The sequence below is a fragment of the Lates calcarifer genome, linkage group LG5 (genome assembly GCF_001640805.2).
Source record: "Lates calcarifer isolate ASB-BC8 linkage group LG5, TLL_Latcal_v3, whole genome shotgun sequence".
Taxonomy (NCBI): domain Eukaryota; kingdom Metazoa; phylum Chordata; class Actinopteri; family Centropomidae; genus Lates; species Lates calcarifer.
Window position 1 is genome coordinate 14,943,866 of NC_066837.1, and position 125,413 is coordinate 15,069,278.

Consider the following 125,413-nt stretch of genomic DNA (forward strand, 5'->3'; position numbering starts at 1 on the left):
GATCTTTTCCCCAGAAATTCTCTAATCCGTTTAATCTAAATGTATTCATGGTATTAATATAAAATTGAAGAGACCAAGATCTTGTCCTAACTTGATCTCGTCTCTCTTTTTTCCCCTTAAAATCTGATCTCATAGCATTTTATCAACTCCTCGGTAATATTTTCAGGAATAGTGGGTTTCAGTGTGGCATTCACTGACAAAGAATAATATTATTGTTTTTATTTATTTTGTATTAAAAATAAACATATAGAATAACTATGTTTATTTTTATTTTATTTTTATTTTTATTGAATATAAGATGTCTTAATTAATTTCATTTCATTGTACTTTATTTTTTTATTTTGAAAACAAAACACGCAGAGTGACGCATGTGACGCACACCATCTCCATCTCCCGGTCGTTCGTCATCTCCAGGCGACCGCAGAGCTTCAGTTCGCGCCAAGCGGCTGAAAGATTTAGTTGCTTTCCTGACAGATAACCTGAATTAAAAACCGCGAGAAAACGTCGTCATAATGGTACGTTGCAGATTTTAAAATACATGCGAGGTGTACGTCTAAAGAAAGTGGTTTAACAAAGTGAAAACGACGCTGCTGTGTCGTTAAACCTGCGCCTTGTTAGCTGCAGCTAAAGAGGATAAACTTCAGCCTGTTAATGAAAGTTAATCATCACACTATGATTATCTTTACTCGTGTAACAGTTGATATTTTACCTGCTGTTTTGTTCATTAAATCGAAATAATGCACGTTTTTTGCACAACCCAGGTCAGAAAATGAAATCCTCAAGAGTGTAAAAGTGTGGATGTTGTTCGCCTGTGTGTTTGATTTCATGGTGAACTCATCAAACATGTCTGTGTGCCAACAGGACATCAGGCGGTTCTTTGCACCGACTGCAGCGAAGCATGTGGTGCAGAAACCAGCCCCGAATGGAAACCTGAAAGCAGAGGAGAAGAAGAAGAAGAAGTCTCTGTCTTCAGAGGAGGAGGAGGTGAAACAGAAAAAGAAAGAGACCACCAAGGCAAGGAAATCATGTTGACTTTTAAAAAATCTTTACTCTCTCCCTCTTACTCTAGTCCAGATTTGACAAGTTTAATGGTTTTTGGTCTAGACATGGTCCAACCAGTGTGGTTTGCGTTTAAAAAATGCAGTAGAGCCTTGCTTTTTGTGTTTTCTAAAGTTGAATATGTTTCACAAATCTGAAAATGTGTTGTATAGAGTCGTTAGCTTGTCTGGAATAATCTAGTCCACATTTGGCAAGTCTAAGCGTAGGGGGTTTACATCTAGACCTGGTCTGATGTGGTTTGGATGTGAATAAAAGCAGTGAAATTCTTGTAAAATAAGTCCAGATTTGACAAACCTGCGAAGAGTAGGTTTTAATCTAGACCTGGTTTGAAGTGTTTTCGCAAATCTGAAAGAGGATTTAAAACAGTGTAAAGACTTTATCCAGGATTTCACACTTTCACAACAATAAGTAGATAAAAACTGAATGTTGCTCAGTGTTGTCATTTATGTGCCCTTTAACTTTCTCCCTTGACTCCCTGAATGTGAAGCTAACTTCAGCACCATTATCTTTGTCTTTCCTATTCTATTGATTCCTCTGTTTCATGGCTCATGAATGTTAATATTGGTTTATGTTTCTCAGGTCAGAAGCTCCAAAACAGAGGAGAAACGCAAGGATGGTGAAAAAAAACGCAAGAAACATGCAGTCATAGTGTCAGGTATGTATGACTGTGTGCTGCTACATGAGCCTTGACATGTTTACACGTTGCTCTTCATCCTCCTTGTGTCTTTTCTTCGTCACATGTCCTTGTTTTTCTGTCCAGACTCAGAGGAGGAGGAGCCAGTGGTGAAGTTAAAGAAATCCCCCAAAGACAAATCTCCAAAAGGGAAACAGAAGACCAGCAAGGCCACGCCGCCTCCCAAAAACGATCCAGTGCATTATGTCTCTGAAACAGGTGATGGTTTATTGTTATGTCAGACATCACTGCACATGCTCGGGCTCCTGTCCTCGCAATTCTGTTTGTTTACTTTAGACCTCTTTTGATATTTTTCTCTTTTGCTCGTAGACTCAGACAGTGACAACTTTCAGTCTTTGAAGAAGGTTTCCAAAACCAAGCAGAACAACACGTCCAAACAGACAAAGTCAGGTGCAGACAGTGGTCGTCCGGGGGCCAAAGAGAAGGTGAAGTCTCCTGTGAGACCCTCCTCTGCGCAGGGGAAAACTGGGGTGAAGTCTCCTCCTGCACCCGTCACTCCTAAGTCAGCCCCGCCTCCTCAGACCAAACAAACCCCCACCTCGGTGCTCGACTACTTCGGCAGCGGGACTGTTCAGCGCTCAGACAAGAAGCTGGTAGCCAGCACCAAACGAAAGGCTGTGAGTGCTGAAGAGTGATTTTCCTCTGTTCAAACCTTCTAATTTTTTTCATGTATTGCTTTTATGCCTTATGACCATAAAGATCATCAATTTACAGCAAACTGACTTTGTAAAAACTCATCTACTCCTCAGCCAACTCAGGACACAGATGATCTGATCAGTGATGAGGAACTGGCCAGGCAGCTGCAGATGGAGGAGGACATGGAGGTGAGCTCATTGACATAACAGCTGCTCATTTAACCAGCAATCAGAGCTCTGATTGCTGGTTAAATGAGCAGAAGTCGTTGATTGAGAAGTATCAATTGATACAAAAGTAATACAACATTATTTTGATAATCAATGAATCTTTTCAAATCAGTTTTCATGTAAAAATGTGTGAATTTGATACTTTCCTTCCAAATTTTCAGCATTTTTCTAGACAAAAAGACTCATCTAGAAAGATAATGTGCATTAATCAATTATTAGTTATTAAGGTTTTAGCCAGTGTGACTGTCTGTTGGGAGTCATGAGGAACGGTGCAGTCCATAAAAAGTCTGCACAAGTTACGGACTTTAAAGTTTCCCAAACCTGGGAATGTTTGTGAAAATTTACAAATTGTTATGAATCATTTTGAGAATTCCTGAAATTCTAAATGTTGATATAAGGTTTGCTTGAATACTTGAATACAAAAATTGTGGCAGAATTTGCTGCTTAGTTAAAGTTTCTTTGTGCTTGGCCTCTGCTTCTCCATCCTCACGCTGTTGCTTTCTTCTTTCTGACTTCACTCAGCTGGAAAAGCAGGTCCATGATGATGAGGAGTTTGCCAGAACACTGGCCATGGTGGATGCAGAGCCACAGGCAAAGAAGGTGATGAACATGATGATAAAAAAGGCACACTCACTTCTCATGTTAGTGGTTGTTAAATATAATAAATCTGTGTGCGTCCCCTCATCCAGGCTCGTAAAGGCTCTGATGAAAAACAAGCCCCTGCCGCCATTCCCAAAAAGAGCCGCACGGACTCCGCTGCGCAGCACCAGCAGCCGTCGAAGACCAACCGGAGCGTGTCGGAGGACGTGATCAGTCCGTCTCCGAAGAAGAACCCCACCCCTGCCAAAGCCAGCTCCAAACTGGCCTTGATGAAGAAAAAGGATGAGGAGAAGGACGTAGGGCCGAAGAGCAAGACCCCCATTTCACCCACAAAAATTAAAACCTCTCCCAGAAAGGAGCCCCTCACTTCATCGAGCTCAGAGATGAAGTTCACGCCCAAAACAGGAACAACGCCCACTGCACTTAAAACGTCTCCCAAGAAACCAGAGGTGAGCTTTGCAGATGTCACATCCAGATCATACTGGATACAATCTATCAGTAAATCACTTTGTCTCTAGCTGAAGGCCAAAAGTTAAATGTCTTCCTCTCTCAATCTGATCAGAGCACAAGCACGAGTCCCGACGACGCTGAGAAGAAGAAAGTCAATGCCTCGGCTTACAGGAACTACCTCAACCGAGACGGACCACGAGCCCTGGGCTCCAAGGAAATCCCCACGGTAACAACACACACCAGTCCTCGGGCAGACAGCTGCTGAAAGAAAAGCTGCTGACCACCATCTTTGTCTTGGTCTTAATCTCTGTCTGTATACTTCTGTGTTTTCCAGGGAGCAGAGAACTGTTTGGAGGGCTGTGTGTTTGTGTTGACGGGGGTCCTCGAGTCAATGGAGAGAGATGACGCCAAATCCCTCATCGAGCGCTATGGAGGCAAGGTGACGGGTAACGTCAGCAAAAAGACCACCTACCTGGTGCAGGGCAGGGACAGCGGAGTCTCCAAGCTCGAGAAGGTGAATGACCTCGAAATCTTATAAGAACAGATTCATTTCTTGAGTAAAATGTGTCTGATCACTATGAGCACTGATGCTGAGGTATAGGCTTTAACACACGGTATATAACTGATAAGATGTACATGCCATCATAATGAGCTTATTCACAGTTATATGCAAGTTTTTCAGTCCTAGCACGTCAATGTCCAAATATCAAAAACCCAAATGTTGTTAAAAAGCAGCAAACTGAATAAAATGACACACATTGATATCTGAACAATTTATGTAGCATCAAAGCTTTATAAGTTTATACATAGTAGAATATAAATATACAAGCAGCAGCAGTCACAACAATTTTAGACTTTCTTCCCTCTTTCTTCCCCTTTCTGCCTCTTTTCTGTACTATTTCCCTCCAATCTGTTCCTCAGATACACTGTTTGTACAGTTTGGCTTTAATATTGCGTATCTCGCTCTGTTCAGGCGGAAAGTTTAGGTACAAAGGTCCTGGATGAGGACGGTCTGTTGGAGCTGATCAGAACCAAACCAGGAAAGAAGTCCAAGTATGAGATTGTTGCAGAGGCAGAGGTCAGCACTCTGGTTATTTCCTGAAATATAGTATATCATGCTGTTTACAGGATAATTTAATTTGTGGTGTCTGGATTAGAGATATTGTTTTATCAGGGCCGATAACTGATATTTGGAGCCGATATTCATTTGCAGTAAAGTGAAAATATTGGCGTCAAAATTTTGAATAAATCACACTTCAACACTTAACTTTGTTTAAATGCCTTTAAGCATATGTTTATTAAACAGCTTTTCAGATTTGCAACATGTTAAATGTTTTTTTTATCTTAGACAATGGACATCTTTGTTTTAAAATTCGAACAAAAAGTGCAGTTAGCTCCAAGGCTCAGCAGCGTGTCTTATAAAGTTAAATGAAAACTTAAACAAATAAATAGCTCCCTAAAGTTTTCTACAGTAAATAAAGAAACATATATCTGCTCTCCAGAGCTTCTCCACCCGGCAAAACGTTTTCTCATCTCCGCCATGTGTGTGAGCACCGTGCGTGCACAGCTTTCACTGCGGATTGGCTGTAACCCGTGCCGTGGCTCTGCGTGTAACCAATCAGATGGTGCTGTGGGTGGGACAATGCTGGAGACAGAGTAGTGACTGCAGACAGAGAGGCGCGGCTTCACCAGAGCCAAAATAACCCAGTTTTAAATTGATCTCTTATTGGTCATCGGATTAAAAAAAAAAAAAAGCAGATGCAGATATGCGTTAAAATGCTGAATATCTGTGCTGATAATTGGCCCGGCTGATAATCGGTCTGTCCCTAGTGTTGAGCCCAGAAAGTAGTTGTTTAGACTCTTTTTTTTTTTTTTTTCTGTTGATTTGATTTAACGACTAATCATTTCAGCTCTGCTTTTAAGGATGAATTTTATTTTGACGTGCGTAACTGTCACGTGATGTTTTCTTTTTCCTCTGTCAATCAGAGCAAAGCCTCAAAGACCAAGACTCCCCCTGGCTCAAAAAGCACCCCCAAAGCCCAGAAGATCTCTCCCTCTAAGGGTAACTCCAGGTCCCCTCACACCCCGAGCCCGTCAAAGACCGGCCTGGCACAAGGTTGCGGTGGCAGGACCGGAGGTGGCGGCACTCCGTCTGGGAGAGGTTCAGGTCACACGGCTCGGAGGGACCTGGGTCTTTCCTCCTCCTCCTCCTCCCCTGCCTGTTCATCTTCAGCTCCAGGACCGTCATCCCCATCAGCGACCGAGGAGGGCGCCAGTCTGCTGTGGGTGGACAAGTACCGCCCGCGCTCTCTGAAGACTGTGATTGGCCAGCAGGGGGATCAGAGCTGTGCCAATAAGCTGCTGCGCTGGCTGCAGAACTGGTACAAAAACCACAGCGCTACTGCCTCCAAGCCACCACCAGGTAGCAGACAAAGCTGAAGCTCATTTTGTTTGTACGCTGAAAATGTACCTGTGCTGAAGACCGTGTGTTTTGTGTTTTTAGCACGGTTTGGTAAGTTTGGAGGAGGGAAAGACGACGGCTCTGGATATAAAGCCGCTCTGCTCTCTGGACCTCCGGGGGTGGGGAAGACCACCACTGCTGCCCTGGTCTGCGAGGTCAGTCTGAAAACTTTTTAAGTACTGCTGCAGCCGTGACTCTGAGCTGGGTCAAACAAGGTCTTAAACTTGGACATTGTGTTTGTTTGTGTCGGCCTGTAGGAGCTGGGCTTCAGCTACGTGGAGATGAACGCCAGCTGTACTCGCAGCAAAAACAGCCTGAAGGAAGTCGTCGCAGAGTCGCTCAACAACACCAGCATCGAGAACTTCTACAAAGGTATTTCTGGCTGATTCACATTTGAACCTACATCAGACTTTACAGACACACACACAACACATAAAAATGATGAGCTGCTTTTTCAAAATACAGTGGTATGGATTTGTATTTTTGAAGAGCAAACTGTGCAGGAAACAGACATTGATTCGTACACATTTTAATACTTAAGCTATATATATATATACATATATATCGATATATAATTCAGTTGCACTCTGTGGTGTATGTAACTGTTGGTGTGTGTGTGTGTGTGTGTGTGTGTGTGTGTGTGTGTGTGTGTGTGTGTGTGTGTGTGTGTTTTCGTAGGCACGTCTCAGACGGTGAGCAGTAAACACGTCCTGATCATGGATGAGGTCGATGGCATGGCTGGCAACGAGGACAGAGGAGGAATCCAGGTGAATAAATAAAAAACATTTCTCTGTTAGTCTGTAAAAGTTAAAGGAGCAGTTGATCACACTTCTTCACTTTGACAGTAAAAGCAGGGATACATTCATTGCTACTGTTTGTCTCCTGCAAAATAACAACACAATTTCAGACTGATAAACAAAGTGACACAAAACAGAAATTCAGTCTGATAATCGGTCTACTCCAACTGTCCTTAAGATTCAGTGCTTCCTTGTTTCTCTGCCATTTGTTCTCGACGCTGACCTCTGACCTCTGACCTCCTTGTAGGAGATGATCGGCCTGATCAGAAGTTCAAAGATTCCCATCATCTGCATGTGCAACGATCGCAACCACCCAAAGATCAGGTCACTGGCCAACTACTGTTTCGATCTGCGCTTCCAGAGGCCACGAGTGGAACAGATCAAGGTACACACACACACACACACACACACACACACACACACACATCCTGTCTGACACCTGACGGTCAATTAAAATGAATTAATATAAAAACGTGTACACTTTTCAGGGAGCCATGATGTCCATTGCTTTCAAGGAAGGAATCAAGATCCCACCTCCAGCTCTTAATGAAATTATCCTCGCTTCCAATCAGGATGTCCGACAGGTAAAGAAGACAGGGTATCATAAAAAAGCCTGTTCATACTGAGGTTATGTCTTCGTTTGCCACCCTCAACTTCCCCTCTCACCACTTTTGTCATTTTTTTCTCCAGGTGATCCACAACCTGAGCATGTGGTCGGCTAAAAACAAGGTGATGTCGTACGACCAGTGCAAGTCTGACGCAGCCAGCGCTCGCAAGGACATGAAACTGGGGCCGTTTGACGTCTGCAGGAAGGTGTTTGCTTTGGGGGAGGAGGCGGCCCACATGAGCCTCATCGACAAGTCCGACCTGTTCTTTCACGACTACTCGCTGGCACCGCTCTTTGTCCAAGAGAACTACCCGCATGTCCGTCCAGCTGCTGCCAAGTGAGAGAAGCCAACTGTTCCCACCTGAGATCAAATGACCAAATGTCATTTAAAAAGATGTTGAACTGTTCCTTTTAACATTTCTCATCTGTCTCTTTTCGCACAGTGGAGACCTGAAGTCCCACCTGGTGCTGCTCAGCAAAACAGCAGACTCCATCTCTGATGGAGACCTGGTGGACAGACGGATCCGCTCTGGGCAGAACTGGTCACTGCTGCCTACCCAGGTACCACACACACACACACACACACACACACACACACACACACACAGCAGCAACAGCAGTCATTTCCCACAGCACCTTGTGGCGTAAGGATCGATTTATAGTTAAATGTTGGATGTTTGTTTTATACACTATCAGGCCACTCTGTGCTTTTTTTTAATGTACCCCAAAGTAAACATGACATTGTTTCATGGAGCGACGATGGTGGTGATCAGAAGGTTTGCAGCTCTGCTAGATGTTTGTTACTGAAAAGGAGACGACAACTGATGTGTGTACACATGCGGTGTAGTAAAAGCAGCATGTTCCTCCATCGGTGTCTACACAGGATGCATTCACACACAGCACTGAGTGTAGCGCTAAGAAGTCAAAATACATTCACTGTAGTTTCACATGTAAAATATAAGATAATAGACATAAAGTGTAAAGATATGCTCCAGGTCCCAGCTACATCCTTATTGGTGAAGTGAAACTCCAGCTGCACGTTTGTGTTGATTAAAATAGATGTGAATCAGTTCTGTCAAATAAGACAAAATGGACGACTGAATAATGCGGCTGAAAAACCTGTGACAAGGCTTAACCTTTTCTTTAACTTGCCAAGCTGACCAATCACGGTTCTTGCCGTCTCCACGTGGTATCTTCATGGCTGCTGTAGCCCTGTGGTGTCGCTGCAGTTTTGAGGTCAATATAACTTGTAGCTGTTTTTATTCTTGTCTCTGATGCTTTACAGGACAGTGCAGAAGAATGGCAGATTTTTGTTAACACAGTAGTTTAACTCACTCACCAAAGGCCTCAGGTCTAGGCTTTTTTTCCATGTATAATGTGTTCTCGACAGTTGTCCCATTATTTGCTGTGGACTACTCTAATTAGTGCCTGTGTTATCATCCTGTAACCTGTCTTTGACTTGAATGAGGCTCAGCCTTTTGTTTTGTGCACCTTGACACTTATACCTTACACATGCTCGTGTTGGGACGCTACAGCTTCATCTTTTTTGCTTGTCTGTGTGTGTGTGTTCATAGGCCATCTACGCCAGCGTGTTACCAGGCGAGCTCATGAGAGGCTACATGAGTCAGTTTCCCACATTCCCCAGCTGGCTCGGCAAGAACTCCTCAACCAACAAACATTCCCGTATCGTTCAGGAGCTGGCCTCACACATGAGTTTAAAGTGAGTAGAACCTGCACCTCGGTTTTGTTTTTTTTGTTTTTAAAAAAAAAAAAAACTATTTACACGTTGTCAAACAGAATCAATCATTTTATTTGTTTGTCTTCTGCAGGACGTTGAGCAGCAGACAGGCAGTGAACCTGGACTACCTGCACTACCTGCGGCAGGCGGTGCTGAGTCCTCTTCAGAGGCACGGAGCCGAGGGTGCCGGCGAAGCTGTGCAGCTGCTGGACGACTATCAGCTCATCAAGGAGGACGTGGACAGCATCATGGAGATCAGCGTCTGGGGCGGACAGCCCGACCCCTACTCCAAACTGGACTCTAAGGTCAGGAGGAGGCCGTGGGGGGCGGAGGGTATACCGTAATTTCCAGACTATAAGCCGCTACTTTTTTCCACACGCTTTGAACCTTGTGGCTTAAACAATGATGCGGCTAATTCATAGATTTTTACGGGCTGACGAACTTCATGCCAGCAAAACATTTAGCCTTGTCACATCAGACCAATGAAATTACCGAACAGGTCACAGTGGACCAATGAAACTGTTCGAATTAGATCAAACGCACTCACACTAAATTCTTCATAACAGTCATTTTGCGCTTAATGCTCACACCCTCATCATGGAAAACACACTAAGAAATGCATATGATGCAGCTTTTAAGTTAAAGGCAATCGATCTGGCTGTCGAAAAAGGAAGTAGAGCTGCTGCATGTAAGCTTGGCATCAATGAATTGATGATGAGATGTTGGAGACGGCAGCGTGAATGTGTAAATATCTCATGTTACAACGTAGACACCTGCGGCTTATAGACAAGTGCGGCCTATATATATGTATGTATGTATATAATACATACATATATGTATGTATGAGATTAGACATCAGTCATGCTACAGTGTGATATTGCACTGTCATGCTGATTTTTTCAGTATTACTCTGTTTTAAGTATTGTGTTCACTTGACTGTCTGATGATGTTCTCAGTCATTACATTCATATATTTATTATATTTATTTTATTTTTTTTTTTTTTTTTATTATATATATATGCACTTTTTTTATTTATTATTATTATTTTTTTAATTTAGTGGGTGTGGCTTATATTCAGGTGCACTCAATAGTCCGGAAATTACGGTAGTTTGGAAATGTGGAACTTATACCTTAGGCTGGCAGTAGAGCTGCAACGATTAGTCTATTGAAGATTAATTGCCAACTATTTTGATGATTGAATAATTATTCTAATATGAAAAATGATAAACATTAGCTTTTTTCAGCCTCTGAAATATGAAGATTGTTGTTATACATAATAATAAACTGAATATCTACTGGTGTGTTGGACAGATGTTTTTGAAGACATCACCTTTGGCTGAGAGAAATTATAACAATTTATCACTTTTTCTGACTTTTGAAAATTATTATTTTTAAGCACAACAATTTTAATAATTAATCAAGAAAATAAAGTTAATCAGTGGTGAAAATAATTGTCTGTTGCAGCCCTATTTTAATGGCCATGAAACAGCTGCATGTATCACAATGTAAAATGCAGAGATTAGACATCAGGTCATGCTACACAGTGTGATATTGGCACTGTCATGCTGATTTTTTTCAGTATTACATTTCCTGTTTTAAGGTAATTGTGTGTCACTTGACCTGGTCTGATGATGTTCTCAGTCATTAGCATTCAACAGATCCCATACTTAATGGGCATACAGAATATAAAATACACAGATTTTGGGTTTTTCCCAGTTGATCCTCTGTATGTCCAACAAACAGTGATTGTTGACCTCTGTGCTGTCACTATCCTTGCAGGTGAAGGCAGCTTTCACACGAGCGTACAACAAAGAAGTTCACCTGACGCCGTACTCCCTGCAAGCTGTGAAGAAGGGCCGCCGTGGTGGAGGTGGCGGGGAGTCGGAGCTGGGTGGGGAGGACGTGGACAACGAAGTTCAGTCTGAGGACGAAGGGGACGGTCTGAAAGCTGATGCTATGATCAAAGTAAGAGCATTTAAACCTGTGACAAGTAAACCCAAACCAAAGACAACTTCTTTACCTTTCTCTGTTTACATCTTGTCTGTGTTCTGTTTACTCCCTGCAGCAGAAGAAGGCCAAGCAGCCAAAGAAGGAGAAGACAGAAGATTCTGGGAAGGGCAAAGGCAAGGGGAAAGGCAAAGCTAAGAAATGACCAGAGGAGGAAAACAAACTGTCCTTGTCTGCCTCTGACTGCCCAAACAGACTGTAATATAAACGATCCAGTGACGAGCATCAGGAAGTGGTGAAACTGGCCTTAACCTCTGCAGGTAACTCATCTGTCACTCAGCCAAACACTTGACTCTAACCACACTGGCTGAGAAACATCTTCCTCTCGTTTCACTTCCTGTCATGTTTCCATCAGAGCGTTGCCATCCTGAGCAAATACTGCATATTATCATGTCTGCACACCTCCGTAGTAACATGTCATGCATTTCCACTGTCATGTAATTCTGGCCCATGTGTCGAGGCTGTAAATAATGTGACTGGTGTAAAAGACTGTTACCTTTTGCTACAACTACAGCTACAGCTTTGCTCTACAGTTAGCACTGATGACCCTGTAAATTTGAATTTTGTAAAGATTTCATGAGGATTAATAGAGAAATATGCCACTAATGAGAGTCTGTGATTTTTTTTCCACCAAAACAGAAAAAGCAGTCACATTTTCAGTTTCTAAAATGTTAAGATTTGCTTGTTTCCTTAGTCTTCTGTCACAGTAAAATTGAGAAAATATGGCAAATCATTAGCTAGTTGCAGAACTGACTTTAAGTTAATAGTGAAAAAGTTAATCCTACAAATATCCACTGAAATATCAATTTATGCTTAATGCATCCTCAGTCACTCAGTTTACAATGGTTTTTCAAAATTCACGAGCTTAAAAATTGTTTTTTTTTACAAAGGTTTTATTAAACACAATATACAATTTATTCTAAATATACATTTTATATCTGCTTGATTGGCTTTTGGTTGATATCAAGCATCATTTCATCTTTGAAACTTAACGTACAAAACTAAACGCTACAGAAATTCCATACAAATATATAATGAATGTATTTATACACAAATTTTATTACTTCATTGATCCAGTTCGTCAGTCTGCAGGTAGCTGGAACAATCAGAGATCTTCTTCACCTGTTTGACGCTCAGCATCTCAGAGCACATGGGACACACTGTCTCTGTCTCCAACAACCTGAAAAAACAGTTCAGTGTAGATGTGAATCTACTCACCAGTGCTTATGCTGGAATAGTGTGATATTTTGGGAGATACACTTATTTACTTTCTGGCTTAGATTTAGAGAAGATTGGTACCACTCTTATGTCTCATGATGCTAAGCAGGAAATGCTAGCATAGCCTAGCTTAGCATATACACTGTAAGCAGGGAGAAACCACCAGCCTGGCTCTGTCCAAATGCAACAGAATCTCCCTACCACCTCCTCCACTGTTCACTAATTAACACATGTACAAAAACCAAAGTGTAAAACAACAAGATTGGGTTTTAAAGAGTTAGGTGCTAACAATCTCTTGGCTGGGCACAGTGACTTCCTAACTCCAAAAATTTAAAAACGAGCTAGTTCAAAGGTGCAAGTATGATAAAACAGCAACTGTCAGAATTTACACAATGTCAAGAATGAATATTAATTTAAAGCCTAAACCAACCAACAACTGCATTGTTAGAATAGTGTAATAATAACATTGTGTGTAGAGGCACCTTAAAACAGTGATACAATGTCCTGCTCGGAAACCAAAAACTGCAGGTAATAGCTATAGCTGCTACTTGGTAAAACCTGAGGAGAAACCTGCTTAACAGTTTTAACCCGAGTTAAAACTGACTGCAAACAAACTTTAAAATATATGTTTTTTGTTATAGGTTTACCTCACTACCTGAAAAATATAGCTAGTTTATGTGTATGCATGTTTGTGCATCACTTACAGAATGAACTGTGAGTAGAGAGCAGGAAATTCACAGTGAGGACACACAGACCAGTCTTCTTTCAGCATATGACGACCCTGAGGAAAATGGAGAGAAAAAAAGATGAATTGATAAAAATATAAACATAGAACAATTTTTTTTTGTGTCATCTGGTCTTTGTACCGTGGCGATGCAGTAGGGCAGGTTGTTCTTGCAGGAAATACACAGCAGTTCATTCTGTGGTAGCTGGAAGCCGCAGAAGGGACATGGAGTTGTTTCCTCCTCCAGCTCTGATGTGTCTGGACGTCTGTGGTGTGGAATGAAGAGAAAGAAGTAGAGAGGCAGAGGGTGGAGTCTTGAAATAGTTTAGCAAGAGGCAATGTTTTTTTTTTTTTTTTTTTAAGTGAACAGGAGATGTGGACATTCGTTACTCACCGAACCATAGCCTCAATCTTCTTCCTGTACTTTGGGTCAATATCATTTCTGTACTCTGGTCTCATCAGCATGGCAGCGAAACTGAAGGCCGAGTTCTTCAGTCCAGCACGGTGACACTCGATGACTGCTGACGTTAGAATGGGAACAACATCTACACACACAAAAAAACACTGATAAGACTCCTAGTGGACATTTTTTACCCCACAACAGATTAGTGTTTGGAAAAAGTGATCTTTCTGACTCACGTGCAGGAAACTTGCTGATGTTGTTGCTGACACGAATGAGCATGCGTGCCCCTTTGAGGTGGTCTCCTCTCTTCACATGGATCTACATAAAAACAGTTTTTTATGCTTTACTACACTATTACATTTTTTGACCAGTTTTGATGCTTTTCTATACAATGACATTTTTGACAGTTTTTAACACCTATGCCTTTTTTTTTCATTTTTTTGACGCCTTACTATGACATTTGTTGATGGTTTTTGATTTTTTTTAAAAAAAGTTTTGACGCCTTACTACACTGAAATTTTTTTGGCTTTTTTGATACTTACTACACTATGACTTTTTTCAATTTCTTGATGCCTCAGTATACTGTGAAATTTTTTGACACCTTACTATACTGACATTTTTTCATGGTTTTTGACATCTTACTATACTGTGACATTTTTTTTCACTTTTTTGATGCCTTACTATGACATTTTTTTTTTTTACTTTTTTGATGCCTTATATAATATGACATTTTTGACGCCTTACTATACTATGACTTTTTTTTTTTTACTTTTTTGATGCCTTACTATACTATGACATTTTTTCATGGTTTTTGACGTCTTACTATACTGTGACATTTTTTTGACGCCTTACTATACAATGACATTTTTTTTTAACTTTTTTGACACCTTACTATACTATGACATTTTTTTCACTTTTTTGATAACTTACTATGACATTTTTTTTTTTTACTTTTTTGATGCCTTATATGACATTTTTTTCATTTTCTTGACACCTTACTATACTGACATTTTTTTTTACTTTTTTGATGCCTTATATAATGACATTTTTTGACGCCTTACTATACTGACATTTGTTTTTTACTTTTTTGACACCTTACTATACTATGACATTTTTTTCACTTTTTTGATGCCTTACTATGACATTTTTCATGGTTTTTGACATCTTACTATACTGTGACATTTTTTTGACGCCTTTTTTGATGCCTTATATGACATTTTTTGACGCCTTACTATACTATGACTTTTTTTCACTTTTTTGATGCCTTACTATACTATGGCATTTTTTTTTTTTTTTTTTACTTTTTTGATGCCTTATATAATATGACATTTTTGACGCCTTGCTATACTATGACTTTTTTTTTTTTTTTTTGATGCCTTACTATACTATGACATTTTTTCATGGTTTTTGACGTCTTACAATACTGTGACATTTTTTTGACGCCTTACTATACAATGACATTTTTTTCATTTTCTTGACACCTTACTATACTATGACATTTTTTTAAACTTTTTTGATGCCTTATATAATGACATTTTTTGACGCCTTACTATACTGACATTTGTTTTTTACTTTTTTGACACCTTACTATACTATGACATTTTTTTCACTTTTTTGATGCCTTACTATGACATTTTTTTTTTTTACTTTTTTGATGCCTTATGTGACATTTTTGATGCCTTACTATACTATGACATTTTTCATGGTTTTTGACATCTTACTATACTGTGACATTTTTTTGACGCCTTTTTTGATGCCTTATATGACATTTTTTGACGCCTTACTATACTATGACTTTTTTTCACTTTTTTGATGCCTTACTATACTATGGCATTTTTTTTTTTTTTTTTACTTTTTTGATGCCTTATATAATATGACATTTTTGACGCCTTACTATACTATGACTTTTTTTTTTTACTTTTTTGATGCCTTACTATACTATGACATTTTTTCATGGTTTTTGACGTCTTACTATACTGTGACATTTTTTTGACGCCTTACTATACAATGACATTTTTTTTTTACTTTTTTGACACCTTACTATACTATGACATTTTTTTCACTTTTTTGATAACTTACTATGACATTTTTTTTTTTTACTTTTTTGATGCCTTATATGACATTTTTTTCATTTTCTTGACACCTTACTATACTGACATTTTTTTTTACTTTTTTGATGCCTTATATAATGACATTTTTTGACGCCTTACTATACTGACATTTGTTTTTTACTTTTTTGACACCTTACTATACTATGACATTTTTTTCACTTTTTTGATGCCTTACTATGACATTTTTCATGGTTTTTGACATCTTACTATACTGTGACATTTTTTTGACGCCTTTTTTGATGCCTTATATGACATTTTTTGACGCCTTACTATACTATGACTTTTTTTCACTTTCTTGATGCCTTACTATACTATGACATTTTTTTTCATTTTTTTGACGCCTTTTTTGATGCCTTATATAATATGACATTTTTTGACGCCTTACTATACTGACATTTTTTTTAAATTTTTTTGACGCCTTACTATATTGTAACATTTTTTTTCATTTTTTGACGCCTCACTATACAATGACATTTTTTTCACTTTCTTGACACCTTACTATACTATGGCATTTTTTTTTTACTGTTTTGACGCCTTACTATACTGTGACATTTTTTTCATTTTTTTGACGCCTTTTTTGATGCCTTATATGACATTTTTTGACGCCTTACTATACTATGACTTTTTTTCACTTTTTTGATGCCTTACTATACTATGGCATTTTTTTTTTTTTTTTTTTACTTTTTTGATGCCTTATATAATATGACATTTTTGACGCCTTACTATACTATGACTTTTTTTTTTTTACTTTTTTGATGCCTTACTATACTATGACATTTTTTCATGGTTTTTGACGTCTTACTATACTGTGACATTTTTTTGACGCCTTACTATACAATGACATTTTTTTTTTACTTTTTTGACACCTTACTATACTATGACATTTTTTTCACTTTTTTGATAACTTACTATGACATTTTTTTTTTTTACTTTTTTGATGCCTTATATGACATTTTTTTCATTTTCTTGACACCTTACTATACTGACATTTTTTTTTACTTTTTTGATGCCTTATATAATGACATTTTTTGACGCCTTACTATACTGACATTTGTTTTTTACTTTTTTGACACCTTACTATACTATGACATTTTTTTCACTTTTTTGATGCCTTACTATGACATTTTTCATGGTTTTTGACATCTTACTATACTGTGACATTTTTTTGACGCCTTTTTTGATGCCTTATATGACATTTTTTGACGCCTTACTATACTATGACTTTTTTTCACTTTTTTGATGCCTTACTATACTATGGCATTTTTTTTTTTTTTTTTTACTTTTTTGATGCCTTATATAATATGACATTTTTGACGCCTTACTATACTATGACTTTTTTTTTTTTACTTTTTTGATGCCTTACTATACTATGACATTTTTTCATGGTTTTTGACGTCTTACTATACTGTGACATTTTTTTGACGCCTTACTATACAATGACATTTTTTTTTTACTTTTTTGACACCTTACTATACTATGACATTTTTTTCACTTTTTTGATAACTTACTATGACATTTTTTTTTTTTACTTTTTTGATGCCTTATATAATGACATTTTTTGACGCCTTACTATACTGACATTTGTTTTTTACTTTTTTGACACCTTACTATACTATGACATTTTTTTCACTTTTTTGATGCCTTACTATACTATGACTTTTTTTTTTTTTTTTTGATGCCTTACTATACTATGACATTTTTTCATGGTTTTTGACGTCTTACAATACTGTGACATTTTTTTGACGCCTTTTTTGATGCCTTATATGACATTTTTTTGACGCCTTACTATACAATGACATTTTTTTTTTACTTTTTTGACACCTTACTATACTATGACATTTTTTTCACTTTTTTGATAACTTACTATGACATTTTTTTTTTTTTACTTTTTTGATGCCTTATATAATGACATTTTTTGACGCCTTACTATACTATGACTTTTTTTCACTTTTTTGATGCCTTATATAATATGACATTTTTGACGCCTTACTATACTATGACTTTTTTTTTTTTTTTTTGATGCCTTACTATACTATGACATTTTTTCATGGTTTTTGACGTCTTACAATACTGTGACATTTTTTTGACGCCTTACTATACAATGACATTTTTTTCATTTTCTTGACACCTTACTATACTATGACATTTTTTAAAACTTTTTTGATGCCTTATATAATGACATTTTTTGACGCCTTACTATACTGACATTTGTTTTTTACTTTTTTGACGCCTTACTATACTATGACATTTTTTTTTTTACTTTTTTGATGCCTTATATAATATGACATTTTTGACGCCTTACTATACTATGACATTTTTTGACGCCTCACTATACAATAACATTTTTTTCACTTTCTTGATGCCTTACTATACTATGACATTTTTTTTCATTTTTTTGACGCCTTTTTTGATGCCTTATATAATATGACATTTTTTGACGCCTTACTATACTGACATTTTTTTTAAATTTTTTTGACGCCTTACTATATTGTAACATTTTTTTTCATTTTTTGACGCCTCACTATACAATGACATTTTTTTCACTTTCTTGACACCTTACTATACTATGGCATTTTTTTTTTACTGTTTTGACGCCTTACTATACTGTGACATTTTTTTCATTTTTTTGACGCCTTTTTTGATGCCTTATATACTATGACATTTTTTGACGCCTTAGTATACAATGACATTTTTTCAGTTTTTTCATGCCTTACTATACTATGGCATTTTTTAAAACTTTTTTGATGCCTTACTATACTATGACATTTTTTCATGGTTTTTGACGTCTTACTATACTGTGACATTTTTTTGACGCCTTACTATACAATGACATTTTTTTCATTTTTTTGACGCCTTACTATACTATGACTTTTTTTTTTTTTTTTGATGCCTTACTATACTATGACATTTTTTCATGGTTTTTGACGTCTTACAATACTGTGACATTTTTTTGACGCCTTACTATACAATGACATTTTTTTCATTTTCTTGACACCTTACTATACTATGACATTTTTTTTAACTTTTTTGATGCCTTATATAATGACATTTTTTGACGCCTTACTATACTGACATTTGTTTTTTACTTTTTTGACGCCTTACTATACTATGACATTTTTTTCCCTTTTTTGATGCCTTATATAATATGACATTTTTTGACGCCTTACTATACTGACATTTTTTTAAAAATTTTTTGACGCCTTACTATATTGTAACATATTTTTTCATTTTTTGACGCCTCACTATACAATGACATTTTTTTCATTTTTTTGACGCCTTAGTATACAATGACATTTTTTCAGTTTTTTCATGCCTTACTATACTATGGCATTTTTTAAAACTTTTTTGATGCCTTACTATACAATGACATTTTTTGACATCTTACTATACAATGACATTTTTTTCACTTTCTTGATGCCTTACTACATTGTAATATGTTTTGATGGTTTTTGATGCCTTACTACACTATGACATTTTTTTCATTTTTTTGACGTCTTACTATACTATGACATTTTTTCAGTTTCTTTTTTTCCACTTTCTTGATGCCTTACTATACTATGAAGGTTTTTGACACCTTACGGTACTATGACATTTTTTGACACCTCACTACACTGTGACATTTTTTTCCACTTTTTTGATGCCTTATTATACGACATTTTTTTTAAAATGCCTTACTATTCCATGACATTTTTTTGACATTTTTAATGCCTCACTATACTATAACATTTTTTGGACATTTTTTATGACTTAATATACTATGACATTTTTTTTTAACGTTTTCATTACATTTTTGATGCCTTACTATACTGACATTTTATGACATTCTTCATGCCTTCCTGTACCATGACCTTTTTTTTTTGACATTTTCATGACATTTTTATGCCTTACTATACCATGACATTTTTTAAAAACATTTTTTGTTCTAATATTCCATGACATTTTTTTTTCCTTTTTGATGCCTCATTATACTATGACATTTTTTGACATTCTTTATGACTTAATATACTATGACATTTTTTTTGACATTTTCACGACATTTTTATGCCTCACTATACTATGACATTTTTAAAAGGTTTTTTATGCCTTACTATACTATGACATTTTTATGCATTTTGTTACTTCTCTTTGGAAATTGTCTGACTTTTTTATGCCTCAGTATGATATTTTTTAAAACGTTTTTATGCCTCCCTTTACTATAACATTTTCTGACATTTTTGTTACATTTTTTGTTTATAATTCTTCTACTGTGCGCTAACATATCGTAAGTGTGTCATCGATTTCAGCTGTTCTGACCTTCACCAGCAGGTACGAGTGGAGAATCATCAGGTTGGTGGCCATCTCAGCAGGGATCTTAATCTTCTGGGCCTGCAGCTCCGTGTACATACTGAACAGCACGTCATGTGCATTACGGTAGTTCCCTATAGGAGAAACAGACAAAAAATGAAAGAAAAACACTTTTATATCACATAGGTTATGTTGTTATTGGTGCAGAGTTTCTTGTGTGAATATGTTTGTACCTGCACACTGCTCTTCTCTAGCGATGATGATGGCGGTGCGAGCTGCCTCCCTGTACTGCTGCAATGCCATATAGAGTCGGAAGAGGTACTTGGCATCCTGGGAAGAGAATCAAGTAGAGAATCATTTTAGACAACAGTGTCAAAGTGTCGGAGCCAGATTTACATATGTGAATGCACAAGGTAAAACAGTGCTGCAGCTTTCATTCACTTTGTGCTCATAGTATGTAATTAAGTACTGTCTGATTTAAGACCTGCAGATGTATTCTGCAAGTAAGCTGCAGTTCTGTGTCTGAAATTAGCACACTCAAAGGAACTCAAATACTGTTTAACTTTGCTTTCTCTTCAAATTGTACTAATTATTTTTATTTATTTATTTTTTTTAAGTGAAAGGTTTTGTTTAAGTTTGTATTCCAAACACTTCACAAGCACCAGACAAGGAGAAGATATAGTGGGAGGGAGAGGAAAGTCACAGTTGTTGAGTCCAGTGTTGCAGTGTATTGATTACCTTGGGCATACCGTCACTTTCCCCCATCAGGTAATCTATCAGCTGATTGGTCAGAGAGATGTCTTTGGCCTGACCCACCTGGAGTACACAGACAGACACACACATTAAAACCACTTAGCTGAATGCCTTGTTCATTTTGCATAGCATTTTGCGTAGCACGCACCGTTTCAATAGCCATCTCGACTGCCAGGTTGTCATCTGAGTTGGGACACTTTAGGAAGTGTTTCAGGGCCTAAGAGATGGTGGAAAGAAAGAGAGAGTCAATGTCTAAGTCAGGGACGGTATAAATAATAAGTCATAAAAAATGACTGTTAGGGTAATAATAATTAAATAAATTAAAATGAATAAATAAATAGCAGAGAGCTCTTACTCTGCTGTACTGCCCACACTTCTGAAAGAACTTGCCAGCCTGCAGGTGTTTCTTCTCTCCCTCAAAGTAGAGTGCAATGCTCTGATAATCCTCCTGCGTGGCCTCTGAGCCTGATGAACACACACAGGCAGTTATGCAATTAATATTCAACTTATAGATCATTTATTTGGAATTACATGGAAATACATTTGGAATATTTTTATCAAACTGTAAAATATCTATATGCTCTAAACACACACACAATCCCGCACACACTGACCGATGATGTCCGCGTAGACCTCCATCTGTCCATGCTGCTGTGCTAGCTGAAAAGCTTCATCGTTGCACTGAGACAAAACCAGGAAGTGGATGGCTGAGCCATAGTCATTCAACCGCAGGAAGAACCTGGGACACACAAATGAGGTTTAAGTGTTCGTGTTAGAGGGTTATTAGGGTAGAGTTAAGGGATGAAGGCAGTCGGACGAAAAAACTCATCACTCTTAGAAAACTTTGGTTGTGTGTGTGTAAGCCTGGGCTTTTCTTTGTCCTACCTGGCAACCATCTTTGCTCCGTCGATGCTCTGTGTTTCCCTAACAATGCGAACAGCATCCTCAGGGTTGTTCAGGTGGTCCAGCAGCACTCGGATCACGTTGTCCCAGTCTTTCGCACTCTCATAGGCCCGTGCTGCATCCTTATACCTGATGTACACAGTACACACTGCATCAGCTTCTCTTTCAATTATTTAATTGTCTTCGATGGTGACAGGCGTTCAGTGGAAGAACCTACTTGCCATCTGCCTCTTTGGCCTTGGCATACTGCAGGTGGATCTTGGGAGAGGAGACATGTGGGAGCAGTTCTCCCACCTTCACCCTAAGTATGGAGTAAAATAATGGAATGACATAAAGGAGGAGAGAAACTTGCAGGTTTGTGTGTTGGTGTGTGTTGGTGTTGCCTCACCAGTTCTTGCAACGAATGTAGACGGATGCAGCTTTGTCATAATACTGGCCTTTCTCATAGAGCTGAGCAGCTTCAGAGAATTGCTGTAAGAAATAAAACCAATACCAATAAACACAACAACATTAAAAAAAACATTATTTGATGTTTAGATACTTGCAGCACCACACAAGAAAGAAAAACTATAAAACACATTATCTACAATATGGGTAATTACCAAAACATATAATTTACTTTCATGCTCTCTAGTATGGCTCCACATTCCTTCTTGAGAACTCTGCTTGGGTGCTGAATAGCCTGGGCAGCTCCTCTTCTGATGTCGCCCATCCTGATGGACATCCTGGCTCCACCTGCTTGACATGCCTCGTCATGCTCCTGGTACTGCACAGCAAAGGAAAGATGGATGAATGCGAGGCCAAGAGAGGGAAGAAAATTATTTAATTTTAATTGCTGCCACTTTGTATAAATCCCGAGAAAAGAATGTGAAAGGATCCAACCCTGATATACAACAAATCTAGGTACTTATCTCTAATTTTTAGACATAAAATCTGTGGAAAGGGCAAAAAACTATGGACAGATACAGTATATTGCCCTTACCTTATCATTGTGGGTCATGCCTTTTTCATAGTGCGCCAATGCATTCACATAGTCTCCACTACAAAGAGAGAAACAGAGGTTTAGACACAGTGAACATAGATTGAGTCTGCTGAGTGGTATATCTGTGTATATACACTCACATAAACTCCAGGTGGACAGCATATTCTTTGGATATAAAAGGAATCTGGTCTTCTGATAGCCTCTTCGCCAACATCAGTGCGCTGTCCCAGTGCAACAGGTCTCTCCTCATCTAAAACACACATACACACAAAATACTACATAAACGATGTCTCACTGACATCTTATACACAAGTAATTATTTAATCTATTAATAGGAGATCATAAACACATCTACACAAACACACCTCCAGGGCAGCAATTGGGCAGTTTGAGGACAGATAGAGGTCCTGAGCCAGGTTGTAGTCACCTAGAAACATGGCCAAATGTCCTGCCAGTAAATTCATGTCCTCTGTACCCTGGGCAGAGGGAGACATGGAGACCGAGAGAGTGAGAGATAAGAGAAAAGCAGGAATGTTGTCAAATGAAGACAAAATAGACAAAAGTACAGTCTTTTATTGGGAGTGTATGACATATAAACCATTGTGTGTTTTGTACCTGGATGCTCTGCAGCGACAGGACCATGCCTACATTGCCACTCATGCGGTAGACCTGGATGGCCAGCTCGACCTCCATGTGGACCAGACAGGCTTTGCCCAACTCTGCCCAGTCTGCGTCACTGCCTGCAGACTTGCACAGGTCCAGGGCTTCATGGAACCTGGACAGGAATAAACAAACACATACATATACATCCTTATCAATACATTACAGCTGTATTTTTTCTTGGATCATTCAATAACCGGAACTGATTAAATAAATGTCCATTTACACAACATTCATTTGCAAAACACCACAAGCAATATTATTGTCAATCTAGGTCACAAAATATTTAGTCACAAATTCTTCAACAGCCGCATCTAATAAAACTGGTCCCAGATTGAACTGACCTCTTGAGCATGAGTGCCTGGGCGAGCTGCTTGCTGAACTCCGGTGGTGAATCTGTTGCTGTGCCGGTTGGGTGCTTCAGAAAAGAGTGTGTGCTCAGAGCCACTTCACTGGTCTTGCCACTTGCCGTCTGACAAGTCAGTTCCCCATTGTACAAAAGCAAAGGCTTCTGGGAAAAGAGGAGCGCGGTGTTCCCGACCAACACCACTCGGGGGCCTGTGCAGACAGAGTGAGAGAGAAATAAATAAAGCCTCAAAAATCATCCCTGTTGTCTCTCTCCCACTTTTACATCACAGTATTGTGACAACAGGAGTACTTTAAGGCGACCAGAACCTTTTTTATTTCACTCCTCTGTAATGCTAGATTTTTATTGATGTACATTTAAAATGTATGAAGTTGCACTCGTTGAAAGATCTTCTAGAAGGGATGGTGGAAAAATCTGGGGGACCAGTGCTCACTGTTTAATATACATATGAGTGTAAGTGTAAGTGTATGTTTGTGTGTTATGCTGTGGCATCCCCCTACCATATATGGTGGTTTTATGCAGGGCGTAGGTGTAGACCTTGTCATTGTCATATGCCACAAACACTCCTCTGTCAGCATGCCAGTTGTCCCACAGCACTCCTGTGATGGTGGGAGAGAAGTTGGGGAGCTCAAAGCAGGAGTTTATGGTCTGGATTGAATGGAGACACACACACACACACCCCAAAAAAAGAAAAAGATTAGTTGTCTTCACATCTTGCACTGTATCATCAAGTTGGTCTAATCTGGAGATCAGTCTAATTTACTTGGAGAAGATGTGACACTTAAATCCAGGCTGCAGCCATCATGTAAAATGTTCACATGGTCAAATTAATCAAGAGCTGATAACACTTGCATAGATTGGGCAACTTTGGCCTTCATATGGCAACACTTTGACATTACCTAAGTTTTGTTTCTCACTTCCTTTCATTAATCCAAATTAATTATGTTACTCCATATTCAGTATAAAGTAATTTCCCTTAACCTAGCAGGTTAGGTCAACTTTCCAAAAAACTTTATAAACTGTTTCCAATCCACTCCAAATGGCCTGAAACATGCTCCTAAACACCTTCTACAGAGACAAATTTGGACCTGACACAATCTTTTACCCAAGACACTAACCCTTACCACTTAACAGCTTGACATACTATGATATTTATTGTTTTAACTTGTTTGTACAAGCAAATTCTATTAATGATTTATTGATTCAGCTGCATGTGTTCACAGTAGTACCAAGTAACCACATGTACTGACATTTGCGGGGGAGAGCAGGAAGCCACCGTTTTTGTCATCAATGAAGACCAGCCGTGTGCCATTCAGGTCAGGAAACACTCTCCTCACACCAACTGAGTGGCTGTAGCTGCTCACAGTCTCCCAGTCCTCGACTAAGACACACACCACATTACCTGACTGAGAAAGAGACAGAGAGAGAGTGAGATGATAACATCCATAAGAAAAGAGACAATTCTTGTCTTCCAGTCATGGTCTGCAGAGCAGCTTCACTATGTAAGAAAAGCGGGCTGACTGAGGGGAGGTTGTGCTGGGTCTTACATCAGTGCCGTAGTACAGGAAGTCAGCGGTGAGGGCGTGGCAAAGGATCCGACCTTTTCTGTCATCATCTGGAAACAGCTTCATCTGTTTCTTCTCCTCATGGTCTTTGCCTTCGATCTAAAACACACACACGGACTTGTAGTACATCCATGCAAAACGATAACAATAACGAGTGAAGCCTGCTTATTGATCACTTATTGGTCAATAAAAAGAAAATCAAAGTACTGCCACTAGATGACTCACCATGTGCAGCTGCACTTTTCCCTCAAAGAGCGCTGCTGCATAGTCCGAGTTAAGGCACATGCTGGCTATTGTCCCCAAATACTCAATGTCCTTTAGCTTGTTAAAACCTGAGTGATACACAAAAATAGTTTGGTAAAACCTGTGTGCAGACATTTACATGTCTAAATTAATTCCAACATATTATTTCAAACACACACACCAGGTTCATGGTCCACTAATGCGTAGAACCAGGCTCTGTTGTTCATTCCCACAGCCACATGGTACGGTCCCACTGCAATAAAAGTGGGCTCCACATCCACTTCTATGGCCACAGGGGTCTCCTGAAACAGCACATCAGAGAGAGATTTAATATTGAATCTAGTCAGCAGTATTAACTCCCAGCAGCGTAGAAACACAAGTAGCACAGTCCTATATGCTGTATCTCATTGTTTTAATTACTCTCATTTCTTATTAATCTTTCCTCCAATCAGCCTAGGCCCTGAGCTCATTTATGCTTGTCAAGATACTTTTCTCTTACATTAATGTTTCTGGGTCACAGAAATATTGTTAGAACATGAACACTCCTACTTATGGCTCCAATAACCTTGGAGATGATTTTATATGTATTATTTCTTCCAAAGAGTTTATTATGTTTGTTAGCTATTAGTTATCTCAAAAACTGCTGGACAGATTTCAATGAAATTTGTTAAGTCTAGTTAAGTCGTGGGTCAGGGAAGCTTACTACCTTAGGGTCAGTATGTAGACATTTGTAAAGCACTTAACATTTTCATTCATGTCTTATCAGTGATTCATGCAAAACACTCTTCAACCACTACATCAAATGTTATCCAGTTTTCACAAAATTTGTACATATATCTGTCCGTTGATATTCAACACTACGAGATGTGGGTGTTCTCCATATTATCAACAAACCAGCTTGATTGTCTGTAAATGCAGAAAACGTAAACTTCTAAAACCTCTTTAGCTATTTTTGAAATTAACTTATTACTTAATTCAGGCTGTGCAGCCTTGGCAGAGATTTGCATATTCTTTGTTGTTTTCTTGTTATCATTCTGTATTCATTCATTCCCTCTCTACAAGAATTAGTTTAAGATTTATTATGAGTGTGTGCGTGTCCTCACCCCTTCCACCTGGTTGGAGACAGTGACCTCCAGCAGGGAGGTGAGGTAGGCCAGTCGGGTACCAAAGCTGTCACCCAGGATGGGCAGCTTGGTCAGGAAGACATGGAGAGTCCCTTTCTGAGTGGAGACAGCTAACAGCTGGCCATCATCTGTCCAGCTCAGCTGGTCCAGACCTGGAGGAAGAGAGAGAGTGGGAGGTGAGGGAGAAGTTGATGATCTGTTTAAGATGGCCCTTTGACAGTTTGGCTGGAAAAGATGACTGTCTCTCACCTTTAGTCTCATCATCCAACCGAACTACGTTGCTGATATCTTTGAGCTCAGACAGCTCATGGATCTTTATACTGCAACAAGAAACCCATGACTTTAGTATTTCATGCTAACAAATAAACAGAATGAAGGTGCTGTCTTTGACAGCTTATGTGTACCTGTTGTCTCCGCAGGAGGCAGCCTTGTTCAATGCTGGTGAGATGGCCACACTGTTAAGACTGTCTTTATGGTTGTGAGCCTGGTAGAGCTCCTCCCCAATCTCCCTGATGTGAGTGGAAATAACCACAAAGTATCCATGGGAGAAGCCGATGAGTATATACCCATCACCATACCTGGAGGGATAGGCAGGGAGAGAGAACTAATTTTAATACCAGCATCTCACGGCCATAATTCGATACCCGTGCGTGGTGGTGTGCCTGGATGTGCAAATACCAGCGATAGGACACAATGTTTCCATAGCGACGCTGGAAGGTCAGTTCTATCCGGTTTTCAGGGTCGTTGACATTGAAAAGCATCAGTATCTTCTTATCCACAGACACACTCACCTGAAAGGTCAATAGTCGTAGGAAGTTAAACATTTGAAAGGAGATAACTGAGTTTTGAACAACAAATTGATTCTGGACTGAGTGTTACAAGATGTATGGAGTTGAGTAAAGTGTAAACTTTTATTTACTTGTGCACCTAACATTACCAATATTGATCCTGTAGAGTCAAGAGAAGTATTTCCTTTCTGATAGCCAAGATGGGCCAAAGCCTGTCTTCCTATGCTTGTTGGAGAGTGAACCTATAACAGCAGGAGTCAGAACTACTGCTGCTAGACTCCTCACCACTATTGCCAGAAGGCAAGCGCTTAAAAAAACCATGATATTTTGCCCTGACTTTCAGACATTTGGTCTGGACGTCTGTCCATTTTTGATTTTTGCAGGATTTATAACACTGGTTGAAAAGATTTTATTGCTCTTAAAATGAGACAATGCATCTCTCCTCTGCGGTGCTCTGCGTGTGTGAGGGAGCTAACACACACACACACACACACACACACACACACACACACACACACACACACAGTAAAACAGAAAGCAGGGGGGAGAAGAGAAAAGTGAACATAAATGACAGCAAAACGCAGTAGGGACTCTCACACTGAGCTGAAACAGGTGCACATAATTTAGGGAAATGGCATAAATAAAATATAGATATATTTTTTAACTCTCTTAATTTTTAACTTTTTTCCCTTTGGTTTCTCAGAGAGGTAATGGAAACAGTGGAGTGTAATAAATGTTGTGTGATGTTGTGCGATGTACACATAAAAAAACACTTACAGTGCTCTCTCCTTGAGCAGACCTTTCATCTGTCTTCATCACCGAAAAGTAAATTTCAGCAGGCTCACCACGAAGCGTTGTCTAGCAAGAGAACACAAAGATTCCTTTTTTCCTTCACTTATTCTTCCTTCACTGCTTTGCGATACTGTGTGTTCTGATATCAACAGTGATTTTGGCATTACCTTAGTAATCAGGGTAATGTGTTGTCTGTGTATTTATGCTCTCATATGTTACTACCTGTCTGACGGTGTCCCCCTCATGATTGCTGATGCTCAGTGTGTTGTCGTCACTTCCCAGAGCTAGTAGATTCTGAGTACTCCAGCATCCGCAGGTGATCTTTTTGGTGTGTTTACCTGGGAGGTAGTGAGAGAGAGGGACAGACAATCAACACAACAGAAGTGACTAGACACAACCAAAACCATAAACAAGTCTCTGTACAGCTGTGTTGTGTGTGTATATTACCCAGTACAGGGATCTTGCGTGAAGTCTGCTGATTGTAGATTAATAGGTTTCCTTTGACTGTCCCGACTGCCAACAGCGGGCCAGTCTTCGACCACAGGATGAAGGACATTTGATCTCTGTTGCAAGAAATGGCAGCGGGAGGCCCCCAGTATTAGAAATTAGCAAAAAATTCACTGCTAAGATCATCTAAACAAAACACATATTGTTGCTCTGTTTGAGCCTCATGGGCTGGAATTATGAATGCACTAAGACTGACATTAGATACTCAGTCTGAAAGAGTGTAACTGTAATCAGAATCTGGGATTTTCCCAAATGCCTTTGGATATGTGATGCTTGCTCATCATACCTCATGCCGCTGTCTATCTGGGATGTTTTATTGACACTGGCGTCCCAGAGGTAGATGGAGCTGGACTTTGCAGCTATCACAGCCAAAATGTCTCCATCCTTATCCCAGTCCATCCCCACACAGCGCCTAGGAGAAGCAGGAGACAGAGGAAAAAGTGGAAAGGAACTTGCTGTAAAACACAGTGGGAGGTAATCATGTAAACCTTTTTGATAAGATTAAATCAGAACAAAACACACTTACCCTGGAAGGCTGAGCTCAGTCCACTTGTGTCCATGTCGATCAAATATTTTCACTGAGCTGTCTTGTCTGTATTAAAAATATAATGCATATTTTAGCTTCCTCTATAAAAGGAAGTAGATTACTACACATTTTTGTATAGATACATTCTCTACCACAATAGTTTACTCACCCTGCAACAGCAATATAGTTACCAAGGGTTTTCTGCCACTTATACAGTAGGTTAGAACCAGTCCAGGCTTTGTCAGCAAGAATGAAAACATTCTGTAAACACAAAGATTACATCTTAAGTGACTTCTATTTGGAAAAAGTGAAATTAAAGCAGCATTCATATTCTCAGAGGGAATGCAAATAACATAAGTTCCAAACTCAAAAACAGTCTCCTTTCATAAAATGTGGGAAATTAAAGAACTGGTGTGAGTAAATACATAACTTGTTTTACCAGAAATCATCTTGGGCTAATTGTTATTAATTCCTATTTCCTTTTTTATGTTTATTTTGATGCTAATTTTGTCCCTGTTTTTAATGAATTTACTCCAGTCATACCATTTGACTGATCTTGATTTTGACATGGAGAATTTTGAACAGACAGAAATATAACAAGGAAGGACAATCTAATAAGATAGTGTAAAGATGCATTATAGGAAATTCAGGAGCAAGCATTAGTTGAAGTTCAATCCATACTAGGGAGTTAAAGTCAGATCTCTCTTTCATCAAATTTGACCACTCTTTGTATCCAAACTTCTCAGAGCTCAAAGGTAATTCAAGTTTGGTTTTAATCAAAGACCTTTCAAAATTGACAAGTTCATAAATTAAATAATCATGCACAAATTGGTTCTGTTAAAAGGCATAATTCTTTTATGTAACAATTACAGATGGTGGAAGTTATACAGCTCACAAAACAATATGTATTTTCTTCAACAGGTGTCGAATTAAACTGATCTAAATATGCAGGCTATTTCCAATATAATACGCAGTGACGAATATACTTTTATTCACGTAGCCTAAACCAGTGTCTTCGCTTTAATTTTAGGTCATTTATGAAGCTGAAATTAGTTAAATGCCTTGAGACTTGACTAAAAATGCCACAATATGAGCTGTTTAAAATGTTACATGGACAAATAGCAGAAAGCTGCCACAGCTAACACTGTCTTAGTTGTGTAAATAATGCAGGCTATGATTATTCTGCCCATTTTCTAGCCAAACAGTACGCTTTCCTGTTCTCTTTAATAAATGCATGGTCGTATTAGATAGCTTCTCCTGACATTTGGTAAAACTGTGTCCGATAATATACCGAGAAGTGCAGGTCGTTAGTTAACTCTGGTTAACGCTGTAGCTAATAAAATATCTGGTTTAGCTAACTAACGTTACCCAATGTTAAACGTTACCAGTACATTAGCTTGGTTTCCAGGTGCTGCCTAGCTAATCAACGCTGCCGTTAGCATGTAGCAAGCTAATTATCTGTAGCCCGTTAGTGCATCAAACTCAACGTCGACTTAACAGAACCAGACATAATGCTATTTTTTCCATTCTTTCGCTGACTAACCTTCATCTTGGCGACATTTGATGAACGACTTCAACTTTAAATCGATCTTTTCCGTTCAAAGCATCTTCAACATAGTCGTTGTATGTATCCCACAATGCTTCACTCTGAAGCGTCTGCAGGAGCGATGTCATAGCAACAGTCACCAACCAATGAGGAGTCGCTAAAGCACAGCTGAGTGATTTGTGAGAAATGAGAGATAATTTGTGATCAATAAGTCTTAATTAAGTTTCAACACTGAGGACAGCAGAGTAGCAAAATAAAGAACCAATCTGTGGTGAAAAACAAGCTTAGTCTTATTTTCTGACAAAATTTGTTAGTATTTAAGATAAGATAATCCTTTATTAGTCCCACAATGGGGAAATTTACATTATTGCAGCAGCGTAAGTGATTGAAAAGATAGAAAAAGACATAAATACGAGTAAAAGACAAGATACAAATTTATTGGATTAACCTGTATTAATTTGCTTTACGTATTGGCTTTCTTTCTTCTTTGTTTTTATAATTTTTTTAATTAATCATTTTTTGTTTGGTTTACTGTTGGGTTGAGTTTGTTTTGATGTGTTTTTGCCATGCAAATTTCACAGGTGGGAGAATGAAGATTCAATTGAACTAATCTGAGAATATGGCCAAAATATTTTTCTATTGTGGGATTCTGTGAGATGCTGACCGAAAACCAGTGTTACATTTCCTTCAACATACTCTCTCACAGTTGACAGACACTGTCAGAACACCACGTAGATTTACATGGACAGAATCCTTCCTCTTGAAATAAAATGAAAGGATTGTGAAGCTAAAACAACCGAAGATGTTTGAATGTCTCTTCCTTTTCTCTTTAGAAAAGCTGTTCCAGAGCAGTACATAAAATGAGCCTTGAGGTATTGTGTTGTGTACAGTGTACAGAGTGTGCAAGCAGCTGTGTTTGTTGTGGAGATATGTTGCTTTATGCACACAGTATAAGAGCCCTGTCCCTGTGCTCCTGTACAGCAAACAACTGCAATAAACCGAGAAAGCGTGTCGTTAATAACAGTTCAGACATTTACTAGATATTTTATGGAGTCCAACTCAGCAAATAATGCAAGTGATATTTTCTGTAGTCTAGACAACCTCATGTGCACTGTTTTCTGACTTTATGTATGATCCCATGGTGTGTTTACTCTGAGTGTAGCTTGTTAACGTCCTCAGGCTGCAGCAGTGAGACTACAGATAAATGATATAACTGTATTAACTTCCAGTGGCAGTTTCTCAGGGCAGTTTGGAAAACTCAGTTACTAATATATTTGTTCCATTGCATATGGCACTGTTTCTGATTTATAGATAAAGAAAATAATAACAATAGTTTGGACCCCTGACTTCTCTTATGTTCAGTTATCAGCCAAGTAGACCAAACAGTAGCAGTGGCTAGATGGCACCTGTTGAGCCTGCTGAGATTTACTGTCTGTGTGAGACAGGAGTTGTTCATTGAACCTTGTTTACCCCCTTTTACAAGGCTGCAGGTTACAGCTTATACAAAACACACAGCACACAGTACAAACTCTAAAATCTTAACACACATTAAACAGAATTTGTACCTGTTGCTTTTTTTCTTGCTTTACTGGCTCCAGAGAACCTTGCTTTGTAAATCATAACCATTCTGCTTTCAAATCTGGAATAAAATCCTGCTTTATAGTTTCTCTAAAAAATAATTCTCTCTATCTTTATTCATCCGTCGTTGCAGGTCCTGGTCCTAAACACAGCTTCTTGTGGCTAATATTTATGATACACACAAGTTTATTTTATAGTTGTGGGTGTTAAGTGAAAACTGCAGAGACAGACTCACAGTGTGGTAGTGAACTTGACGATCTGGCTGATGTTTTCTCGCTCATCACTTGTTGTCAGATCTGTAAACACAATGTTTATAATCATATGAAAGAGTGACAAGGCTAAAATGGCGGCCATTACACAGAGATAAGGACAAACAAAAAAACAAGATTACACCACAGCATAACTGTAAATTCTCTCATTAATCATTGTGCTTCCACCACAGATCCAGTAGGCGGCAGCCTTGTACAGTTTCTATGACTTTTTTCTCTGTCAGTTTTCCTAACATCTGCCTTGTTCCATCTTATTTTCTCTGTTACCTTATAATCAATCAGTGGGTCTCATTTAAAGGAGGCAAACAATGTTTTCTGCTTTTGTGAGTCAACAGTGAACAGGCCCACAATAAATCAAGGTCAGCTGCTCCTTCTCTTGTGCTTTTTCATTTTTGAGGAAAGGCAGGACGGGTGGGGGAGTGGGGTGGGGTGGGACAGTTTCTCATATATTGATGGAAGGACGACAGCTTATTTTCCCCTGTACAAGCCTGGGAGCTGGGATGAAATGCCAGCTGTGTGACACAAATGTTCCTCACTGTGCTCCAGCACGCCAAAGCAGAATACACCCTGCTGACTCAGACCTCATTACGATGCACTGAAGGGAGCAGCTGTATGATTTCCAAGCAAAATGGTAAAATTGGAGCAGCGAGATGGAAAAAAAAAAAAAAAAAAAAAACTGATGAAAAATGAATGTTGTGAAATGTTTTTGCCAGTGAGACAATAAACCCCAAGGGAGTAGAGCAGCTAAATGTTTTTGCAATTTACGGTACATTTTTTAAAATGAAGTGCTGCTCTTCGATAACAAATAGAAATGAAATCAGTTTAATACAGTTATCTTGTAATCCTGCAATGAATCATGAAAAGTCATGATTTACTGTATGTACACACATTTTCCTGTCCCCATTAAACCGAGCTGGTGTTAAACCTCATGTGCCAGAAGAAATTAGCTTCTGATTGTTTTGTTTTTTTCACTTGATTTGTCAGCTCCTTGATTTTTTATTCCCTTAAAAAATGTCCCACAGGAATATTTTTCTGTCCCATAGGGATTATGACAGAATTGTGCAGGTGTTACAAATAGTCCTGATGGACATTTTGAGAACATGTGCAGGAAGTCTTCACAGTGTGCAGGACCTGATTTCCTGTACTGAAGCTTTTACTGTCATGGAGGACATTTGTATATTGCAGGACTAGAATCTGTAGATTATGGCTGTGCTGTGGAACATAACAACGCCTGAAAGAATCTGATATGGGTTGGTTAATTAGTGTTTGACTGCTCCCTATAGGACAATCTAATTTTGTGATAAAGTGAATCAGCACAATGTAAACTTTCATGAACTTTGAGAAGTTCTGTACCAAATTTAATTAATTACGCTGCAAAAAAACAAAACAAACAAAAATGAATTCATTCATTATCTATACCGCTTATTCTTGAGGGTTGCAGGGGGGAGCTGGAGCCAATCCCAGTCAACACTGGGCGAGAGGCGGGGCACACCTTGGACAGATCACCAATCCGTCACAGGGCTGAAAAGAAAATATATTGTAGGAATGTTTTGATCAATATATCATTCTATTACTATCCTTAAAACTACATAACAATTCTAAGTCAGCCCAACATGCACAGTAAATCATCTCAAGACAACAAGATGTCTGACTGTTCTGGCTGGACTGAACAATATTAATGACAGTTGACAAAACAAACTCACCACATCGGTACAAAGACACATTTTGATAATTTCACAAAACCTTCATCAGCAGATAGAGTTTGCCTGGTTGTCATGTAATCAGTGTTCTTAAGTTTTAAGGTAAAAAAAATCTAATCATCTTATTCCACACTGTCTGACAGTATCACATAACTATATATTCTGTATCATTTTCCTCCAGCTCTTCATTGAAGCTGTATGATGTTTATACTCAGTGACATATTGAAACCAGAGACTCCAGCATCATTTACACATTTCCCTAAAAATCAGACAGTTTTGGCATCTTTGAAAACTTTGGATCTCCACTAGAATTCAAAAGAAAGCTGTGTGGGTTTGAACAGTGTTTATCTGCACAGCATAAGTTTGTAATGCCTGACTCACTCTCCTGGGGGGCGGTGGGGTAATTAACCTAGCTGGTAGACGCTGATGTGGACACCTGCAGGCAGCACTGTTAGACACTGTGGGAAAACATCCAGCTGCATGTCTGTTTGCAGGTTACCTCTGCATTTAGGTGTGGAGTCAGCACAGTCTAGCACTGTCTGTGTCCCTCTTGTTCCTGTCAGACATAATGGACTCAGGTGCCGTTAAGGCGGTGAGACAAGGTCACAGGTGTCATTTCTCAGTGCCACCGGGAGCCGTTTTGTTAGAGCTGGTTATGATTTAAAGCTTCCCCAGCAATAAATAACAGAGTGAATCAGTTGGCTACTGGCTGCTGTCCCGGGGTTAAAGTATCCGTAAATCGTGAGCATTCCTCTTCCTCCTCCTCCTCACACACTTGTTTCAATCGGTGAACAGTTCAACCTGCTGCTGCGTCTCTGGCTCAGGCTGCAGCTTTTAAGTTAGAGCATCTACACTTAGCAGTAATGAGGATACATATTAACCTGCAGGCTTAGAAAATGGATTCAGAGCAGTACTTGCACAGACACCTCTGAACTGCAGCGGCCATTGCTGCGGCTGCAGTGATGGGGATGCTGTTAGAGATAATAGCCACATATAAACATACAAATTTACACCATAATGGCATTTATAGTGATTGTGACAAATGTTAACTGCTTGCAAAAACATCTGTGCCATAAACATGATTTAGCTGCTATTGTTAAACTGTCGTGCATTAGTATTTTACACGGGGAAAAAACAGAAACAAATGTTAAATCACATCCTGACTTTAATGTATAAAAGACCAATAACAGCATATTACAGCAGCTTATATTGTACATACATAATTTATAATGTAAACGAGGAGGTGAAATATTCTGGTACAAAAAGAGGAGGTGAGCAGCTGTACCGTTTCTCACCAACCCGCTTTATTACACCTCTTCTTCATCTGAATTCACGGTACAAAAAGGAACACACAATAACACATATTTAGTGGGCACTGTATAATATACAGCATAATGCAATAAGACTGCATACAGATTTTACATGTATTTATGTACATAATATACTTGAATATATACCTTGATTTGGAATGTCTGTCTTTATTTTCAACCTCTGACTGGAATCAAACTCTCTGACAACATCTACACAGTGGAGGTGACACACTTCTTCTGCTGAGATCTTAAGAGAATTACTCTCTAAATAAACAGCGGGCAGGTCTGAAGGGGAAGAAAATAGAATAATGCAGCAGTGCATTAGGCTTGAATAAACATCAGCTCGGCTGTGGGGAACTGCTTGCCTGCCCGTCTATGCTTTTTAGATGTCATGCCGGCAAATTTGGGAGGCTTTTCAATCTTCGCTGACTCCTGGGGCACTTGGCTTTCAGCTGTGTGGTGAAAGTGCATGTGTGTGTGTGTGTGTGTGTGTGTGTGTGTGTGTGTGTGTGTGTGTGCGTGTGAGAAGTGCATCCTGGGGGCTACATTAGCTCTAGATCTGTCAGTTCAGACAGGATGCCTGCTTTTCCTCTCAGTGTCAGGAGTTAGCTTTCTGTACACTGGTTACAAACACACACACACACACACACACACACACACAGACACACTGGCACACAAGTCTGTGCAGCTATCTTTGCTAGGACATTGCACTGACTTCCATTCATTGTAGACAGTCCAACCCTAACCTTAACCAGAACCTCATTTGGACCAGGCTTTGGTCTCCATTAAGGCTACCGGTCCCAGCAAGGTCCAAAAATGTTAACAAAAACGCGACAAGTAATTGTGTTTGTCCCATCGGGGGACAAACACAATTACTGGTACAGCATAAAATGACTGTGACATGTCTCCCTGTTAAACCTGCAGTCAGAGTCTCTGTGTTCTTGGTGTTTCTTGTTATGTAAGCTTAGTTAAACAAACCCACAAATATGAACACATGAGGTCGTTTCACAGGGATTCATTTTCCGCTTATGTCTCATGCTTTGTCTGCAGCTGCGTCAAATCTAATAATGCTTTGAACTCCACATCAAACAAAATGTCTGCACCGGCTGAATCAACGTTATTAAATTCATGCTCTCATTATAGCGTATGTTGTTCATTTTGTCTGGGTATCCAATTCTGCTGTAAAATGTAGTGGTGCATGTATTTGTGCGTGCTTGCTTGTGTGTATGTGTGTGTGGTGATGAAATGGGAAAATGGGGATGAAGAGAAAGCAGCAGGGAATTGAAGATGTGGAGAGGGGAAGCGGGAAGATTCTCATTTGAGATAAAAATATACTCCTTGCAATCTCTGAACACCCGAACACATGTGTACACACAGACACACACACACACACACACACACACACACACACACACACACAGACACACAGACACACACACACACACACACACACACACACTGAAGAAACATCCACGGTGGAGAAAAAGTAGGTAGCTGGCAGACAGACAAGCTTGACTGACCCTGTATAAAACCAAGTCTGTAAATAGCTGACCCTCTGCTCTGCAGGAAATTGAAAACAAAATTTCCCTACAGGGATCAACAAACGGCCACAGTGCTGTCTTCATTATTCCTCAAGTCTATAAACCCAGTTACAGAGCTTAGTACTGTTAAAAAAAAGACTAAATAAGTTGGATAATTTGCCAGTGTAGTGTGTAAAAAAGCTCCAATAAATTGCATATCAGAGTACACTGTATGCTTCAGATGTGAGCTGATGCAACATGGAAGACATACACACAGAAATATTACACAAAGCACAATGATATGTTTTTGATTTAAAAGAATAAAGAGGCTCATGGTTCCTTACAGTAAAGCTGTTTACAAGGTTGTGCTGATTACGTCAAAAGTCTTTCTTTTATCTGTCAATGGGTAAGAGGGGGAAAGAAAGGAGGAGAGGACTTGCCAACTGCAGCATAAAAATAATAGGGAATATATTAAAATAGCATCAATACACTCTATCAGATATTGTTAGGAAAATTGAGAGCGTAAAATGATGAGGCATCTCAACCGCCTTGACAATCTCTCTCTGGCTCCCTCACCTTTCTGTCATCAGAAATAGAAGCTGAGAGCAACCATGTAGGTTTGTGCGTGTATGAGTGTGTGTGCGTGTGTGTATGTGTGTGTGTGTGTGTGTGTGTGTGTGTGTGTGTGTGTGTGTGTGTGTGTGTGTGTGTGTGTGTGCGTGTGTGTGTGTGTGCGTGAGTCTCCCACCTTGTCTACAGGAACAAAATAATAGGCAAGAAAAAATAGCTGTGAGACAGCTGTTCTGTCATGCTCAGATAAACACTGCAGATCCCTTTTCATTGTGAGTGTCAGTGGCAGAAGTTATCAGGATGTTCGAACATGAAAACTTTATCAGAGAACTGACACATGACTTAACCCTAACCTCGACCTAAACATTAACTGGCAGTCTTTAAGGAGAGTAAAAAAATTAGAATTTGCCCAAGTGTAAAACCTTAAGAGTGTTTTCCCCCCCCCTTGGTGTAGGCAGATGGATCTCTCGGTGCAAGTGACCATGTCAGTGAAAAAGAAGAGGGTCTCTGAGCCACGTCAGGTACAGTCCACCAAACGTCAATTGTTTGTGTTTATGTTTTCACAGTCTGACGGCCACTACGCACGCTCCTGCCCTGCCCAGACACAGAGGTGCTACCTGAAATTAAGAAAGAAAGGAAAAAAAAGAGAACACGAGAATCTGGATATTAATAGGTGAAGTTATGGACTGTCTAAAAATGTAATAATTCCTCTTGCATTGAAGCCAATTTGTGGTTATGACATCAGTTTAAACTTATTACTTATTGGATACTGTCAATACTTTGCTGAAATCAATATCAGTATTTGTCTTAAGAGAAAATTAGCTGTCATCTTGTCTCTGAAAACCAAAACCCAAGTCAGAAATCTTATTGCAATCTTGGACTCAAAGTTAAACATCACATCAATTGCAATTAAAAACACAATAAAAATCACAAGATTTACATTCAGGTAGGATTTAGAGAAACTACAGGGGCAGGGACGAGGGGGTGGGGTGAAGGTGCCACAATTTTTCCAACTGGTTTCCAACCTTTTTGGCTTGTTGACCCCTAAAACAAATCTGCATCTAGTCCTTATGCAGGTTGTACATCTACACTGATCAGCCATAACATTAAAACCATTTGGCAGTTTTAATGTTAAGGCTGAATGGTATATATATATGTGTGTGTGTGTGTATAGTATATATCAGTATATATAGATATATATTCAGTATATATATCAACGTCTATACACTTTTGAGGCCCAAGTAAGTCAAATTATCCAGATATAAGAAAAAAGCAAAGATTAAAAAAAAGTCTGAAAAGGTAAATATGAGCTTGTGTCACAGAAATGTTAGTCCTGGTTCAGAACCACTGGTCCGTGAGGTTTAATTACGTGTAATCTTATTAAAATCAGCAGCATTGTGTATCCATCCAGAGGCACCACTGTGAACAAAATGTGATTCCTAGAGGAGGCACCAAATACTTTTTCCTTCAAGTGAAGCTTTCATGTTTTTGTGGTCGTTTGCCCCGTTTTGTTTCGTAGCTACTGCTGTTTGAGCTGTCAGTCTCCTAATTTTAAACATAAACTTAGCACCCATGTTATATGTCTTGGAAGTAAAAAGATTGACAGATTTGTGCTAAAGCATGCAGGGGAAGCAGTGCTACTAGGACGAGACAGACAACACATCTGTTTGTTTGTTTTGTTTCAGTTTCTGACAATGAACAAAGGACACATTTAATAGTCTCCACGTGTCCCCTCTACATCTCAGTTTATCCCCATCCCTCAACGTTCTCTATATTCTGTATCCGCCCACCTACACCCCTCTTGTTCTCAGCATGGCGCAGTTTTCTAAAATGGCAGATTTCCAGCGACTCTGGTTGGAAATCCTCTGAGGCTATGCAGGAGACGGGGTTTAAACTGAAGTGTGATAGACTCAACCTGAATGAGATCGTTCAACTTTGAAACAGTCCTCTATCTTCCTACTGCTGCAGCGACAAGGACAATATTAGCATGAGGAAAACACACATTTACATAACAGTGAAAACATGCCAAGAGGAGGAAGGTCAGACTGTGACTGTGTTTATACAACAATTTTATTGGTGTGCATCATGTTTTCACTAAGCTACAGTCAATGTGTCTATATGAGAATAACGCTTATCAAACGGCACAGTAGTGTGTGTGTGTGTGTGTGTGTGTGTGTGTGTGTGTGTGTGTACCTGTGTCCACTCATTTGTCTGAGGGTCATAAGCTTCCACAGTATTGAGATACACCTGACCGTCATAACCGCCCACAGCATAGAGACGGTCACCAAGGAGACAAACACCGACAGCATCTCTGCTGATGCTCATGGGGGCTACTGCCGTCCACACGTCTGTCTGAGGGTCATACCTGCACGCACACACCATACACGCAAACATTCACATGAGTTCAAACAACACATTAATTAAAGTAATTTCTGTTTGTTCTTTTTCTTCTTGACAAACAACAGTACTTTGGACAGAGCTAGGCTAGCTATTTCCCTCTGTTTCCAGTCTTTATGCTAAGATGACCATATCCTGACTCCTGCTCAATACTTTACACATGGAAAGAAAGTGAATAAGCATATTTCCCAGAATGCTGGATTATTCCTTTAAGACCACTTTTTGTAGCACTGAATATCTTTAATCATTATAATCTAAAAGATAACATATATATCTATATATACATTTTTACCATCAGCTTTTATACATAGGGAACTTAAAACAGACACAGCCATCACATTAAAGACTTCAACTACAACATAAATCACATAAAAAAAACAACAAAAAACCTATTAAAGTTAAATTTCTAACGGTAAATATGTATGATACATTTGTCACATCTCCTTAGTCAAACAGCAATAAACAGATGCAGGCATAAATGTAGACTTACCTCTCCACACAGTCACTTAGCCGAGATGCCAGGGATGAGGCTGGAGCATCGTGACCTCCGATGGCATACAAAAAGCCATGCCACGTGGCCACACCCACACCTCCACGTCTTTTAGCCATTGGAGCACAACCACTCCACCTGTAGATGGAGGTTGTAACCATCAGAAAGACAAAATGAACATTCACATTGTCTCCAGGCACTGAGGAAAACCTGACCAATGTGCCAACGCAAAATTTGCTTTGTCTTTTTTTAAGGAGATTATTTGCCAGGGACCAATGAGAGGCTCCTCTCAGGCGTTCCAGTGGAGACCATAATGAGTACTTGATAAACAGAAGTTGTTTGAATGTGGTCTATTCTAATGTCCTGAGAGGGTTTGCTGTCTCCTTTGATCTGTGGGTAAATAACCTTAAAAGCACAGAGGCGGTTCACTGGAAAGAACAGCAGGACAGGAAATAAAGCAGGAGACAGCAATTAATTCTGTTCAAATGAAGTCCCTCGTCTCCGACCTGTTGGTGTGAGGGTCGAAACACTCCACCGAGCGCAGGCAGGATGAGCCGTCACGACCTCCTACTGCATACAACCTGAGGAAGACAGAAGATGGTGTTATCCCTACGGACACACACACAAAGCACCACACACATTTCTGGACTCTAATGGAAGTCCCTTTTCAATTTAGTGACACTTAAACAGATGGTACAAGAGTGTGTATCTGTGCTTATATGTGTGTGTGTGTGTGTGTGCAGGTTTCTTGGGGACAAAGAGAGGTGAGCAAAATCAATCAGCCAACACTCTTGGGGCATCACAACCCCGAGCAGTCACTCATAGTGTGTATGTATGTGTGTGTGTGTGTGTGTGTGTGTGTGTGTGTGTGTGTGTGTCTCTGGATGTGGAGTTGGGAGGGTGAAGAAAGAAGTGCATCAGAACCAGTCAAGCAAATAATGAGCTCCATCAGGCAAAGAGCCCAGAGAATACAGAAAACACATACATGCACACCCACAAACACACACAGCCTTGCGCACACACACGACTGCTGGACATGGACAACACAAACCAGTTGTTTCTGTATTAATTAGCATCTATAAAGCCCTTCTCTGTACAGTCTCTCTGAAGCACTAAGATGGTAAAAACAACGGTGCAATATTGCGATTTTAATCATTTCTGCTGTCGGCTGCTGGAAAATTCTGGGGCAAATGAGAGGATTAAAGCCCTGAACTTCTCAAACCCTACTATTAATTTGTGTGTGTGTGTGTGTGTGTGTGTGGTTTCAAGTTGTACAGAAGTTCTCCACTGGTCTTATGGGTCAACAGCACATGTACTGTGATAGAAGGTGCACTGGAACATGGCCAGTACAGTAAATGATGCTCCATCTTGTGTCTAAGTCCAGTGATTTTACATGACATTAATTTGGCAGATGTGTTTGTCCAAGAGCGGTTCATAATGAGAGGATTTAGCATCCATTTAATAAGAACACAGGGAAAAGACCAAAGGTGTCATAAAAACGATGCACCAATACTTAATCTTTAACTTGGGTGTAGTGTAGATTAATGAAGCTACATGCATGTGGATCTCTGTGCTTACTTACTTGCCGTTGAGTACAGCTACTCCCACAGTGCTTCTGGGTGTAGCCATACTTGCAACAAAGCTCCACTGTCGAGCTTGGGGGTCCCACCTACAAGAGTGTAAACAACTTGTCAGTCTTGCACATTGTGGTGTAGAACTGCAATTTGTCTATTAATCAATTTTAAAATGTCAGAAAAAAAAAGCCAAAATGTTGTGGTTCTAGCTTCTCAAATGTGAATATTCCCCTGTTTCCTTTGACTTCTATAACTATAAACTGAATAACCTGGATCTTCTGACTGTTGGTTGGACAAAAAAAATCTATTTTTAAGACGTCACCTTGGACACTAGGACACTGGAACAGGCATTTTCACTATTTTCTGACATATAAACCAACTAATTAACTAAGAAAACCACTGACAGATTGATCAGTAATGAAAATAATAGCTGAAGCCCTAAAATGGAACATGGCAGTTAAGTCGCTGCATTTTCGCAGCTGAATCATCAAGCAGCAAAATCTCTTTCCAAAAACACTGTCCCTGTTTCTCCAGCTGTGTTCAACATCCTCTTACCTTTCCACTGTGCTGAGGTAGCTCCAGCCGTCATGTCCTCCTACTGCGTACATGGGCCCCTCTAGCACAGCTACACCTGCAATACACAACCACATGTGCATGATTAACTCATGGCAACTTACCAACACAACACCAGCTTGGACACGGTTAGGACAAGAAGTGTGAGTTTTTTATTATGTGTGCAGCCACACCCAGGGCATTAAGCATGCAGAGTTAGCAGCATGTTGACACCTCCATACTCAAGGGATTTATTTGCCAGAACATCTGTGCTGCCAGATGTGTTTGAATCCCTACCTCCCTTCACACACGTACACGTTTATTTAAAAAAATAAATAAATGAAGCACCAGCACAGCACGCTTCGTCAAATCTTGTCAATGGAATAGCAGGCTTACACAATGAGTGAGGAGACTGTCCTTCATACAAGATATCACAAGTTAAATCCACTCTGCTGAAGTGTCCTTGAGCACAACACGGAATCACTTACTATGTGCTCATGACGTGCTGTTCTGTTGCTGAAACTGACCTCTGACTTCACTGTGAAAAAATTGTTTTCCAGCAGAAATGAATAAAACATCACAAAAACTCAGGTAACTGTATTTTTCTAAACTCTACTTGTACGATGCCATACAAATACCTTAATCAACCCTCTTACAAATAGCTGCCCTATTACCAGCAAGTACTGACATTGAAGACTAACTGAATACGTTTTGAGCTGATCTTTCCGAGGTGCTCACCTAAGCCATGTCTGTGCGTGGACATGGGAGGCATGACACTCCAGGTTTTGCTGTGTGGGTTGTAACACTCCACGGTGTTGAGGGTCTTGAGTCCATCCCGGCCCCCCACCACGTAGAGACGGCTGTCGAGGACAGCGACTCCAAACTGTAGTCTCCGTCCACTCATGGTGGCTACCTGCCTCCACGTGTCCCGACGCAGACAGTACTGCTCGATACTGGTAGCACCTGGAAAACACATAAACATGTAAAATGAAGGGGGATTAAGCTTCACACTTCTCTAACCTTCATTGAAGGATTTATTGCAGGATTTTTCTATTTGACTGCATCAGTTTTAGCTAGCTGTACCTAATAAACTGGATATGTAGTGTATGGATTGATGTAAGTGGCTGTTCTACCTTTCGTAGCGTCCATGCCACCCACAGCAAACATGGCCCCTACGGTGGCCTTGCGAGGACGTGTACGAGGGCTCTGTAGCAGGGGCCGACGCTGGGGCAAGAGGTGATACTTCATCCCCTCCATTAGCAGCCGCTGGCACTCCACACTGTCCCGGAGCAGAGGGTTGGACTCTAAATCTGCCAAGAACTATACACAAACAAACAAACAAAAATGGCACAACATGATGAAAACACAAGGACATGTGGCAATTGCTGTCAACAATCAGCTGAGACAAATGCAGTGTGTGTGTGTGTGTGTGTGTGTGTGTGTGTGCTGAGGGTGTGGGGCCAGTGTGGGTTACAATGTTATCACTGATTGTGGAGGTCTGAGGGTCGAAAGAAAGCTGCTCTCATTGATAGAGAGATTAGATCAGATCAGACCAGAAGCCATTAGTGCTAACATGCTCACACACATACACACTCATGCACACACACACACAAGGATGTACACACTCATCATCTGACAAACTAGAGGACTAATCTGTCTTCAACCTCTCATCAGTTTTCTAGTCCATACCCTCTAACCTCATCTATGAACAGAACACACATACACATACACAAACAAACACACACACACACACACACAGCCAGGGGCTGTAGCATGAAGCACTTCAATCCACCAGTATGTTCCTTAAAATACATCCACAGGAAATCAGTGCCTGAGAGAGAGGCAGGGTGGTGAGAAGCAAGTTTTCCCTGAAGGCAAGAAGGCAAGAATTAGATGATTTACATTTAGATAGGTGTGTGTTTGTGTATGTGTGTGTGTGTTAATAGATGGAAAGCAGAAGAGGTACCAGAGAAGTCAGATTAAAAAAAAAAAAAAAAAAAAAAAAAAAATATATATAATATATATAATATAAATATATATATATATATATATATATATATATATATACACACACACACACACACACACATATATATTGAAGTTTCCAGACTGTGTATATATCTGCATCTGTGTGCGTTGAAGTCAGTGGCAATGTTCAGAAATGGCTCAATCACAGACAACAAATATTATAAAAGATATATGATAAAGAAAAAAAACATAATTATTTTTAGACTCTCATTATCTTCTGTGTGGTCCCCCATAATTCCAACCACCAAAAAAAGACTCAGCCCAAATAATTCAGCTTGGTCGCTGAATATAAAATCAATTTTCTCAGCCAGACGTGGAGAGCGTAAAGCAAGCATGGTAAATGGATAAGCAGCTTACACGCCAGGATGAACCCACACTTCCACCGTGTACAATCACCCAGGGACAAATTAGGGTGAACCCAATTTCGGCATTAATTTGTGTATGTGTGTGATAAAGAAGGACAGAGATAGAAAACCCTGTTTGTCCTCTCCTGTGCTATTTATCCATCACACTGCAAAGGATTGAATGCGGAGGGTGAGATAAGGCTGAATCCTGCAGGCGTCCCACCTTCTCTTCTCTGTCCTCTCTTTACCTCACAGTGGACAGACGAAAAGTCCTGCTCCCCTCTCTGTTTCAGCTCACACTTGACAGAAGAGACGGGCGTGGTCTTCGTCCACTTAGGACACACACTCACATCGCATACAAATAGAAACATACAGTACCTTACTTGCCTCTCATTTCCCTCACAAGACATGCTCTTACTAGCACCTGTCCTCTTAGTCTTGGATTTTTATGCGCACTGAAAATTAACCAGAAAATTGCTCTGCAAATATTTTGATCATCAATTTTGAATTAGTAGATTTTAGACTGTTTGTCAACTGGTTAGTCCAACACTGTGGTCCAGCCTGAAATATCTCACCAACTACAAGGATGAATCGCCATGAAATTTTCTAAACACAGTCACTATCTCCAGAGGATGAATCCTTACGTCTTTGATGATTCCATCATATTTACTCTAGGGCCACCATGAGGTTGTAGTATTGAGTGAAACGTTTTGAGGAGTATTGGATGGCACATACATTCATGGTAGTCAGAGACTGAAGCCTAATAACTTGGCTGATCCTGAATCCTCTGGTACTGTAGTCATGTCAGGTTTTTTTAAAATTTGTCCAGTACTTTGGTTTATGACCAAATATTTGCAAAACTAATAACATTCCTATCAACCTCAGCTGTGTTTAGGGCTAATTAGCTAAGGTTAGCATGCTAACATGCAAAACTAAAATGACTAATATTGCACATGAACATTATACCTGCTAAACATTAGCATATAAGGATTGTCATTGTGAGGATGTGTGCAGACGTTTCGTCTCACAGTATTACTGTACACAGTACAACCTCCTGGCTTAGCTGTAGACTTTCTGTCTTCTTTGAGCAAAAATGAAAAACAGTTACCAGTTTCTTAACTGAGAAAATGATCTGCTATAATCAGGAAACCCAATATATACTGAATGTGGGTTTTGGACTGCCTTTTTTAAATAAAACAATAAACAAAAACCTATCTCTAATCTTACTATCTTCTACCCTTCTGTGTGTGTCATCATGATTATTTATGAAGACAACTGCACACATTTGTCAGAACCTCCCACACACACACACACACACACACAAAGGTCAGAGAGTAAGCAGGGCTCTCTCTTAACCTCTCTTATTCCATTCTTTAATCAACTTTTTCTGTCACTTTTATGATCTACAAACAAGCACAACATTATAAATGTTTACCAGGAGAGACAGTCTGAAAATACATGCTGTTATCCCCGTACTCAAGCAATTACTGTGTTTTGCCACCCTCTGGGATTGTTAGCTTTTCACTCAACAACTACAAACACACTGGATTTCTGAAGTGGTCAACAACATGTTGTAGAAACTAGTAAAACTAGTAATTTTCTTGTGTAACTCTGCCATCACTGTCACACACACACACATATATATATATATATATAGTTTGGTGTACACTGTCTGATTTATGGCCACAGATGCTCTTCTGAGAAGATTAGACCAATTGTGTGTGTCTTTGTGTGTTTGTGTGTGATGAGCAGGGATTAAAGGTATTAATCTGGTGAATTTACATCCTCTTGATGAGTAATCACGTGGTGCCCTAGATAGAGCAGACTAATTGGTTGATGAATATTGATCGGTTGTCTGTGTGAGGTTTAGACACCGTTTTATTGGTATTTCACAGCTCATGAGGTTGCTGAATGTTGATTCATTTGTCGGTTAAGCATAGTGGTGGAGGGGTGGGGCGGCGTGTGATGCATTGTTAGAGGCTGAATCAACCCTCGGTTCGGTGTCTTCTGTTTTTACTCTCTCTCTCGCCTCTGTTGCTGCTCCGCTGCTTTACCTCTCTGCCATCCATCTTCTCCCTGATTACATGTTACAGCTACTTGTGATTTCAGCTGACCAGGGCAAAGTCGTCTATCTGAGGTGGTCATGCTGTGTACCGCACAAGAGCAGAAAGAGGGAGATGTATAGATGCAGCCAGACAAGATGGAGAAAAGGAGGGGAGAGCCACAAGGGGTGTTTTATCTTTACAGTTTCTTTATATATAGTGAGGGAAATGACTGATGAAGGAGATGAGGAGAACAGATAATTTAGCTGCAGTTAAGAGAGATATCACACTTAATTAAGGTCTAAACCATGTGTGTGTGTGTGTGTGTGTGTGTGTGTGTGTGTGTGTGTGCGTGTGTGTGTGTGCGCATCCAAAGCCCTAGGCAGCAACTGTGATTCTTCCTAGCATATAAACTTCTCTGCATCACATTACCAGTCAGATACTCAGCTACACTTGCTAGGAAGAAGAGATAGGAGAAGGAGGGGGAGAGCGTGGAGATACACATACACATACACACACACACACACACACACACACACACACACACACAGATACACACATGTACACACACACACACACACACAACAAACACAAGCACACACCTGATAGAGTAATGGTTGTTATCTAGCATAGCGTAATGGCTATAGTTCCTCTAATTGCCTAAAGAGGAGAGTAAGACAGAATGAGACACGGATTGGAGCCAGGAGGAGGGAGAGAAGAAGAGGGGGGAGAGAACATGAGACAAATTTGACCATGGAAAACAACCAGCAGATGATCAGGAGGAAGACTGACGCAAACTCTCGCCTCGTACTACCTCGTACTGACAGATGTGGAGGCGTGAGCGACTTAGACAACAGTTATGTGGTGAAGTTCTAGTTTGAAGATGTGCTGACAGATGCCACACACTAAGAAAAATGGGCAACAACCTCACAAACACAGTGGATAAATAATGTGCTCTTGTTAGCCGATATAATTAATCTTGTCACCGTTTGCTTCTCAGCAGTTTATAGAATTATCACTACCAATTCAACTGATTTACGAGAGTGAGAGAGAAAAGGAGACAAAAGGAAAGAGACAGAGGAAAATGGACGAGGCAGAAAGACAGAGAGCGTAGCTGATAATGAAGTGACAGACATAAAACTGTACACAGTCTTTTTAGAGTGTTGTTTAGATATTTCTAGGTATTTATGAATGTATTTATTAACTATTCTGCATGTCATTTTTTTAATCTTATAGCATTTGAATGTTTTGAATGTGTTTATTTTGTTGCTCTTACATGGATAAATAAAGTTGAATTGAACTGAAGTTTAACAAGCTATTACTATTTCATCATTACAAAAAAACATGCCTTGGATCAATACAGCTGATTAGTTTCCATGCTGATACCAATTTTATGAGTGAGAAAATTCAGTGTTTCCAAGCCTGTCCCCTTGTTGCATAAAAATAATTCCAATGAGTTTGATGCAGTGAGATTTATAGATTTTTAAAAGAGGTGATTATTAATAAAACAGTAATAGTACGTCATTGGACAACAGGTCCTGGCAGCTCTCACCTGTGGCTGCAGCAGCGGCAGACGGATGTGAGCCAGCAGCAAAGGCAGGTGGCGCTGGCGAGTGGTGTCATGACGGACCCACGTTAGCAAAGAGGTAACCACGGTTTCCTCGTCTGGCACGTTGATGTCGTCAGAAGTGAGCAGCCTCTCCATCTCCTCCACCGGGAGCAGCAGGAACTCCTGACCTGCCACCACCTCTAAAAAGTGATCCTGGTGGACAGAGAGAGAGAGAGAGAGAGAGAGAGAGAGAAAACAGAGCAATGGGTGAAATCACTTAAGAATAGAGAAGCAAAGACAGATTAGTTTCAGATGAATGAATAATGTATTGCGCAAGAAAGATGGAAGATGAAAAAAGGAAAAAACAATATGGAGGTTTTGAATGGAGAAAGAGATCGAGGGTAGGAGGGAAGCAAGGAAAAAAAAAGTTAGGAAATGAGGGCTTGAGAAAGGTCAGAGAGAGATAGATGAGAATAGGTGGAGAAAAAGGCTGCAATGATTCAGTGGTGTAAGACTGGGAGGTTTTTAACAAGTAGAGAGAAGGGCTGCAACTAATGATCATTTTCATTATTAAAATGACTGAAAATAACAACAGATGTCTATTGCACTTTCCTAAAGCACAGGGTCTTCAGAATCAATCATCTTCAGATGATTGATTAATTATCAGAACACTTGCAGGTTAAGTTTCTGTTGATGAACTAGTCATTTCATCTCTAGTTGTGATTTAACTTAAACAGAATTCAGGGCTGGAAACAAAAATTAGATATTTAAATGTGGAGAGTAGTTTAGAAACACCACGTACGGTGCATGTCCTCAGTGACAAGTCACATTATGCTCAGTAATTGTGTAAAAACAGGAAATGACAGTGACAACCACCATTGTTGTCACTGTCATTTCATTTCCACGGTGACTGTTAGGGGAAGAAGGGGAACAGGGGAAAAAACCTGTTTCCCGTGAAAAACGTTTTCAATTCAAAAAACGAATTTAAAACAATGTATACTTCTCTTTACCAAGTCGGTTCATTGTGTGGCTCCATACTACCAGTAATCCTGTGTTTGTATGTGTGTGGGAATGTGTGTGTGTAAATGAATTAGGGACAGAGGCAGCCAGTCACACCCAGATAAAGCCACCTCTACGACATAATTACCCCAGATTAAAGTTTAACAATAATCCACTTAGAGAGAAAGAACGAGAGAAGCGGTGACACCGACACAGGCAAACACACACACACACACACACACACACACACACATTCATGGGGAGGCTGGGTGAAGGAAGAGGTTCGTTAAAAGACAGGGGAGAGCAAGAAAAGAAAAAGAATAATCATGTCGGTGAAGGAGCCATTTCACCGTCACCATAGCAACCCTTTGCTGAAAACAGCCATTGTAGCGATAATGGTATGTGGTGCGTTGTGAATGAGGAACCAATTTGTTACCAAAAATAACATAAAAAAAAAATAAAGCTGGAAAATGACCACAATCTGTCAGGGGAAAGCTGTACAGAGCTGGAGAGGGATAGTTGGTGAAAGAAAACCTGCATACTCTTCTTACATTTACCAGTTGGAACCAAAATCCCACCTGTTGTCTACCTGACACTACATCATTATTTTCAGATCTACATTCCCCCAAGCAGCTGTTTTCATTCATTTTCTTGTGGTGGCTCTGCGAGCACTGGAGGTATAGATATAAACCAACCGTGCACCCACCATGGTGTAGGCGTGAGCAGCCCTCTGCAGGTCGTGGCAGCCCTGAGCGTCGGCGTAAGAGCGGATACCCAGACAGTTGGAGGGGTGGAGCTGCTTCATGAGGAAGGAGCAGCAGGCCTGAACCACAGACGACAACTGCAGCAGGCAAGAGGCTGACAGCAGAGACTCAATGGTGTCCTCCCTCAACTCAAGACGGCCTGGGTGACAAAGAGAGAGGATAGAGGAGGAGACAGATAAAGAAAAAAAGATATCACAAAGTAGCTGTGTATTAGGAAGTGTCTAAAATGAATTATTAACAAGAATTTGAGATCAAGAGCAACACCGCCATCAACCCACAGCAAATGGTCAGAAAAGTCTATTAATCTTTCATGCTACTGGTTTGGTCTGCTTTTCATAGAGAGCGTGATGATTTCTGGAGATGTTAGTCATTAATAGCAGATTTTGGCTTTTCTTAGTTTTACGCTCTGCAGTACCAATGGGATTATCCTGACCATCCAAAAAATATTTCGAGCTGTGTCAGCCAAGTTGATGAAATGGTGTAAAAACAGAGTGGTATGTTTACTATTAAAGTTAAAGCCCACTCTACAGTTTGTATACAGGCAAAGACGTGCATGTACACTCAGCTACATGGAGGGAATCTCTATCAGTTTACTTTAAATTTTATTTATTTTTAACAACAGCAAAGTCACTGGTGGGCTGATAGGAAGCTTTTGAAAACATGTCCTTTAAAGGATAAGGCTGACATTATTCAACATTTTTCTTTTTGTCAACAATTCACATGAAAAGACCAAAACCAGTAATGTGTTAGTCAGCCTCTCAAAGCATTAGACCCTCCTACCGTTTGTTGCACTGAGCCCCAAACTCATTCATTCCTACTGAAGATGAAAATCATCTCCCTTTTTAAAAGTAAAGTAAAACAGCTGGTTACTGTAGTTTTTTAGCAAACATAATTTCTTGGTGAGTGATTTTCAGGAGTGGATTAATACACATGAGAATTTACTGCAGCGGGACAGTGTGTGTGGACAGTGCTACAGTAGTGAAGGAACCCAGTGTTTCTGAACAACAATGGAGGTCTCAATATCAGGCTTTGGTTTTACAATACATTGTTGGTTTTTGTCTTTTTTACAATTTATGAATTAATTACAATTTGCCCCCATCTAATAACTATCAGTAGATCATTGTATATGAGAAAGAGAGGTGCCTGATAGTGCGTATATGTTTCTAATAGGGCAGATACATGTGTGTGTACCTGTGTATGCGTACTGCACCAGGACCCACAGTGCATCTGGGTCTACCCCCTCCATTTTCACCTCGTCCTGCTTGGCCTCCCGCACGTCGCTGGTGAACATGGCCGCAAAGTAGTCCGACACAGATGAGAGGACCAGTCTGTGAGTGGAGAGAGTGTCAGGCATCAGTCACGGAGAGGATGGACAGCTATAATGGGGGAACAGAGTGCTCTGACCTTGCTGACAAGGCGAGTCTGGACTGACAGGGAATAGATGCAGAGCAGAGACGGAAAGGGAAGCCCGGACGCGATGACACAACCAGACAACATACAACATTCATCCTGTGTCTACTCTGGGAATATATTACAGAGCAGATGACACATGCCAGTGACATTCATTTTCTAACAGAACATTATTCAGTTACTACTGATCTGCAGGCATCACATTTAAAAGTGGTTTGACAAGTACTACTTTCACATGCACGTGGTTGAGACGTGTTGCTGAGCTGCAGTAGGGCAGGTATGAGGTATGAGTGCTGCATCACAAGGAACATGTTGTGGACTGAAAGTATCAGGTAAGTGTGAAACCACAAGTTGTCTCATCTTGCTGGGGGACAATTTCCATTTGTTCATACAAGAAGACTTTAATGTTTTACTCCTTCTTATCTGGCTCTTACTCCACATCATTGCCCCTGACAGCATTAGACTTCAGCTCTTTTAAGACACCTTTAGATTAATCTGACTTTGCAACCTGTCACAGTGACAGGCTCACTAAGATTTCTGTAACACTTCCAATATGGCACAAGTTTGAATTAAATGCCGTCAGATTAACACAAAGGCTGCTGAGGGACAAGGTAAAGCATTACAGGGTGAGAGAGATGAATCTCTCTCTCGCCTTGTATCTCCCCATACTGTTATAGGACGACCAACAAACAAGAGTGCAGACAACAGCATGTAAATGGACTGTAATTATTGCAGCAGACAATCTGCAAAAAAATCCCTCATATATGCACTCCAGACAGGATTGAAATTGCTCATTAGTGCAAGTAAAATTTAAGTCACCTGACCTCTCCTGAAGAAATAAATCCCCTCAGAAATGGGACTCTAACTGTTTAGACTCCTCCCTTGGAAGAGATGTTATTAGAGGTGGAAAAAAACTGTGCAAACAAAAGCTTTGCATGAGCCTTAGGCATCTCCAGATGTTTGTGCACACTGAGCATATTGAGGATAAAGAGCTTGATGTCCTCAGATATTTAACTGCCTGATTGTCACTGCTCTGCAGTGAGAATCATGTTTTTAAAATGTAACTTGGGATATGAGAGAGACTAACCTGAGCTCATATATTTGTGTGGGGTCATTTATCTTTGAAACCAGCACCAAATCTCTAAATAGTGTGAAATCTGATATTGGGAAAAGACATCACCAAGCTGTTTAGCACAATGTTCACACAGATGCTGTCAGGGCCTGTAGCTTTTTTTCACATTAACATACTCACAGTGTAATAAAACATCTCCTGACTTTTTACAATGTTGTAAACTGAAGCAGGCGACTGTCTTAATTATTATCATTATTGATTAATCTGCAAATTACCACTAGCCACAGCCAAAAGACACGCACTAAGATTGCATAATTTATTCGACCAACAGTGCAAACCTTAAATATAATCAGTTTACTATCAAAAAGCACAAAAAAAATCCTCACACTGAAGAAGCTGCAGCCATGTCTAGCATTTTGGCTTGAAAAATGAACCAAATTATTATTAAAATAGTTGCCAGTGTTTTACTAAACTGTACTTTTTTCATGTCCTTAGTTACACATGGCTTGCTATTTTGAAATATTACAGTCTTTTTTGTTGTAAAACTCATAGAAATGTCCACACAGAACAATATAAAAGAAGACACAACACAACCCAAGCCAGATCAAGTCCTGGCATGCACTATAAAAGACATGCAAATCCCTGCAGTCAGACAGACAGGAGATTATTCAATTTGCATTGCATGTGCCAGTCACAGCAGCTGAGACAAAAAAGGAAGAGGAAGAGAGAGAGAGAGAGAGAGAGAGAGAGAGAGAGAGAGAGAGGTGGGTGGGTGGCGGTCAATGTAAAATTTAAGAGGTGAGAGAATCTGAGTATAAGATATATGTAGTAATGGAGAGTGAGTAAGGAAGATGAAGGACAGAGACGTATTATCTTAAGGTCACTTGTAAAAAGGCAGTTACTTAATTCTCCACCGCAACAGTCCATTACCCTTTCATGTCACCATGAAGTTAATCACACACATCACACAGGCATCAAGGTATTAACATAGTACCAGAAATAGCTGATTTAATATTTCACGTGCTTTGTTTTTCACTCCTAGCTCTTGAAGATGTTTTTTTAAAGCTCACATTACGCCTCTGTTTGGTGCCTGTATCAACAGATTTTCACACGTTAAAATGTTTTTTCTGCTGAGTTTCTACTTTCACTGTTTATATGTCCTTTGTTGACTTCATGGTCAACAGACGTGACTGTGTCTGTATGTGTGTGTGCACTGAATGTGTGTGTGTGTGTGTATGCATGTACATGTGTATAATCTCATTAGTGTGTGACACTAGGACCTTGACAGATGAGCGCAGATGAGCAGTGTGTGTGTGTGTGTGTGTGTGTGTGTGTGTTTTAGAGACAAAGATGTCAAAAATATGTTGCTGTGAGCGAGTCAAAGAGCATGCAGCAGTGGGATATTTCCACACAAACATAAGTGCAGTGTGTTGAAGACAGACATGGCAGGCAGTGTGTCACACTGTAATGGAAACAGCAGAGAGTAAGACAAAATGCCAGAGTGAGGAGAGCAGGAAACAGATGAGTTGGACTCAGGAAAGGAGAGCAAGAGCTGGAAACTGAACACTGTCTGAGTGTAGATGTGCTGCTTGGTACAGGGATACAGTGGTGGAAAAATGGAGGAAAAACAACAGCAGGGATGGTAGGAGAAACTTACTTCACTTTTCTGACTTTTCTATACACGTACTCAAAATGAGGGCTACAGGAGATGTACATTTATTAGTCGTGCTAATAGTATAGCTGCAACACGGCAACACATTGGTCAGTCAGTCAGGCAGGTCCACCCCCTTTTGTCCAGGCTGAAATATCTTAACAACTATTGGACGGATTGCCAGAGGATGAATGTAATGAGTTTGGTAATCCCCTGACTTTTTAGCTAACACACCAGCAGGACAAAGTCAAAGTAAAAAAACACAGAATACCACTGCAGTTCTCACCAGCTGCACTAATGGGTATTTTCAGCCCTCCAGCCTCAGGCAGTAATGAGCCCATTATGGTTTCATGCACTGCAACGAGGCGAAGTAGACGCGCAAGTAGTTGCGCAAGAAAACTTACTTGGAGTGACACAAAGGTGAGATTTATCACTTTATTGCTATTTTCAGCAAACAGTATTTTCTAGTCATCAGGAGAAAAGACTTCAAGATAACTGACTTTGGTTTGTCAAATGTATATCTGGTTAACAGCTCCACTTCCACTAAAGAGCAGTGCTCAGCCGTTTCCCTGAGCTTCTATGGGACCCTCTAGGATTCTCCCACATGCAGTGGATTAGATTGTCCAGAACAGGGCTAGAATGGCTGTAGACTCTTAATCTTGTTGTGCTATAAACAAACATAAACCATAATGGGCCCCAGAAGTATAGCTATTGATCTACAATAATGGTGCACAAAGGTTTCTGGACTAATATTAGGTAAAATCATTGGAGGCAACACTCTGCCAGAGGTGTACAGATGGGGGTACAAAAATAGATTTGCAAGATAGTGTATTTGTATAGGGTACGGCCCCAGAGACAAAAAGGTATAATAGTGCTCTACATTTTTAAAACACATATAGAGCCTGAGTTTTGCTCAAAGTGCGTTGCTTGCAACAAACTCCACAAGAAATACGAAGCTATACACAGTACAAGTGGCCTATTCAGCATGTACGGTGTATTTGTTTGTGTGTACATGTAAGATGTCGAGAGAGAGAGACGGAGAGTAAGAGGGTGTATGTGTTGTTCCCAGAAAAGCACTTTTATCCTACACATACAATAAATCAATTGCAAACAAAACAACCACTTTCAAACAAAGATGTCTTACTCCCACCCTCTTGCTGGCACACACACACACGCACACTCCAAACAAACTTAAGACACACTCTTTCACATACACCATTAGGATTCTCATACAGCAGGGTCTTTTGTTTGTCACCATCTGTGCCTGGAGGACTTAAATCAAATGAGGCAGAAGAGGAAGGCAGTGAGAGAAGAGAGAGAGTCTTTCTGCTGGATGGAGGGCCCCTCTTCTGTCTCATCCCTCTGCAGATGGACCTGCTGCTGCACCAGTGGCCACATGCCCAGAGAGCAACGGCGACAGAGCAGTGTAGTGGGGTGTTGGTGGGGTGGTATGAGGTGGATGACTAGTACATGTGTGCATGTGTTTGATCCATGATTCAGAGGCTCAGTTGACTACGTGTGATACAGAGAGACTACAAAAATAAAAGGGGACTTTTTTGAGTATGACTGTGGTTCTGCTGCGCCTGTGAAAGTTTCTTTCCAAACATCCTGTGCGAGCAGTATGTGTCATCATGTCTGTGTGAATTTGGATAAGTAATCATGCATGTCCTCAGATGTTGTGCTGTAGGTGTTGCATGATGTTAGTGCTAATGCTTCTGCACAAAAAAATCTGACGTACATGTTGAATGTAAAGCTGCCACTGACAATCATTTTCATTATCGCTTAATCTGCAGATGATTTTTCGAATTTATTGTTTGATTGTTCTGTTTTTAAAATGTCATGGTAAGATGTCAGTGTCAATAGTGAAATACGTGCATCTAACAGTTAAAACACAAAGATATACAATTTGCAGTTATATAAAAACAGGCAGCAAATCCTCATATTCAAGGAGCTGAAATTAGCTTTTTTTTTGTATTTTTGCTTAAAGAGTGACAAACTATGAACTGATTATCAAAATAGTTTGTGCAGATTAATTTTATTTTGATTAACCAATTAATCAACTAATAGTTTTAGATCTAGTTTGTGTATTAGTTAAATTTACGGTGTGTTTCCTATAGCTTTGGGAAGCTGGTTTCACAGAGGAAGTGGCCAAAATAAACATCTGAGCCAAAATTAACACAGTATTGTTACTATAAGATATTTTTAAACAGCTTTAAAAAATGTTATTTTATATTTGCCTTCATGTCCAAACACTATGTAAAAAGCAGTTTTCATTGATTTTAGATGTCAGCTAATATTTCATTCTGCCACAATAAGAAAAGTATTACACAGGTTTCTCACACAGGTGAAGGATATATATATATAGTATGGTGCAGAAATGAGGAGTTAAATCATTGAGAAAATTAATCAAGTACAATTTGAATAAATAAATGAATGCTTTAAGCAATTAAGCAAACAAAAAAGTCATTGTCATTTGCATCTATTCAATGTCACAGTCTTTGCTGTGCATGTGTAACATTTTATCATCTCTTTTCCCCTACCTGTGGGCAGGTATCCGCCTCTCTCCAGCCACCAGTATGACATCACACAGCTGTCGGCTCCTCAGGTAGCCCTCCATCTTGCGGAAGGTGACGTCGGCATGGGACAGAGCGGTGAACATACATTCCTCTGGACAAGCGCAAGGCTCCATCGACATGCATGAGGACAGGGTGGCACTGCTGTTGGACGTCCTGTACGCACACAGTAACAAGCATTCACACAAATACATGAGGACAAACACACACACAAGAAGGAGACAGAAGCTTTGAGTGCATGTGTTGATGCTGATTCACTTTTGTTTGAAACTAAGAGACAGAGGTGTGTGGAGAGAGCTACACCAGCTGCTCTGTGTCTTCCATGTGTCATCTTTTTCTTTGTACCCGTCCCTCACACGTATTCACTCTCTCCTTCACTTTTTAACAGGGTTACAATATGTCGCCAGAAGCAGACAAAAGCTCTTTAATGGTCCAATTACTAGGAGTAAATGGCCAGATAAATTTAACCCACTTAAAAGAGAAGCTGCCAATTAAATAGCTGTGGGAGCTGAGCCCATAGGATATGCAGTAATTTACTCTGCTCCCTAATGGCAACCAGTTTCCTTGTATCTACACCAACAACGGGAAACGTAGCAGGGTTTTGGGCCAGGATGGCTTCAACATTCGTTATTCACTAGTGGAAGTGTTGAAGCCCTGGGCTGTTATGTCTTATTCTTCCAGTCAGAACTGATGAGGTACGTGTGTGTGCTGGTGCGTGCATGTGTGTTCGTCACGGATAAGCACTGAAGTATACCTACCCTGTGAATCATCAGCTATCATGGCTCCCAAACCAGCGTTTAATTTATGAGAGCCAGAGCTGTTACTTCCATTTTTAATTTAATAGCAGAAGTGGCAGGACTGGCCCCCCAGCACAAAGAGATAAGAAACGGAGTGATACTCCAAGGACGATATCATTTCAGCTCTACAGTTAAAGAGAAATCCTCTTTTCTGATCGGTAATTTTCATGCATGTTTGCAATTTAGTTACATAATACTGTTATTGTGTTTCTCCATAATGTTACAGATATTTCTGTCTGCTCTGCATATGTGGCATTTATTGCACGTCTGTCGGTTTTAGAAGAGGGAGTCCTACTCTGTTATCTTGTTTTTTTCCCAGTTTATCTGTGGAGTTTTCCCTTAGCTGATTAACTGACTTTAGTATTACGAATACTGTTATATTAACAGTGGCTCACATAACTATGTGTAATGTGAAAGAAGTTGCTTGTAGTGACAACCCACAGAAAATTATCACCAAACTCTGCCGTTCCTCTCACCTCTAGGAGCTGTATAGCATCTTTCAGATTTTCTAACTAAAAACTTCACTGTTTCAATGCTCTCATTAGCATTTTTTTTTTTTTTTTTTAAAAAGGCTCTAAAAACCCACTGTACACTACCCTTGGAGATTAACTGGTGAATATACTGCAGCATTTAGCAGCTAAATACCCTGATTTTTCCCTCAGGAGTTGGTGGAGATGAAAAACTGAGCTAAAAGGAGAATGAATCCTGGAATAACGTAACGAGTAAAAATGACTAAATGAATGATAATTTTTCTCTCTGTCTGCTGGACGTGTAACCACGCAACTGTTTGCGTGATAACATGTCCTCTTCCTGCTGCCCCCAAGTGGCCAAAAAATCATTTATTATATGTTTAAACCTCTCTTGAGGCGAATTTGTGATTCTGTGCATTGCAAATAAAATTGACTTAAACCTTAGTCACCATTAATAAAAGCTGCAAGAAGGTATCATGCACACAAATTGGCTTGTGTGAGTCATCTTCCCTCTGCTCCTCCATATCCGTCTCCTGTCCTCACTTTTATATCTTCAACTAATCTCATCCATCACTCACTTCATCCCACCTCATCCCAAAATCCATATTTGCCTCAGTTTTCTCTCTTCCCTATCCCACTCTTACTCTCCAAGGAGGCTTTTTGGCTAGCTTTCCTGTCCTCTTGTATGTGTGTGTGTGTGTGTGTGTGTGGTGTGTGTGTGTGTGTGTGTGTGTGGAGCGTGTATGTAGACGAATGGTGTGGCTAAATACTGCCAGAGGAGATGGCTTTGAAGTGGGGGGAACGCTGCCTTCCAGTCCCCTTAATTGAGCCTGGCAGGCACTCAACGTGGACAGAGAGAGAGAAACAGAGAGAGGGAGAGGAGAAAGAGAGAGTGTGTCTGGGGCGAATCAACACCATGCAGCCAGATTTTCTAAACCCCTGCACCAGGCAAGGACATTCACACAACTGTCATTCAGTGTCTCTCTTCCTGCCTCTGCCTCTCTCTCTCTCTCTCTCTCTCTCACACACACACACTCCCTGGTGATTAACTATCTAGCCTGATTAGCCTGTAGACTAACAGCTAATGCAAATGAAACTTAGTTCTGTAAGCTGATATACGCCGCGATCATACAGCCACGTTGCCTGCCTGGTCACATGTTACAGCCCCCCGTGACACACATACAAATGCTTTTGTTTCCCCCAACACATTAGCAGGGGAAGAGAGGGCAGATGAATGGACATGGGACAGAAGGAGAGAGAGGGCGAGGAGCACACCAGGATTAAAAAGGGGGTGGGGAGAGCTGGGTGGGGTGAGAAAGTAAAAGAGAGAGGACAAGATGAGCGGAGCAGAGCCGAGCCTTCAGCCACTCTGGGATTCAGCAGGCGTCCCTCCCCGTGATCCCATTTGGGATTCTGCCACCCGTGTTCTTGGAGTATCATACTGTACACAGGACCTCTCAGAGGGAGAGCATGAATAGCAACACATACACACATATATACACAACACAAAACTTAACCCGCACAGGGCTGCACATGTATGCTGCAGAAACTAATCTCTGTGTTGGTATGGCAACCATAACATGTGCAAGGATGTGGCTATACCTATGAACACGTACAATACATACTCAAAAGGCTCACATCATAAATTTCTCCTTTGCTTATGCTAATGAGGCTGGTGTATGTGTATGTGTGTGTGTGTTACTACTAAGCAGTAATAATTTTCTGTGTAAACCCTATGACATCAACCCTTGCATAACAATAGATATCTTTTAAAAATCATATTTCTGTGTGTGTGTGTGTCTCTCACACACAAACATATACATCAACAAAACAAACCGGGTGTAGAATGAAAGCGACTCAGACATTAATCCATTAAAAAAATACATCTGCGCTTGTGTGTGTGTGTGTGCATGTCCTATGAATCATTTATATTTTCTGATGTGTGTCTTGGGAACACAGAGTATGATAGGAGGCTTTCAGATGCATCATTATGCCAGGATAGTAAACACACTCACACAAACAGACACACACACACACACATGTTCACTGTGTGTATTTCTGCCTTTACTTCCTCACATTTATTGCTGCATCATAATAAAAACATAAATCGGTGAGTCTGTGTAGCTGCGCTTAAGAGGAGTGACGATGCCCTAATTGCTTTGTTTTGCTATCTCCATGGCAACTATTAATTAAATGCCTTTTCACACAGCTACAGCTGGATGGCCATGCCAGTGCAACACACTCCCTCCATCATGCATGTGCACACAAAAAAACCGTTCACACAGCTCTGAGGCTTATGAGTAAAAGCTGGAGAATCAGTCAGTGAAAACAAAACAATATAAATGTCAAGTGCAGTATGTAGCTACACATGGAGCTCAGCCCCGGAGTCATATTGTTAATTTGACTCTGAAAATCCTATATTCACAAGAGATTGTAGCATTTGTGTTTGTGTACTCAACACAGAGCCTGGTTGGCGAAGGCTCATTAGGAGGTTGAGGGGAGAAATCAGTGGACCACATGCTGTCCCAAAGGTACCCAGCCATCATTTTCTCTCTCCCACTCCCTGTCTGTCTATTTGTAATGAGTGGCCCTCCACTACTGCATACTGTCTGAACAGCCTCATGCTTGGTAACCCCCCCCCACCCAAGACCCCTTTTCCTATATAGTCAGCAAGAGCACATTCGCAGTTTCAACCTGTCCTGTTTGCACCAGTAATGATGTATAGGCCTGCAACTGGTGATTAATCTGTAATTTTTTAATCTGTAATTAATTACATTGTCTATAAAATTGAAAACTGCAATTTTCAAATGGCAAATTCACAACCAACTGCTTGAAAAAATATTAAAATAATCAGTCACTCAAAATAGTTGCTGATTAGTATTTGTGGACAGACTAAGTAATTAACCAGTCAACTAGAACAAGGTGATTAGTGAACAGAGGAATGATTCATCCAATTACAAAGAACTCATCTGCTTTTCTGACCTTAACTATCAACAAAGAAGTTTTTCACTTGCACAAATCTTTTTGGGGGATTTCACAGCTGAGTGTTTTTACCCTGGAACTTTTGACTAAAAGGTCCCAAAGTAGACATTAAACCACCCAAACCTCCTCCCACCCCGTACCTGCAAGAGCTGGAGTCAGTTTCCGGGTGGTTGTTGTTCTCCTCGGTGCCCGCCGGTGCCGCCGCCGCCGCCTCCTCCTCCTCCTCCACCGCCCCAACATGAGCAGAGGGCTCGGGTACCAGCTTGGGCACCGGGGCCTCGCCGGGGGGTTCCATGCTCGTCACCGGGCGAGAGCGACGATGAGGCGGCGGGGAGACCCACGACAGTGCCGCGGCGGAGCTCCTGCACTCCGGCTGGCTGAAGGAGCGGGGACAGGAGCTCCCCGTCGCTCCAACTGCCGCTCCTCCCGGACCGCCCCGACTCCCCGCTGGATCAGCAAACTTTCTGTTGCTGCCGCTGCCGTTACACAGGTTAGACCCAGCGCTGCCGCTGGCCACCAGACCGCCGTGACCCCCCGCGCTGGGGTTTACGCCGGCTGAATTCGAGTTGCTACAGCCGCTAACTGATGGTCCGTCTCCGGAGCTGCCGCCCGCTCTCCTCCCGGCGAAGTAGTCTCCTAGCGGCGGGGAGTGAGGCGGAGGGACCGCGGGGTGACCGAACCACCTCCATCTGATCCTGAGGATCTGCTTCACGTCGAACTCCTTCCGCGAGGAAGAGCCCGAGCCGCTACTCGACATTCCAGGGCTCGGCACAAGGAAATGGCGGGGGAGAGCCCGTGCCGCTCTGCCGTTATTAAAGCTGTACACTGAACTGTTCGCGCGTCTCTCCTGGCAACCGCACGCCCGGTAACCGCGACTGGAAGGAGTGAGCGGAGCATAGCGGAGTATATGGTCAGAGAGCGAGAGAGAGGAGAGGGAGGGAGGGAGAGAGAGAGAGAGAGAGAGAGAGAGAGGGAGGTCTACACAGAGTTTTCACATCAGCGTCAAAGCTGTTCAATGCACAAACCAAACCACAAACATTTGCCACAAGGACAAATTAATGTCACAGTCCTGCCAAATAATGTAGTGCAGACCACAGGCATTTTGCAGCAGAGAGGAGTGATCATTATTGTTATTATCATCATCATCATCGTCATTATTCAGCAGGCCAGACAATCAATAGCTAATACTTAATAAAAGATGTCTTCATGCATGAGTAGATGGCTGGATTACTAATCAAGCAAAGTGGGGAAACTGCCCAGGAGTCCCAAACTACACTGTCTTCACTGTGGAACAGTTGCCTTTTGTAATTCGGTTGCTTTAAATTTGTACCACTAAAAGACAGTAGCAGCTGTATCCTCTCGTAGACAGGCCCCGTGTTAAAGTCTGGGTCTAACATCTTTATTATTTTAATTCATATTGTGCTCACATGGTACATTTTCTCAAATAAAGTTTTGTTTCATCGAAGCACAGTAAACCATGGGGCCAGGTGTAAGAGAGCTGGTTGGGTTTTTTTTTTTTTTTTTTTTTGCAAAATATAGTTACGCTGCCATCTATAGTGTGTTGTCTGCACTATAGCTACTTGATGGGAAACAGGGGCCCAACAGCACATTTATGCCCCATGGCCTTCAAACGGGTCAGTCCACCCATGGCTGTGACTCACAGTTTTCCTTACTGATTAATCTACTTATTCATTTCTATGTTAACTGGTTAATAATTTGGTCTAAAAATATCAAGACGATGCCTTGGTCCAAAAATCTAAAATATTCACACACACAAAATAAAGAAAGGAGTGAATTTTCACAGCTGAGAAGCTGGAACCAATAAATGTTTGGCATTGATAAAATCAATAGGCAACTAATCGATTATCTTTGAGTATTGATTTGTTGCTCAGACACAACAAAAAAATTTAAAAAATGCAGTGGGTATTTTTTAAAATTATTCCTGATGGTTAACTGACTAAATAATAAACTCATTCAATTCATAAATTTACCATCAGATGAATTGACAATGGAAATAATTCAGTCACTTTATTGAGATTCACCTAAAAAAAGAGCATGTCTGGGTCAAGGTATAGGCATGAAGCAGATGAGGTAATGTTAGAGTAAAATTATTTGAAAGTCAATGCAATGTCCTCGCTAAAGGACAAAAACACTTGTGTGTGAATGTGAGCCAGAGTGAGTGAACATGGAGGTTTGTGAGGGTACAGAAATCATTACATGTTCATCAAAGACTCTGAAATGTAATGAGGCGACGGACACATCCTCTTCATCATCTTCATTTCCTGTCCTGTCTGTCTGGCTGTTTCACTGCACCTTATTCTCTCTGTGAGCCCCTCTCTCTGTCTCACTTCCTCCAACCACATCACACTTTATTTAAAAGGCTTGGTTGCAATAAGCAGATGTGCAGATTTGTTGTTTGAGTCACCACAGCGAAGGACCTGAGTGTCCTTGAAAATGAAATTTCTCTTGTGTCCCACCCACCACCACTACACACTCCCACCTCCTTCTCAGGCTCTTTTGCACCATCTTATCCCCCCATTTCTCTTCTCCACCCAATGCTATACCTGTCCCTCTCCTCCCTCCATCTGCAATGCAGTAGCTATTCATAGACAGTAATGATCAGCAGGAGCGGGTCCTGTGGGAGCCATCCCATCCAGATGCCCAGGGCACCCAGCAGACCTTCCGCAGTAACCCCCAGGACGACCACAGGATGTACCGGAGCCATGGAGCCGGAACACAGTGTGTTCTGGATGAAGGCCCACCAACAGGAGGGGAGGGATACTTTAGGAGCCCCGCTCTAGTAGAAATCAATACGTCAAACAGCCGAGGTCAGTTTATGAATTACATAGACGGGAGATGTGTTACTCATAAATTGGCTCTGCAGACCAACAGCTAGGCTCGGAGACTAATGTTTTCCATAAATAAATGCCTGAACGGAACAGATGAATGCAACTGATTTAACTTCTGCCGCTTTTGTTTGCCAAAGTCTTACAAACAGAGGGCTTTTCCTCAGTTTCAGGATGTACTGACAGCTGAGTGCAGGACCACCCTGCTGCTCTATCTGATCAATACTACAAAGTCAATACACACACACACACGTAAACACACACACACACACAAGCTTAGGCTGCAAGGAGGCATGAAAACAAGCAGCAGTATCATTAGGCAAAGAAATAACAAAGGGTCAGAGCGGAGGAGTCAGGAACGAGATTACACGGTGAAGCAGATTAGATACACATCCAGCTGTGCTTAATGATTTGGATACTTTTTTTTAATCAAAACTCAAACTAATTGAAAGGAATAAACTTGTTAGGGCTAAAATACTGCCTCACTACAAGCACACTTTGTTATCGCTCAGAAAAGACGGGAACTGTCCCCAATGTCACAACTGTGCAGAGTATTGCAACACAATAAAATGTGTTATTTTTCACATCCGAGAGCAGAAGGTGATATCACATGTAGAGTATGTTATATGGTGAAGTATCCTTGTGACAAAATGTATATGGGAAAGACCAACTGTTAACTGAAACAGAGAAGTAGTGAAAATAAGGCAGAAAGATTAGGGTAGTGATGGCAATGCAAATACACCTAAATGTTCTTTTATTCTGTTATCATATCCTCATGTTTAGACCGCTGTATGATGTATGCCTAACTGGCATAAATCAGTAAAAAATTCATGAATTCCAGAGTACATCAGCCAGACTATAATCAAGAACTAGGAAAAGAGCTCATATTACTTCCCTCTAACTGTCTTTACATCGGCAACCATTTTATTACAGAATCAATTTTTAAGATTTTACTCATTACTTTTAAAGCATTTCATGGCCTGGCCCCAGACTACTGTATATCTCTGAGTTACTGGGCTCTTATCAACCTGGACATAGTCTGAGGTCCTCAGGCAAGAACCTGTTGCTGGTTCCCATGTTCCAGGTTTAACACCAGGGGACAGCCCGAGGAACTCCTGCAAAATCACTATTAGTATCTTCTTTTGAATTGCCTCTGAAAACATGTTTTTATCCAAAGGCTTTCGAGTAACTTTATTTAAAATTGTTTTCCCTCTTTTATATTGTGTCTGAGAATGTATTTTTAGTGCAAACCTTAGGTGAAATTGACTGGATATGTGTATTTACAGTATGCACGTATGCAGGTTATGTGTGAAATACGTATTTGTAATATGTCTGTTTCATGTTTTCATTTTCTTTGTAGAGCACTTTGTAATTTCTGATTTAAGTGCTATATATAAATAAACTTTATTATTACTATTTTTTATTATCCCTGAAGAAAGTCTACAATCAAAAACTTGAATGTGCTAAATAAATAAATAAATAAAAAAGAGAGCACAGACTCTAGTGTGCAGATTTGCTAAAGCTTTAACTTAAATATTCACTTGTGTACCTGCCTTGCATATTGATTGCGTCTTTCTTCTAAACCTTCTCTGGGCATAAACTCTGCATCAGCATCAGTTTGGCCACATTCCCTCTTGCTGGTGGGTCCTTACCTATCAAGCACGGTTATGTGTTTACATCTGCCTGTATTCCTGTGGAAAGAGAATGGATTTAACATTTCATTCATGTGCTGTTTGAATCTAATTGGCCCCGTATTAAAGGGTTATCTGGATAACTTCATAATCCTGCCTTTTATTTCCCCCAGAAAAGTGCTCCCTCCTGCAGAGCCCTGCACAAAACTCTAACAAAGCTAAGCGCCCAGAGAATAAACCAACGTGTTTCTGCAACACTCGCAACGGAAATGCCGTCCTGTTACTGGGGGATAGTGGGAATGGGGCTCTGAGGGGGAATGAAGCTGAGGAATGACGGGCCATTCGGCTCTGGTCTCCTCCAGTTGGATCTAATCATTGGTCACTTGGCAGGAGCCTCCTTGAGCCGCCTTCTGTTATTGGTCTCCTGGCTGTGGTAGTCCGAGGCTATCACTCAGAACTCTCTGGCACCGCTTTACAGCTCTACAGCACTCTGGACACATAAACAGAGACACACACGAATCCGAGCGCATACCCAAGAAAATGACACCATGAAATCACATTCACACACACTTCACACTTGATAATCGTCCTGTTTATGTGCATTCACACATGCAAGCATGCGTGCACACACACACGCAAACAGCGGCATGCAATCCCATTTATGTACACTTTGTACTCTATAAGCACTCAACTACACACACACACACACAGAGTCAAATACAAATACAGAGCCAAATAAAAACAGGTAGCAGTCATCTGGGGAGAGCTGTCGTAAAAGATTTTATGGGGCCAGAAAGTGAAACATTATCTGTCTGGCCCGGCTGTGATGATCAGCTCATCTCATGACTCATGACTGATGTTCATCCTCCAATGGCCTTCTTCCAATTTCTCTCTCTCTCCTTTCTGTCTTCTTTTTCTTCCCTACACTGTACACTGAAAACCATCTCTTCCCTCCTTTCCTCCCCCTCACTCTCCCGTTTTCTACCCAATCTCCTTCCCAGCCTCAATTTCCCTCTTCCCATCCCTACTATTATATTGTGGCACACAAGGAATGTATGTGTGTGTGTGTGTGTGTGTGTGTGTGTGTGTGTGTGTGTGTGTGTAATGGTGGGACTGTGGCAGTGATTCCCTGAGGTGTAGACCTGCAGGGACGATGCTGCAAAAGCCATTGTTCTATATAGGCTCACAGGCACACTCACTCACACACACACATTCACACTCACAATCACGACTTGTATGCAAACACTTGCATATGCCCACACACATTCACATTTACCTACACCCCCCCACCCCACCCCACCCCACACACACACACACAGCTCTGAAAAATATGAACCATATACCCACTATACATTCTGCATGCATACACATAAAAACACAAGGACGTACTTTCATTCAAGTCACGGCCCCAACATCACACACAGACACACACACCCACACACAGTTTCTGTTGTGTAATCTGAGTGTTGGTTGGTACTGTAGCTGCAGGCGAGTCCGTCCTTGAGACTCAGAGCAGGCTCAGACTGGCCAAGCAAATAATTACCTCTCCACATTGACACACCAGCTCTGCCTAACACATGAATGAGAAGAGGAGTGTGCTTGTGTGTGTATGTTTTTAATTGCAATTAAATTGATCTGGAGGCACAATATTCAATATTATTGAACAGAAAATTAATTTTTCTGAAGGCTTGCAGGGTGGTAAGGAGACCCAAAGCTTTGAACGTGTGTGTCTTTAAGTGTGGGTGTTTTTACTTGTACATCTATCTTTGTGAGGACCAGTTTGAGTTTCAGACCTTGTGTGTTGAGTTTGACATTTTGGGCGAAACCTCTCTTTGGAACAGATCCTCAAAGGGCAGTTTGAGGGCTAAGATCTTTGTTTTAAGGTCATTTTTATTCCACACATTCTTCTTCTTTTTCAAAACCTGCTGCTTACGTTACCCATAGTGCAACGCGACTGCAGGTCAGAGATTTGGTGTGTGTTACGTCAGTAGCAGCCAACGTAGCCACTAGCCTCGAGAAGAGATGAGGAGCAGGCTACAGACGTCTGGTAAGCTCACTTCTTTCTAACTCCACACCCCTCAAGATTTTTCATTTTCAAACTTTCAAACTCTCTAACCTCAACTGATGCTGACTCAAGTATTATTATTTGACAGTCTATCAGACTTTGTGCAGCTCCCTCTGGAGCCACAGAAGGTTTCCTACAACTTTTTTCTTCGCACATATGCAGTAGTACTCCCCAAGACTTACAAACAGACTTTAATGTGTAAAATCGGTGGGGTTTCCCTCTAAGGTTAAGGTTAGGGTTTAGGGAATGTAATATGTCAATGGGAGTCCTCACAAGTGTACAAGTACAAACATAATGTGTATGTGTGAATGAGTATGTGTGCATCTAATCTGAATAATACACAGACCACCTTCAGCTGGTAATTTCCCTCTTATCCTCCATCACATCAGTCAATAGCAGAGCCACACAGATCAAGGATGGTATTCTCTGTGGTCTGTATGCGTGTTTGTGTGTGTGTGTGTGTGTGTGTGTGTGTGTGTGTTGAGCTCTATCTGCATTCAGGGAGTGTGTGTTTTAGCTCCAGACTGGACTATGCTGTCCCAGTTTTCCAAGAAGTAACTAATAGGAGAGATGAAAGAATGAAAGAAACTCGACATCAGTCCATCAGCAAATTTAGATTCCGCACTTTGTTGCTGCTCCCCGCACGCCTTGTATTTTTAAAATATCTCTTCTCTCATCACATGTGCACTTTATTGGACAGAATACATGCTGTAAAGTTCATGAGGGGGATTCAATCTTGCAACAATCAGAGCGAATTAGTGCCTCAGCCCACCGGTCAGTGAAGCAACTCGTCCATTTCTTTAATGTCTCCTTTCTTCTCTCTTCCTCTTTTGATCACCTCCTGTAATAACCTCCTCTGTCCATTTACTAATTCCCTCCTCCACCTCGCTCCCATCCATTACCCTTGTTCTCTTTCCATTTCTTCTCTATCCTCCCCCCTCTGAGAGATGGAGCTACTGTATGAGAAAGGCCAGCGTTAATTATGTGTGTCTTGTGTGCCGCGACTGGGAGATGGCTTCGAGTGCAGATACAGTGGATTGTAATGAGTGGGAGGAAGAGAAAGTCAGACAGACTGACAGACAGAGAAGGAGGCAGAGATGGGAGCACAGCGGGCAAAGGATCAAAACACCCAAACTGCCCACAATTACATCTATGCCTTGCACTGACAGAGGGAGGCACATGCACACATACACGTAGACACACACTTTCTATCTGATCTTAGAGCAGAAACCTTCCATTCTGCTCCCTCTGCACTGAGCAAGACTTTGACACACTTTTACTGCCATGTTTTATTCAACACAAATGTAGCAAGGAAAAGATGATATTGAGTGCATACTGTATGTATGTATGTATGTGTGTGTGTAGTAAAGTGGATGTGTGCTGTATGGAAGTGTTTTGCTACTAAGTCTGGGAAGCAGAGAATACACACATAACAAACACACACACTCACACACACACAGTCATATGCACACAAGGCTTTGGACTGCCCAAGTGTGAACCAAACTGTCCAATTACTTTGATCCATGCCTGTTGCTGTGGGAAGAGAAAATAGTTTCTCCCCTTTTTGCCTTAAAGCACATCACCTGGGTACACACTCACACACATTCACAAACACTACATAATGGCTATGCGCTTGTTTGCCAACTCTGGCTCCTCTAATTGCCCAGGAGCATGGAGAGAAGAAGAAAAAAAAAAGGCAGGGAGAGAGAATGCAAACTGCCAAATTTAACCACATTTGTCGAGCTGTGCATCTGTTCAGCAACTCCAGTACATGAGGAGGAGGATGATGATGATGACGGGAGCAGCCGCAGCTGAAAAACATTGGTTTCTGGCTCTCATCCAATCTAATCAAACTCCTTGTTATATCAGCACCTGCCGAAACACACACCCACATAAACATCTTTTGTGAGCGGAGGCGGCCATTGATCTGCCGCGGCCCGACACTTGGCCTTGGCGTGCGCACCTGTTCAACTCTGACATTAAATTCTGCTGCTGCAGGACAAACAGAAGTTTATGAGCGGATGTTATGAGATTATATGACCCCCGACAAATCACACTGTGCCCTCCAGCAGCAGCAGCAAATAGAACAACCTGAGCCCATCCTACAGTATCCATGCAGCATGAGACCCATGCTAAATCACCTGCTAATCCCCAAAATATGAAGTACAGCACTAAATTAGGATGTTAGAATGCTAAAACATACGTCTGTCCAAAATGTAGCACTAGTATGGTACCAAGAAGAGAAATGATATCTCTCTCCTCTACTCGCCTTCCTTCATCTGTTACCAGTGAAGTATCAAATAAATTTTTAAGATTCTTTTATTTCTTTTCAAAGCATTGCATGGATTTGCACCAGCTTACATTACTATTGCTGCTCCCAGACTGTGGAACAGTTTACTCTTCACTGTCAGGTCCTCTCCATCTGTTGCCATATTTAAATTCCATCCTCAGACATCTTTTATTAACAGCTGCTATACATGACTGCTTTTACTTGGTCTGTTTACTTTTTTTCCATGCTTTGATTAAATTGAATTATTTAAATGTGTTTTTAATTTTCCTGTAAAGCCCTTTGGTTGGTTGCTTTCAAATATGCTCTATAAATAAATTGACTTGATTAAATCCAACCTCGAACCTGCGTGAAATTACATTTTGGTCAAATCATCGCCTTATAAAATCCTTACAATAAACATGCTATCAAGCAGACATGGAGTTGTGTTGCTGGCCTTAAGTCTGATTCACTTCGTGTTGTTGTGGGGGGAGGTTTTTCCTCATCTGGTAATCGAGGGTCTAAAGCTAGGCAGTTCTGTACAGTTTTGTGATTTGTTATATTGGGTTCAAACAAGATAAGGTGTGGGTCATAAAAATATGCTAAAATGCTCTGTAGAGCTGTGAGCAGAGGCAGATTTGGATGACAATTCTCTGCAGGTTTGTTCCTACGAGCGACACCTCTCACACTGCACACAGGTATTTGATCCATTGTTAACATAAAATACTGATTAGAGCAACTTTAAAGATCATAGTCATACACTGGAGGAGAAGAGAAATTAAGTAGACTGAACTAGTTGCCATTAGCACAAAATATGGTGCAATTGATATTTTATGAAGCAGCAGTGTAAAGTTATGCTAAGTAGATTCAAAGGACACATAAACACAGATAAACAAAGCACACTAATAATCAACCCACAGCTCCTCTGTAGTCAGTATTTCTCACAGCAAGAATCCCATATTTACATAAATTACACGTCTGCCTGCAAAATGACACAAACGATCACTAATCCTCCTGTCCGTGGGTGTGTTTGTGTGTGCGCACATGCACATGTCGGGCTTGTTTGCCTCAGTTAAAATCGCTGAGGCATGAAGTTTGCAGCTGCACACAACAGGAGATACTACACATCCTGAATTATTGATGGAAATGAAAACAACTCTATTTTTTCTTTCTACTCTCTTTCTCCTCTGGTAAGTGTCTTCCCTCCTCCCCCTCTTCCTTTCATTCCACCCTCACCCATTTGGCAGTTTAACAACTCTCTAATGACAGCAACACTCAACTGGTCCTTCTTTTGGCTTAGTTTGCAAGCATACACACACACTGCATGCACATGCACACACACAGTAGCAAATAATCTCTGTTCTTAGGTATAAAGCAGGTGTGTGTTTGCTCTTGCACGATGCACTCAGGCCTTGGTGTAGGGCAGGTGGCAGGTGGAGGATAGCAGAAGTGCTTGCTGTGCAATTCATCAGCCCTCTCCCTCTGTCACTCCTCACTTTCCCTCCCTCTCTCTAATGCTCCATAGCTCTTTTTCCCATTTCCCTACTGACATTCTTTCTCCATTTCTGTCCATCACTACAAACCACATTTTTCTCTGTGTTACTTTCCCCCCTCTGCTTTTTTCCCCTAACGCTGCAGTGCCTTCCTTTCCTGTTCACTCTCTTCCTAAATGGGCAGAGTGTTGAGGGAGGGGAGGAAGTAGAAAACATGAGGGAGAGAGAGATGGAAAGATAGAAAGAGAGAGAGAGAGAAAGAGAGAGAGAAAGAGCATTTATGGCCAAATAAAGAGCAGGCCTTAATAATTTACTCTGCCCTGCAGCCACAAGCCAATCACAGCCCATCGCTCCCATAGAAATGAGAGAGAGAGAGAGAGTGTGTCACAAGTAGTGAGAGAGAGAGAGGCTCCTATGTTAGTACTGACAGTCCCTTGATACCGTGATAAATAATTTGAGATAATATGCTGGTCTAAAAGCTTTGAAACATTAACTACCAAATGTCAAGAAAACTGAGGCATCCATTAAAATAAAACAGAAATGAACAAGAATTGTACACATTAAATTCATTGACACACATCAGAGCTCTGTGGCACAACCAGTGTTTGGGTTGTAAGATCATACTGGGGTTTTTCCTGCAGCTACATTCGAGAGTCTCTCTGAATAAAGTGAAACGTTTTTATTAGGGATGATGGACAACTTGATTTGGACGTCAGGGACTCTGCATTGTACCAGAATCTCTTGTTCAGGAAGCTGTTTTATACAGCGGCAGAGAGAGCTCAGCAGACAGCAAATTAAAACTGCATTAATTGCTTTTTCCTCCCTTCAGTTGGATGCAGCAGAACACAATATTAACATTTTAATCACCTTATAAAGTTCTTGTGCCAAACGTGTTAGCAAACAGATGTCTTTTTACACATCTAGCAGAGACAACAGTGCAACACAAGCATCCATTTTGAGTTGTGTTTCTGGGCCATTGATAAATGTAAGTCCAATATACACTCCTTTTAGCTCTGTTTTGGCCTCCACCAGCTCCTGGGCAGGTATAGCAAACAGTGGGATTTCAGAGATGTTTAAGCTAAAAACAACTGTCCATGACAATTGAAAAGGAAACTGTTGCGGGAGGTGAGAGTGAACCAAAGCAGTAAAGGCATATTCATATTATAGCAAGGCTCTTGAGCTGAGTGTTCAGTGTCAGTCAGTATTCACTAATCCATGATGCCTGGTGGTGTTGTACAACCCAAGCTATAACGCTGATGTTGCTTGCTGTAGATATCTACATTTGAGAGACTAAATGTAGTATTTTTGTAACAGACCTGATAGCTGCATCTGCTGACTGCTATTTCACAAAATGAATATCTTTTATCATCTTGGCTCGATATGTGGCCAAAATTGTAATTGTACAGTTCTGGAAGCTCAGAAACAAAATTGGGCTACTTAGTGTTTCATCCATCTTTCAGTTCATGCAGCAGTCAACAGTGACTGACTTTGCAACTCAAACTTACATTGGACTGTGTCCTCAAACCTAAAGACTGTTTGTCTCTACCCTACGTTGTTGCTTGTTCGACCTGCACCCAGGAGGACACTCTCAGCCATGCATGTCCTTAGAAGAGTTACATTCAGGTAGCTTGTGTTATTTCTTACCTTGTCTGGTTATTCAGTAGGAGACTACTGCAGTACAGTCACTAAAAGCTTAAAGTCATAAAACCAAAACAATGAGCTGAAAGATGCTACAAAGCTCAGGGGAGCTGAGGGGAACTGCAGAGTTGAGGGATCATCATGGGTCCATCACTACCAGAAACACACACAATCATCTGATCAACTGTGGATGTAAAAAATTTCATTTGTGCTTGAACACCTCTCTCTGGAAGGAAGATACTTGCAGCGGTTTATGTCACTATTGTGGCTTTTCCGTTTATTTACAATCATTCCTTGTGGGCTTGCACAATCCATAACCATAATGAATACATGCCTCAGCCCAAACCTTAACCCAGCATTTATTTTGTCCAAATGGAGACAGAAACCAATTTGTGCTAAAGGCGGTTGTAGCAGGACACCGGTTTCACCCCAATTAGACAAACCATCCACAATCAACTCCACAATTTTCCCCCAGTATGCTCTGGTGAATTGTGCTCCCACATGGTGTGAAAGAAATAGATAGTGCCTGAGAAGCATTTTAAGCCTTTGGATGAGGCAGGACTCTATCCAGCAAGCTTTCAGACTGGTCGGTCAGAGGAAGGTCACCTTACCCCTCCCACCAGTCATTGATCCATAAACCTATGAGACAACAGAGTCACAAAGGGGGGGAGAGGAGGTTGGACAGAGACAGAAATCAAATGAGAGAGGTGAAGGAGTAGAATTAAAAGGCAATCAATGAGTATTATAACAGTGGTTAAAGACACAGTGCAATTCTGCCTGTGTTGGTACCTAAATCCCGACCTGGTCTCAAACCAGTCACAGCCCACGAGTCACAACCTTAAAGTAATTAGTCAGCCGGTCGACACCTGATCAATTCTGGATCAATTCCTCACTTGGTGTTAGTGTTTGAAAGTGATGCCTGTTTTATTTTTGCCATCCTGAAAGAACACAAGAGATGAAAGAGAAAAAGAGCAGCAAGCATGAGGTGACCCTTCCCTACACACATTCAGCATCGCAAATGAGTGTTTTTTTTCTTTTGATTGCCTCTTACTGCTGTCACCTGCATAAGCAGGGAGGCCTAGATTTTCACTATCATACCCAAATATCTATCCATCTGAAAATGCACCATGGAAAGCAAAAGCACTGTCCCAAAAAGGCTTTCACACATTCCAGATTCAGAGAGTAACGCCTTCCTTTTAGGTATTTCTTCCAATGACTGAATGAATCTGTAAATGGAGAGAAAAATTCTCAGTAGACCAAAACGACTAAATGTAGGAAATCACTGACTGAGACAGAAACAGACTGTACTAGAAGAGGCAGACTGAGAGGAAAGAACAAACACAAATACCCCTCCTTCAAAAATCGGGTCTGAATCTCAGAGTTGTGTTCATTCTGACTATGGGTTGTGATAACTTTGCACTTGGCAGACAAAGGTTTGCAAAACTGAGAGACCAGCAAGGCAACATTTATCAGGGCAAGCCTCCTAAAACTTTACAGTAAACTTCAGTTATATAAATTATTTCAAAGGCTTGTCTTTGAGCTCGACTGAACACTAATCACAGAAAGTAGCTCCTTGGAAAAGCTATTGTAACAAACTGCACAGGGATCTACTTACGGAGGCAACTTGCCAGCTAACCAAGCCAACTGCCTGTTGATCCACACACACACACACACACACACACACACACACACACACACACACACACACACACACACACACACACACACACACACACGTTTGTTTACATGTGTGGATGAAGAAGTAGCAAACAAGACAGGATTTGCTTAAGTCACCATCTGGTTATTCACTGAACTCTTACAAGTACAGGCATGAGTCATTCCACTCTGACAGCTGACCGTACTTATTAGAATCAGACTATACAGATGAGGAGACAGACAAAGACAAAGACCCAGAATCAGATTTACTGGCCAACTACATGAACACATACGAAGAATCTGACTCTGGGTTTTCATTGCTCTCAATGTACTTGAACACAAGTCCAAGAAAAATATAATAAATACAGCATGAGTAATGTGACAAGTTACTTTATATGCATGAAGTAGGGGATTATATACAACATATGCATGTAGACATGTCTATGTACAACACATACATTGTGCTTTGTTTGACACTATATGACCGATTTGACAGCAGCAGAGTCCTGCAGGACAACAAACCTGAGGAAAAGTCAAATTAAAGTGAATCTGAGAAGCTTTTGAAGGCCTGCACTGTTTATCCAATACACTTGTTTTGCCTGAGTTTGCAATTCCCGAATTCCCACTGCCTGCTCTCCAAAGTAGCAGCGGTGAGTTAGCAAGGCCCACAGTCAGAGTGGTGCATTCAAGGGTGGTTTCTTACATGTACTTTGAATTATTTCCCCTGTGTAGGTCACTTTAGTTTAAAATCTTTTTAATCTGAGGATGGTGGGCCATCTGCATTCGAACAGCCAAAAGTAAGTTCCTGGTTAATTGCGGGATAAAAAGAACGTGGCAGGTGAAACAGATATAGAATAAGAATGAGTGGATGGAGGTTGTGTTAACAATGAGGAAGGAGCGGAGGAACAGGCAGGAGGCCTTGTTGGACAGAGTGACTAAGCATTAATCAGCGGTAGGTGGGATAATTACTGGAGGGGGGGCATTTAGAGGACGCTGACACTGCAGCTTATCAACTCATAACTGGCCCTCAGTACTTCATATTTTAACACAAGGGAGCTTTTAGCATGCATGTGGTTTATTGAGAGAGTGAGAGAATGAATGAAATCATGAGATGACAGAAGAGTGCACTTAGGATGTGTGTGTGTGTGTGTGTGTGTGTGTGTGCATTAGAAGAGAGTCTGGAGATCGGTGATAAAACGTTAATCAAACCAAAATGGCTTGAACATTCTCACTGATGTATGATTAGAATTATCCATGCCAAAAGATCTTAAATTAACAGTGCAGAATTAACCTGCTTCCACTGAATGATGGGATGCTTGTTTTATCAGAAGCACAACACTGAAAACGCAAGAAAAGTCAGTGTCAGTGAAATGTCAAATCTTCCACCCGGCTTTCTCCCAAAACATCAGCATGCTCCTTTTCCTGAAAACTCATGAATAGCATTATCCTAAAATAAAATTCCTAAAAATAAATTTTTGCTCTCGTGCATAAGAAACTGTGTGTGCGCATGTTTTATTCTCATTGTACAAGCTGTTCTCCAAGACATGACAAGAATAGTCGAGTCTAGAAATACCACACAATTTACAAAACCAGGCACAGAAATGTCATGTTCATCTTTTAGTGAGCTCTTACAGCATAGTGTACGTTTAAAGAGTTCTATAAATAGCAGGGTCATCATGGCACAAATAATACATACACACACAAATCTATAAATTCCCCTATAACACCAGAGGCCGGGCACACCATTCTGCATAACATTGTAGATCATCTTTACCCACTTAATCCACTAACAATGACTCATTTCAGGCCATAGAGGAATTTCAGCACAAACCCCCACATGATACTACAGAAATACATTGAAGCACAATAATTAAATTACATGGCAGTCAAGTCAATTAAAGTACTGTAATCGTAAAAAGCTTAAGAATCATTAAACATCATTTCGCACAGTTAGTGCAAACCTAAGCTTAGACATACTGTGGTTATATAATCTCAGCTCAGAGGGCCATTTAATAGCTTTCAGCTGCAGTTCAAGGTCTGCATCTTCCAGTGGTACTGGCTCAGGTGTTGCCACATTAGCCTGGTGTCAGACTTTTCCATCAGCTGAAGGAGGAGTTGACCAGTCCGAGCTAAGTGGGTGTGATTAGAAACTGCAATCTTATGAAGCTAACTAACAAGTTAACGACACACAACAAAAATCCCCAGCCAGACTCGACCTGTGGACATCATGGCCCACTTGGCCCCCCTCTCCGGCTACATTCATAACAGCAGACAGAAAAACGGTGTAGAAGCATAGTTGAGATCAATGCAGCTGTAAGGTCATGTATTGAAAACGGGGGGTGGGGTTATAATCCATGTCAATTTAATCTTGTAACTTTATTCTTGTAATTAAATTCTCAGATGCAGAAAGACAGAATCCCATTTCAATATAAACTCATGTTATTTCTTGAAAGGGGTTAAAATTGGATGATAACAGTAAAGCAACTACTGTTGCTTCTGTTTTAGGTGTGTGTTGTGTCCTCCAGATGAGTCAGGCCCTACTGTGAGTTAAAAGTCAAATCCTCTGAACAAACACTGTATGGTTCAAGCTTTCTATTTTCTCTCTGATATGAGGTGGAGATATTACAGACTATCACTCTTGAGAGACAATAAAGTCTTTTGGCTTGACTGTTGAAAGAAGAGATTGGCTGTCTGGTCTTAACAACTGATGTGGGTATATTTTGCCCCTATTTATCATACATTTTATTGAGCTTTTATGTTAATGTGTTTTTATTGTTTTTATGATACATTTTTATTGTGCATTTTTATTGCAACCTTGCCTTCAAGCTTGCTTTCCCTCTCAGAACAATAAAAGTTGATGGTGTGAGTTGCAACCAATAAAGCACTTTAAAGTATAAAGTGTTAATATTAAGTCATATCAGCATAAACAGGGCCTCAAAAAGCTTCTGGGTTTTCATTTCAGTTCACTATACAGTATGCAAAGAAAAACTACCAAGTATCTGCTTTAGAAAATAACATTTTACCCAGCAACCACATAGAAGCAGAACCACTTATTTGTTCCATACAGGCACGCTTAAAAAAAAAAAAGAAAAAGAAAAAAGGGTGCAATCAGAGCATATTGATTTTTCCTCATGTTAAAAAGCTTTTATTGACATGGCATTTTCTCACCAGAAAAGGTTATGGCAGAGGAGAGAAGCGAGGGAGGGAGAAGGTGAACCATAAAGGGATACAAAAGAGATGCAGCACCATGATGGCTCAAGAGCTTCCTGTAAATTCACCCCACTTTAGCCCACTTTAGTGCCTATGCATGTGTGTGTGTGTGTGTGTGTGTGTGTGTGTGTGTGTGTGTGTGTGCTGTCTTCTGAAACTGCCTCTCCCAACACATTCACACACATAACACGCGAACAAGAAAAGATGTAGCTGCCTCTGAAAACCTTGAGATTCTGAGAGAGAGAGAAACTAAAACCATTGAGGGAAGGGAGGAGACAGAGTCGTGGACACACTGTGTTCAGAGCACTGATATTGTAAAGCACTGTGAAGCAGACAGGCAGATTAGAGCCATGAGGAGGATAAGTCTGGAAACCTTCATCACCTTTAAAGGTTCACTCATAATGATAATCTCTTTGTGCAACATCGTAATTTCTCCATAAAGAGTCATAAAACTTCACAGTGGCTTCGTCTCTGGAGAGCTAGACGATGCCTTACTGCTGACACAGCGCTAAATCACCACGCTCTCCCTCCTCCCTCCTCCTCCTCTTCCTCCTCCTCTGTTTTTAAATGGAAAAACATGCTCACTACTCATACCTCACCTCCCACTTTTTCGAACCTATTTTTCTCTCACTTGACTTGCTTGGCATTTTGCAAACAGGCTACTGCTCATAATTTAACAAATAACTTCAACCTAATCAATACACAGTTAATAAACATACCATGAGCTCCATTTAAACATGGATACATTTAACACAAGAAGCAGAAAAGGAAAAGGAAAACCTGTAATAACTGCTTTTTTTTGGCCACAAATATCGACATATCATCATCTAAATCTACATTTACACATCCAGCAGACAGGGATCAACATTATTATTCATTTGGAGTCATGTTTACGGCAGCCTGTCTAATGTAAGTCCAATGTTCACTCCCTTTTCGCTCTCTGCTGCTTGCTGTGGCTGAAAACGACACTAAGAGAGTAGTGAGAGCGAACCGAAACATTAAAACTGTGAACTGGACAGCTAAAATATGAGCTGAAACGCATTATAAAGCTCTGTAAACCTGAGGGAAGCTGTAGATTTGGGTGATTGTCATATCCACGTTCTTTCTTATCATACATTTATGTCATGTCAAGTCAAAAACAGACTAAGAAAATGTTAGCTCTTATTACCGAAGACATAGTGACCTCCAACTAGAATGCTTAGAAGAGGTCCTGAAAGAGCTCAGAAAAGGTAAATGGCGTGATGTATGAGTGTAACAGCTGCTGATACATTTCCCTTGGAGCCACAAATAATAATGTTCTGGTGGTGCTAAAGGAAAAGATCAGGAGATTACCAGAGTAAGTACACTTCATCCTGCGGGGACCATGAATGTCTGTACAAAACTTCACAGCAATCTATCAGATAGTGGTTGAAATATTTTAATCTGGGACAAAGCAGCGAAAGACCAATATTGCTGCTTGCATGGCTAAAAATTTGGCCGAGGGAAGACAAGCTGCGTTCTCCTGAGATGCAGGATGTTGGAGGAGAGGCAAAGATGAAAACCTGATACAGTTAAAACATGAAGACGTAGACAGAAGGGGATCCAGAGTGGTATTTTTCTTGTCACAGTAGCATGGTGAATTTTATTCAGCACTATGACTGATGCAAAATCTAAAATCCATTGTGAGCTGAGCAAATTTAGATTGAATTTGATAACTTTATTGTTTCCCAGAGGGGAAACACACAATGACAAATAACAATGGAAAGATGAATCAGACAGGTCACAGCTAATAACATATCAAAGGCATTCTGCCAAAACAATGACAGTAAAACTAACACTATGGAGCCCAGTCAGCCATTAAATAGGAAAACAATGTAAACACAGTCAATCAGTTAATAAATAGAAACTTTTATATATTTGAGAAAACAAGCAATTATCACTTGTCATTCATGTGTCAGCTGTTTCCAGTTGTGGCCACAAAAGATAAATCATTATGGCATCTATAACCAGCAACACAACACCTTTGTAGACAACTTAAAATGAATGAATGAATAAATCAGGAGTTAAACCAACCATAGCGGCCTGTCCTCTTTTCTCCTAATTTCTCAACACAGACTCACAAACACACAACAGGTAGACAGGATAAAAGAGAATTTCAAATCGGTGTATCTATTGATGCCTGAACCTATCCGAGAACATCATTGTGTCCATTTCAAGCAGACCCAGGGATTAAGTTCAGACATCACAGTGAGGACATGATGGGAAGATCAAATATACAACATCTAATGCCTGAAATACAACCATAACCTGCGCTGAGCCTGCGGAGCGTAGCCTGTTCTTAAATATCCTCTCTTGTACCTAAATCCCTAATCTCATCATGTGGTTACATTCAATCTCTAAACTCTCTGCATCAGATTCTGCAGTAATGCAGGGATCCAGAAATAGCCCATGTACCGTAACTCTCAAGTGATTTCTGTCCGAGGTGAAACTGCAGCCTGTCAGCGTGTCTGACAGGATGTGTGGTTAATGTTTAGCAAATTACTGGAGTGTTGAAGAAAAGTTAAGGTGCTGATAAGGATGCCATCTCACCATCTCGCTCAGAAATACACACACTTCTCACGCAGACAGCAATTGTCACAGCCCTGTTGTGTTCATCATTAGATGTGTACAACTGGATATACAGCATCTAACAGATAATTCAGATTGCACTACATTACCACTGCACAAATCTCTCGTTTTATTAAGTCAAATAATTGAAAAGGTCTGAAGTATGATAAAACTTCAAATTAGATAGCTGCTTTAGGTAAGGCTGCAGGTTTAGAGATCCAGCAGGGGTCCCTGGAGGCTGCAGAGTTCATTACAGTCCATAAAGGTTTTGGCCTGAACCATCAACATAGTGATCATTTTTTCTGTCTCTGTTGGAGAGTTGCAAAAATAAATCCAAAATACTGGACATGGGGTCACTGAAATCAAAGGATTTATCTCGGGAGCTTGAATGTGCTCAGTGAATTTTGACATCTTGAGTACAAGATGAAAAATTTAGTTGGATAATGGCACTAGAGGAGAGATTTTGAAAAAGTTCAGCTACCGGCTCTAAAACTTGCTAAATATCTTGTGTTTAATCAGTATTAAAGCATGAACATGAATATTTGTGGTTTTACGTAAGAGGAACAGAACTAAACATAATGTGTAAATTACTGAGTTTTAGAGGAGCTGACTTTGTTTTACCTTTAGACAGAGCTAGGCTAGCTCTTTCCCTCGTTTTCCAGTCTTTATGCTAAGCTAACTGGCTGTTGCTTCACATTTAAATGGACAGAGTGGTACTGATCCTCTCATCTACTATAACTCTCTGCAACAACATTTCCCAACACAGCTAACTCTTCCTTTAATGAAAATCTGTGAATCAGCCCTGATGGTTGTGCTAGATAACAAAGTGTCATTGTCAACACAAAATTTGATAACAATCTGGCCTCTAGTTGTCAAGATATCTTACTCTGAGAGAACAGAACCAGCTGACATCCCCATACTTAGCCACTGCTGCTGCTGCTGCAAATAAGCACTAAAACAAGGGGTATAAAATCCAGAATCCCGAGTGTTTGAACACCTGGCTTTCCTCTCAGAGTCCAATTCTCTCTGGGCATCTTCAGCCCAGTCTCAAATTTACATGTTCCAAGTCCATCTGCCAGAGCTTCCACCCAATCAACCCCAGTTATGATTTATCAGATTTCTGGCAAACTGACAACATGAAAGTTTGGCCCTGCAGTTGTGCTGTGTGGAACTAAAAGGAGGTTTTAGCTTCTTGTTAATGCTGGAGTGTTTAGTAAACCACAGCAGTCACACACACACACACACACACACACACACACACACACACACACACATAATGAGGAGGAGAAGAGTCCATACCTGGGGTTTTCTAACCAGGTTTCAAGGAGACTGGAGGATCCTGGAGGGGTTTCCAGCTGGTCCCCTGAAAAATGTGGAAAACTCAATTTCACTCTATCACGACAGCCAATATAAACCATTTTGATCAGACGTTTCATTCCCCTCTGTTATCTTGTAACTCTCAGCTTGTGCCATCTGTGAGGAGTTGTGCAGCTGTGAGATGACATATTGAGCATAAAATATATAGAACAGGATAAAATCTCAGTTTTTCTACCTTTATTTAGACGTTTAACCAAAGATTTTCCAGTTTGATTAAAAGGAAAAAGGAATCTTCCAAGAACATTTTACAACTTCTGGTCCAAAATGATCATTCACACCTTTTCCCACCTTGTTTGTAAATTGAACTGTGAATCATGGCTGAACTGCAGAGCCACCTCTTCAAATATGCATTAGTAGCCTAAATCAAAATGACCTGCTGTTAGGTAACATCTGGTGGGGTCTGACAGTCAGCCCACAAGACTGCAGAACAAAAATCCTTTGAATAAATGTTACAATAAAGTGAAACGTTGACAATAATTTCCTGACATTTCCTAAGAAGTAATAATCTGTAATGGAGAGAGTAGGGATGCTCTTAAAAGAAAAGCCAAATTTAAAGCCAAATAAGTCTAACTTACTCATTCTAAATTGACTCAAAGACTTTCAACCCCTCATCAGCTGAAATAATCAACTCTAAGTATACCAGTCAAACACTCTCTCTATTCTCCCTGTCATTATGATCAAATTAAGATTCCAGGTTAGTTCTTGGATAATTGTTAGTTAACTATTAGAAATTACAGATTCATAAAATAAAACAATATGCATGAGGATGATATTTTACTGGCCTCAGCAGGGAACTTTTTTTTTGGCTTTTATACAGAACCAGAATACAGATTAGCTCCCACAGAGCTACATTAGCAGGGAGGTAGTGTCTTGCTCAAGGACACCTCAGCAGGGTAGACACTCACTGACAGAAACATCCCCTCACACACAATCTCATACACACACACTCACACAAAATATTTGAAAGTGTTGAGAAGCTTTGATTTGACCTAAAAGCACAGAAAGTGATTTTTGTATTTTTTAGTTTTTGCTGCTTCCATCCCGTCTATAAGCTGCCGACTGAGCCCTGAGAGAGGCAAGCCGCTGTGGAGAGGAGATAAGGCTCCACCTGCCAGCCATCCTCATCACTGTGTGCGTTCGTGTGTGTGTGTTTGTCTGAGCCTCTGTGTGTGTGTTTGTGTGTGACCTGCCAAGATAAGTGGCTCTCAGGAACCCAACCATAAAATCGGAGCCATACTAAACACCCAACAGAGATCGAGTCAGACGGTACAAAAGAAAAATACATGTTCTTTTCAGAACAGAGTAGAGAGAAAAATAATAAGAGAAAATGAACAGAAAGGTCATTTCTCCACAGCAGCAATAGGAAGACCCATCAGCTCTCTACTGTGTGGTGACGTTAATTAAAGGAGTGGGACTGAGGCCAGTACTTGGAAAAATGAGAACCCAAGCTGTCGTCATGTTTTTTTTTTCCTCATAATTATCACAAATTATCTCATAATGATGAGAAGCTTTCTCATAATTATAACTTTGTTTCTCATCGTTGTGAGTAACCATCTCAACATTGTCAGACGTGACCTTATCTTATAGTTATCTGACATGGAGTGACAATTATGAGAAACATTAACCTGTGACCTAGAATCTGATATTTATCATTCAGTATTTCACAATTATGATAAATGTTCTCGTAATTATAACTTTGTGTGCTATAATTATGACTTAGCATCTCACAATTATGCAAAACTTTAATTATGACTTTGTGGTTTCTGGGATCTATGATTCAACCTTCTCACAATGTTGAGTCTGTATGTAATAAACGCATGATACAAAGTCATAACTTTATCATAATTAAGCCTTAGTATCTCTGCTATTATATAGTATTTCATGATTATAAGAAACCTTTCATAATTATAGCTTTGTGTCTTATAATTATGAAAGTTATAATAGAAAATGGACTTATTAACTTAAAATTATGAAAAATTTTCTTATAATTATGACTTAGTACTTCAAAATTAAAATACTGATCTTTCTAAGTTAGTATGTCAAGTATATTATTTAGTATTTCATGACTTTGAGAAGCCTTAAGAAGTAATGAGTCATAATAAAAAAAAATTTTAAAATCAAGAATATGGGAAGTTTGTCTCTCTGATACAGTGGCTACAGTCTACCATACACGATCCTAGTTTTCATCTTTTTGTAACGTACAGGTTTCTCTGTTTGACACAGACAGAAAGAGACACGACCGTATCAGTCCTTACAGAAACAGTCCACATATAAACAACACATGATCCTCTGTGTTTGTGTTGTGGTTCACACAGGACCTAAAGTCATAAATAAAGTCTAATAAAGTCTGCTCATCTCCTCTGAAGAGAGGACTCACACACCATCTTTTATATCAACACTTGAACCGACAGGAAAGCCATTCTACTTACATTCTGCTGATAGAAACTCTTTGTTGTTTTTGCAACTCTCCATTTCTCACTCTTTCTGAGAAAATGACAGGAAGTGTAATAGGAAGTGAAGTGTTGCCTTGCCTCATATTGTGCGAGTGTGCCTCGTTGCATTGTCGTCTGCCTCTACACTGCATCATGATAATAGTCTCAGGGCTCTGTAAACTACACCAAAGGCTACTCTGATGGTCAGGAACGGAGGACGGATCAGTGTGAATGTGTCTGGTCAAGAGAAGGAAGGAGATACCACCACAAGCCACAACTCGTGCTCGTGTTGTTGTGAAGAACCGCGTGTCGGTCTGTGTGTGTGTGTGTGATCTTATGGTGGAACCATGACAAGAGCAGCACTGGCTAAACTTCTCATCCTCGTGATCCTGGCCTTCATCATCTGCCTCCCAGAATTCTTCTCGTTATACAGAGGTGGGTCAGATGGTGGTTCAGCCACTCCGTCTGTGTTTATGTGTGTGTTTTTTGTCTATGAAATCAGACCCAAATATAGCTTCTATTTCAACTTATGATCTGAAGTCACTTTGATTTTTTTTTTTTTTTTTTTTTTTTTTTTTTTTTTTTTTATTCAGAAATATAGCTCCATACAACACTGACTGACAGCAGCTTTGAAAATGTCTCTGTGTTGTCCTGCCTTGAAAAGCTCGTTCTCTTTTTGAGAGCAACACGCTTTAGTCTTTGTACTCTTGCACGTGTTTGCCTTCAATAGTTTTTCTTTTTGTCTCTCCTCCTCTGCCTTCCCCTGTCTGTCTCTTCCTGTCAGATATAAACTAGAGGCAACAATTTCCATTTTGAGATCTTGTTCTGATTTCTGACTTGAGGGCCTTTTGCTGTTTCCCCACATTAAGCCTGCTCCTGCTGAGAAATCGTTCTGAATTTTGTGTTTTGTTTGTTCTCTCTATCCTTTTAGTATCAAAAGTTAACTTCCTCTGTCTGCCCTACCGACCCTGCGAGCAAGGGAATCAGGTGAAGAGGGGGGAGAGTGGGAAGATCAGGGATGCTGAAATTAAGAGAACGGACGAGTGCAACCCTCCTTGGACTGCAGAATGGGTAAAAAGGGAGCAGGCCTGCACACAAGAGAGTGAAAGCAACATAACAGACCCTGCATCAGACTCCAGGAGTGATGATTCAGAAAAGAGCTGGTTCATGTGTCAAGCAGATACGGACATGGCAGAATTACACAGCAACATTTCATCTTCAGGTATTGCACAGCTAACCATTAAAGAGAAGTTGTGGTAGTTTTTAGTCACGCTAGGGTCTTGGTTTAACAGATGGCAACATCTGTAATTTGGCCAGCTCACTACTGAAGACTGAAGTCTAAAATATCTCAACAAATATTGGATGAATTGACCTGAAATTTTGAACAGACAATCATGTTATCTGTAAAAACTGTGCTGACAACTTTTAATCTACCACCATTGTCAGATCAAAAGTTCAATTTGTCCAGTGCTTTGGTTTACATTTCCACTGACTGACCGCTGTTTTCATTCGGAGTACAGCTGCTGGCCTGCAAAATACTTCACTCCTGTACGATAATCGCCAGCAGCAGATTAGATCGGCTGAAGCTGACACGTCTGTAGTCACTTGGCTGTCTGCAGTTTGAGTCTGTATTCAGCCAAAGATAGGTCTGAGTGAAAAGATGCACTGTTACTCTGCAACACCACTGTACAACCACATGTGAACACACAGCTAAGGACATCCATATATGAATCTCAAGCTTTGTCTTGTATCTTGCCAACATCAACATCTCATCAGCTTCATAGTTCTGAATCAAGACGTTTAGTATCTAGATTGATGTAGCTGGTCAAATACAATAGGGCTACAGGATGTTAATTGTAAATAACATACATTTCATTAACACTACATATTTCATGCTTCAGTTTGTTTCAGGTGGTAGTTACAGTTTGCCGACATTGATTAGGCTGCTGCTGGAAGGTGTAGGATCTCTACAAAATCTTACTCCACCTTTGAGTTTTAGTTATTTGAGCCTTAGTTACGTCTAAGGCTACTTACTAAACTAAACCTAGATTTTGATTTTAAAAGTGGTTTTTAATTCAATAAAATGCTATTGAATCCCATTCCTTGTGCTAATTAGCAAATGGTAGCATGCTAAACTGCTAAACTAAGACAATGAACATGGTAGACATTATACTAGCTTAGCATTAACATGCATTTATTATTTTAGGCATCTATTTGTGCCTCTAGGTGACAGCCTGCAGGTTATTCTGAACACACAGGGTACCAAGAAGATACTTACTGAGGCCTACAAACACATTACCAAGGTACAGGAAACAAGAGCGTAATATACATTGAGGAGGGGAACCAAATTATTCTGTATGTACTTTTTTTCAGATATCCAGTAGTGATATATATTAGTGAGTAATTCTGATTGTACAAACACGGTACCAGACGACTTGGCCTATATGTTCTTTAACCACAGGAATCAAACTACATGTGGCATTACCTCATAGTAACATTTAATATACCCCGTGACTAGACTGAAATTGCTGTAGAAAGAGAGTGAACAATGGGAGATTATTTCAAGTCAAGTCAGATTTTATTTATATAGTTATCTCAGGTCTAGACCGTACTCTTTATCTTATAAGATTTATCAATGCCTCGACCGGCCTATATTTGAAAAATAATTTGATCCATTACCATTTTTTTTTTTTTTAACCTATCCAGCTACAGCTCTAACGGTACATCTGGAAGTATCAGTGGAGCTTCGGCTCGACAACGCAAAGACCCTGAATCTCACCTTGTATGGCCACAGTAATTACAGCTCCTTAGACCTGCACCCACCTGAAGAGGAAGATAAGGATAAGAGGAAGGATGATGAAGGACAAAAGGCATTCTACTGCTGTCTCCCCGTCCTGCCCACCTCGGAGTCAGCCAATCAAAGCCGCTGTCTCCTTTGGCTCGCCAATCAAACGGTTTCGACCGCAACAGCAAAGGAAAAGCTGCCATGGAAACGGACACAGAAAGGTTGGTGTCAGGATGAGCGAGCAGTGCCTCTTTGTTCCCCATGTGGTCAGCTTGGCTTCAGTTTGAGATTGGAGAGGAGAGGAGACAATAAGGGACAAGGAAATTGGCTACTCAGTTTTCATTTGGGTGAAAGTGATTCAATCTCATTCAAACCCATCCTCTCCCTCAGTCCACAATGGAGTCATTTTTTTCAATAGAACAAATTTCTCTCAATTCCTCTTCTCTTGGCTCCAGTTTTGGCTTCGTTTCTTTTTCTTTCTGCACCGAATGATCAGTCACACTTTCCGAGAGTTACACTACATCTTGATCTACTGTATCTCCAAGGCTGTATTGATTTTGGCTTTGTGTTCTTTCTATTCGGCTCTCCAACACTCCCCCATGCTTAAAGCTACGACTAAGTCATATTTTCCAGAGTGCATAATGAAAGCTGGAAATCCATCTCACTCTGATTTTTCTGCCCCATCTCCACAACTTTTCCATATACTCCCTTTCCCTGCTCTTATTTGTGAGTATGTCTTCTTCACCTCCTTATAGTTTTTCTCTTCCCTCTCAGTACTGTCTCTTGTATATCTCTTTTTGTAAAGTACATTTTCACATTGTTTCTCTTGCTCACCAATGCTCTTGCTCATCCCTTTCTGTTTTCATCATTTTCAGATCTCACAAGGAGAACCATTTTAACATCCAATTACTTGATTAATGATTTTGGTAATCAATTGATTGTTATAGTCATGGCCAAACATTTGCTGGTTCAAGCCTCTCAAATGTGAGGATTTTATCTTGTTCCCTGTTTAACATTACTGTAGATCAATATTTTTGGGTCTGGGTCCAGACAGAACAAATCATTTGAAGGGCATCCAGTGGCTTGATTATTAAGGCCACATAACCACAACATCAATGCTTTGATTCCCAGCCAAGAGAGCCATGTTTCACGTTGTACCCCTTTCTCTCCCCTCATCTCCTCTCTATTTCTGAACTGTAAAATAATGCTCTAGGTAATTGTAAGACTGGTTCACAGATTGCAGACACTGTATAGAATACATTCGAAACAAATAGCATAGATAATTATCAGTGATGAAAATAGCTGTTGCAGCACCAAACTCTGTCTGCTTTAATCCCTCTTCAGATGAGTGGCAGTGTATATTCAGGGTGCTCTGGTTGGCTCTGCTGTGTGTGGTGTTCCTGGTTATAGTTACAACAGTACTCGGGCAAATCTACTTTGGGAAACAGCCACACAGTAAGAGACACACACACACACACACACACACAGAAACAAACAGGCAGTGCATGCTCTTTGGGTGAGTTTGATCTTTGGAAGTTGACCTTAAAATGTTTATTTTCTTTGTCAGAAAAGCCCACGCTGAGCCCTGTGTACAGCCTCACTGGTCAACAGTTAAACGGTAAATTCAAATCCGCATCCTCTGAACTTTCATTTCTACCACACATTTTTCCTCATTTAACTCTTTTTAACGGTGTGTGTCACATCTCTCTGTATCTGTGTGGTCTTATTTTATTCTCACACTCTATTATCATACATTCAGTTTGCTCTTCAAGGGTCAATTTGAGACAAGCACAAATACACATAAACAATCCAAGCACACACATAAAAAATGTGAAATATTATATCCAACAATATCCCAAACATAAAGGTCAATTTCATCAAGTGCATTTGAATCTATGAACAAGGCAAATCTTCTTCTACTGCAGTGGAGTTTTTTGGCTTCTGGAATAAAACCACAAACCTCCTTCTGTTTGTTTTCATAAACATTCAATCTAAAAACATATTCCTGAGAGCTTAAAGCAGACATATAACTGCGTATCACTGTCCCAGAGAATTTTGTGCTCATCAGACCATTATGAAGATAAACTAAATTTTACAGTTGAGTCGTGTTTGCACCCCTGAGTCTGTTTCTGAGAGGAGAATTATTAAGCTACTTATGTCAGAATTATGTTAAATTTTCTTAGAATTAAAGGGAAAATCTCTTTATATGATGTTTAATAATGATTTACTGTCTGCTTCTGACAATGTTTCAACTAGGTGAAGAGAGGCACACAGAATTCATAACTCCTAAGGGTAACTAACTTTGGTAAATTGCACAATAATCCTCATCAATGCAACATTGAGTGGAAATTGATTCTAACAACCTGTTATTTTCTGATAGGGACAGTCCTTCACTTCTATGGGTCCCGGCCTTGGTCAGGTCAGTTCTTAAACATATACATATGGTTGGGAAGAAATTCATTGGATTGGTCTGTTGTTTCAGTCTTTTGCTTTTTTTTTTTTTCTCCAATGGACAGAACTGTCACCCATTGAAGAAGTTGATACTCAAGGTAGGGAATCACACACTCAAAGAAATAAATCTGATCACATGCACATAAAAGTATTTGTAGCCTTGTATGTACAGTCTTCATGTACTTTTTTCAGAGGACATAGAAACACTGCTAGATGGAAATGTCGACCTCTGCTATACTGGTAAGCTCACTACTAGAACAATCATAAGAGGCTATTTGGAGTGTATTTCTGTTTCCATTGAAGACCACAATGAGAAGATTGTCCAGTGTTGGAAGAAGTACTCAGTACTTTTTTTTTTTTTTTAACTAAGGAGGTCAAAAAGAGTAAGAGTAGAAGTCTAGGTGACCAAAAAAATCTTGCATTCAGCCTCAACCAAACAATACTCAGATACACTGGATTTGGAGTAAAGTGCAATAAACAAAAATAAAGATTTTATTTACAACACTTTAAATTTAAAGATACTTTTCTCTTTTGATTAAATAGCTGCGAGAAGGTTTCGAGCCATGGCTTAAATGCAGGCCACTCCACTCCAAAATGACCTACACGTAGCAAGCTGGGGTGACTCAAACCACACAATGAAGCATGCATTCAATATGGCTGCTCTACTGTCCAAACATTTAACATAGTGAAAAAACTACACCACAATTTAATGATACACCTGGGGAAAACAGCAGGTTTTTTTCAGTGGTTTCACACCAAATTAAACAAAATCACATTAAAATAAAAAAAGAAGTGTAAAAATAAATAAACCAAGACCTACCTTGCTGTACTGGAACCCTCCAGTCAGGTGACATGCAGGTGACTGGAACCTACATTATGAAGGACCACAGATTAATGGTGCACTGAGGGCAATAAAATCACTATCATGCTTAAGCAGTCGCAGATAGTCAGTTTAAGTTAATACTGTGAGCCACATGCAACCCTCCTTAGTTCTACACTTCAAGTCTTAATCTAAAGCTGTTAATCATGTTTAAATGGAACCTACCAGATCAAACACCAAACAAATGCCAGTCTCAGCTGTTGTCTCTTAGGTGTGCTTTAAAGCAGGAAGAGAGCACAGGTGAGCTCCTCCCCTTTTATAAGCTCTGCCCCTTTTCCTGGGTCCTAGTGCTAGTCCACCTCTTACCTTCTCCAACAGTATTAGCATTAAAATACACTCAGAGTACCAAAAGTAACCTTACTCATCGTGAGGATTGACCCATTTCAGAATTAAATACTGTATATGATATTACTGAATTATGATTATTGATGCATCAGTGTGTGAAGATCTCTGTATTGTTACAGCAGGTAAAGGTAACATTTTAAAATGCACTGGAGTAAAAAAGTACAATATTTGCCTGTGAAATGTGAGTAGATGTAGTTACTTTCCACTTCTTATACTTTTCATTTAGAACTTTCGTCCTCACTTTTAGATGATACTTAATATTTGGTGTTTATAAGAAGGTTAGCCAGTCAGCCAGTCCAATGTACTTCAAGCTGAGAGTTAAGATAAACCTCATCCTTGCCCTTTTCAACATTGTCTAACACACAGAGTGTTTATTACCTCTTCTGTCTTTAGCAAATCTACATCATCGTGTCCATCCGTCTACCTCTGCCTTCACAGAGGAGCCGCTGGGGGAGAAGAGCACAGAAATAGACTTGAAGTGAAAAATAAAAATGACAGCTTCACCCACCAGCCACCTTTTTATCTTGAAAACGAAGATACATCTGAGACTTGTGAAGATGGTTAAAACGTATTTATTTTCAACATCTCATCCTCAAACAGTCTTAGGGTGTTTTATTAGAGGGCAGTCTTAACACATTAGTAAACTGTCCAGAGTTAAATAAATGATTCAGCTCCCAAACATTTTTCCAGATCGTATTACAAATAATTTTGAGGCAGAAGTACGGCTGATAAACAGCCTTACCCTATCTGGCTATAGCTGAAAGGAGCCAAAACATTATGACAAGATTGACTAATATTTTCTTTGCTTAATAGCTTTCTTGCCTGTATCAGTGTATGTCTAAAAGGGGAGAAGGAGAAGAGAGTATTTCATCTTACAGAGGTCTGAATAACTGTGGGCTGGAAGCTGAGAGCCAATTTAACACTGAATATTAAAAGACAGATTCACTGCGAGTGCCTTGGGTTTGCTGCAGAAACTCCACAGGTGGTCAAAGGGAAAAAATAAAGTGGAGAATGGCTGATATATTTACCTCTGGTGATGAAGGAGTGTATAAATCTTGTAAAATAATATTAGAAGCCTTTATTTAAAAGGGCGAGAGATAATTAAAGACACAGCTACATGTTTTGGCTGATGCCTTCTTTAACATGGGAAATATGCTCATTTGATTTTTCCCTAAGTGTCACACTCTTCTTCTATGTATAGCAGCACAATTAACAAAGTTAGAGATGGATTCAGCAACACTACATCTTCAGTATACGCAAGAGGAGAGGAGGAGAACTAAATATTTTCTAGTCCAAAGGTTTAAGATCATTTTTTTCTTTCAAATAAAACTGGATGAGAGTGAACTAATAAGATGGTGTTGCTTCATATAATTTAATGTTAAAAAACAAAACAAGCAAAAACCATGGTGAATCATCACGAATACTGGCATTTTGTCTCAAACCAGATTAACAAGATTCAGCAAAACAGAAAAATTATTTCTGTTAAAATAACAATGAACCATAAAGAGTGCAAAGAAAGCTTAATATACATTAATGTAGAGTTCCTTCAACACAACCAGTTATGTTTTGTTTTTGGTTCAGTATTTCGGAGATCTTTGTTTTGTCAGGCAGAGTGAGTCACAGCTGAGCCTGAATCAGCTCTGTGCACTGTTTGGTTCCTCAAAGCAAAAATATCAAGAGACGAAATAACATTCAGAGACACAAGGTGGAAAAACCGCACATACAATCTGCATGAGTCATTTCTACATGTATCTGTTAATTAGACTGTTATCTTCAAGATTATGTTCTGCATATATAAACAACCTCTTCTGCCTGTTGCTGTGGCACTTAATGGAAATATAAGCACTTAATCTGGTTTAATCTAATTTCTATACCTCACTGTACAACAATAGATATATTAAGACAAGCGGGTGAGCAGGTAGCGTGTGTGTGTGTGTGTGTGTGTGTGTGTGTGTTAGTGTTGTGTCTGTGGTGCTGGTTCTGAGGCGGGTCGGCAGTGTTGGCTCTGGATGTGGGAGATCTGCAGGACGGGAAGCAGCAGCTGAAATGCATTCTGGATGTAGTTGGTACTGTTGGAGCCCTGCGGGCAAGAAACCCATCATCATTATCATCATCGCCGTCATCATCATCATCATCATCATCATTTCCCACATGAAAAAAGCATTGTTTAATATATTTAAGAACTGCTGGGAATTTAAAAATGAAAACAATTAAGTTGTTTGCAGCTGAAATAATTTCATAATTTATTATGTGCAGCCTAAATATATTGTACATGTTGTCAGCCCAACAGTGGGAGTACAGGCAATAGAATAACATTAAAATACTGATTTTACTTGAAATAAAGTGTATTCCCAGTGTTCAAAATCTATTTTAAGTGTGATTTTTTCTCCTTTGTTATTTCTAAATAAATATGTCTTGTGCAGGTCTCAGCTCGTTCCCCATTAACAAATCAAACGTGATCAATTACCACACCATTCACAGTAATTATCATCTCGTCTCTAACAGTCATCATCAGACGGAGACTGCTGCCTCATTAATTTCATTAATCACAAACTGATTATAATTAAGATCGTCTGAGGAAAAAAAAATCAGTGTATCTCACCTCTAGCATCACACTATCTACCAGTGGATTCAACTCCTCTGCTTTCCTCTGGCCCTGAGAGAGAGATAAATCGAGAGATGAGAGACAGGAAGCAGCAGTGTGGAAAACTAAATACTTACATAGGAAAAACACAAGGACGAACATTAATGATAAGGCAGGAAATGTTTTAGATTTTCCTTATGGTTGACAAATGCCAGGGGGAAAAAAAACAACTAACAAGTGTGATATAAAGTAGCTTATTCCTCCATTATATTCCAAAACACCGAAATGAGCCACACTGTTTCACTGAGTGACATTTTCCTTAGTTGCATATTGCTGGAAGATGGAGGAGAACACCCTTCTACTTTGACATTTTCCCTCATTATCATGGAAGAGTATGCTGTCGCCCAACACAGTGCTCAAGTAACACAGGATGAAATGTGAAAAACAATTTGGCAAACAGCAGCTGACTCACTGAAAGACTCTTTTTCATTTAATTCTCTTCACAGTGGGTGAAAACACATCATACTGTATATATGTGTGTCTTCAAAGAGAGGCTGTATTTTTGTTAGTATTCATAGATGGCCATCTTCTAAAAGGATGCTCCAACTCGAACACAGAAACTTTTACTACCCTCATTACCACAAACATGTGTACTGTTGTTTATTTTGAGTTAATAATCCCCAGTGTACCAAATGTATATTAATCTACAGTCCCTGACAAATGCATTACTTGGTCTTTATCTTTTAAAATCAGTAAGTAAAACAACAGTTAAGAGTCGTCTTTAGCTTCTATAATGTCACGTTTTTCCTGAGGAAACACAAAATATGTGGGTGGGGTGCAGTTACATTTTTAGATAAAATCCTTCAGATTTGTTTGGATCATTCAAAAGTGGACATATCTTAGAAAACATGGAGAAATACACATGGAGCTGTAGAGTCGGCCTCCACCCTCCACCTCATTAACTCATTAATTAGACCTCAACCATGTTCCAGGGTTTTTGCGGACTGACTTCTGAAATGTTGTAATGCCAGTTGCTATGACCCATGAGCTGCGTGATGGTAGTTACACATTTGAGGGAATAAATGACGGTATACGCCCCTGAGCTGAGGTGAGTCATGAAAAATAATCTAATATTTCACAGGAAGAAAAAAAGAGTTGAGTATCACTGCAGAGACAAATGGGCTTAGGACTGGGAGCCTCAGACAGGGCTGGCAAGGTGAAAAGTACTGAGAGACAGACTAACCAGTTGTTGATTTTGGATTCCCTGGGGTTTGTTTACATTACAAAAACATAGACACCTGTAGTTTCCACACACAAGCACAGTCCCTCTCACTCACCCCAACAAGAAGCAGCGTATCAGAGAACTTCTTGGCCAAACACTCCACCTCCTTACACATGGCACATGTCAATCTGGAATTTAAAAAATACATTTGATCAAAACTTGCTCCTTTCCATGTTCAGCTCCTCATACACACCCACACATATATGTAAACACACACACACCTGGTGAGGATGTGTGCCTGGTCTCTGGCTGGTTTCTCCAGGTCCTGGCCGTGGAGAATGAGCTCTGCCACCTTGTGGAGCTGCTCGATACTGCGAGCCGTCACTTCTGCCAGACTGCCCACTGATGACAGGTAGACAGCCTGGAGAGTGGGCGATGAAGACACACACACGGACACACACATATGTCATATATCAGGCTGTGACAGCGGGAGAGCAGTCTGCTTAAATTTAAATCATAAAAGGAAAAGTCACAGAACACACTGCTGGGTTGACCTCACCTCCACAGATCTGGGGTCGTTCTCTTCCTCCTTCTTCTCCCCTTCTCCCCCCTTCGTCTCCTCCTGCTCTTCTCCATCTTTCTTTTCCTTCTCCTCCTTTTCATCCTCTCCAGGCGAGGCCTCTCCTCCCGGCTGGTCCTCCGTTTCCCTGCCAACTGTCTCCGTAGTGACAGGCTGTTCCACCTCGCTCACCCAATCATGGGCCCTCATCCGAGCCTGGAGATGCATAATTACCACCCATCAGCTCTGCATGGTGAGAGATCGCCATCCTGATGTATGCTAATTATATGCATATACACGATTATATGCTAATGTAGGTTCTATATATGTGAATTTGATTATGCAGTAGGACTTCAAAGGTGATAACTTTTATATTACTTCTAAGACTGCAGCAGGAGAGTGGGGATGTTAAAGTGCTGTGTGTGTGTGTGGATTTCTATACATCTATCAACTAATTTTTTTAACACGGGGAGAAAGTTGAAGAAGACTTCACAGAAATGAGGACATTTTGCAGCTGTTTCTGGGCTGAAAAGAAGATGATGTGCTCTGACAGGTTACTATGTTTGTCTGAGATGATAAATGAATGACTATATTATCTTGAACGTCATCTACTTCAGTCACTAATATCCTAAATATCTGTAGATTAGCTGAGCAATAGCCTAACTATTCCACTATTCCACTATTATAGCTTTTTAGAGTATTTAATAAATAAATGAATGTGTAAACAGATAATTTTAAACAAGCTGATTAATCAGAACCAGCAGGTGAATACAGAGTTTGTGTGATGTGTTTCCATTTTGATGGATTTGCACTGGGGCTCAGACAGGAGAAAACACTGCATGCACTCCAATGGTCACTGATTGTCTTGATGAGTATAAAAATGATATGTAAGGAAAATCTTACAGAGAACTGGTGCTCATCCGACAGTCGAGCTCAGGCACTTGGAGAATTTACTCTCAAGAGGCACTGAAGCTGCTCTGGAAGCTTGTGGTGGCTTGATACTTTACTAAGACACTTAATGTTGAATTTCTTTTAATTTGTCACCCGTGTTTATATCCCTGTTGTGCCACACAGTATGTTTTTAAATCCTCTTAGTAAGATGGAGCCTACGATGTTAATCATATTTAATAGCTACTTCAATATATTCAGATGATCTTTCTCTGAGGGGGTTAAGTATTTGATTGCACTGAGTTTCAATATAAATAATTAGATGTGGACAGTATTGATGTAATTGGTGGGCTTCACCTGGGATTCACCAATGGGCTGAATCAGTCTATGTGAATATTACTAGATAAAGTGTAATATAGAGATAATTTTTGACATCTATTCAGTGTGCAGGAGCCTTTTTGTCTTGTTTTTGTCTTTCTGCCTATGCAGCTGATACCATGTTAATCATAAACTCATAAAAAGCCAATGAATATCTTCACAGTTGTTGGAAAACCAATGTGTCTGTGTGTGTCTATTACTGATGTTTTATATGTGTGTGAGAGAGTCACCTTGTTGAGTTTGTCAGGCGTGGCAGCAACATGAAGCTCAAACAGCAGCTCAGTGAGAACGCTCACAAACTCCTCACCATCAGCAGCTGAGAGAAACACACAAACACACACACACATGCACGCGCCCGCACACACACACACACACACACACACACACAGAAAACACATGTCATGTCAGGTCTATTCACACACACATTATGTTAAAGCCATAGGTGCATAAAGTGCAAAATGATTTCTACCACATGCCAGTGATGCTTTCATTTCCCCCCATGCTGAGTTTGTAATGATGGTATTTCTGTGCACCTTCAGCCAACAGCACAACAGACATTTGGTGAACTTCTGATTCTTGTTTTCATGCTAAATTAATGCAAACTCCTGCATCTAAATTACAGTTGGAGCTTAATGTGTACAGCACACATGCAGGTTTAATGTCTTGATCCGATAGATTGTTTCTGTTGTTGTTGTTGTTGTTGTTTTTCAATCAGTGATGTAATGTGAATGTGCCAGTGGCCCTCTGAACACCAACTCAGGATCAGGTACTGTGCTAAACCCTCCAGGTAAAGGGACACCTGCCTGCTTTGCACTGCTGTGACATCGCCCGAGGCACCTGTCACGCAGTTAAAGTTTACATATAGCTTTTAAAATGCAAAGTGACAAGTGGCTGGTGAGATTTGATGGAAACCAGAACTTTAAATGAAATGGGAACCCTGAATTTCACTTTGGTAGAACATTTTCTGTTTCTTTAGCAGTTGCAGGAGAACAGGAACAAAACGCCTCTAACACTGCCTCCCATAGGGATCCAAGCTTCTCCACCGCAACAAGAAAAATAATTTGTGTATGATCCGAGACTTAGAGTGGGATTTTTCCCCGCACTAGGAAAATAAGATTGTGTGTTGACACCCAGCTCCTCTACTGAAGCGTCTCAGAAACTGAATCCCTGCTGGCTGCTGCAGGTCTGTTGCTCTGTTCCTGTTTTTGACCTTGCTGTGGAAGATGACAACCAAAAAGGTGATTTAACTTGAAGGGAGCAACATAAAGTATCACTGTGTAATGCAACGGATTGGAGAGTGACATGTAAAATGAGATATGTATGTTATTTTCTCTGGTTCACAGTAATATTTTATTTAGCAGCTCTGTATTCAAAAATTGAGAGTGGCTAAAATATTCACCATTTTGTCATGTTTGCTATAAATATATCATTTTGACTTGTTGGGGCAGGGTATTGCAGTTTATAAATTAACCACCCCCGGATAATAATTTTCTGTCCCTAAAGTACTGAAGAATTGTTTTTGTTTCTCTGGCTTAGGCAAGCAAAAGTTAGACTTCTTATAGAGGATTTTAAAACTTTAAATGTCTTTAAACTTCACATTTTTAATGCTTCATCCTATAGCCAACTTTCAATTTTTAAAACAATTCCATTTGGTGAATAGAATTACCTGATTAAGTAAAGTTTATATGCAGTATTGTGCAAATGTTTAGAAATTTTAGATGTTTAGACTCTTATCAATCACAGGAGGCGCCTGAAAATTAATTCTGCAGCATGACAACCACTTCAGACGCACAGCCAGAGTCATAAAGAACTGTCTTAGAGACAAGCAGAACAAGGAGTCCTGCAACAAGATGGTCTGGCCCCAGCAAAGCATCAACATCATGGAATCAGTCTGGGATCACATGAAGAGAGAGAAAAACTGTGGAAAGTTCTCCACAATGCTCGGAGCAACCTGCCTGCAGAGTGCCTTGAAAAAATACCTGTGCGCAGATGTACTGAGGAGAACTGGTGCTGTTTTGCACTTTGCATGAAGTTAAATGATAAAACTAATCACAGTATTTTTGAAAGCATCCTAAATTTAGTTGAAATGCCTCTGCATAGTTCTGCATATAAACACCTGCATTTTTCAAACTGCACAAACTTAACTCTCTGCCTGGATGCACCACATGGAGGACATTTCAAAAGACTCTCTGCTCACAACTGATGCATGTGATTACACCATAACGTCAGCTAGCAGCATGCTAAAGCCCTGATACGGGAAAAGACTGAATGGAAAATTCAACCAAAGTGAAATATCAGTTCTGATCCTGAACTGATGATGCAGTGTCAGAATTCATGTCCCTCTGCAAGAGCTCAAACAGTGAATGGGAATAAGGCCAACTGATCCTGGGTCAGTGTTCAGGGAGTGCCTCTACCTCCAGCAGGTCTAGTTGGTTGGTCTGGGTCACTCACACAAGGGGGTAGAACAGTGTAATTGGGAACTTAGATCACCGTTATCCTTCGTCTGTCCTCCTTCTCCTTCTTCCTCTCCTTCCTCCTCCTCTTCCTCTCGCTTGATGAAAATCTCTTTGATTAAAATCAGCTCCTTCTTCACCTCCTCCTGCTCCTCTTCCACCAAGGAAGACAGGAACGCTTGAACCTAAGAGCAGATACACGCAGAACTTAATGTACACTATTTTTAAACAGACCGTGTCTCTGCACAGTACTCTACATTCCTCACACTTGCGCCTCACCTTGGCCTCGCTCTCATTGGACAAAATCTCCAGGGCCTCGAGGTGTGACAAGCCCTGGTAGTCGTCAAACAGAATACCGTAGTGAGCTGTGGGTGCGCTGATTGGCTGGTTGTTCAGACGTGCCCGTTCCTTCTCCTTGGCTTCCTTCAACATCTGAAAAAAATCACAGCAAAAAGCTTGATCCTGCGCAGCGGCACAGCTGTCATTTAGAGAAATTACAGAATGTGGATTTCCACTGAAAAGCACCAATGTATTCTATCCACGCTGACAGACGGGCATCAAGTTTTATATTATTCATCTGACAGGAGGAGACGTGTTGGTTTTCTGACACTGCGCTGAGCTCGGTGTGTGAAAGACTGCATACCTGACTCAGAGATGCAGTCTTCTGCATCAGGGTCTTGGTCTTTTTGAAACCCGGGTCACTCTCGGCAAGAACAGTCATGGTCTTTTTTCCAATGAACTCCAAGGCATCCAGACCTCCATGGATCACTGACTTACCCTTTGAGAGACACAAATAAAGGGACACACAGAAAAAAGCATATCACCTGAATTAGTACATAAACTATGGAATCCAGTTCTCATCAGTAAAGGTTCATGAAACTGCTGAGGAACTTAGAAGCGATTAAAAAAAAAAAAAAAAAAAAAAGTCAAAATGTACATAATAAGGCTAATTGATGCCCTGAGAAGTCACAGTCATGTTCACTCACTGTGTTCTGCACAGCATGTGTGATTGTAGAGAAAACACCTCTGCTGGAAGCTGCTGCACTCGCAGAGGAAGACTCCCCCGAGCTGGACAAGTCAGCCTCTCCGCTCTCTCCTCCTCCTCCTCCTCCCTCTCTCTTCACCTCTGCTCCCTCCTCCCCCTCCTCCTCTCGTGCCTCCTCTCCCACTGAGGTCCTGTGGAGACGCAGCGCCTCTCCTGCCTTCACTTTAACCGAGGTCAGGCTCTGACCTGTGCACAGACACATGCGCAAAGTTATAGACTCACAGAGAAGTGGGAGAAAGGAAAGTGAAAGAGAGGGGGAAAAAAAATGGAGTGATAAGGAAATATGAGATGCGAGGGAGCAGGGATGAGAGCAGGAGACGTACCCACTGTGGAGGTGGCACTGCTCAGAAGAGATTTTCCCCATGAACTCCAACCTCCCCAGCCTTTTTCTCTCTCCTGAAGTGACCTCTGCGCACACACACACACACACACACACACAACTATATCAGTCAGAAAACATTACTCTTGTGTGCACTGTAAAAGCAGGTAGGAGATACTCACAGTTAAAAATTCAGAATTGAAGATTAGAGTATGAGAAAACTCAACAACAAGTGGAAAAACTGTGTGCTACAAACCTCCACATCCTCCTCTGCAGCCTCTGCGTCCGGCTCCAGGCTCACTGGTTGGTCACATTCAATCACCTGACCCTCAGCAGGAGGCTCCGGTTGGTCAGTGTGACCCTCTGAAGCGTCAGCCTCGGGGGCGGTGTCCTCTGTGGTCGTCTCCTCTGTGGACTGTGGGGGGTTGACACTGTCAGGGATCAAAGTAGGCTGCAGAGGAGCGGAGGGCCGTGTGAGGGCTGCTTCAACATCCTGACAAGAGCCGGCGTCAGCATCGGAGGGTTGGCCAGGTGGAAGTGCGGTGTCCACAGAAAGGTCCATGTCAGAGGGGGCAGCCTGGGACATGGTGATCTGGAAGAGAGAGAGATGTTTCATTTTCATTTTCATTTGTATATTTGTATTGGAGTCAGAGAATGTTGGTTTTTTTTCTTGATAATTGATTATGAAAATTGTCTGAGATTTATTCTTTGTCAGTCAACTATTCGATTAATCACCTGACTATCAGCTCTACTTTCTAATGTGCAAAGTTCTTAAAGCAAAGAGATGACTGCAGTTCTCACACAAACACTGCAAAACACTAAATCACATGTTACAAACTGCAGGCAGCTCATATCAGCACAAAGTTCAAATAAAGATCAATAAATCAGTTCCTTGTGTTTACTCTATGAGGATTACTCAGGTGACCATCACTGCAACACACTGTCAGTTACCTCATCACTGCTGCAAGACATGTGTTTTATTTTCTTTACTTAAGTTCTTGTTGTTTTTATGTAAATTGTAGTTTACAGTTTTAAGCCTTCAGGCATTACACTGCATAGTCAAAGATTACAACAGTTCCAACTATTTGAAACATCTGATGTTGGTGGTAAATAAAGAAGAGAAAAATGATGCAATGAATTACTACTGCAGTGACTGTTTGACAGCACCATTTAACGATGACTGTGTTATTATAACATTTAAAAATTATTCAGATTCAGTGTTTAATGTACATTTTTGCGATGCTCTGATCAACTTGATTGGCATACGTTTTTTGCTATATGTGAGATTGATGGGACCAAAATTAAACTTTTGCACATTGAAACTGCTGTGAGTCAAAGAAACCATGGAAATACTCAACTAAGCTGAGGCACTGGTCCTCATTTCATATTCAATGTCACCATCTACTGGTCATTTGCTGTACGTGCTTTCATGATAACTGTCATCCTCTTGTTTTCAATCACTGTTGAGTTTAGTTAAAGCTTTTTCCTGGCAGCAAATTGTCTGTTATCTCCAACACACTGTATGCCCAAAATGGTGGAATAAACGGGTTAACAATAGAAATATACATTTGCCCAGAAAAGGAGAAAATTACGTCAGTCTAGTAATAAATAAGTTACATTCAATATAACGTGACAATATATTCGTTTGATCTGGCGCAATAAGACTAATACTTAAAATGTTGCACTTAATACACTGACTGTCCTGACAGTCTGTGGCGATCAACATGTGGTCTACGCAGTAAAGTATTTTCCAACCAGGTTAAATTAATCATTTCATCAATATGATCGTTTTCCACGTATGTCAAAGCCTCCTCTGCTTCTTTTAACACCGTTTAAGCACACAACTACAGCATGACAACACACACAACAATGTCAAGCAGAAAGGCAACAAAGACCACTGTTCTATTTCAAAGCGAAATGACAATTAGGCTATTATTCGCAGGATTATTATCATTTTAACGAGTAACACAAACAGGTTCTCAACGCTGCAGCATATTATTGAAAACTTCATCTCCGGCTTAGTTGCAGATTTGCGTCTCTCAGTTGTTGCAGTCAAAGGAAACTTAAAAAAGCTCAAAGACAGTTTTGTTTTTTATGAAAGTGACGGTGCAGCTCACCCGTTTGGTGCCAGCCAGCCAGCAGCTCCTCTTCCGCCCCGCCACGTCGGCAGGCCGGTAGGTGACTGCACCGAAGAGTAACAAGCGACAAGATGACTCCCTGCCGCAGGGACGTCTGCTGTCTGCTGGACCTGGAAAGTGGGTAAACCAACACAGGTCAGCCAGCTCATTTAAGCCTGTGACAGAGATGATAACACCAGCGACTAGAAGTCTACTTTACAATTAGAATAAATGTTTCACAAACAGACATAGTTTCAGTTTTCCGTTTAATGTGATATCGTTTCTCTATTTTACAATTTAACGCCTTGTAACAACGTAAAACTGTACCAGATTTATATCGGCACTAATGCGTAATGCCCTTCACCTTGAAACGGTATATGCAGACGTGTCAGACCATGCTTGATCCTGGTCGATCAGGAGAATTTGAGCGAAAACGAAAGTGAGCAGCAGTGAATCATCTTGTTTCGCCTAGTCACTGATGTTTGAATAGGAAATACAGTAACTATGTCTCAGAATCGTTGAATGCCGAGTCAAAAAGCTCAACAACAGTTCATAGTGTATGAGTATTCAAAAAACTGTCGAAAATCGCACAGTATTTCGTGTAGTTATATTTATATAATGCTGTCTTCACGATTAACGACATGGTGGCTCGTTGGTCTAGGGGTATGATTCTCGCTTAGGGTGCGAGAGGTCCCGGGTTCAAATCCCGGACGAGCCCGATTTTTTGTAGCGTTTGACAAAGTGCACCGATTAATTAAGCTAAATTAGTGCTATATGACACGTAGCGCCTGATACTGCGGTGTAAATACACAAAAACTATGTCATGTCTTTCAAAATAATCAAACTAACTTCTATCCTGTATTTGCTGTTGTACCAATTACTCTAATTGGTAAAGTGTATGCATGTATTTCTATGGAAAATGTATATGTAAAATAGTATAAATATGATAAATAAACTTAAGTTGAAGGCGCAAAGACAAAATATATTCAATTTTAAAATAATATAAAACTGAGGAAAATATAAAAGCTTAACATTTGAGTTGACAAAACTGGTGAATTTTGGCTTTTTTTTTTTTTTTTTTTTGCTTCATTAATAACTTAAAATGATTTTTTGTCAGTCAGCTAATTTGCTAACAAACTCTGTCAGCAAAGCCACACACACAAGATTTAAGACACAGCACTCCATTCTGCAAATACTGTCAATAAGTTTATTAAGTGGTATGAATATTCTGTTTTAAAATAAATGCGAAATTGCAGATAGACCTGTACAGTTATACGTTCACAGTTTAACATGTTCCCTTTGAATAGCCAACGTTTAGATTAAAAAGAGATAGAGTTCATTATAGACACAACATTATAGAAATGTATAATATCCATTATTATGAGAGTATCAAAATCATGCTTAATAAAAACCTTTAATTGCCCTTTCAGTCTAATAATCAATTATAAAATATATATATATGTATATATATTACAACTTATATTTGCAGAGATATAAAAACATGTACAAGCAAAAAATTGCAAAGAGTATCGAGGAGCAAATGCAGATCAGTTGAGCCGCTACATTCGGTATGTATGTGTATTTGTGTGTGCACATGTGATTTGCCTGTTAGAAAGGGTCAAACCTTCCTCTGGCATTACATGATTAGAAAATGACCCAAGACTCCTGTTGGATGTTTCTGATCAAACTACTGACCAGCAGATCTATGAATAGAAAAAACCTGTTTAAAAATGTTTGGCTTTGGGAATGTTTTATATATAAATATACATATACAGATGGACGACAAATTAAAGGAAAAAACAACATAAAGTGTCTTAATGAGGTGTAGGGACTCATGAGCTGCCAATGCACCTTGGCCTTGCACCTTAGAGCTCTAATGGAGGGATGGAGCACCACTGGAGCATGTTTCTCCACTCATTTATTCAGGTTTTTCCTTTTATTTGTCACAATGTATATATATATATATATATATATATATATAAATATGTTTGTATATAAAGTGCACATTAGAGATGTACAAAGACGCTATACACAAAACTATTTTGTTCTCCAGAAGCTGTAAAAAGATCATGCTCTAAAGTGGTGATGGCATTCAGAAAACTGATGGTGTTATAGAAAATTATTTTCTACCTTACAGCCTTTGATTAGGATCACATGGGTGTACTGCAATATTGAGCAATGCCAAATTAAATGGCATTTTCTTTCGAAACAGACGTCCCGTAAGACACACTAGAATAAAACGCATCTCCTCCTGAAAAACAAAAATTAATGAGCAAATTTCCCTGCTTTGCACTTTGTATTTTTCCCATATAAAAATGTCATATAATAAAAAAAAGGCTACCACGGTGTCACATGACAAACCAAACAATAGTTCATAGATACATAAACATCGGTAAGACTCAAAACATTTCATTGCTTCTACCCTTAAACCAACCGAGTGGTGTCTTTTCCTCACACTAACACAATAATGCCCCTGTGCAGCAACGTTCACATTTCTGAATGAAAACATAAAAAACACTTTACTCTGACAATGAATGAGACCCACAGTGCCCGTTTTTTGTCAACCCAAATACCAAAAGCACAAAAGACTGAGCTGCTTTTATTAAGTGCATGTGTACTGCTGTGTGTGCTGTTAAATATGTGCATGTATGTATGTACAAGAGAAAGCAAGCATAAGCTACCTGTTTTTCTGTTTTTGTTTACTTTTTTTACACTTCATAGCATAAGCTGGTAGAGGCAGATGAGGTGTGTGGTGTTTTTCTATGTGGTTGATCCATGATGGAGGAGTTAGCATTAGCATTATGTTCCAGGTAGCTGTGCTGATGAAAGAAAGCTGAGTTATGTATGACACAACATGCACAGTAGGTGTGATATGATACATTCTGGAAAGTTTCACATTATATTGGCCTAGCTAGCAAGTGGTGTGTTTGTGTGTGTGTGTGTGTCTAAGTCCACAATCTTTACTTGAAAGCATGCAAGGAAACTAGAGTTGATGTTGCAAAAAGAAGCTTGATGAGCATGCTGTGCGGCTTTAACAGAGCGGGTGTGGATGCAGTTTGGTTCTGTGGCCACAAGAGGGCGGCTGTTCTCAGGCCGGCTGAGATGCTGCAGCCTCCTTTTTTTTTAAAGAAAAACAAAAGTGTCAGGACCTTCCACAGCTGATCAGAGGTCTGGTACAACACCCAAGCTCCTGTTATAAAGTCAAAATGAACTGATGGATAAATCTGACGGATGACACCAGCTCATTATTCAGGCTAATGAGGTGAAAGGGTCTACAACTTGCACCCTGAGGAATATTTCCCCCACTCCCCCTGTCCCATGTCAAAGGCCAGCTCTTCAAAAGAAAAAAAAGTGGTACAGTCCGACGTTGAAACACCGAGCACCGAGTAGTTTCTTTCAAGTTGCTCCGTTGCTGTTTCACACCAGGAGGTGGCGTTTCTTGTGCAAAGCCAGGTGGTCGGAGCGGGAGAAGCTGCGTTCACAGTCGGGACACTGGAACGGTTTGATCCCCGTGTGCTTGCGGAAGTGTCTCGTCAGCTCGTCTGAACGGGCGAACTTCCACGTGCAGCCCTCCCACATGCACTTGTAGGGTTTCTCACCTGCAAAAAAATAAGAGCATGATCATTAACAAAGGGTTTGTAAAAACTGATTTAAAAATAAAAACGTACTGTGCGTGAGTCAGACTTCTCACCGGTGTGTGTCCTGCGGTGCGCTTTGAGGTGGGAACTCTTGGTGTACACTTTGTTGCAGCCGGTGAAGTCGCAGCGGTGGATCCGTCTCTTTTTCAGCGAGTCTGGAGAGTCAGCGGGGAGAGGATGCTTTGTGCCCGAGTGAACTATTACCGATGGGTTGTTGCCCCTAAGACAGACACAGAGAGGAGAGGAGGAGGGGAAAAAAAAAAAACAAAAAAAAAAAACAACGTTAACTTTTTGTTAACTGCTTCATCTGCCTTTGTCTGATTTGACCAGGAGATGGCGCTGTTGTCCTGTAACAGCTGCCTCCTTCATGATGTTGAAATCTTAAATGCGAGTTTAATTTGGCTGCAGCTTCTCCCCCAGTGCAATAACAACTTCTTACCAGTCAGGAAGTTGAAAAAACACCTCCCGCCTTTTCCAGTCTACCACGCCTTTGCTTTGTCCTTTCACCTCTTGCCTTTTTTTTTTTTTTTGTCATTTAAACAATTCACTCAGTGGAATTTGATGTAACTCTATCTGAGCTCTGCAGATTAAAACTGGTGAAAATCTGAAAAATAACCTGTAAAAACTGTGAAACAGTAGATACAACTTTGCAACACTCTGTCCAGTCACACGCACCCAAACTTCAACGAGCCCAAAGCAGATTAGGTCTCTAACACTTGTGTGTGTGTGTGTGTGCTTTGTGTAATAAATAAAGCTATTCTGTGCAAAAGTATAACACAAAAGTCACCAAACTGTTACAGAGTGGGACACAAAAGAATGGGAATGAGATGAGAAGAGAGGACAAAAAGCAACATTTTCAAGTGTTTTACAGTCAGGAAAAAGAAAACAAGACGGAGTTGTCTTTCCACACTTAAAGAGTCGTCATTAAAGAGTGTGTGTGTACAAGTGTGTGTTGATGTGCGTGTGGGTGTGTGTGTGTGTAAGTGGCAGTTGAGAGCAGGTGTCGAGTGTTGAAATATGAATCCCTCACAGATCAGTTCTGTGAAAAGGAATGTGCAGAAAATCCCCTGCGATACAACACACACACACACACACACACACACACATAGACACACGCACATAGAACAACCCATTATTATACACTCTGAGCAAACTTGACCTATTTACCATATACATACAGTATATAGACATTGTTCATGTGTGTCTGTGTTCAGAGGAGGAGATGATGACAGATAAAGACACACCCTCTCTTTTCTCTTAAGGGTCCAATTATTTCACAGTTGGCATAGTGACAACTGCAGCCTGTGATGGCAACCACCCTAATAACTACAATGAAAGACTTGTATGAGTGTGTGTGTGTGTGTGTGTGTGTGGTTACAATATAATAACTTTCATTCACACACACACAAGCAAGAATTAACTGGCAGCATTCCCTGACTTATTACATCTATAAATGACCTGCTTTTATTTCTTTGAGGAGAAGCCGTTACTTTGCAAAAGATGAAACGCCTGGGGTACAAAACAGACGATGGAGGAGGAGGAGAAGGAGAGGACGTGGAGGGAGAGGAGGAACAGGAAGGGAGGTCGAGAAGGAATGGGAGATGCCGGACAATGAGCGCTAAAAAATACAGGAAGCGTCCAAGCGAGGGAAGGAGGAGAAGGAGAGGAGAGATGAGAAAAGGAATGGAGGAGGTGACGGGAATGAGAGGACTGATATGAGCTCGGGGTGAAGGGCGATAAGGAGACACGGTGAGGAGCTGCGACGAGAGGTGCAGACATGACTGGAAATAAGAGAATAAAAGACGCCACAGAGGAATGAAGGAATCTGACACGCCTATGTCATACGGTACAGTCAGCGTATAAAATCGCATTTGTGTGGCGTTCACAGTGGTTTGTTGTGTTACTGGTCCTGTGTTATCTCTGTAAATTAGAAACTCATCTCTGAGTGCTCTCTAAAGTTGACTTAAGGTCGCCCACATTCCCACTGCACAAGAAAAAAGGAGGCAACAGAGCGTGGAGAGACCGCCTCATAACTGCAACCTTTGGATATTTGCCCAAAGAGCTTTTCAACACAGTGAAAACATCAGTTAAAAGTTGTCTAAGAACATCAAACCTCTTTGAAAGTGTGTTTGGGCATTTTTTCCATTTATTAGATAGGAAATGGATTTTACATGCACATATATTTTTATACATGTGCTTCCCTGTTTCCTGGGTGACCAATAACACTGCTGGTGAGTTATAGTGGCACTTTTGTGGAGACAAACAAATTACTGATCACTAATTGTGTAAAATTGTTATTTGCATGAAAGTAATTTATCTACAAAATAATTCAGGTGCTTCCAAAAAAACAAACCAAAAAAAGTCCCATTGCACACTCAGGACTGAAACAACTGCGTTTTAAATCATATGTTTTGATAATTTCTTTTTTTTCTCTTTATTCAGTATCCTTCATTCTAAGACAAAATTAAAATGTCATACATTTGAGAAGCGTGTCTTACCCCATGTAAACTGAATACATTTTTTTAATCACTGTGGCAGAAACTATGGATATGTTTCTCAATAGTTACTGCTGCGTGAAAAGTTCAATTTTGCCCAAACAAGCTTTGTGCACAAAAGTGACAGTTGGCAATGGCAGTAAACTGACTGAGAGCAGGATATGTCATGGGATAGGATAGGATCTGTCATGTCTTGGATTGAACTAATGTGTTGGATTGACGCGCATCACCTGATTTTTTTTTTTTTTTTTTTGTGGTTTTGCTGTCAGAATAAATCTTGTTAAGTACTCTTTATTGATTGTTGTTTCTTCAAGAATAAACTTGATTTAATTTTACAAGTACTTCATGTCCCTACCTCACCCCTGGCCCTGCCCACCCTAAAGTTTGAGAGCCATTGTACAATGATAACACAAAACGGACTGTTTTGGTATCAGGACCTAAATCCTGGTATCAAAACATTTCAAACGATACCCAGCCCTAGTCTTGGGACTGTACCTGCCTTAAAAAAACAAAACAAAAAAAGAACACAATCACAACAGAAACAGATAGGGATTCAGTGGAAAACAAGTCTCTGACCACCACTTCCATATAAAGTTAAAAGGGAAGCGCTGCAGCAGACACTGAAACTTGAGAAACTTTTGGTGCTTCTTTCAAAATCTGCATGAGTGTGTGTTGGGGTGTCGCTCACTCGTACTCATGCTGTATCCTGATGACCGATGATTTCATCTCATGGCTGCTGTGGAGGTCATGAGCGAGCTCGGGGCAAGGCTCTGTTTTGATTGGCTTGTGCAGGTCGTGGGCGTCGCCTCGCAGCTCCAGGGGCTTCGTAGAGTGAACTGGGTGGATGGTAAAACAATAAACAGATGTGAACTGGTCAGTATGGTCAGGATATATTCACATTAACATTCTGTATTTATTGCATCTATTACTTTTCTCCTTTTGAACACCTTTTGCCCAAAACCTTGCTTTATGACATTAGCATTTAGCATTTAGCTCAAAGCGCTGCTGTACAGCCTCACAGAGCTGTTAGCACGGCTGTAGGCTCTTAGTCACGCATTTAATTTGATTGAAAAAAAAAAGTCTTTTAGTGGACGAGAACTGTGAGCAAACACTATGATAAAATGTATCTGATGTATGCAGTTTGTCCTCTCTGACTTCATATGACGACTATATGACAGATTGGAGAGTCAGAGATGGTGACCTCTGTGACCTCTGGCTGACCACAGAAAACAGAACAAAAAAAAAAACATGGCTTCCCTAAGAAACAAGCATCTGCCGAAACTAGCACTTCCTCATTTTCGGTAAAACAATGTATGTATGTTTAAAGGAGAGAGTTTGACATCTGGCACTAGCAAAATATACAGTGTGTCATGTCAATAAAGCTTAAATCAATCAACTGGATCTAATTTAAATAGAAGTAAAAATTAAACTGAGTAAAACAATCAGTGAGGTCTCACCTGTCTTGTGCTCCCTGCTCCGATGATGGTCGTCATCACAGGCGACAGGTGGGCTCACCATTATCGGCTGGTGCAGGTGGAGAGGCGAGGAGTAGAGGACTGACAGAGGCACCATGACCGGAGACACCATGACCCCTGAGCCCGAGCTGATGAGTGGAGCCACCATGGCAGGATAAGGAAGCGAGGGGGTGGGCGGTGGGACGGTGTGGGAGGGCGAGGAGCGCAGCTGGGAGTGCGGTGGGGAACAGCGGGGGGAGGCGCGGCTCGCCATGCTGTAAGGCGAAGGCGGGGAGCTGCGCGAGGAGACCGGGGAGGAAGCGGAGGAGCAGGGAGGGGAGGAGGATGAGGAGCTGGAGGAGGAGCGCTTGCTGAGCGACAGGTCCACCGGCTCCAGCTGGGTGTGTGTGGGGTTGCTGGGGGTGTGGGACTGGGTGAACGCGTGCATGTGCCTGTGGTAGAGGGGTGAGGGATGGGGGAAGATCACTCCGTACGGCTCCGGGGTTTTCACTAACGAAGAGTAGAATGACTGTGAGCGAGAGAGAAATAGAGGATACAGAAGAAGGAAGCAGTGAAGGAGGACAAAAGAGCAGAGAGTTAAAAAATTTCCGCTCTGCATTCAATAACAGGGAAAACATGTTTCTGCCACACAAACAACTACAGCCAGCCAAAAAATTTTAAACCCATTTCTGGTTGGGAGCAGATAATCGTTGTGTCTCACAGTACAGTGCGCATGTGTGTGTGTGTGAGTTCATTAGCCTGCTGCCTAACAGTGTGTGTACCCATTGTATGCAAATATCCACTGTACAGCAGCCTGTTTGTCCAGGAAGCACCGGAATGTAGGAACCAGTGTGTCTAGACACGTAGCAGGAGTGTGTGTAGGTGTGTGAACAGGTGTGTGTATGTGTCTGTCTCAGTTAGAGATACTATATGGCATCAAAAAAAACAACAAAAAAAACACGTACAGGCATGATGGGAGCACTCGAAAACACACACAAGCACCCAGAGCTACATGTACACAAACACACACGTGCCTTACCGTCTCCATGTCTGTCTTCAGAGGGTAATCATACATCAGCATGGCTGCACAGGCCAGGCTCCTACAAAATAAAACACACACAAACAGACATTAATACACACAGTTAATACATAATAACACATTTACAGACTAAACTCACATAGCCAGTGGTGGACATACTCAGATCCTTTACTTATGTAAAGATACCAGTACAACAATATAGTAATACTCCATTATGAGGGTGTTTTTTTGAGCAGTCACAGGCCAATAAGTTTGCAGACCACTGGTTTAATCTTTATTAATGCGCTGTAATTTTAATCTTATATGTTTTTTAGATGCTGCAAAGCATTTCAAAATTATACTTAAGTACCGTACTTGAGTAAATGTACTTAGTTGCATTCCACCACTGTCCATAACCCTGTTTATTTGCCTTGTTTTCATCTAAAAATATCATCAGTAATGTATAAAAAAAAAGGTTATTTCCAAAGCACAAGAAAAAAAAAACAGCCAAACTGCTCAACAACTCATGCAGGCACACACCTTGGGAAGTGATTAAAAGTAAATCACCTAAAGTAGACAGAGAGGCTAGACTGTAGTTAAGTATAGGTGACGAGAAAGAGTCTCAAGTGTTTGAGCACCCTCCACTTCCAGTAAATCACATCAGACAATAGCCATAAAAATATTGTTTTCTGTCAGTTTACACGCCTCCTCCTCCCATTTCCACCAGCAGCTCTTCTCCTCTCTCTATCTGTCATGGTGACAAATCAATTACGCCCCTCTGACATTTTGTCAGACTGTGCAAAAACACAACACTTAACGGCGGGGGTGTCGCCTGAAAATGCCTGACACTTTGAAACAACGCTACGGGCAACTTTACAGCTGGTCGTTTTCCGAGACACACAGCCAGTTCCAGGTGTGATGTGGCTAGAAACTGCCCAGTGTCAAAGACTAGTCAGTGGCACCTCAAACACACACACACACACACACACACACACAAACAAACCACCTACGGAGGCCTGTCAAGTGTTTGGATGAAAAGCGTGTGAGGTTTCAAAGGCGGTTCCAGTTACCTTGGCTTTGAATAACCAGGTGCAGCTGCGATGACTCTGTGTTTGTGCCTAAATGAGTGTGTTTATGAGTGTGATTGTGTGCATGTGTGTGTGTGATCACTGGAGCATTAAGGCAACATGAACTGTCAAAGAATGTACCCTAAGGGAGCCTGTGTGGGAGACTGTGTGTGTGTGTGTGTGTGTGTGACCTGATTAAAGTCCACAGTCTGGAGACAAGTTAGCCTTTAATTATTAACAAATGGGCAAGAACACAGGCCGTCACACCCTAGCGCACACGCACACACACGCATGCACACACGCACACACACGCGCACTCCCCAATCCAGATGGGGAGCAGACCAATAGGAGAGCAGGATGCTTGCTTACTGGGTCAGGAAGGGTGTGAACATGACGACTACAGCCTCACCCTTCGCCCGGCTCCAAAGAAACAAAGAGACTGCAGGCAGGGCTGGACTGTGTGTGTGAGTGTGTGTGTGTGTGTGTGTGTGTGTGTGTGTGTGTGTATGTGCATATGTCTTTAAGGGTGTGTTTTTTTCTAATCCGGGTTTGTATTGTATTGTAGTTCAACTGGAGGTCAAGCAGTTGTTCTATTGTGGTTGTGATCCACACACAGAGGTGACAATAAGAGCAGGTATGAAGCACAAAGAGATAGATCACGAAACAAGAAAAGGACAAAAGAGGAAACTTCTTCTCAGCCTCTCAGCCTGTACAGGTATTTTCCCTACAGCAATAAGAAATTCAGAAAAATCAGTGGCCATCGTGGAAATCCCCAATCCCTGCCTCCATCCTTTGTTTTTATTTTAAAATTTCCCCTCAGCCTCCAAAACAGTAATACAGGGAGGTACTTATATTAAAAGAGTAGGACTTGTGCAAGAGACACATCTCTGACTCATAACTAATCATATGTGCAAGCCAGGAGACAAAGTGTCATTGATGGAAAACAATAGAGCACATGCCCACACAACGTAAATCAGCCTCACAGCTTTGTTACAAATTGATCTGTCAGTTGTTGATTAATCACAAAATGTCCAGAGTGAAAGGAAATTCTGTCAGAAGTCCAAACCCCAACTCTAAGCACTCTAAACACTTTTCCTATTTATCATTTGCAAGGAGATAAAGAAAAAATGGTTTATAACACATTATAATGTAGCTGGAAGTAGATGTAAGTTTGTTAATGTATGTATCAACAACTGCTTGCATGTGGACACCCATCAATGGAGGCTGGTGTATAAACAGATAATGAATAACGATATAGTAAAACACAGCTGTAATTACATAAAATACGTCTTAATAGAGGAAGCTATAATTGCTGATTTATATACATTAAAATGTCCTGATAGCTGCTTTTCAACTACATTATATTGTGTTATAGCCTTCACATCAGAGGCACTTAACACAGCAAACATTTGACATTTTCTCTTTTAGATTAATGAATCGCTTCCTCAAAGTGTCGATGATTAATTTCCTGTTAATTGACTAATGGCGTAATTGACTAATCATTTCACTACATCAACTTGTGCCACCTATCAACAAAGAAGTAGTTTTGACCTGTCAATATGAACAAGCCTGTGAGCGCCATCTACAGGCAAGGAAGGTAATAGTTGGCATATAGCTAGTTGGCAATACCTTTCTTTGCCCGTGGGCGGCAACATTAACGTTTCTTAAACCGCTGTTGTTTCTGTTGGTTTTGATAATACAGGTTGCATAGAGGTGTAAAACTGATCTGGAAATTACCAGATATTTCTCCTTTTTTGGAAAATCTGTAGCCTGATAAACAAAAACATTTAACTCACAATCCAGTTTTATGAGGTGATGTGCAGCTAAAACAACAACAACAAAAAGAATCCCATCAAAGACAAATATACATTTGTACATTCAATCATGAGCGAGTCAGAGCCTCCTCTAAACTCCTCTAAATACAATAAATGCAAATTCTCTCATCACTGCAGGGTTGGGCTCAGCTCAAGGGAGATTCACAGTTTCTTTGTTTACCTGTGCACACATGAGTACCTTTATGTGCAAATTAACTTGTACATGCAAATTAACTGTACACTCTGTTAACATGCTAAAGAAACTGTTGTAATTATCTTTTAGACAACCTCTCACAGATGATTGAAGAAACCCCTGAGGCACTCATTGTACAAGTATCCTTCAAAGAACAGTCATGGGAACATACCATTCCTCACAGAGTTCACCTGCCATGCAGTGTCTGCCCTCAACAGCGTGCTCACAAGAAGGAGGAGAAGTTGATTTATGCAGTCTGAGGCACAAAGACGCGCTGCTTAGTGGGTTAATCGTGCTTGTCATTGGTTTGAGTAAACACAGAGCAATTTGGGTGATGGTGACAGAGACTTGGGTCATAGCAAGCAGCATGTAGCAAATAATTAACGTTGTTTGTTGTTTGCGAGGGGGGTGTTTGCCAGGTGGTTGGGGTTTACCACACAGGGAAGTGAACAAAGGAGAGTTATCAGGCAACATGTGACAACAGGATGGTAAGTGTGGGGAGACCGTCCTTGTGAAAAAGTCAAACTTTCCCTCGGGGTGGATCATAAAAGAATAAATACAATGAGTCGCAGAAAATTTAGACAATTGCAGGAAATAAAAATTAATTCAGCTGCGCAGCATCTTCTTTAGCACAACTCCACAAACCGTAAGGTCTCAGGAGATGAATGACGGTCTGCAGCTGGAGATTTTTTTAATATCTTATGTGACTGTAAATTGAATATCACTGGGTTTTATAATGTTGGATGTTTTGAGGCGAACATCGCTAACGGGACAAACCGATCTTCTAGGGGACAACAAACTCTATGTGTGAGATAGAAAACAGACAGCTGTTGCACCTCTGCTCCGTCTGAGCATTTAAAGGTTTTACAGATGAAAACTCTGAGGGCTTTCACACTGTGAAGTGAAGGAACCAGTGTGCACTGCACCTATTTGGTAAATAAGTAGTAGCCCCACCTGGGTTGTTGAGGAGTATTTTCTCCTTGTGCACTACATGTGGGTGTGTGTGTGTTTGTGCATGTCAAGTGTGGTCTGCAAATATTGTCCTTCTGGGTCAGTAGAGCTACTGTGTACTCAACCCCAACCCACTCAGCAAACACTTCCTACACCCCTCTCTCTCTCTCTCTCTCTCTCTCTCTCTCTCTCTCTCTCTCTCTCTCTCTCTCTCTCTCTCCACCCTTGGACTCCAGATCTTCTTCTACACCTCTCCCCCGCTTGCTCCTCCACAATCACTCACGTCTTTACTACTGTATTTATCTGAACCACACAACCACCCCGCACTCTTTTTCTCTCCCTCTCTATGAATGATATAAAACAACATGACTGAAGGGGAAAATATTGTGGCTTGGAGTCCCTGGCTACCGACTCAACCACACACACACACACACACACACACACACACACATGTACTTATACACACACTTGAAGCCGCACACCAAGTTTCTGCTAGCTCAACAGAATACACACACTAAATCACTAAAGGACTAAATTATTACAGACACACACACATGCTTAAACGTACACAGACATAAACGGGGCTGTACGGACACGCACACACACACACACACTCTAATGGCAACAGGCTGGAGAAGATGAGATCACCAGAGAGACCAGAAACCTCCAGACAACAGCTTTGTCCAAGAACACGCCGCAACACACACACACATTCAGACACACACACTCAGAGCCCTCAGTTCCCTGCTCTTGACTTTTTTACTGTTCTTTCTCTATCACCTCTTTTACCTTGCCAGTCACCCCCCCCACACACACACACCCCCACCCATCCTGTCTTACACAACTGTCATTTTGATCACAAATTGCCCTCGAGCACTAGCACGCTTCATAGCTTACAGTAGTAGAACGTCACGTACCTTGTCTCACACACGCTCTCACCTATTTACACACCTTAGGGGAACAAGCTGGTTGGTCTCTGTTTAAATTAATCTTCACTTAAGATCCCAATTACATGACTCAGCAAGGTGGCAAGCTTATATTCCAGCGTTTAACTTTTCCTTTTTCTGAGCTCACTTCACCGCACTCCCTGTGTTGCCCCCCCCAACCCACTTGACTTTACTCCCACTTTCAAACTCTCACCCCCAAATGTACCTCCCTGCTCCCTTATTTCAACCCCCTTACCTCACTTCCTACTCCTGACTCGCCTCACATGCTCTGACTTTGACTCCTCTCACTTTAAGGCCCCTGCCGAAGCCCCCTATCCTCTTATTTTGGCTTCCTACTCCCTCATCTGAGCTACCCTAGCCCCACTCCCTCCCGTCCTTTTTACCCCCCACCCCCAAACACACGCACATATACAGACATATACAGGCACGTTAAACCCTCTCCACTCCTCTCAGGCAGGCTGTGGGGCTGCGGGCCTGCAGACCTCGGGGGGAAGCCAGAGGGGGCCGTCAGCAGGGGAGAGGAAACAGGATCCATCATCACACACACATCCACACGGGTACACACACATTTAAAGACGCACGGGGGGTTGACATAAGGCTCACACACTGACAAAGACACACGCACATGGACATGCACCCAGGCCGAACTTGTCAAAGAGAGCAGAGTTTTGAGGCTTTCCAGACGACTGAGGACAGAGGGAAGGAGAGAAGAGAGGCTGCCAGAGAGAAGGAGAGAGAGAAGCGGAAGCCCTCAGAGTTTAGTCTGACTGTTATTATTTCCACACTGCGTGATGGGTCGGGGGGTGTAAAGAAGAGAAGGAGGAGGGAAGAGGAGAGTGAAGCCAAATGGGGGGTGCTGCTGCAGGGGGCCTGCGGTTTCCTGTCTGACCCCCCCCCCCCCCCCCTCCTCCTTCCCTCCGCACACTGCACCTCCCTACCCAAAGAATGAGAGGACAGAGGGGGGGAGAATGGAAGGAGAGAAAGGGCAAAGAAAACAGCCGCTCTGACCAAACTATGTCAAAATGGAAGTGGAAAGAACAAGGCAGGAGACAGAAACGGGGAAGAAAACGAAGTGGGTTTCAACCAAAATATGACAAAACTTCAATGAACCTCAAACATAGGGAGGGTTGAGGGGGTAAGAAAGAGCTACACAGTCACAGTGGCTCAATCCAGTGGTTTAAGAGCGGTAACAGACACACTGCACAAGCGCGCAAGTCTGAGTGTGTGTGCGCTTTTACATGGCTGTGTGAGTGTGTGCGGGTGCTGGCACGCATGTGAAGTTGTGTAACGAGTTACAGCTTTTTAAGTTTATGGCTGTCTGTGGACCACGGTGTCCTTATTTCCTTAACTTCTAATGGAGAATCACCGACTCTTCAGCATCCCAGGGTTTAATGTTTAGCCCTAATGTTCCCTAGAACATGCCCTTTGAGCAGTGTGTGCGAGTGTGTGTGTGTGTGTGTTGTGTTGTGTGTATGATGTACACACTCTTGCGCATTTTGTTCCACCAGATAACATCAGCATGTTGATTCAGGAAAAGAGGTGTAGGGGTGGGTGGGGTATTTGGGGCGTGTGTGTGCATAAGTGTGTACTGCCCTAATGGTGAGACAAATAAATAAGAAATAAATACAGAAAAAAAGAGAGGTCAGCTCAACTTTCTCTTCTTTTCTTGAGTAAGAGGAGAGTATAAAGTAAGACAGAGAGGCAAAGACAGAGAGATCAACTTCATTCCACCCGTCCACCCCCCACATCCACATCCCTCTCTCCTCCCTTCTTTCTCCCTCTTTCTCTCTCACTCCAGGCTCTAAACAGGATAAGGGCTTCATATGCCAAGTGGAATGTGTGACGCAAGCCTCAGCCTTGAAACAAAGCACAGGAAACAGGGAGAGACAGAGAAACACACACAGAGAGACGAGGAGAGAGGGAGAGAGGGAGAGAGAGAGAGAGAGAGAGAGAGAGAGAGGTATATTGTAAAGGATGTAGTGAAATGAGAGTGCACGGACAGAGAGGCTCAGGTGTGACTGAGTGTTTGAATCTTTCTCCCTCACCCACACACACACACACACACGCACGCACACATACACACCTGTCAAATACACTCCTCTCTGTGTATTACACTGCACTCAGTTCTGATAACGCTGACCGTCGTCTCTCATTCTCACCCCGCTGATACTGCATCAGCAGTAGATGCCACCTTTACTGACAGCCCGTCAAAATCTGACCTACAGCCTCAACAACTGGTCAGCAATCAATCAATGAATCAATCAGTGAGTTAAATGACAAGAAATCTGCAACAATTCTCATAATCAATGAAACTTTTCTGCTGTTTAATCTAGCAAAAGTAACAAATACTCCTGGGTTCCAGCTTCTGAAGGAAAATGTATAGTATTATACATTTTTGTTTTTATTTCCTAACTTATATTTATATTTAAAACGATATATCTTCACGTTTTTAACAAAGTAAAATGGGTAAAAACGTCACATGGGCATTTTCACTGTTTAATGACATTTCATAGACTGAACTCTGAGTGATTAAATCAAGACCTAACCTTTCATATCAATTAGGCTAATAAATACTTACATCTACATCTTAAACCAGATTTCAAATCACATTAAACGGCCACAGGCTGTGAACACAAAAAAACAGAAGAGCCAACTCAGAGTCTTTTTTTCTCCCTCAATAACCCGTATTTGACCACATTTTTATTTCAACTAATTAACAATAAAATGTTATATAATAGGCTCTAAGGACTAAAAATAGCATTGTCTCTCTGCTGCTCTACTATCGGGTTACAACAGTTATGAGCCAGTGTTAAGACCATTCAATTCAAATTTTCTTCATTTTTATAACATGAAATGTATATTAAGTCCCGAACGCGCCGAACTCACAAAAATTAAAGCACCGCCATAAAGACAACTTTGAGTCAATGGGTAATTCATTAATCAGACACAAAATTACACACAAGCAGCTTGATCTCATTTAACTGAACGCGCAACTCTGAAGTTAGGGACTGTTTCTCTTTCCCATACTGAAGTCTGCCTTGATACAACATATATCTCCCAGCGCTTTACGCTTTTTAAAGACTAGGCAGCACTTAAAGGCTTTATACCACAGTACATCCGATAAGAAATAAGAACAGTACGCCGGGGTCACCGTATGAACCAGCTCGGACAAACTGTCAGGTCCAGATCACAGTCAGACTTACTTCTCAGATGGAGTATACGGTCTATTCCCGGGGAGGAGAGACGGTAGTTTCACAGCTGCCTTGCTGAGCGGCAAAGGCTCCCGATAAACTCAATTAGACAAGTCCGCTGAAAAAGTGACGCAGGCGACGATCAGGCCTCCGCCGTGTCACTGACATCAGGCTCAGAAAAAAAACAAGACGGTCCAGTGATCGATGGCTCCACAAAACTTCCCTAAGTTACGAAACTCTCTCTCTCTCTCTGACTCTCTCTCTCTCTCTGTGTGTGTGTCTCTCAGTTTTTGTCGTTTAGAAACTGCGGCTGTCACATGATCCGCTGTCTGTTCTCCACGGGGTCGGGCCGCTGGGCGGGACCGGGGCGGGGTGGTCCAGTGTGTGTGTGTGTGTGTGTGTGTGTGTGTGTGTGTGTGTGTGTGTGTGTTGCAATTTTCATTTCAAATTTGGCGGAGACAACAAGTGGCAACTTTTCAAGCCTACAGTCATTATCCTTAACAACAGCTGTGGCGTGTTACTAATGAAACATTATTGCCCAGACTTTTATGTGTTTAATAGTTGTCTGCCACTTTCTGATGAGGCACAATTTATTACTTGTCCGTAAGAATTTTGAGTCGCCAGGTTGTGGAAAATCCTCCTCCAGCATGATATTATACTACTATATACATCTACATCTACATCAAAATCCATTTATGATCAATTCTTGAGATTTGTGTTAATATTTATAGGTTTCTCACTTTCTAATAGAGCATTAATAAAGAATTTTACAATAATGCATTGAGACTGCAGCAGTACATATTTGTAAAGTTCAATACAAAATCTCAGTACATTATACTGAGAGGTGTTTGTCATTTTTCCCTTGGTAATTATGAGGGAGGCAGAATATTAGAAACACCTCTGAGTATGATGCAGTTCAGTTCACTAACTGAATTAACAACTCTTCCACAACAAGTATTGAGCACTGCAGACATAATAACAGTAGACTTTATGGAACATCTATCAATCATCTAATTACAGATGCAGTGGAATTAAAAAGTACATTTAGTTTTTGAAATGCAGTTAGTGCAATTGTGCGTTTTTTGTCAATTACTCATATTTGAAAACCTTGACCTGAATAGACTGACACAGGTGAAACAAACCTATAACAAATTAATAACCTAAATTTGGTTGTTGTCCACTGTCCACTTGATAATCAACTAAAGACTGACAGCTCTCTCTCTCTCTCTCTCTCTCTCTCTCCTCTCAGTGTTTGTGTGTGTGTGTGTGCAAAAGGAGGAAGAGGAGAGCCAGGGTGTGACAAGGAACAAGCTCTTCCCACAAGGAAATGAATTACTGTTACAAGGGGAAGCAGGCACAAGGGCAAAGGGTTAAACAGAGATTATATAATTTAATGTGCGACATTTTTCACTCATTGCAACAGAAAACACTTGTTTCTGATTGGCCGGCAGGTGTGCATTAAAAGCTTGTTTCAACATACCTCAATCACAGTTGACAGTTTAACTACAGATTTAAGTCAGTACCCATGGTATATTTAACCACAGGCACAGCAACATGCTATGCTTCACACTGCATTTCTAGTTAAAGATCCACTGAGCAATGTTTTTGGTATTAACACTAAAGGACTGCATGTAGTTTATACTGCTACTAGAGTTGCATAGCCAAGCAGTGCTGTATCAGTGCTGGAGATAGGTCTGGCTGCACACATTATCATTCTGCAATAGGGGAAAAAAATTGCTCTAGCTTGTTTGTGTTTCTTCAAACCAGTCACAATCATCTTGAGCAACATGAAGCCCAAGATGCAGCAATGGTGCTCCTGCAAAATAGTGTCTTGTTTTTACTGGAACATTTGCATGTGGGGAGGCAATCAGTCATTAAAATGGCTCCCTGCAAAGAAATCGCCACACAAAAAACCGCAAAAGACATATGTCAACTGTGTGATTGCACGATTCAAATCTTCAGATCTTGTCATTTTCAGCGTGCAGGTTGCTGGCTCGGAGGTTGCAGGAAGCAGAGAGGGTGGAGAATGTGAGACACAGGCCCACGGTCTACATCTGGTGAGTCAGACTCTACTACTTATGAACGCACAGAGAATCAAAATCCAACTCTACAGCTAATCCACATTATAGCTCATTGTCTTGGATCTGGATTTGTCTGGGTGTTAGTGCTGCATCTGAGGAGGCAGAGGGCCACTACCTGGATCCTTTGACCCAGAGCAGCTTCTGGCAGTCTGTATGATTGTGATGCCTTTATTTGCAGTGCAAAAGGTTGACCTGCTTGATCAACCTACTCCCAAAGAAAAGTTACATCACTTTTAGGCCATGTAATATTCGTGTTGTGTGTGAAAGTAAAACAAAAACAACATTTCGAAAAAAAAATTTGATGTGCAAAGTAATTGCACAAATAAATGTCCCATGTTAAAAGACCTTGAGTGTCTAGCAAGTTAGCACTGATCCAGGGAAGAGTTACTATATAGACAGTATCACTGTCCTGAACATTACATGCACCCATGAAGCAGTCATGAAATTTGTTATGAAAGAAAATACAAAGTCATCAGAGGAAAGTGCAGTCTGCTGAAAAGTTGCTGAAAAATGAGTCAATGCAGTTTGTTTTGGTTAAGAATATTTGCGCCAAACAAATTGTGACACACCACCTTTGCCACTTCTCATTCAATGCTGCAGGTGCGTCAATGCTTACAAGCTAGCGAGCGGCTCACTAGTGAGCAAACTTTGCATCTTACATCATTCTCCAATTTATAAGCCTTAGTGCGGAGCAGCACTTTTTTTGTTTGTACCTATAATTGTGAAGGTAAGTAACATATAAAAGAGAGATCCCAGAAAATGCAATAATGATCATCTCTTCTACATTCATCTACTGCAAGTTAAGACTAAACTTCCTATTTGGCAAATCTCTTTGGAGCCTCCAGTTGAATTTCACCTTCATTTGCATAAAGTACTTTTTTTTTTTTTCAACTTTTGACCTCTATGTTTTTCATGTCGTCGGGCAGTCCTACATAGCTTGGAATCCCACAATGCCTTGTGAAAGCAATTCATGTACAATATTGACTACTTTTTAAACACAGTAGTGCAGTGTTTTTCTGGACAGTGAATACTTGTCAGTTCCAGGGAACTCTTATTCATTTACACTGATGGCAAGAGGCCATGGTAATTGAAGGTGGAACAAAGCACGCCTATTATAGGTGCCAAAAAAAAAAATCACACATTGTACAACCTTGTTCATTAGATTCACTTTGTATCATCATTAACCTATGTACCATATAGCGTATTTTGTGCATTCTTTAATATATTTATAATCATTTTTGTCCAGAGATAAATGATGGAGCTTTTCTTTCAACCCGAAAGAAATGTTTGTGCCAAAATTCCTTAGTGCAGCATTCTAAGCATTCTATATGTCTAAGCTTTAGTAACATGCATGTTCTCTTGACTCTGACAGATCTGGAGGCAAAGAACACGGTATTATAAAGAGCTTGTGCAAAACCCTAACGTAACCTAACCTGCACACATGCACGCACACAATCGTGTCTGTCATTGCAGCCCTGCCCTCCTTGCTCTCTCAGCCAGTGAAGCAAAGCGAGGCAGTGCCGGGTGCTGCAGCCGGGAACTGGCTGCCGAAACAAGGCAGTGGTGATGTGACAGCTATTATTTCATGGATGGTTTCTATATTAGTATAGGTGTAAGCCTTTCAAGTCTGAACACACATCCGCTTAGGCTTCGCTAACTCTGTCTGTATGGGAAGCAGAGCACGAGACGTGGTGTCTTGGAGCGTAGGGTGGGAGCGTGATGTAGGACTCGACAGGTCGGATAAGTAAGTTAACTGTAACTGTGTTTCTGTGTCAAAAATGACTCAGGGAGAACTGGATGTTCCTGACTCCACAGTACAATGTGAACCTAAAAACACTGCAGAGACAATGTCTGACTTGAGATTTGGACAGAATTAAAATTTATCGGGGCCTGGCACACATGGCACATTTTTGAAAAATAACATCAGTAGATATTCTGATTTCTAATCTTTCTTTTGCAGCTGAGGTAGACAGCACAGCAGGTAGACAAAACACGAACACATTTTGAGTGTTTTCCACCAAGAAACTGTCCACAGCAAGGTCTGTAAATTACATTATCTTAATGTGCAAATTCCCAGTACAAACACTTATGGGCTAGACTGGCTTTTTGGAAAAATTTTCCCACCTCTGCATTTGAAGCCAGGACATTAACAAACAGACACAAACACTCCACTTCTAATCATTCTTTCTTGGTCCCTGCTTTCCATTACCATCATCAAAACCAAAACATCAAATGTGCACCCACCAAGGTAGATACATATCTGACAGCCAAGACACAACAGCTCTGGACTGTTTTCTTCCAAAGAAAGTATCCACCATATGGTCATAATAGATTATTTTAAATTTAAAGAATGTAGTCTCTAGGGAAAAAGAAAACAAAAAACTGCTCATGGCAGATGTCTCAGCAGTGGAAAACACAAAACCCCTTGAAAATAAATAAAATCTTCCACATGCCTAAATATCACATGTGGAAGGGATAAATGGGGAAATTGTTATATTAATTTTTTGGGATGTAATTATTTTCTGCCCCTTTTCATGAAGTTCTTTCCCCTCCACCTTTTATAAATTCCTACATGCTTACATCTTGGCACACCCAAGTCACACTGCTGATAAGTTCCTACAGTTTCTTTTGTTCTCTTTTTGTCACTTGTCATGCATTCGTACTTCATACTTTCATGATGAGGGATGACTGATGGCACTTTTGATGAAGTTTTGCATTCATGGTATCTCAGGGTTAGATCCTGCAGTCTTTGCTCTGTACACAGAAATAAACCCTGAAAGTTTGAGGTTTAAGCCAGAAAATGTCACATCTACATCACTCTTACACTGTGGATTGTTCATTCTTCATCTTGTCTGTGTGTGTTTGCATGTGTCTGCACATGCACAAGCCAGCATATGCATACAGTGCAGGGTTAGCACATTACGCTCAGCAGGCCTGAAAGTCCAAGTTCATGTGCTGAAGTGTGAACACAGGCAGGGCAGTAGCTTGAATTTAAGAAAAATGAGAGTCTAAGCTTCGTCAACAAGCTCAACCACCTCAAAAACTTTCAAAAAGCATTCTTTTAAAAAAAGTATTTGGACTTGTTCATATTTAATTCACAAGATTTGAACAATATGAGGGCATTAAAAAATATCTCAAAACCTATATTGGTTCTCCATGTGGGATTGGTTATTTCAAGAGGTCCTCCTGTGGTTCTTTACACAAAGTTTACATTCATGGTATGAGTATTTGACATTCATGAACAACAATGTCCTTGGTTCAGGTCCAGCTGAGGCCTGTTGTTGTATGTAATTACAATTTTTCTCTCTTTCTCTCTTTTCCATGTCATCTCTGTACAAAAAAAGAGATGGGGATACAACTGTTTAAATGTATGGGGTGAAACACATTGAATTTGTGATACTGACTGCATGCTAGTGTTGATGTAAACTCTTGCGCCCTTTTGCTCCACCCATGGAGAAGTGCAAACCCTCCCACAAATTCCTTGAAAAATACTGAGAACATGACCTCAGTGTCTTCACTGGAAGCAGCTGCCCCAAGCCCAGGTCATATAATGTGGTGCTTGGCATAAAAAATTGGGTTAAGGACAGGACATAAATTTAAATCCTAGAAAACTATGTGTCACAGAATAATTTCAGCATCTAATAATAAGCAGAGCAAAGGTCAGAGACACATGCTTTTGAAACATCCTGTGAATGTGATAATGGGGAGAGATGAAAATAAAATGCATCAGGAGAGACAAGTATTTCGTCCTCAGCTGAGCTGCCCTGTCCCGTCAAGAGGTGCACTGGTCTCAGATCAGTATTTCAGTATCAGTAAATGGTATCAGTTATTTTTCTAAAACTAAGTGAAAATACGAGCACAAATTCTGTATGTGGGTGTGAGAAAATAAATAAATAAATAAATAAAAAATCAGTGAGTAAAAAA

General features: G+C 40.7%; 6 protein-coding genes and 1 non-coding gene across 15 annotated transcripts; 3 read left to right on the top strand and 4 right to left on the bottom strand.

Moving 5' to 3' along the window:
• The first annotated feature begins 382 nt into the window (after positions 1-382).
• Positions 383-11,883, top strand: rfc1 (replication factor C (activator 1) 1). The gene is made up of 23 exons (XM_018695838.2): positions 383-515; positions 862-1,014; positions 1,639-1,714; positions 1,820-1,951; positions 2,063-2,370; positions 2,503-2,577; positions 3,139-3,216; positions 3,306-3,665; positions 3,779-3,892; positions 4,001-4,180; positions 4,640-4,744; positions 5,653-6,088; positions 6,170-6,282; positions 6,385-6,499; positions 6,806-6,894; positions 7,172-7,309; positions 7,413-7,508; positions 7,615-7,868; positions 7,975-8,092; positions 9,106-9,251; positions 9,361-9,574; positions 11,050-11,235; positions 11,336-11,883. The coding sequence occupies exons 1-23, from the start codon at positions 513-515 to the stop codon at positions 11,420-11,422; spliced, it is 3,576 nt and encodes a 1,191-aa protein (XP_018551354.1). The 5' UTR covers positions 383-512; the 3' UTR covers positions 11,423-11,883.
• Positions 11,884-12,142: 259 nt separating this feature from the next.
• On the bottom strand, positions 12,143-30,907 carry wdr19 (WD repeat domain 19). Its single transcript, XM_018695837.2, has 36 exons — positions 30,771-30,907; positions 29,397-29,488; positions 29,228-29,293; positions 28,988-29,113; positions 28,642-28,757; positions 28,417-28,532; positions 28,180-28,260; positions 27,293-27,405; positions 27,019-27,192; positions 26,864-26,934; positions 26,594-26,766; positions 25,672-25,792; positions 25,473-25,579; positions 25,230-25,346; positions 24,933-25,088; positions 24,183-24,330; positions 23,660-23,873; positions 23,271-23,430; positions 23,021-23,131; positions 22,796-22,905; positions 22,656-22,713; positions 22,293-22,439; positions 22,062-22,144; positions 21,891-21,974; positions 21,656-21,802; positions 21,385-21,509; positions 21,126-21,235; positions 20,919-20,987; positions 20,756-20,833; positions 20,251-20,347; positions 20,027-20,151; positions 13,859-13,940; positions 13,614-13,764; positions 13,362-13,485; positions 13,200-13,276; positions 12,143-12,457 (listed from the first exon to the last, which is right to left on the bottom strand). Exons 1-36 carry the CDS (start codon positions 30,774-30,776, stop codon positions 12,343-12,345), a joined length of 4,050 nt encoding a protein of 1,349 aa, XP_018551353.1. The 5' UTR covers positions 30,777-30,907; the 3' UTR covers positions 12,143-12,342.
• A 4,560-nt stretch (positions 30,908-35,467) lies between these two features.
• Positions 35,468-91,462, bottom strand: klhl5 (kelch-like family member 5). Of its 7 annotated transcripts, XM_018695744.2 has the most exons (16): positions 90,896-91,462; positions 90,671-90,719; positions 82,105-82,168; positions 61,555-62,289; positions 57,133-57,321; positions 51,651-51,787; positions 50,402-50,598; positions 48,700-48,909; positions 43,867-44,053; positions 43,472-43,696; positions 42,737-42,812; positions 42,190-42,276; positions 41,114-41,188; positions 40,608-40,745; positions 39,914-40,085; positions 35,468-38,337 (listed from the first exon to the last, which is right to left on the bottom strand). In XM_018695744.2, the coding sequence occupies exons 2-16, from the start codon at positions 90,702-90,704 to the stop codon at positions 38,281-38,283; spliced, it is 2,583 nt and encodes an 860-aa protein (XP_018551260.1). In that variant the 5' UTR covers positions 90,705-90,719; positions 90,896-91,462; the 3' UTR covers positions 35,468-38,280. The 7 variants fall into 7 exon arrangements, with proteins under 7 accessions (XP_018551260.1, XP_018551262.1, XP_050926600.1 ...); XM_018695746.2 differs by lacking the exon at positions 61,555-62,289; XM_051070643.1 differs by having other exon boundaries at positions 90,671-90,925.
• LOC108896564 (uncharacterized) lies at positions 84,732-93,443 on the top strand. Of its 2 annotated transcripts, none has more exons than XM_018695748.2 (10): positions 84,732-85,049; positions 85,546-85,836; positions 87,321-87,620; positions 88,744-88,854; positions 88,967-89,017; positions 89,656-89,691; positions 89,780-89,818; positions 89,916-89,948; positions 90,043-90,090; positions 91,469-93,443. In XM_018695748.2, exons 1-10 carry the CDS (start codon positions 84,962-84,964, stop codon positions 91,555-91,557), a joined length of 1,086 nt encoding a protein of 361 aa, XP_018551264.1. In that variant the 5' UTR covers positions 84,732-84,961; the 3' UTR covers positions 91,558-93,443. The 2 variants fall into 2 exon arrangements, with proteins under 2 accessions (XP_018551264.1, XP_050926611.1); XM_051070654.1 differs by having other exon boundaries at positions 93,034-93,443.
• Positions 91,632-102,789, bottom strand: fam114a1 (family with sequence similarity 114 member A1). Its single transcript, XM_018695747.2, has 13 exons — positions 102,641-102,789; positions 100,780-101,115; positions 100,528-100,612; positions 100,146-100,390; positions 99,803-99,937; positions 99,439-99,591; positions 99,197-99,344; positions 96,937-97,022; positions 95,441-95,656; positions 95,163-95,302; positions 94,997-95,069; positions 93,678-93,731; positions 91,632-93,155 (listed from the first exon to the last, which is right to left on the bottom strand). Exons 2-13 carry the CDS (start codon positions 101,107-101,109, stop codon positions 93,030-93,032), a joined length of 1,791 nt encoding a protein of 596 aa, XP_018551263.1. The 5' UTR covers positions 101,110-101,115; positions 102,641-102,789; the 3' UTR covers positions 91,632-93,029.
• A 497-nt stretch (positions 102,790-103,286) lies between these two features.
• trnap-agg (transfer RNA proline (anticodon AGG)) lies at positions 103,287-103,358 on the top strand. The gene has a single exon. It is a non-coding gene; the product is annotated as a tRNA-Pro (tRNA).
• A 475-nt stretch (positions 103,359-103,833) lies between these two features.
• On the bottom strand, positions 103,834-119,710 carry klf3 (Kruppel-like factor 3 (basic)). Of its 2 annotated transcripts, none has more exons than XM_018695825.2 (6): positions 119,421-119,710; positions 111,267-111,327; positions 110,231-110,756; positions 109,468-109,609; positions 106,332-106,498; positions 103,834-106,239 (listed from the first exon to the last, which is right to left on the bottom strand). In XM_018695825.2, exons 2-6 carry the CDS (start codon positions 111,306-111,308, stop codon positions 106,058-106,060), a joined length of 1,059 nt encoding a protein of 352 aa, XP_018551341.1. In that variant the 5' UTR covers positions 111,309-111,327; positions 119,421-119,710; the 3' UTR covers positions 103,834-106,057. The 2 variants fall into 2 exon arrangements, with proteins under 2 accessions (XP_018551341.1, XP_050926613.1); XM_051070656.1 differs by having other exon boundaries at positions 109,462-109,609.
• Positions 119,711-125,413: the final 5,703 nt, after the last annotated feature.

Excerpts from the sequence above, each read along its gene's own strand:
- rfc1 (XM_018695838.2), top strand. Across the intron at positions 3,666-3,778 it reads CGTCTCCCAAGAAACCAGAG|AGCACAAGCACGAGTCCCGA; the intron begins GTGAGCTTTGCA and ends CAATCTGATCAG. Across the intron at positions 6,089-6,169 it reads TGCCTCCAAGCCACCACCAG|CACGGTTTGGTAAGTTTGGA; the intron begins GTAGCAGACAAA and ends TTGTGTTTTTAG.
- klhl5 (XM_018695743.2), bottom strand. The coding sequence starts at position 84,654 with ATGGAGAGTTGCAAAAACAACAAAGAGTTTCTATCAGCAGAAT. Across the intron at positions 57,322-61,554 it reads ACTGACTCCAGCTCTTGCAG|GACGTCCAACAGCAGTGCCA; the intron begins GTACGGGGTGGG and ends GTGTGCGTACAG. Across the intron at positions 42,277-42,736 it reads TACCTCAGCACAGTGGAAAG|GTGGGACCCCCAAGCTCGAC; the intron begins GTAAGAGGATGT and ends ACACTCTTGTAG.
- wdr19 (XM_018695837.2), bottom strand. Across the intron at positions 25,089-25,229 it reads TCCTGTACTACGGCACTGAT|TCAGGTAATGTGGTGTGTGT; the intron begins GTAAGACCCAGC and ends TCTCTTTCTCAG. Across the intron at positions 23,431-23,659 it reads CAGGCACTCATGCTCAAGAG|GTTCCATGAAGCCCTGGACC; the intron begins GTCAGTTCAATC and ends ATTCCTGTCCAG.
- fam114a1 (XM_018695747.2), bottom strand. The coding sequence starts at position 101,109 with ATGTCCCAGGCTGCCCCCTCTGACATGGACCTTTCTGTGGACACCGCA. Across the intron at positions 99,938-100,145 it reads CACATGCTGTGCAGAACACA|GGTAAGTCAGTGATCCATGG; the intron begins GTGAGTGAACAT and ends TGTCTCTCAAAG. Across the intron at positions 99,592-99,802 it reads AGACTGCATCTCTGAGTCAG|ATGTTGAAGGAAGCCAAGGA; the intron begins GTATGCAGTCTT and ends GATTTTTTTCAG.
- klf3 (XM_051070656.1), bottom strand. The coding sequence starts at position 111,308 with ATGCTGATGTATGATTACCCTCTGAAGACAGACATGGAGACG. Across the intron at positions 106,499-109,461 it reads AGGATACAGCATGAGTACGA|GGGCAACAACCCATCGGTAA; the intron begins GTGAGCGACACC and ends TGTCTGTCTTAG. Across the intron at positions 106,240-106,331 it reads GCACCGCAGGACACACACCG|GTGAGAAACCCTACAAGTGC; the intron begins GTGAGAAGTCTG and ends ATTTTTTTGCAG.
- LOC108896564 (XM_018695748.2), top strand. The coding sequence starts at position 84,962 with ATGACAAGAGCAGCACTGGCTAAACTTCTCATCCTCGTGATCCTGGCC. Across the intron at positions 85,050-85,545 it reads ATTCTTCTCGTTATACAGAG|TATCAAAAGTTAACTTCCTC; the intron begins GTGGGTCAGATG and ends CTATCCTTTTAG. Across the intron at positions 88,855-88,966 it reads CTTTGGGAAACAGCCACACA|AAAAGCCCACGCTGAGCCCT; the intron begins GTAAGAGACACA and ends TTTCTTTGTCAG.